General features: G+C 38.3%; 1 protein-coding gene across 1 annotated transcript; it reads left to right on the forward strand.

The window, feature by feature from the left end:
• Positions 1-34,369: 34,369 nt before the first annotated feature.
• LOC108426449 (urotensin-2 receptor) lies at positions 34,370-89,150 on the forward strand. Its single transcript, XM_017695916.1, has 3 exons — positions 34,370-34,868; positions 35,344-36,435; positions 87,506-89,150. Exons 1-2 carry the CDS (start codon positions 34,817-34,819, stop codon positions 36,432-36,434), a joined length of 1,143 nt encoding a protein of 380 aa, XP_017551405.1. The 5' UTR covers positions 34,370-34,816; the 3' UTR covers position 36,435; positions 87,506-89,150.
• Positions 89,151-144,179: the final 55,029 nt, after the last annotated feature.

The following is a 144,179-nucleotide window of genomic DNA, read 5'->3' on the forward strand; positions in this document are numbered from 1 at the left end:
TTGGAGTTTATCCAGCCATTGCTCTCAGCAGTAACAGTATCAATGATAATAAATGAGTCAGGTCTACTTGCAACCATAAACAGTCATGCAGCAGTTCAGGTAGAATGCATTAGATCACTTCTTTTCCTCTTTCTATCTCTTTGCTATAATTTAATGTTTGCCTCAAGCTTCCTTAATGTGTTTATTTTAGAAAGCTGTGAAGTGTAATATGTCACTGGTTTTGTCCTAAAGTAATGACTCTGCTGGTGAATTCTCATCTTTATGTTAGTTTATATTTACATTTTGGGTAACGTTCTTAATCCATTCATCTGTGCAATCGAAACAAACTTCAGATACAAATTCTGCAGTAGACCTCCTTAATTTTACAATTTATAGAGCAAAAAATTGTTTAACTATTTTTGTCCTATGACAGTGAAAGGAGTGCATATGGTGCCCTGCACAATTATTTTTAGTATACTTAAAAAAAAATCATAGGTTAAACTTCACTGAATTATGCACACATTTCCATTCAGTCAAACTGTAACGTGTCAAACAGATTCAGATGCTCTCAGATGTAAAAGTTAAAGGTGGCTTTACTTATAGAATCACAGCCCAAAGGTCGATGTCACAAAACAGGCATGGATCAGTTTGAGAAAGCATAAGAAAGACAAAATCACAATCATAACACCAGGTGAACAATGTAAAAAAGGGAAAGGCAAAAACATAGTCAAAAATACGGGCAGAAAGTCAAAGTTCGAAATCAACAACCAGGCAAACAATCCGACGGGTTGGGCAAAAAAGGCAAAGTCAAAAAACAAAGACAAAGGTCATACACAGGAAACATATACCAGAACAAACACTCAGTAGATCACAGATCGGATACGATACCTTGCGACTTCCTTATTCTAAAGCCCAGGCTTATATACTAAACTAGGTTTCTCATATGATCAATAACAGAGGTGACACACATTAATATTCAGGAGAGTGAAAGCACTGATAGGAGCACAATAGGAGTCATGTGAGAAGTCAGGTGAGGTGGGAGGTTGAGTCCAGGTGAGTATCATTGTTTGTTGGCTGCATGGGCTGCATGTGATCTCCCAGAAGATTCTGGGAGATTGAGTCTGAATCCAACAAGGCACAGTTACAGTAGTCCTTAGTAGCCAACCAGACTCTATCTCCTGGCTGGTAGACTTGAGTCTCATTCCTTTGCGATCAGCCTGCTCCTTCTTCTGTCAAAGCACCTGTTCAACCCTCTGATGTGTCTGCTCCCAAATTTGTTCACTCCTCTCCATCCAGAAATCTATGGCTGGAACTTCAGAGGAAGCCCCAGTCAAAGGTGCTATGGGATGTTGATATCCCAGAATGCACTGGAAAGGAGTCAAACCAGTTGCAGAACTCATGAGGGAATCTCGGCCCATGCCAAGAATCGGACCAGTCTGAGTGATTCTCGTGACAAAATATTCGCAAGAATTTAACCATGTCTTGATTAATCCTCTCACATTAGATTGAGGATGATACTCTGTGTTGAGACTAATAGAAACTCCAATACTTTCAAATAAAGCAGCCCAAACCTGAGAGGTAAACTGTGGTCCCTGCTCTGACACAATGCCCTCAGGTATCCCTAATAAATGAAAAACATGAGCATGAGCATGGCTTCTGCTGTCTGGAACACTCTAGAAATGGAGGTGAAGGGGACAAATCTGACACCTTGGGAAAAGCGATCAATAATAGTGAGGATTGTAGTATAGCCTTGCTATTCTGGTAAGTCTGTTACACAGTCTATAGCAAGATGTGACCAAGGTCAGTTGGGTACTGGTAAGGGAACAAATTTACCAGCTGGCAATGACAGGAAAACTACAAAAGAGTGTATGTCTCTATGCATGGACTCCCACCAATATTTGTGTGACAATAGCTGACATGTTCTTGTTTCTCCTGGGTGGCCAGAGGTGTAAGAAATGGATACATATGTCTTATCTGGAGGGCAGTTGCTTGGAATTGCTATGTTGGCTAACTCCTTATTATTGGCCTCATCTATCTCCCATCTAATGGATGAGATTGACACTTCCAGAGGAAAACTGCAGGTTACTGGTTCAGGGACTGCCTGTTAGAGATTCTGAGTTTTGTGATCTGTCAGCATCATTCGCTCCCTCTAGCCAATGGTGCCATTCTTCTAAGGCTAGTTTTACTGCGAGTAACTCTTTGTCTCCTATTCCGTAATTTTGTTCAGCGGGAGATAATTTATGTGAATAAAAAGACATCGGATGTAATTTTAGAGGAGTTGCTGTGCACAGTGACAATGTGGCCCCTATCCCTGTCTCAGAGGCATCTACCTCTACTATAAAGGGTTTGGACTGATCTGGGTGTTTGAGAATGGGGGAAGCTATGAAGGCTTCCTTTAATTTCTGAAATGCATTCTCTGCCTGTTCTGTCCACTTAAGCATCTTGGGACCTCGCTTGAGTAGGGACGTAAGAGGGGCTGCTATAGTGCTAAAATTACAAATGAATCAGTGGTAGAAATTAGCAAAGCCTAAGAACCTCTGCAGCTCTTTCACTGAGGACAGAGTGGGCCACTGGAGAAATGCATCTACCTTTTGATCATCCATAATGACTCCTTGTGCACTGATTACATACCCTAAAAAGGAAACAGATTTGAGATGAAAGTCACATTTCTCTCCCTTCAAAAGCAAGTTGTTATCCAACAACCTTCTCAACACTGAACGGACATGTTGTACATGAGTAGCCTTACTGGGAGAATACACCAGGATATCGTCTGAATAGGTGATTACATACTTCCCCAACATGCCTCTTAGGACCTCATTGATGAACATTTGAAAAACAGAGGGGGTGATAGAGAGTCCGAAGGGCATCACTAAGTATTCATAGTGCCCCCTAGTGGTCACAAACACAGTTTTCCATTCATCGCCTTCCTTTTTAATTTAGTGAAATACCTGGCTCATTTGAGTTGTTCTAATGCTACTGGAACTAACGGAAGAGGATATGGGTAATTTTGGTAATCTGATTGAGGGCATGATAATCTATAAAGGGATGCAAACCACCATCCTTCTTCTTGATGAAGAAGAAGCTAGGTGCAATGGGAGAAGTAGAGGGTCTAATGAAGCCTTGTTCTAGTGCTTCCTGAATGTAGGTATCCATGGCTTTCTCTTCTTCTTGAGTCATCAGATAGATCCTAGCTTTGGGAAAGGTATGATTATCTACTAATTAGATAGCAAAATCAGTTTCTTGGTGTGGGGGTAGTTTGGTAGCATTGTTCTTGTTAAATGCCTCTTTTAAATCATGATATTTGGCAGGGATTTTGACTATGAGGGTTGACTATAGGGTTGTGTGAGACAAGATTCTGGGAGATCGAGTCCAAATCCAACGAGGCACTCGGAGGATGCGTGACACAAATAGAGTAGAGAAGGTAGTAGCCCTTATTACCTCAACATCAAGCCTCTGACCTCATTAACATAATGTGAGCTGAAAAGCCCCCACTGACAACCAAGTACTCTGAAGGAACTAGAAAGAATTTGATATCAAATCTTTCTTAAAGATAACACAATTCTTTTATTTAATGTCAACATATGTTCAGTTTGTAAGTCAACCCAATTGGTTCATTTTTTGAGTGACTTTGTGGAGCCTCCCTCTGCCAAGTTATTAGCAGTGAGCAGTCTCTTATGGTGTTGGTTGAGATGAAAGGAAACACACAACACACATGGGATTTGATATCAAATTCTTTCTAGTTCCTTCAGAGTACTTGGTTGTCAGTGGGGGCTTTTCAGCTCACATTATGTTAATGAGGTCAGAGGCTTGATGTAGCCTGGTGGAGTTCAAAATATCTTGTATCTTAACAAGAATTCCACAGCCTCTGGAAGGAAAACAGTTTTAGTTTGATAGATCCACCACCACACTTCACTTTAGAGATCAGACTCTTTTCTGCATGACCTTGACCCTTTTAGTGCTAAACCCACTTCTGTGTTGTTGTGAAAGTTTTCTGACCATGACTCTTAAACCTCCGCCCTCTGACCACCACCCCCCAAATGAAAAAAATCCTGTGTCCTCTCCTAAAATACTGCAAAAGTTAAGAAACAAAGCTAAGACAATAGCTCAGCCTTAGAAATACAATGAGCAAACAGAAAGGGGTGTCACCTCAACAAAATAACTATTTTCAAGTATACAAAATACAAATCATTTCAGTTACGTACTACAAGCTCTGTGTGCACTTCAGAAAATAGATAACAGTCCTGCCCTCCTACCACACAAAACCAACATTTCATACAAGCCTTTACATCACAACAGCAGCCTTGCAGCCAAGCAGCCATGAGCATCAGAAAGTGACTCATTTCTGTGTTAACAGCATTACTTTGCACTACTGGTTGAAAATACAGGCTACTGTAATCCTACAGTAGCATCACAGTAGTTTTATTTTTTCAAAAACTCCTAAATAGTTTTCATGCATTGAAGAGGTGTCTAATCATAGCTTTGAAGCCTTGGTGACCCTGACATGCAAATAACCTCTGCAGTTGTCAAACTGTGACCCTTACCCATCAAACTCTCTGTGGGAAAATATACTTGCATCCTCTTCCAGGCAGGCTCATCAAAGCTCTATGTGAATGAAAAACAGCATAATTATCACACTAAGAGTGGAGCTGAGTATTTTCAGGACTGGTGTGAAGCTTTTCATAGCCATTGCTTGATTTCTGAAGGTCAACAGCTTTTAGCGACATTTCATTTGTGCAACTCTCTTTATCTGGATGCTTGGCCTCTTATATATCTCAGTGAAACAAAAAGCCATTTCCTCTTCACCACCACTTAACACTGTGTGCTTAAATATTTTAGCTCCAGTCAACTAAGAGGGCATAAAAAACACTCTAATTCAGTTTACATACTTCCAAATTAAAGCTGGCCATCTGCATTTTAACTTCATAATCATTGTTTCACTTCTAATCCAGCGTTGTACGGTACAAAGCCAAAACAATAAAAAGTGTGTCCAATTGTTTATACGCTCTATAATAAGTAGAGCACCAACTGGATTTGAAAATGAGTTCCGTCTTTAACATACTGTAGCCCAGCAAGCGCTTTGAAAAGTGTTTCATCAGCTAAAACATTTAAATGTCCCCTTGAGAGGCTCTTCACGGGTAACACGTCTAAGAAATATTTTGAAATGAAAAGAATGGGAAGCAGTGTCATTTTTTTATTTGTGTGTTACCAGCTGGACTATGATTTTTTTTCAGCACTGAGGCATTAAAAAGGCTCTATTTTCATCAGGCCCTCCATATATCGTCACATATATGTCACATAGCCTCTATAGTCACAGGAGAGAGCCCATTGAAGAAGAACATGTCAAAAAATGAGTAAAGCACAAATACTGACACATCATAACCCTCTATCCTATGACGTGCTGTCCCTTCCCTGCCCTGTCCAAACACAGGCCTACTAATAGGCTGCATCTCCTATTCCAAACATGTGCTTGATCCACCCAAGATAACTGCAGATCTATGCGGCTACAGCAGGAATCCTGTATGGTGACACATGCAACCCCAGTCATTGTTTCAGAAAATGCCATTCACCCAATTATCTTCTCATGAATAATATTACAATGAATGTCAAAAAAGGGTTATTTAAAGCGACATGTTATTGCATGCTGAATGCCATCTTGAGACAATTTGCCTCACAAGCACATCAAAAATTCAACGAGCTCAACAATGAAACCTGCTGGGTGAATAACAACAGAGTGAGCCGCTGCCATTATTAACCTAGTTCTATTAATGTGCTTACCTACCCACTTCATTGATGGAGAACAGCTCGGCAGATGTGTTTTAGTCATCAGCCCAGCCCTGGGTGCAAGCATTGTGTGTGGCACACATTTATGAGCTGTGGGGGAGCCAGAGACCGAACATCTGCTGATGCTATCTCTCCCCCACTTCCTGTTGTTAAAGCCCATGCCATGTTGTTCTTCATGTCCCTATCTGCAGACACGCTTATCAGAAGTCAGAACTATTTTGAGCTCCGCGCACGTAACACAGTGGAGCTGCAGTCAGGACGTCATGTTCCACCCCTTTCAAGTGCAATGAAGTTTTTTTTTTTTTTTGAGACAAAACGAGAGTGCATAATCACATTTACCTTATCAAATCCACTCTATCAGTTCATCTTAGAAAAAGGCTTCAACAGCTATATCAGCTATTTAAAGGGACCCTCTGGCGAAAATGGAAAATGTCACCATCACTGCATCTGTTGTAAACATGCCTACGTGCATCCTTCAGCAGTGCCACAGTAGTCTCTAGAGTGAGATTATGTGGTATAAAGACTAAACACCCTCCTGCTGATGCATTTTGAAGGTGGGAGGGGCTTTTGAAAAAGTACAACTGCATCTTTATAGAGCACTTTTTGTACTGGTGGCAGTTCAAAGTTTAACCGTAACAGGAGAAACTATGAGTATAAATTTAAAATGATTTTACATTTACGCAGATCAAAATGAAGTTAAATATGAGAGAGGTGTAGAATTTTAATGAAACACTAAGTCAAAGAGAGACATATTCAGATATTTCTTAAATGTATGCGCAGAGCTTGACCAACCAATAGCAGTTGGAATTGAGCTTCATAGTTTAGAAGAGCTCTCTGCAGGTTTTCTGTATTTTACAGAAGGCATTTGCAGTATCTGCAGATGTGAACTTCTGTGTTGGAACATAAACAGTGTTCTTCACTGTAAAACTCACTGCACATCTTAATAAAATAATTAAGTTAAAGACAACTTCAATACTACCGAAAATTGCAGTAGTTTAATCTGACAAAAAATCAAATTAACTAAAAAAATGAATTGTTGAAATAGCAACTCAGTCATTTTTAGTAAGATTTATGTTTTTTCAGCATATTTTGAGTTAAGGTTACGTAAATGTATTATATTCACCATTTTTTATGTAGCTTGACTTTACATACAAATGCAAACAGGACAGTAGTACAAACCTATTGCAATTTACTTTAGACTTAGTTTAGTTTAGCTTTGCTTGTTAAATCTTTGGTCAATGCAACCATCTTGAGTAAAACTCACATCATTACTATTGGCTCTTGTTTCTTCACCATCTGTGTGTTGTCATTCTCCCCAGCCTAGCTTTTGTAACAAATGATCATATATCTGTATTAAAATGTAATATCAATTAATCAAAAATGATATTGTAATGGTGAATTTGATTTACAATTACTTAATTAGAATGAGTTATTGAACTTAAAATATTTGAGATAATCAGTTTCTTCAAATCATTTGAGTTGACTTATCAGGTTTTACAGTGTGTGGTGTAAGAAGAGGATTGAAACTCTATTCTATTTAAAATCTATCCAAACGATACAGGTGTAGTGTAAATGATATGAGCTGTCTTTTTTGTTTTTGTTAGGATCAATGCTGCTGCATTGTGTATAAGATGCAAGGGATAGATTGTTTTCTGGGTAAAAGAGCAGTAGATCCATCCGCTCTGTTTGTAACAAATGTATGACATTTCTCTGCATCACTGTTTTTAAATTATCATTAAATAGAAGAAAATGGATTAATCAATTGGCAGAAAGGACCTGTCTGAGAAACAAGCTAAGATAAAAGCCAGCATCCTGTCTAGATACTTTCCCAATGTTTGGTTTCTTCTCTCTGTCTGAATAATGATTTTGTTGGACATCCAAGGATAAGAGTTAGACTAGTGCTGTTATTGTCCTAAAGATCAAGGCTAGACCAGCAGTCAGGATCAGATGATACCAGACAGATTTCCAATAGTTTGTGATGTGTTTGTGCATTGCATGAAGTTATATATAGTATATAGAATATAGGATCTAGAATATTGGGAATGGGTCTTGGGAATGTACTTCGGAGCCTTTAACTTCATGGATGCTTTTAAAGGAAGACAGAAGAAAGAGGATTAAGCCATAAACCAGCATCTTTCAGTCCACACCATACCTGCTTTGTCTGTGTCATACAGTCAATTAACAATAAGACAATTTCCACACATTTCTGTGTGCTTAGAAAGAACCTCGATAGAACCTTTTAAGGTTCTTTGGAAGCCAGTGAGGATTTGAATTCATATAGATGCAGCACATAGACATGTGGTTGGTGTAGTGTAGTGGTTAACACCTCTGCCTTCTACGCTGTAGACTAGGGTTCAATCCCCCACCTGGGTAAGCACCCTACACTATACCAATAAGAGTCCTTGGGCAAGACTCCTAACACCACCTTTGCCTACTTGTGTAAAATGATCAAATTGTAAGTCGCTCTGGATAAGCGCGTCAGCCAAATGCCGTAAATGTAAATATAGGATACACTGTTAGGAAAAAAGGAACTAAAATGTCACTGGGGCATCTGTGTACCTCAAGGGTACACCTCAGAACCTTTAGTCAGGGAACATCATAATCAATTAAAATATTTTTTAAGTTGACTCCGCACCTCATCTCCAGGCTTTTTATTTTATTGTTCTGCTTTAAAAATGTAGGTTATGAAAAGGCACAAATATGTGGAAAAACCTATTTAGTGTACACAATTGATTAAACCACTGTTGTACCTTGGAGGGCACATTTACATTGTTTGTAGCTTGCTGAACTGTACCTTTATTTCTAACAGTGTATATAGAATGCTGAGTTATAGTATATAGTTTATAACACACTGGTGCTGTCGGAAAAAAACTTGTGGAGTTTGTGTAGTTTTTCATACAGTTTGAAAATGCCTTCTTTTGTTTGTTTATAAACTTCATGATGAATAGACCAAAAGAAATGGCCAAAAATTACTTGGGGAAAAAATTGTTACATTGACTCACATTAAAAGCAAAGTATGTTTTTTTCTGTAAAATTATCATTTTGGAGAGGGTTTTGTTTTGACAGCAGCATTATGTAGCATGCTCAGTTATTATAGTATTAAAGTACAGGGTGAGTAAAAGAACCCCTATGAAAAGACAAGAACAGGATTTGTGTACCTTGCCCGGAACAGGGTTACCGGGGCACCACCCTGGAGCCAGGCCTGGGGGAGGGGCTCGCCAGTGAGTGTCTGGTGGCCGGGCATTTACCCGACCCACCAATGGGAGGGGCAGTAGTAGGGATTCAGTGCTTTGTGGATTGGGCAGTGTCCGAAGGTGTGGGCCTTGGCGTTCTGATCCTCGGTTGCTGAAACTGGCTTTTGGAACTTGGAACGTTACCTCACTGGCGGGGAAGGAGCCTGAGTTGGTGCGCGAGGTTGAGAGATACCGGCTAGATATAGTCGGGCTCACCTCAACACACAGCTTGGGCTCTGGGTCCAATCTCCTTGAGAGGGGCTGGACTTTATTATTTTCTGGAGTTGCCCATGGTGAGAGGCGGCGGGCAGGTGTGGGCTTTCTCATAGCCCCTCGACTCGGTGCCTGTATGTTGGGGTTTTCTCCGGTGGATGAGAGGGTAGCTTCCCTACGCCTTCGGTTTGGGGAATGGGTCCTGACTGCTGTCTGTGCTTATGCACCGAACAGCAGTTCAGAGTACCCAGCCTTCTTAGAGTCCTTGGAAAGGGTGCTTGAAAGTGCTCCTCCTGGAGACTCTATTGTCCTACTGGGGGACTTTAACGCTCACGTGGGCAATGACAGTAAGACCTGGAGGGGTGTGATTGGGAGGAATGGCCTCTCTGATCTGAACCCGAGTGGTGTTCAGTTTTTGGACTTCTGTGCAAACCACAGTTTGTCCATCACGAACACCATGTTTGAACACAAGGATGTCCATAAGTGCACATGGCACCAGGACACCCTAGGCCACAGTTCAATGATTGACTTTGTAGTCGTGTCATCGGACTTGCGGCCATGTGTTTTGGACACTCGGGTAAAGAGAGGAGCTGAGCTGTCAACTGATCACCACCTGGTGGTGAGTTGGTTCAGGTGGTGGGGGAAGATGCTGGTCAGACCAGGCAAGCCCAAACGTATAGTGAGGGTTTGCTGGGAACGTCTGGCAGAAGAACCTGTCAGATTGATCTTCAACTCACACCTCCGTCAGAACTTTGACCAGATATCGGGGGAGGTGGGGGACATTGACTCAGAATGGGCCATGTTCTGTTCCTCCATTGTTGAAGCGGCTGACTGTAGCTGTGGCCGTAAGGTAGTTGGTGCCTGTCTGGGCGGTAATCTTCGAACCCGGTGGTGGACACCCCAGGTGAGAGATGCCGTCAAGCTGAAGAAGGAGTCCTACCGGGCATGGTTGGCCTGTGGGACACCAGAGGCAGCTGGCAGGTATCGACAGGCCAAGCGATCTGCGGCTTCAGTTGTCGCCAAGGCAAAAACCCGTGTGTGGGAGGAGTTTGGTGAGGCCTTGGAAAGTGACTTTAAGTCGGCTCCGCAAAGATTCTGGCAAACCGTCAGGCGACTCAGAAGGGGAAAGACGTGTGCCACTAGCACTGTATATAGTAGAGATGGTGTGCTGCTGACTTCGACTGAAGACGTCATTGGACGGTGGAAGGAATACTTGACTCACCGACACGTTCTCCAGTGTGGAGGCAGAGTCTGGGGACATGGGAATAGGCTTGTCCATTACTGCGACCAAAGTCGCTAAGGTAGTTAAGAAGCTCCTTGGTGGTAAGGCTCCAGGGGTGGATGAGATCCGCCCTGAGTTCCTCAAGGCTCTGGATGTTGTGGGGCTGTCTTGGCTGACACGCCTTTTCAACATTGCGTGGACATCGGGGGCGGTGCCACTGGATTGGCAGACTGGGGTGGTGGTGCCTCTTTTTAAAAAAGGGGACCGGAGGGTGTGTTCCAACTACAGGGGAATCACACTCCTCAGCCTCCCTGGTAAGGTCTATGCAGGGGTACTGGAGAAGAGAGTCCGGCTTATAGTTGAACTTCGGATCCAGGAGGAGCAGTGCGGGTTCCGTCCTGGTCGTGGAACACTGGACCAACTCTTCACCCTCTCCAGGATTCTGGAGGGTTCATGGGAGTTTGCCCAACCAGTCCACATGTGCTTATGTGCTTTGTGGATCTGGAGAAGGCATTCGACTGTGTTCCCCGGGGTATTCTGTGGGAGGTGCTTCGGGAGTACGGGGTACATGGCTCTTTGCTACGAGCCATTCAGGCCCTGTACAAACAAAGCAGGAGTTTGGTTCGCATGGCCGGCAGTAAGTCAGACTCGTTCCCAGTGAGAGTTGGACTCCGTCAGGGCTGCCCTTTGTCACCGATTCTATTCATAATTTTTATGGATAGAATTTCTAGGTGCAGTCAGGGGATGGAGGGTGTCCAGTTTGGTGACCTCAGGGTCACATCGCTGCTGTTTGCAGATGATGTGGTCCTACTGGGGACATCAGGCCGCGAACCTCAGCTTTCGCTGGATCAGTTTGCAGCCGAGTGTGAAATGGTCGGGATGAGAATCAGTACCTCCAAATCCGAGACCATGGTTCTCAGACGGAAAAGGGTGGAGAGCCCTCTCTGGGTCGGGGATAGGCTCTTGCCTCAAGTGGAGGAGTTCAAGTATCTCGGGGTCTTGTTCACGAGTGATGGTACAAGGGAGCGGGAGATTGACAGGCGGATTGGTGCTGGGTCAGCAGTGATGTGGGCTCTTTACCGGCCTGTTGTGGTAAAGAAAGAGCTGAGCCATAAGGCAAGGCTCTCGATTTACCGGTCGATCTACGTTCCCACCCTCACCTATGGTCATGAGCTTTGGGTAATGACCGAAAGAATAAGATCGCGAATACAAGCGGCTGAAATGAGTTTCCTCTGCAGGGTGTCTGGACTCTCCCTTAGAGATAGGGTGAGAAGTTCAGTCATCCGGGAGGGACTCGGAGTACAGCCGCTGCTTCTTCACATCTAGAGGAGTCAGCTGAGGTGGTTCGGGCATCTGGTTAGGATGCCTCCTGGACGCCTCCCTCGGGAGGTGTCACAGGCAAGTCCACCTGGGAGAAGACCCAGGACACGCTGGCATGACTATATCGCCCAGCTGGCCTGGGAGCGCCTCGGAATCCCCCTTGGAGAGTTAGTGGAAGTGGCTGGGGAAAGGGAGGTCTGGGCCTCATTGCTTAGGATGCTGCCCCCGCGACCCGAACCCCGGAGAAGCGGAAGATAATGGATGGATGGATGGAGTCAAAAGTCGATAATAAAATAAAATAAAATGAAATAAAACAGCCTGTGACTTTTGACTCACCCTGTATATAGTAAATAGCATATGTGGTATGCTGAGTTATTATAGTATTATGGTATATAGTAAATAGCATATGTGGTATGCTGAGTTATTATAGTATTATGGTATATAGTAAATAGCATATGTGGTATGCTGAGTTATTATAGTATTATACTATGAGAACACAATTCTGAAAAACCTGAAACATTAGCAAAAAATAACAGAAAATCATGCATCCCATCAAAGCTGAGGGGGGCAGCTCTGAGCTACAGAATACTGTATGATGTAACATACATAACATTGTAAGCTGTAGTATTGGGCTGGAATGTCCCTTTAATTCTCTCTCTTTCTCCTACTCTCAATAGATGGCTTTTAGCCAACATAAACATTCATCAAACACTTAAATTAGTCTGCCCACCTTTTTCTCCAGTCTTTCCTCCAACTCCGCACTTCACTCTGTGTGAAAGGAGTGGAACAGCTCCAACAGCTGGCTCTTGGCATGCAGACAGCACATAAAAGTCACAGTTTGTCCCTGCTGAAAGCATCCATGCCTTGGCAGGTACTGAGGATTCACACAATTTTTCCGACAAAATGACACCTCAAGAATTATTAATGGCCAAAAGGTAATTTCAGAACCCACACTGACACAGCTTAGCTGAATAGCGCTCTGTATACACCCAGATTTCAAGTGGCGAAGAGAAGTGGCACTATACTGAGGAAATCATCTAATCAATGACATTTCTGCTTCAATGATACCAAGAGATGACAGCGTAAAAAAAGAGTTACAAAAATTGAAACTGACATTTTGAAGGCATTCATTTGACATCACAGTAATCACAGTAATGAATGGATGAGCTTAGAATTTGTCTTGGCTTCCATGACGTTTATAAAGCTGTAATTTGCACAACAAACCCTGTTGCACGCAAAAGCAACATTTCAACCAAAACAAAACTGATGTTTGAACTGAGGATGACAGTGCATCATACATCTAAATGATTTGCAGAGCATGTTTGGGCTCCCGGCTTACGCCAGCAGATCCATTTCTCTGTGAAATTCTGAAGTCAGTTAAGTAAGCAGGCAACCTGCTTAAGAAACTATAGTTATCTACACCCATTGTAAATGTGTGTGAGTGTGAAGAACTTCCACGTAATGCAAATGTTATAGGAAGGAATGTTATAGGAATCATATTAATAGAATATGAAACCTTTAATGAAGTTTCTTCATGAGATCAATGTTTACACAGATGTTTCACTCACAGGTTTTGCATAAAATGGGCCTGTTTATTAAAAAAATGAATAAATAAAAAATTATGTGTGCAGGGGTCGTTTTTGAGATATATTACCTGCAGCCAACATTGTGCATTGTGCAAAAATGATACAAGCTGTCATGTGAAAAACAGGATTTTTAATCTATATATATGAAACTTATCTGATTAACGGTGCAATTTGCTTAGCTTTAAATATTACAAAAAGACCAAATCTATTTAATATTTTTCTTATAGAAACCAGTTTATCATAATGCAAAATTGTGAACTAATATTAGGATTTTTCAAACATTGAGCAATAGTTTAAATCCAAAAATTACAAGCCATTTAAACATAAAAATAATCCAATAAATGTTAGTAAATACTGTATACTTTAGTAAACTACTGACAGCATGTTGTTCAGTATGTGACCGAATTTACTGGAATGTGTTAATATTGTATAAACATTAAATACTAAGCTCAGATTCCTGAAATAAAACAAAACCAAAAAAAGCTTTTTAATATTCTCTGAAGTGGCTGAAATGGCAACATAAGTGACATTTCACTTGCTGCTGGCAATATGTAAGAAAAAATGTAATTTTCATTCCAGTGCTTGTGGGCAACATTCATATTGTAGCAATGTTTCATGACATAAAAGCATTTATATGATACTAAATACTAAAAAAAATATTTCACACTCCAACAGAGGTGAACCGTAGTTATTGATTGATGGATAAAAACATTTCTGAGGAATATTGTCTAGAATCTGATATGGCAAGGGAATTGGCAGGAACGTGTGAGCCACAACCTGAGCCACACCAGGAAGAAGTTTAAAAATACCCACCAGGAGATAATGAGTAAGTAAAAGCATTTTGTTGGTTTGTTAAAATTGTTTCTTTTATTGTTTATTGTGATTAGATGCATATCTTGCCACTGTAAATTGAGGAAAATGGGTTTGTTGCCCTGAGGCAACACTGTGCAATAGAGGGTTAAAAAGTTCTTCAAACTCACAAATATTTCAAGCATGGTTATACATGGAACCAGAAGGCATTGCTCAAAGGACCCTTAATGATACCTTTAGCTTAAAAGTTTATTTAATTGTGTAATTAATTATTACTTAAAACTATAGCAAGATAACAACATCTCTAGAGTTTTAAGTATGAACTCCAAGTTTTCCTCTCTAAAAAGACATAGATGTTTTAGCTCCAGAGCTGAAATATGATTCAGATTCAACTATGTGTATATATTTCCATCCACCATTCTTGGATGCTGAGAGCACTCTGATTTCATGCTCCTGAAACGTTCTCAATGGCCAATCAATGTTCAATCCCGAGGGCTGATCCTAGCGGTGTTTGTTCTGCTGATGGTGGGATCAGACAATAGCAGGGTCAGTAATCCTTTATTCAATCTTCGGGCCAAATAGTCTTCTTCTCATGCTAAGACTGCACACACAACGACTCTACGAGGCTCCTCTGGGACGATCTCCTGCACCGTGTCACTGATTTATTTCAATAATTCACATGCCACTGGCTGCCAGCGTTTGATACTATGAATTAAACATTTCCTGTTGTTTCAGCCTAATCGTGATGAGCTTCTTAAATCCTGCTTCCATGGGGCTTGGAGTTCAGCAACTGTTCAGTTTTCTATAGATGTTCTCATGCCTTTTGCTGCTATGAATAATCGTGTGGAGAAGAATAAACAGTAATGGCATTTCGGGGATTTACTGTTCCTTCATAGAGAGAGGAGTAATGTGTTTTCCCCTTTACAATAGTCCATTATCAGATAATCCTGTTGGGGATTGTTTCATTGGGATGTCAGCTCATTGTGGCCTGCACTTGTGCCTTCAAATCTACCCTCGGCTTCAAGACACAAACAGATCCCATATTTTCTTACTGATTGAGTGAAGACATCAACATATGCTACAAATTTGAAGCAGTTATAGGCTGACCAAATACTGTAAACTGTTTCTCTGAGATGATGGAAGTTGAAAATTTAGACAATTTTTTAAGCCACAAAGAGCCAGTGGTGGAAAAAAAGAAAGCCTTTTATTTTCAACGAAATGGATTCGAAAAAAGTTACCTCTCATTTAAAAGACCTCAGAGAAAAAAGGTGGACAAATTTCAAATATGTAGAAGAGCTCTTGTATGACTTTTCTCTCAGAAGTAAAGAACAAAGACTTAATTAAACATGTTATTCACTTTGAACATCTGAAATATATCCCATTACCTGTAAATATAAGAAATCAAATTTGAATCATGCACTAAAAGCAACTCAGCAGGTTTTTCTAAGTGAGCTGCTTTTGTTGACTTTTAATAGTGAGTGAAAATAAGTGTTATTTTACCGATTTGACCGTGACCGAGGGTGCGAGGCTGCTTCTGGAACAGTATCAGTGTGATAAACTCCTCAGGAAAGGTCTTTGAAAACAAAGCTTCCTGTGAACTGTTGCTCACTGGTGACCAAAACAGTTGCTAGGCGACCAAACAACCTTTCCAAAGTAGTGCTAGCTACCGTTCACACTATCACCCTTCACACACAACCCTGTTCACCCGGTACCTGGTACTATCACCCATCCCCCCGTTTAGCATTACCTAGTAGTGGCCTAATGGGATGCAAATTACCCCAGCACTGCCATTTGGCAGTCTCTGGTAGTGGTAGTGTTAATTGGGCACTAGTTGAAATGTTTATCCACCTACTTTGTGTTTATTTCAGTCATACAAAGCTCATTTGAAAGTAAATTTGCCTCACAGAAAGATGATAGTGATAGACTGACACTGTAGAACTACATACTGTATCAGTTGGTGTGATGGCAGGCTCTGATGATTCTCTGGCTTTGTAACACTGGCCTATGTTTGAGTTGAATTGCTGATTTAGGATCAGATTCTTCAGACAGTCTTACTGACAGAAGCTGGTCTTAGATCTAAGGCTCAGAAACAGAATAAAAATTAATCAGACGAATCAATATTTTAAATTTCCTAAACTGGGTAGAATAAAATGGAAAAACAGTTCAATCTGATAACTGGTTTTCCAAACTCATGAAACCATGTCTTTATGGACTTCACTTTGTGTGGGGCCCTCCCTAGACTGTTGCCACAGAGTTGGAGGCATATAATTGTGTAAAATATTTTTACATCATGCTTTAAATAGCATGATGTAGTATTAACATTATTCTTCACTGGACGAAAGAGGCTGAGCCTAGACTATTATCCCTCCTCCACCAAACTATGGCAAACTGTTGGCACTGTGCATTCCAGTATTGGTTTCTTCTGGCATCTGCCAATCCTTTTTTTATTTGTGTATCAGAATGTGAATTGTGTTTTCTCACTCCTGACAACATGTTTCCTCTGCTCCAGAGTCCAGTGGCAGCATGCTTTACACCATTCCAGCCAACACATGTCTTTGTGCACAGTGATGCTAGGCTTTTGTGCAGCTGCTTGTCCATAGAGCCATTCATTAAGCTCCTGACACACATTTCTTCTGCTGGTCTTGCTTCCAGGGGCAGTTTGGAACTCTATAGTGAGTGATGCAACAGAGCTGAGGTGATATTTATGTGCTACAACACTCAGTGGTCCCGCTCTGTGAGGTCTACATCCTCGTGGCTTAGCTGTTGTTGCTCTTAGATGCACAATAATAGCATTTACAGTCAGCAGGGCAGATCTATCAAGGCATACATTTCATGAACTGACTTGTCTGAATGAAGCATATAAAACTATTGTAAGGTTAGATTAGGTACATTAAGATGATGTTGGGTACATTAAATCAAATTGAAATTTATCTTCTCATTCTCATTATGGGTCAATAACAGAAGTTTCATAATATCAACAGTTACAGTTTTTTATCCTTGCAGATGTTCTTGAACTTTTGATGTAAGCTTCACTAATTTCTCATGTGGCAACTATTAGCAGGACATGATGCAATTCTCTGTGGAGGTCACAAGCTCACAAACTCCAAACTGACTTGTTATTCATCAAAGAGATAGTCCACAGTCTTCACGAGCTGAAAACAAGATCAGTAAAGTTTAAAGTAGCAAAATATTTCATAATTGTTGTTCAGTGAACTAAATGATGTAGATCAATTTTAGATGGGCAGATCTCATACAGTGCCCAGAACATATCTGAACCATAAATGATCAAAAACCATGTAACTACAAGTGAAGTTGCATTTCTCTTGTAGTAACAATTCTTCCAATTCATTTTTTTTTTTATAATTTGAAAATATCAGTTGGCTGACATTGTGTACATTATAGATAGCAAATTTTGTTACACAGTGAACATATGCAAAAACAGAATATTTTATTGTCAAGTATTGTCAGTACTTATTTCTGAGTAGAGTGTATAATTGAAAAATAGTCAGGTTAGACTAGTCTTAACATTTTAAATTTCCCTGCTGCACAAGCTGCTGGTCAATAAAGGGAAATCAGTACCGTTTTTTTACCCCGTTTTAATTGTCTTTAAAAACTCTGTAACTATGCATGAACACTATGTGGATGAACAGTGTAACTGCTAATATACTGTTGGCCACAGATGGATTAAAGTAGTAGAACATGTGCAAACACAGATGTGTATCAACAGTTTTTACTCATGTAATTACACAAGTGTATTTTGACAGTTTGAACAGCATATTTTGTCTTACCTAATTATATGTGTAAGAGAGTGAACAGCTGTCTTTCCAGCATATTTTTCTAATTGTAACAGGAGTCTCATTACAGAATGGTTTATTAAAGGCAGATTTTTGGTTGGTTACAATATCACAACATGAACCCCACAACAGCTAGCGAAACATTAGGAATGTTGCCATTTCAAGTGTAGATGCAGTGTAATTATTCTCACAGTGTAGATAATTACACACTTTCTATTATAGTCAGAAAAGTCTTGATGGAAAAAAAATCAAATTAACATAATTGCCCTTAAATACACAAGTAAAAGCTGTTGATACATGTGAATTACATAAACTGCAGTACTGTAATCCATCAGTTACAGTAAGTAAATCAATAGTAGTTACATTGTTCTAGTATTTGCTTGTTAATATGTAACTACACAGTTACACACAGACAATGCTGTCAGTGATTCTTCAACATTTCACATGAAGAAAGATTTTACTTGTTGGATGGTTTAATCAGATTGTTTTTCATGTTTAAATCTTTGTTGTAAAATTGGAATGGTCTATTTTACATCGATTTCCACAACTGCTGAGTCACAAATGGCTGCTGAATGAAATAAGAAAAGGCATTTTGACAATTTACTCCCCACGTTTATGATTTCAGTTGATACTCATCTAATTAAATAATTATCATAATTTCTCAGTGCCTGGAAACTGAGCTTTCGCAGTTTTCTAGAATGTTCTCCTTCAGTTAAAGTCATCAGAGACATTTGCATGAATCAGATCTGTTTTATCTTGACGAAAATACATCCCAGTCCTAAAATTACACAGTCATTCCCGTATAATTCCCAGACTACATTTATTCAGTTTAAAATCCAGTTTTATAAAGGTCAAGCTAAGTTCTTCCATGAGTGACACTCACAGATGTTATCTTGTTTGGCCACGGCTTTGATCTACCATGAGCTGGGCTCATGAGTTAGGACTGTAATGCCATATTGCTTTTAGAACTATAATGTAGGGAATCGCATGCTTTCTTGACTGTAAGCAAAAAGTCAAGTGCTTGGTTGGTTTTGCAGTAAAGCCAAATGAAATCTCCTGACATCTTGTGCAATTCCCTTGACAAATATGACAAGGTGCCAAGCCTGCAAATCTGAAGAGAAAAGAAATCATGAACAGTTGGTAATGTTCAGCTCAATGGTGACGTTTTAGACCCGAAAGTTTTCACAATACTTTTTGTCCTAAGCTCCCATCCTTCAGCTTATTGGAAGACGCTATAGAAAATGTCTCTCACTCAAGGCAAAGCTTGAATGAAAAGGTAAGTAGGTCAGTCCACAGCCTGGTATTGGCATCAATCAAGAGTTTCTCATCTAAAGCATCTGCATCTATAACCTCATGAATTTAATGCATATCTTCATTGGGCACTGAGGCTGTTCTGGCATCAATGCTATGAAGATAAAGTTCAACTGTAGACAGTCACCTTAGGTCACAGCCTCTTTCTTAAACCATTCAGAAGAAACTAAAAGGCAATAGAAGCAATAGCAGCCTTCAGTCATATGCTTCTGTGAACACATTGTTTTTAGTCTACAAAGAGTTCACTGCATAAAAAAACGATTTATTCAACACAGTGTCATGTGAAAGACACTTTACCTGTAAGGAAAAATATTCACAAAAGGTTATAAGGTCCTCACAGCTTCTCCCATTCGTTTTGCTTTTGCTGATTTTGGGGAAATTTTTAGCCACCATTCACACGCCTCTGTAGATGTCAGTCACAGTTCATCCATCCGTGCTTCCGGAGGTTTTGATCACACACTCTAAAAATAAAAGAACCTCTTTTGGTTCATGTGTCTTCACTATTATGATTAGAGGTCTGCTACCTGGCCAAAGCCCAACAAGGCCCAACAAAACATCTGGTTTCTGTCTGGGCTCGTGCCTATATTTTATGCACAACATCCGGTTCAGGCTGGGTTAGGTCAAGTTGGGTCAGGTTGATTTTCATATGCCTATGCAAATTTTATGCACTCTCACACATTTTCTTTGTTGTGCTCACTTTCTCTGTCCCCGTTTCTCAAAAACTGTCTCTGTCTCTGTTAGTACAGGCTCCGGTTTTGAGTTTCAAATTTAGTAGTACCAGTCTGGCCTGATTGCGTTGGGTGTCAAAGTCATGGGTACAGTCATGTCCAGGTTTCAATTTCATGCCCATGCAGACCTAAACTGACAATTATGTCCAGAAGGGACACATTAACCACAAAAATGCAGATGTTAGTGCAGGTGTTAGTGCACCCAATATATATTTAAAAGAGGATTAAATCCAAACGATGAAATTGCTTCAGGAGGCGGCCTGACATGCATCTTAACCTGATACAACTGGAAATCCATCCATCCCTCCAGACAGAGCATGAATGTGCATACTAATAGTAATTTAAGTAAGGTCTAGTAAGGCATTGGTACTTCAGCAAAAAGCCTGGTTCCATTTACTTACATTGAAGTTTGAAATGGATTTTTTTTTACTTTTCCTGCAAAGTTACCATTTTGGAGATATAAGGTTTTCTTCCGACAACAGAACAAAACCTTATATCTCCAAAATGGTAACTTTACAGGAGAAGCAAAAAACATGCATTACTTTTAATGTAAGTCAATGGTACCAGACATATTTCCAAGGCGTTTTGGGCCTGTTTTTTTAGTCCATTCATCACGAAATTTACAGACAATATAAAGGCGAACTGGTATTTTCAAATTATGCCAGAAGTTGAAAAATGTCAAAAATGGAGTGTGTGTGTGTGTGTGTGTGTGTGTGTGTGTGTGTGTGTGTGTGTGTTCACAATATATACACCAATCAGGCAAAACATTATGACCACATCCTTGATTGTACACTCAATGTCCATTTTATCAGCTCCACTTACTGTACAGGTGCACTTTGTAGTTCTACAACTGCAGTCCATCCGTTTCTCTGCATACTTTGTTAGTCCCCTTTTACCCTGTTTTTCAGTGGTCAGAACCCCTATAGACCCTCACAGAGCAGGTATTATTAGGGTGGTGGATCATTCTCAACATTGCAGTGCACTGACAAGAGGGTGGTGGTACAGATCTACCAGTATTTTACTTAAGTACGTGTTCTTAAAATAAATGTAACTAGGTAATCCCCATTACTAATGACTAATACAGGAGCCTAATAGAGGACATGCATGGCTGGTGAGTATAAGGAAATTAATAATGGCACTAAAAACTGATTTTTTATGTACATCATAAAAAAAAGAAATGGTAAAAGAAATGCTCTTGACTACCAAGTGTAAATGCATGTGATCGAAATCTTCCCAGAACACAGATACAAGCTGTGTGCAATGACCAGGTATAAATGTGGTCTTTGTCACTGCTCAAAAGAGAACAGTGTTGAACAGAGAAGTGACTAAGGCAGCAGCCTGTGTGGTGCTGATTGAGACCTGATCCATATGCATATGGACATTTTTGAAACAGTCTTTTTCTCTCTCTGGATTTTGGCCTCCTGTCCACATGGAAGCGATGCTTTAGATTACTGAAACTTGAGCTTGTGGAAAGCGCTCTCCGGGGTGGAGATTTATTTAAACATCTTTTTCAGTGTTTTGGGCACACTTTTTTTTAAGGATGACATCACAGCAACAGCTTACACATTTTTGTCAGAAGTGTAAACTAAAGAGTAAAGAGTAAACTAAAGCCATAGTCTTGAAAACATATTGTTACTTTAGTGAAACAATGACTCAAACAGGAGTCTAGTACAGGTTTAGGTTCCTATACCCACCTCTGATGAACATGTGCATGCTGACAAAAAGTACTAAGAACATCTTTGTATCTCTAGCATTTCTCAGCACAGGAACTGAAGGTTTTAAGCTTTATTCTTATCTTTTTGAAGTGCTCTTGTGCTGAGGGAAAAAAAGTGTCAGAGGTGTGACCAAAGCAGTACAGACACTGTCACCAACACCACACAAAGAATTTACACATAAAAATAAATGAGTGTCTAAATAACTCAATTATTACTAACTAAAACATAATTGAGTAAAAAGATGTATTTCCTCACAAATATACTAAACTACATTTAAAATGATTTTGAACTGAAAGTCCATCAAAATGCAATCTGAGTAAATGCGCAGTGCTGTGCAAATATCAAAAACCACCCTTCATTTATTTAATTTCCACTGTACCCAAATATCTGATATGACTGGTGGTTGCTTTAACTTGCATGTTTCACACAATAAACATGCTCACAATGTTTTTTTAAGGTCTCTGAGGTCAAATTTTACCTCGTGTTGTCACCTCCTTCACGACTGATTATTTTCAGATCTTTTCTGTTTTTCTGAGATTTTCAAGTGGACTGTTACTGTGGGCAAAGGTTAATGTTATGAACAAAAGGATGGCAGTGCTGTTTCAGAAATAACTGCTACCAGCTGTTACCATGGTGAAAAGTGTCTGAAGTGTCATTTCCAATCAAAACACATCACTGACGACGATATTTCATGTTGTTAAAAAAAGTTATTGATATCTTGGTTAGAAGAATACACTTAGAAGAAGTTTAGTTCTTAATTTTTGTCCCCTTCAGCTGGTGTTGAATTTTACCAGCAGCACACCTATTTCAATTTAAAGCTCCCATATCCCATTTCATATATTTTGAAATCAGTTTGATGTAGTATGTAAACATTGGTAAAAGAGCAATATGCAAGATGATGCAACCTGTTGAGTTCATACTCCTCGAAGTCTCTCCTCCTCGTCCTTCTGCACTCCTCCCCCTGTTTACTTTCCAGTCTACGTTGTAGAAGAAACAAGTTCAGCATCAAACTTTGTCCATTTACTTGCTTGTTTTGCTTCTATTTATGTCACTTCTTTTTTTGTGGTTTCTTGCCAGGAGTGGGTGTGTCATTCTTCATCCAGCCTAATGCTAGGCTGATGGCAGACTCGACGATACAGGGACTCACTATCATCTCTTGAGGTGCAAGACACAGCAGGCTGGAGCTAGCTGGCTAGCATGCTAGCTTCAGTAGATATGCCTGCAACATGAATGGTGAATGCATTGACATGTGACATAATTTCAAAACTGTTACTTCTTCAGATTCTGTTGATAATTTGAATTAACTTTGGAATGTTTTATCCTCAATATCTTACAAATTGTCCCTTTAAAGTTTAAAAACATAATGTTCACACCACAGTCCATACATGGAAACTGAGCTGCTTGTTTTGAATTCACTGTTTTTGTGATTTGTTTGCGTGAGGGGGGCAGTGCTGTTTCAGAAATAACCGGATATGTGTGGATGAGGCCCCAATCTCACCCCATTTCTCATCAGACTGTGGAATTTAATAATAAGCCTATAATTTTTGTAGACCTTACATGACCCTAAATAAATTGTTATTCTGGGAGTCCTGCATAGCTTTGCACAATCAGAAGCCAGGCAGTGTTCATCAGTAATCAGTCAGAGGTCATGCTATGTGGCTCGTTACCACTCCTGGACCTGTGAGAGCAAACACTTGGAGTGTTCTCTGGTGAGAGTCTGTCTTATATCCTGAGCTGTAATGACTCTCCTCTGACTATTCTAGTCTCATGACAGTGTGTTCTCCTGCAGAGCCAACATTTATTATTGTTCTGTCAGTTCTCGCTCTGCTTGGTGGAATCCTCCTGTGAATTTGTGCTCCATGCCAAATCAAATACTCAGTTATGCCTTGGGTCACTTCTCTTCAGTGTCCCTGAGTGTTTATGTGCTTTTAGGATTTGACTGTTGAAACAGTCACAGAGGGTTGCTGGCACTGAGCCTGGCACACTGAGTGCCGGTTAACTTGGAGTGGTACTTTGAAAAGCTGCTGCCAGTGTTGCTGCCATGTATCTGTTTGGCTCCTTGATGACGACTCAAAATAGAGGGATTTGATCATAAGCCTAGAACTAGGTGCTCCATCGTGGCTTAAAGGGTTTGTAGTAGATGATCAACCTAGCCCAGTACTGGAGATGGGAACTGGTTATCGTAAGCAGAAGGGCAGAGCCAAAATTACTGTGCTTAGTCAAAGAAGTGCTCCAGCTGAATCTTTTAACGGGGAAATCAGAAGATGACTTTAAAGCGACGGTGCATAAAGAAGACCCATCAAAGATTTTTCCAGATCTTGAATCTAGACATCAGAAACTTGTAAGAGTGGATCATGATTATGTGGCTGATGACCCAAGTTTGACAAGAGATGGACAAACAATACCAACCACAAGGGGAACCACACAACAGGATATAAATACACAAAGTAGGAAACCAAGAAATAGGCAAACAGAAAGACCAGGACAAACAGTGAATGGATGTTACAATAGATGACCTTGTGAGTGGCTTCAGAGGAGCTCCGTTCTAGTATCAGTAATATCATGCTGAGTGAGTTATTTCATTAGTGTATTTGAAGAGGGAACTATCTTTGCTGGACAGAGACAACGCGATCGTACATCTTCCTAATGAAAGCAACGACGTGCTGTGCTGTTTACAGAACCAGTCCTGTACGCAAGCTGCTTCCCATGACATCCCCTTCTCTCTAGGTATTGCAGGGACAGGCTGCCACTTGCCCTTAATCTATTACTTAAGACTCCAGTCTCACTGACTTCAGTTACATATTACGCTATTAAAAGTTGGACAGGATTTGTTTTGTTTTTGTCATATGAGATCACTCTTTGCTAACAAAAACATATTGTTGGATTATGACTTGGCTGATAACATTTTATTTTTCTGTGTTCTTTTTATGGCTGCTTCAGATTTAGGACTGTAGGCTGGTGCAACAGAGGGCGCTCCATTCAAAACCTGCTGTTCTGTGGTATACACAACTCATTTTGTGTAAATTTATGCTTGTGTTACTGGCTTCACGGTCCTATACATATACGCACATACAACAGCAAGCCTCAATTGAATTCTGTATCAGTGCACATAGTTATAAAACCATTGTGCTGGTAATGGAATAATGTTTGATCATTATATTACTTGACAACTGTAGCCCCGCAGCCTACTGTGACTTACAGTCATACTATCCTTTGATTTCACACACACACACACACACACACACACACACACACACACGCACACACACACACACACACACACACACACACACACGTACTCTCTTGACAAAACTTATTTCCAGCTGCTACCATGGTGAAATTTATCATTCTAGTACATCAAGTCTGAAGTATTGTTTACAAGCAAAACACATCACTGATTGTGGCATTTCTTGTTGTTAAAAACAGTTATTGATATCTTAGTGAAGTTCAGTTCTTGATTTTTTTGTCCACCGCTTTGGGGAGTATTTGTTGAATTCCATCAGTAGCACACATGATTTGATTTAAAGCTCTCATAGCACATTTCATATATATATATATATATATATATATATATATATATATTTAATTAAAGAGTTTTATGCAGAATATAAACATTGTTAAAGTTTCAAAACATACTGTTCGCTTATGGAAACAAATCTGCAAAAACACTGTGTTTTAAATTCATCGTTTTTGTGATTTGTGGTGCATTTCCAAATATCAGCCTACAGCAAGTAAGCTAGACCTGCTCAGGTTAAATTTATAAGGAGTGTTTCGAATGAGGCACAATATAAAACAGATGAATAGAGCTGATTTACATACTTCAGTCTTAAAGCCACAGTAACAAAACAACCTGGTTAATTCTAAACAGGGCTGGAGTGGGACTTGTTTTCCAAATGAGAGTATGCAGACCAGCCCACCTTTAACTCTAGCTATATTTCTCCTGCCACACACACACAGCATTGCCTTTGGAGCTTTTTTTATCTTAAATTTGACAAAAAAATGAAGTCAATATGCTACAAATTAATGGTAACTAAGTTAGGTCGGCACTTTTGACTGCCCACCTGCTCGGATATGTCCTCATCGTACTTCAGTAGCTATTTCATTCTTGGTTTCTCGGTTTCTCAGTGCCACTTTTTTGTAGTTCTTGTCACTGCTGTCCAACATCACATAATGAATATAAAAAAAATGCTGAACTCTGTAGAGCACAGCCTGTTGTGTCAGCCAGTACATGATTCACACCATCTCGCTGAATTTTATACGCTTAACTCTCAAGACTGTTATTAGCGTCTTATTCAAATTTCTGGTCCACCTTAAATATTACATCAATTTCATGCTAGTACCTGTAAAAGCATCTGATTGTAACTGCTACATCATTTAAGGTGAAAGTGGAAATGAGAATAAGAAGCGAACTTCAGCTTCTAATCATCTAATCACTATCCACTGTACAAGACTGTTCAAATCAGTCAGCTGAAGCTGAGCCATATGAGCTGGAGGCTGTTGTTTCTTCTTATTCTTCTTCTTTTTTCGGCTGCTCCCTTTAGGGGTGGCCACAGTGGATCATCTGCCTCCATCTTGCCCTATCCATTGCCTCCTCTACTTTTACACCAACCATCTCCATGTCCACCTTCACTACATCCATAAACCTTCTCTGAGGTCTACCTCTTTTCCTTCTACCCGGCAGCAATATATCCTCAACACATCCTATTCCTCCTCAACACATGTCCAAACCATCTCAACCTGGCCTCTCTGGCTTTTAACCCCTAATTTACTACACATATATGCTTGGATGTAACATTTATGGTTTGTCTAAACGTTGTTGTGCTTATATGCATGAGTTTATACATTAGCTCACTGTAACTGGCCCACCAGGACTTCTCCTGACTCTCCCAGTTACCCCCTCTGCATTTGATTCTAAAGAATAAAGAGAGGTCATAAAATGGTCATCTAAAAATTACATATGATATGGACTTTTTGATGAAGCTAAAGCAGGTGTTGGATCGTAACTGTAATTACTGGGCTTCTTGGTGTCGAAAAACATTAAAACACCATGTTTTATTTATTAGGTTATTTCTATTATATGGAGACTTTTTGAACAAATAAAAACAGGAGAACTAGCTTTACATATAATTCATATGTATTACATATTGTGGCGCTCAAAGTTAACTTGTTTCTGAAGTCAGAATACAGTGGGTTGCAAAAGTATTCAGCCCCCTTGAACTTTTCAACCTTTTGCCACATTTCAGGCTTCAAACATAAAGATATGAAATTGTAATTTTTTGTGAAGAATCAACAACAAGTGGGACACAATTGTGAAGTGGAACGAAATTTATTGGATATTTTAAACTTTTTTTAGAAATAAAAAACTGAAAAGTGGGGCGTGCAATATTATTCGGCCCCTTTACTTTCAGTGCAGCAAACTCACTCCAGAAGTTCAGTGAGGATCTCTGAATGATCCAATGTTGACCTAAATGACTGATGATGATAAATAGAATCCACCTGTGTGTAATCAAGTCTCCGTATAAATGCACCTGCTCTGTGATAGTCTCAGAGTTCTGTTTAAAGCGCAGAGAGCATCATGAAGACCAAGGAACACACCAGGCAGGTCCGAGATACTGTTGTGGAGAGGTTTAAAGCCGGATTTGGATAGAAAAAGATTTCCCAAGCTTTAAACATCTCAAGGAGCACTGTGCAAGCGATCATATTGAAATGGAAGGAGCATCAGACCACTGCAAATCTACCAAGACCCGGCCGTCCCTCTAAACTTTCAGCTCAAACAAGGAGAAGACTGATCATAGATGCAGCCAAGAGGCCCATGATCACTCTGGATGAACTGCAGAGATCTACAGCTGAGGTGGGAGACTTTGTCCATAGGACAACGATCAGTGGTACACTGCACAAATCTGGGCTTTATGGAAGAGTGGCAAGAAAAAGCCATTTCTCAAAGATATCCATAAAAAGTCTCATTTAATGTTTGCCACAAGCCACCTGGGAGACACACCAAACATGTGGAAGAAGGTGCTCTGGTCAGATGAAACCAAAATCGAACTTATGTTTGGCGTAAAAGCAATACAGCTCATCACCCTGAACACACCATCCCCACTGTCAAACATGGTGGTGGCAGCATCATGGTTTGGGCCTGCTTTTCTTCAGCAGGGACAGGGAAGATGGTTAATATTGATGGGAAGATGGATGGAGCCAAATACAGGACCATTCTGGAAGAAAACCTGTTGGAGTCTGCAAAAGACCTGAGACTGGGACGGAGATTTATCTTCCAACAAGACAATGATCCAAAACATAAAGCAACATCTACAATGGAATGGTTCACAAATAAACGTATCCAGGTGTTAGAATGGCCAAGTCAAAGTCCAGACCTGAATCCAATCGAGAATCTGTGGAAAGAGCTGAAAACTGCTGTTCACAAACGCTCTCCATCCAACTTCACTGAGCTCGAGCTGTTTTGCAAGGAAGAATGGGCAAAAATTTCAGTCTCTCGATGTGCAAGACTGACAGAGACGTACCCCAAGCCACTTGCAGCTGTAATCACAGCAAAAGGTGGCGCTACAAAGTATTAAAGCAAGGGGGCTGAATAATATTGCACGCCCCACTTTTCAGTTTTTTATTTCTAAAAAAAGTTTAAAATATCCAACAAATTTCGTTCCACTTCACGATTGTGTCCCACTTGTTGTTGACTCTTCACAAAAAATGTCAATTTCATATCTTTATGTTTGAAGCCTGAAATGTGGCAAAAGGTTGAAAAGTTCAAGGGGGCTGAATACTTTTGCAACCCACTGTATATATGTACATATATTTGCTGTGCAGCATCATGTTTTGCTTGATCTATTGTTAATCTTTGAGGTTGAGTCATGATTGAACTGTGTTTGTAGTAGTCAAACAAAACATATTGCATAGTCCTTCTTTTCAAACTCTGTATAATGATGGTTTTGGCATTGGACTGAAACCGAGTGCTGAATATGTTATGATGCTGTTTCAAGAAGAGAGAATCGCCTTTAGGGATGTGTCAGGCTCATAACTGCACTGCTATCCCGCCATGTGCTAGAGGGCAGCATGGTGTTACATTGTGCTTACGCACCGCACACCTCATTAACTCCAGGATCACAGTCTTTTTTTCCCCATCTCCCCACACTCTTTCAAGAAATGGACAAAGCCTCAGTCTATCTCTGTCTACTGAAATGTTCAATATTTCAGGGAATATTGAAAGATGCCATCAGTAATATTTAGCAAGTGGTGTGAAGGCATGCGCATACAGTCAAAGGCCATTAACACTAACACAGTCAATATCATTTTACAGTGAGCAGTGCTATGGGATTTGCACTGCATTGACACAGAGGTAGCGGCTATGGGAAGACTCTGGGAACACAGCAGCAGAGACAGCACAAATATAACACCATGGCTCAAACTAATTAGCAAAAATCCTGCACTGGAGCAAGAAACTCTCAGAATTCAAGGCTACCATGGACATGAGTCTTTGTTTGTGCAGCTATTTGTGCAATAGGGGGCCTACAGTAATTAAAATATCATTACAGAAGATTAAAATAAGATCAGCAGATGTTCTGGACGGACATTAAGAGAAGAGTACCGTACTCAGGCAAAGTCATAGCTGCATGTGACTCTTTTTGGCATTCCATGAACCTCAGAACATTGTGTTCATGAGGCATTTCTCCACTGTCAGTCAAAGCCCACCTCTTCATCCTGTCCGACTGTAATGTAGACGCTACCAGTTTTTAACTTTGGCAACTTCAGTAAATGGTTCTACACCAGGACAAACATTGGATGTCAGTGTAAGTACTGCTCAAAAATGATCTTGTTTGAAAAACAAGGATTTAGCAGTTTTTTCCAAGGTTAAGCAGAGCAGCTTGGGCTTGTTTACATGCATGCTTCAGGTTTCTTCCCACAGAATCTGTTTTTCCTATCAGCAAGGATAACTCCCAATCTTACTTGGCTTGTCAGCTTTAATTGAGAGAGTGTATCTGTGCTTCGGTCTGCAGGAGCATGTGCGATATGAGGGAGCGAGAGAGAACAGGGTCAGTGGATGACCTCATTTAACTTCAATCTGGACTATCAAACTTCTCCGCTCTGGCATTGACATCCTTACGTTATAATCATAAGGGCTTAGCTGAGTGACATCTCATCAGGCAAAGACCTCTCAGTTCAGTGCAATACAACCCACATTAGTGCCAGGCCATGCTCCTCACATCCTGGCTGGTTAAGATCATGCTGAAATGCTCAGAAACTACTTAGAAAGTCTTCTGTCTCACTGATTGGATGGTTCTATTCAGTGTTATAAGAATTGCTTGGCTAGACTTTTCAAGTTTGGCATTTATAAGTGTGCTTTTAAAATTAAGGATATAGCATATGTCATCTTGCGCACCACTTTTTTACTTCTTTTTGCCAGTACCCTAACTTTCTCCACAGGGTTCAAACTATAATTAATGTCTGTTTGACAGCTTCCAGATGTGATTTTCAAAGCCACAGAAGAACATAACTCTACAAAGACTGGAGTCCAAGCACAAACATCAAAAATTTTAACTGAGGGCTAAATAACTGCTTCGTTTGAAACTATGTTTGATCTGGAGTTAATAGATGACCTCTACTCCTTGCTGAGAAGAAATGCTGGACCTGAGTTCGATGTTCTCGCAAAACACGTGAGCTCACATTTGTAGGGCAGAAACCTGCATTGTCTCTAGTAAATAATCCAAAAACAAAGAAACAACAGATACTTGATGGATGCTAAGCGCCTTGTGCTCCAGAAGCTATTATCCACTCACATTCCACATCTATGTCTTATCTCAGTCAGCTAGGTGCTGCATGTCTTCCCAAAATATCTGTCAACCCTTTGAATTGTGCATAATTCAATGAAACATACGTGATCATATTATCATCTTCAAACACATATCCCAGTGGATTCGTTCAGATTAAGGGAACAAGGCCATGGTTTGACTTGAATATTTTGCTATTCTCAAGGTGAATACAACACTCTATTGTCTATTGGTGACTAATTTAGTTGAGTTGATCTGTCTCTCTTGAAACAGAACAGAAGCTCAGGTCCTGGCGTGTCCTTTGCTAAGCCCGGTTCCATTGATTGCTTTGAGGTCTCTCTGACACACTCCCAAATGAGTATTCTGGCTTTTGCTCTGACCTTTTCACTGGTTCATGGTTTCTCATTAATTGAGATGGTGTTTTGGCACATTTGCAAAGACTTAATACCTGATGATGGAGGAAATGAATGCACATCTGTTGGCCGGCTGATCTTCACAGCCAATCTCTCCTGATCACACATGCTTGTACACCTCATGAACCAGAGATTTAAAACCAAGCGAGCTGCCCATCTTTGTGGGCTGGGATGATCTCTGTCATGCATAGTTAAATATCAGCTTAGAATGCTCATAGTTAAACTACTAGACAGAAAGTGTTCATTAGCCTCTTATCCTGCTGGAGCATTAATAGCAAACTTCATGCAAATAGAACTGCAGGAAATGGGGATGTCATTTGTAAAAGTGAATAAATTCTTACCAACAAACAAATTACTGCCTCTTTCCTCCAGACCCTCCTGCAGTAAATGTCAGAAGGAGGATGGAAGCATTAGTGCAAGTGCAGTACAAACATATCAGTTAGTGGTATAAAGGTCATTTTCATTCTTTCACATCACAGCATGTGAACAACAGTTTAATAAGACAGGATATCTCTCTGGATACCTTAAATTGAAGTGAAGTTTCTTTATCTGTGCATACATTTAGTAAAGCTCAAATTTCAACCTCATTTTCATTTTGCTCTCAAAATGTATGAACGTGTTGGAATTTCATAAAGCTATAAGCCACCCAAGGCCATGCATTACACTGATTTTATCACAGGTAAGGTGTTGTTCACATTGTGCTTAAACCCCCCATAGCCTTAGTAGAATCACTGTAATACATGGACTTGTGTGGCTTATGAAAGGATAACACCATACAACATAATAAAACACACAAATGTTAAAGGAATATTTGTAGTTATTATTAATAATAATCAGAATAAACAGTTTCTTGCCAAACCATGTATTTTGTTTAAAGCAGTGGTTCCCAACCCAGTCCTTAGGGCCCCTCAGAGACCGCACTGGGGGGCCCTGAGGACCAGCCTTGCAATCACTGGTTTTGAGCAATTGCCCAGGAACCCATATGCAAAGGAAATACATTCACTTAGATTTCTCAAAATACTTGCCATTTACAGTATGTAAATATTAAATATTGACACTATAACATATATTTAGTCCACGTGAGTATATATTTTTAACATGCTGGCATATATCTACATACACTATATTTCCAAAAGTATTCAGTCATCCGCCTTCACACGCATATGAACTTGAGTGCCATCACAATCCATAGGGTTTAATATGATGTCAGCCACCCTTTACAGCTATAACAGCTTTAACTTTTCTGGGAAAGCCATCCACAAGGTTTAAGAGTGTGCTTATGGGAATTTTTGACCATTCTTCCAAAAGCACATTTTTGAGGTCAGACACCAATGTTAGATGAGAAGGTCTGGATCGCAGTCTCTGCTCTAATTAATCCCAAAGGTGTTCTATCGGGTTGAGGTCAGGACTCTGTGCAGGCCAGCCAAGTTTTTCCACACCAAACTCGCTCATCCATGTCTTTATGGACCTTGCTTTGTGCATTGGTGTGCAGTCATGTTGGAACAGGAAAGGTCATCCCCAAACTGTTTGGAGCATGAAATTGTCCAAAAACTCTTGGTCTGCTGAAGCATTAAGAGTTCCTTTCACTGGAACTAAGGTGCCGAGCCCAACTCCTGAAAAACAACCCCACACCATAATCCCCCCTCCACCAAACTTTACACTTGGCACAATGCAGTCAGACAAGTACTGTTCTCATAACAATCACCAAACCCAGACTTGTCCATCAGATTGCCAGACGGAGAACTGTTATTCATCACTCCAGAGAACACGTCTCCACTGCTCCAGTTGCAGCGCTTTACACCACTGAATTCGATGCTTTGCATTGCTCTTGGTGATGTAAGGCTTGGATGCAGCTGCTCGGCCATGGAAACCCATTCCATGAAGCTCTCTACACTGTTCTTGAGCTAATCTGAAGGCCACATGAAGTTTGGAGGCCTGTAGCGATGGACTCTGCAGAAAGTTGGTGACCTCTACGTACTGTGCGCCTCAGCATCTGTTGACCCCGCTCTATCATTTTATGTGGCCTACCACTTTGTGGCTGAGTTGTTGTCATTATCAATTGCATCCACTTTTTTATAATACCACTGACAGTTGACTGTGGAATATTTAGTAGCGAGGAAATTTCATGACTGGACTTTCGTTGCACAGGTGGCATCCGATCACGGTACCATGCTGGAATTCACTGAGCTCCTGAGAGTGACCCATTCTTTAACAAATGTTTATAGAAGCAGTCTGCAAGCCTAGATGCTTTGTTTTATACACCTGTGGCCATGGAAGTGAACACCTTAATCAAATTATTTGGATGGGTGACTGAATACTTTTGGAAATATAACATATACTGGCGTCTATTTAAATATTTAAAATAGCATTTTTTTAACACTACACGTATTTTGTGTGGAGTTTTAATATGAGCAAATATATGAACAAACCATTTTCTTCTATATGGGTACTATGGACCTTTGAATGGTTTAGACAATCAGATTTTAGAACCAGAATTATTTGTTTTATAATTGTCAGTAACTGCTAGAGAAGTCTTTGAGCATTTGAAGTAGACATTATAAATATGTAAAAATTTTGCAATGGTGCTTCCATAGTGTCCTACAGATACCACCATGAACGTGGCAATACAGGATGACTGTCTCAGCCAGGCTGAGTCTGCACTGTGGCTATAGGGAACAAGCTCCATAAATATTATTCTGGAAACACAAAACTGGAATAATGTGATTGCTTGTCCTAAAACAAATAAAAGGATAGTGAAGTAAAACTCCAAAATGTTTATTAAAATAATACATATGATAAACATAGTCATAGTCAAAAAAATATCTGAAATGTAAACATAGGATAAGGAATTTTTTTTTCCTTATACTATACTAAAGATACTTTAACAAGGTTTTAGAAGATTTCTATTCATCAATTCATCATGCTTATTATGTTCATACACTGTAAGGACCATTTTTTGTGTTTTCAAATGTTGTAAACAAAAGATTAGGAGGTTTTGATAGAAAGCCAATACTTTTACTGAAGTACAAAACTAACAGCAGTTAGCATTGTCCTAAGGATTGAAACAAAAGGGGGTGGGGGAGCTGTCATGTAACAGGACCGGAGGGCACACATACTTATCATTCATTTATAGTATGCGTCAAGGAAGGACACTCATTTCTGGAATACCTGCTCACAATCCTTGCCCCCTGCTAACACCACCCGCCCATCGTCTTATTTTCTCTCTATCTTTCTCTCTGTCTCTGTCTCTGTCTCTCTCTCTCTCTCTCTCTCTCTCTCACTCCCCCCCTCTCTCTCTCTCACTCTGCCTCCCACCCTCATTTCCCCTCCCACACTGTGTTACAGTGTGAGCTGCTCTCTCTCTCTCTCTCTCTCTCTCTCTCTCTCTCTCTCTCACTCACACACACACACACACACACACACACTCACACTCACTCTCTCTCTCTCTCTCCCCTCCTTTCTCCCTCCTCTCTCTCTACCCCTCATAGTCACGCACTCTGTCAGTGGAAGAGAGGATTTCAAAATCCAGCTGTAGCTCAAAGTGCTCGTCTCCCTGGGCAAATCCAGCCAAGATGTATTTGGCTTTTTCCCCCATTTACCGATTCTTTCATGTTTATGACCTCTTTTGAACATGTAATGCTCTGCTAAGATCTGATATCAGGACCCGTGAGGGAGTAGGTGATGTGCTGAAGAAGACCAGAAGTTTTTCCACAACAGCTGAAGCACCTGCCTATGACTCATTTGAGGTACACAGACTACGCGTTCTGACAAAATGACCATGTTGCTCTAGTCCACTCTGGATTTTTCCTTTTCTTTTTTTTTGCGCTAACTGGAACCAAATATTTGGGATATTTCAAATAGAATTCCGGGATTTTGGAATAACTCCTGAGAGCGATATCATGACTTAGGTCAGCATGCGCTGGGCTCATTATAAATGCTAAACCACTCTTTGCTGGGAGCCACACAGTCTGTGGGAATTAAACAAGGTAAGACATTATTATTTGATTCAAATGACATTTCATTTTGACCTGTCAGGTCTCTTGTCCAAAATATGCACTGCACTGCTTGGGCACATAAGATAAGGACTTTGTTAATTAAGGGGCAAGAGGTCTTGTTCAAAATATCTAGTGTTCCTTTGCCCTAATGGCATTGGTTGCTGAGTAAATTAGTTCAGTGACCTTAGAGTAGAAATGTTCATTAAAAGTTGCCCTGCAGTTTTACTTATATTTGAAGTATCTAATAGAAAAGAAACAATATCCACATTTCCATAGTTCCAGTTTTCAGGGTGAATAAAACACTGTTAAAGCTTGTTTATTGCACTGTTTTAGTGTATTTACTTACTGACTAAAAGGCTGTACTAGCAATGTTCAGCTAAACTGTAGCTTTTCAAACTTTCCACAACACCCTTTTAACTTTAACCTACTTATTGACTGTGTGTCTGTTTATCTGGTTGCTATGTAGAGATGACTACTGTGTCAGTGGAGTCCCTGGTGGCGATGGTGGATAGGATCCCTAATGCTACTGAGACTCCAGTGGAGGCATCTGCTGAAGATATGGCTGCTACCTTCACCATCGGCACCATCCTGTCCCTCGTGTGCCTTGTGGGTGTGTCAGGAAATATCTACACCCTGGTGGTCATGTGCCACTCCATGCGCTCTGCTGCTTCGATGTACATATACATTGTCAACCTGGCAATGGCCGACCTTCTCTACCTGCTGACCATTCCCTTCGTCGTGTGCACACACTTCTTAAAGGGCTGGTACTTTGGTGATGTAGGGTGTAGGACTCTCATTAGTATGGACTTTCTCACCATGCATGCCAGCATTTTCACTTTGACTGTGATGAGCACAGAACGCTACTTTGCCGTGCTCAAGCCTCTGGACACAGTAAAACGTTCCAAGAGCTACCGTAAGGCCATTGCTCTACTAGTGTGGACAGCCTCATTGATTCTAACCCTTCCCATGATCATTGATGTAGAGCTCAAGACAGAAAATTCCAAGTTAATGTGTCAGACCACGCTGAGCCCTCTTTCTTACAAGATTTACATCTCTTCACTGTTCTGCACTAGCATTGTAGCTCCGGGGGTCATAATCGGCTACCTCTACATTTGCCTCGCGCGCACTTACTGGATCTCGCAGACGGAGACTTTTAAGCAGACTCAAAAGCTGCCTAATCACAAAGTGCTGTACCTCATCTTCACTATTGTTCTCCTCTTCTGGGCCTGCTTTCTGCCTTTCTGGATCTGGCAGCTCCTGGGCCAGTTCAAGCCAGAGATGGTCTTGTCTACCAAGGCCAGACGCAACATCAACTATCTGACCACCTGCCTGACCTACAGCAACAGCTGCATCAATCCATTCCTCTACACCCTTCTAACAAAGAACTACAAGGAATACCTTCGGAAGAGGCAGAGGACCTGGACAGCCGGGAGCTATTTCAACAGAAGGAACCGCTTCCAGCGGTCACCTCGCCGCTCGTTGTCCTCCAGCAGCCAGCAATGCACAGAGAGCTTTGTGCTCACACACACATCACGCAGCAACAACAGCAGTTTGTGAGGTAGGTTCTCCCTGAGCATATCATCCCTGGAGTTGCGGTTTATCAGACAGCCTGGGTTTTGAGTAATGTCCAGGCAATTAGTATGAATTAAACCAAATTTCCTTTGGTTTACGTTCACATTTGCTTAAATGTACCTGCTTTGATTCTATCTATGGGCAGACTGTTTTAGTTTTGTGGTCAGTGCATCTTACTTTTATATCATCTCTTGCAGCTGAGATGTGAGTGCCTTGTATGCCTGAAACACCTTTAAGATTTTTTTTTCTTTCAAAGTCTAGTTTTCTGTAAAATGATTCATTATCCAAGTATTTGTTATGACTAGAAAAGGAAGATCTAGGGTTTAGTGGAAAAGTATGAGTGAATGAAGAAGTAGGGGAAAGCAAAAGACAGCAATCTGGCTTTTCTATCTCTGCCTCCAGCACTTGCTGCAAAAATATAAAATGACCACCACCACAAATGGAGCAACATGCAGTGTGACATGGTCAGCCATTCATAGGGACAGGTCTTACTTTGTATAGACAGAGCTTTTCTTAGACTTTCCCAGACCTATTTGGAAAAGAGTTTGGTCACACTGTTCACATTCTTTTTTTCATTTGCCGTTTGAGAAAGAAAAATAAGAAAAAATAATAAATGAATGGGAAAATATTAAAGTTAATTAAAGCTTCTTTTATAGTTCTTAGTGCCAAATGAATCCCATCAAGATGACTTGGATAAGACACAACAACTCAGAATCCGCATGTCAAACAAAGGCTTTATGATAATATTGAGATTAAAATTATTTGGTAGACTTATATAAGTCCTTAACAAGGCTGCAAATTGAAGGATTATGAGGATTTTGTATGGAAAGAATATTGTGTGTGCACATGAACACAATAAGACGAGCAGTAGTGTGGTGTGGTAATCCTGCCAAAAATCACTTAAGGAAAACCAACAAACCTTGTGTCACATTATTAATGTGGAAAAACAGTGCATGTTAATGCCAGAATTTACTTCAGCTTTAAAAATGACAAAAAACGTGCTAGCATTAGTAAATCTTTATTTTTAGGGAGTATATTGGTCATGATGAAATTTTAACAACTAGATTCCCAACACTGCAGCTGTATTCCCGCTAAAGTTTATGACAGTGATTCAGGTGACCATATGAATTTAGCACAGACAGATTGTGAGTTTATGTTATGGATTAAAAATGGTTATGTTTTCAATATTTTGTCTGCCATACATTATTATATAGTTTGTCAAGTTGCCTTCAAAATGTTATGATAAGATCTTGGCTGTAGCTTTTCCTTATTCTGGCCTCTTTCATTTTATTCAGCTGTTTGTGTAAAGTATATGATTGTTTCATATGTATTTAAGGCAGGCTGCTCTATTCCTATTGTTTTATTTATAATTAGACTGTGAAATATTTAAGTGCTCACAGTGGGTGATCTCTGCAAAGAAATGGTGCAGATCAAATCAGTTACACTCTGTTAGATATTAATATGGAAAAAATCCAAAACACAGTTTTCTCATAAATAAATGAATAACATTCCATCCATGTTTTTCCTTTCTACTAGTCTTTCCTCTTTTCAGTTAAAATCTAATTTTCCTCTGAACACGGAAAATAAAATCAGTAAAAACAATCCCTGAGCTCAAGGGATGTGAAGAGGTGTGAAATTAAAAATGACAGAAAATTAAGTCTTGTCATTCCTATGGAGTCTGGGAGAGGAAATCAGTTGGCACAGGTGGGATGTAATAAAATAAAGAGTATAAATATAATATAATATTGTATATGATATATTGAATTAAAACAGAAATTGTCTTCAATCCAAGTTGCATATGGTAAATGCTGTATTCAGATTACAGTTACTTTTACTTAGAATACTTTTAGAATAGTTATCCACTAAATAATACATATATATGTATACCATCTTTAACAAACACAATGAACAATTGTTTATGAAAGTCTGAGTAGCAAGAGAAATCAATGTGAGGATCTGTTATTAATCTCAGTGTTACTGAGCTCTGCTAAAGCCTGAGTAGACTGATAAATCAGTGTGATTATCAATTATTAATCTCAGTGTTACTGAGCTCTGCTAAAGCCTGAGTAGACTGATAAATCAGTGTGATGATCTGTTATTAATCTCAGTGTTACTGAGCTCTGCTAAAGCCTGAGTAAACTGATAAATCAATGTGATGATCAGTTATTAATCTCAGTGTTACTGAGCTCTGCTAAAGCCTGAGTAGACTGATAAATCAGTGTGTTGATCTGTTATTAATCTCAGTGTTACTGAGCTCTGCTAAAGCCTGAGTAGACTGATAAATCAGTGTGATGATCTGTTATTAATCTCAGTGTTACTGAGCTCTGCTAAAGCCTCAGTAGACTGATAAATCAGTGTGATGATCTGTTATTAATCTCAGTGTTACTGAGCTCTACCAAAGCCTGAGTAGACTGATAAATGAATGTGATGATCAGTTATTAATCACAGTGTTACTGAACTCTGCTAAAGCCTGAGTAGACTGATAAATCAATGTGATCAGTTATTAATCACAGTGTTACTGAGCTCTGCTAAAGCCTGAGTAGACTGATAAATCAATGTGATGATCTGTTATTAATCTCAGTGTTACTGAGCTCTACTAAAGCCTGAGTAGACTGATAAATCAATGTGATGATCAGTTATTAATCACAGTGTTACTGACCTCTGCTAAAGCCTGAGTAGACTGATAAATCAGTGTGATGATCTGTTATTAATCTCAGTGTTACTGAGCTCTGCTAAAGCCTGAGTAGACTGATAAATCAGTGTGATGATCTGTTATTAATCTCAGTGTTACTGAGCTCTGCTAAAGCCTCAGTAGACTGATAAATCAGTGTGATGATCTGTTATTAATCTCAGTGTTACTGAGCTCTACTAAAGCCTGAGTAGACTGATAAATGAATGTGATGATCAGTTATTAATCACAGTGTTACTGAACTCTGCTAAAGCCTGAGTAGACTGATAAATCAATGTGATCAGTTATTAATCACAGTGTTACTGAGCTCTGCTAAAGCCTGAGTAGACTGATAAATCAATGTAATGATCAGTTATTAATCACAGTGTTACTGACCTCTGCTAAAGCCTGAGTAGACTGATAAATCAGTGTGATGATCTGTTATTAATCTCAGTGTTACTGAGCTCTACTAAAGCCTGAGTAGACTAATAAATCAATGTGATGATCAGTTATTAATCACCGTGTTACTGAGCTCTGCTAAAGCCTGAGTAGACTGATAAATCAAAGTGATCAGTTATTAATCACAGTGTTACTGAGCTCTGCTAAAGCTTGAGTAGACTGATAAATCAAAGTGATCAGTTATTAATCTTAGTGTTACTGAGCTCTGCTAAAGCCTGAGTAGACTGATAAATCAAAGTGATCAGTTATTAATCTTAGTGTTACTGAGCTCTGCTAAAGCCTGAGTAGACTGATATATCAGTGTGATGATCTGTTATTAATCTCAGTGTTACTGAGCTCTGCTAAAGCCTGAGTAGACTGATAAATCAGTGTGATGATCTGTTATTAATCTCAGTGTTACTGAGCTCTACCAAAGCCTGAATAGACTGATAAATCAGTGTGATGATCAGTTATTAATCTCAGTGTTACTGAGCTCTACCAAAGCCTGAATAGACTGAAAACTCAACATGATGATCAGGCATTAATCTCAGTGTTGCTAAGCTTTGTTAAAGCCTGGGTAGACTGATAAATCAATGTGTTGGTCAGTTATTAATTTCATTGTTACTGAGCTCTGCTAAAGCCTGAATAGACCGATGAATCAATGTTATGATTATACTACTGTTTTGAATAATGATTGAACTGAATAGTCTCATCAGTAGTGAATATGTTCATGAGAGATAAGATAAACATTGGTGTTGTATTTGGATTGTACTCATGCATGCATTTTGTGGCAAGTTAAATAAACCCCATTAAATCAAATAGCTACCCACTTTATAATCAAATTTGCAAGGATTTGTTTTTCATGAAACATAGTACATATTATAGAATTACATGAAGAAAACTGAGAAACAATGAGGGACAGTCACATAAAACTTACAACAGCAGAGGATTTCCAATGTGTCTTATCAATGTTTATTCTAAATGTAGCCTGAATATGTTACTTGTCCATGTTTTGTGATGGATTATGTTACTGAATACATTTAGGACAGTGTATTTAGTATCCAGCCATCACTTTTTCATAGTTATCCCGCTTAACACTGCCAGTCAGCAGAATAAGAGATTAAAAATGAGCAGCACTCCTGACTCCCTGACTCACACATGCTATTGTGTATCCAGAAAATCTGACTGTAGTGAAGCTTCTGGCCAGCATTTAGGAAGTCCAGGAGTACTGCCAGGAGAATGACCTCTGGCCCTACCAATCTAAATATAACTGGCCCTCTACAGTGGCCCTGCCGTGCCAATCTACATGTATTTCTACAATGTTTCAGTTATGAAGAATGAAGCTGTATCAAATTATTATCGCACATAAAAGTATCTGATTAAAGTTTAATTTCAATTTGGATTGTAACTCTATTGTCTGTTATTATATATCATTTTGATAAGTCAATTTTATCACTGTGAAAATTGATGCTGACCTTCAGATATTAACACATCAAAGAACATACAGACCAATGAAGGTCAACACTCTCCTATTAGATAGCTTTAATGCCTGGGAAAGTTGACTATGGAAATTTTACCCCAAAACACATTGAATGGCAGCTGAAATTTAGTTCTCAAAATGCTATTAATCTTGTTACTTCTCATTTGGTTTGTAACCTATAAAGGTCACCATTTGTAATGGAAGCATAATGTATTCTTTTCGACATATTTCATGCACGTTATCAATTGCAAATTTTCTCATTCTTAATTTGCATACATATTACACCATTTTACCTTCCTTATCACATCAATGGGGGAAAGATCCTTGTTCCTTGTTTGAAAATTTTCCTGTAATTGCTCTGAAGGCATTACAAACCTGAGGATCCTAGTTAATGCCTGGCCCACATTACAGGCCAATATTGAAGTTGATTCATCCTTCCCAACAAACACAAAAAGTGTCTTGCTTTCAGGCTTGTCTTAAACAATTATCTTTCCAGACTATTCTTTGGTCTTTGTTGTGTACAATTCAATTCTGGCCACTACAGTCTACAAACAGTACATCATTAATTCTCTCATATGAAACGCAGCATTGACATCACATGTGAAATATGAAAAAAATAATAAGCAATGAAAGCTGAGCTGGACAGAGCTGTGTGTGATAGGGTCAAGTTGGACAGAGCAGAGATGTTCTCAAATCATAAATCAGACTGCAAGATTGGGTTTGTCTCAAGTCTTTAGTAGAGAATTTTAGTTTAGTCTCATCATTATTTGCAGGCATTGCATTATACAAAGATACACCCCCAATAAACCTAGAAAAAAAAAAACTCTGAAGTCTGAAAAAGTCTAAGGGACATTAAGGATGATGTTTAAAGGAAAGAGACAAAGCAACTTAAAAGCAGTTGGTTAGCTTGTAGTCTGTATAGCAAGTGTGCTAGCTAGCTTGTGTGTTAGCTAATCCAGTTTAAGTAAGTTTGTATAAAACTTCAGCTACGTTAGCTGAAAAATTAGCTAGTATACTTGTTCTCCAAATTACATGCTAGCAGGTTGTTTTCCTTCTTTCCTTTAAATACTGCATTTATTGTATGTAGCACTTCATTCTGTCCATCAGACTGACGGTTGCTGTACAGTGAAGGGCTTGTTATATGAAGCCATATTGAATCTGACACTGCTGGAAGTGGTGGGATGACAGCATTACAGTAATGACAACACATGATAGCCAAAGTCATGTGAAATTAAAGGCTTCATTCATTTACCGCATTAAGATTGATGGTCCTTATTTACTAGGTTTTGGTTGTGTTTTTTCCTCCGCCTGGGGTTTCAGTGTGTCAGTGTGAACAAAGTTGAGCTGAGTGGAAGAAAATAATGTAATTTATCCAAATTTAAATTGATAATGCTATCTCAATTGCTTTTAAAAGTAGAATAAACATTTTTTTCCTATCAATGTTGTAAAAAGCAGGTTTTTGCTTTTTACATCTGCCATGTCTATTTTCAACTTACAGAGAAGTTCTGCAAGATCCAAAGCTGGTTGGCCGGCTCGTGATCATTATCTGAAAGTCTGTGGAAATCTTAGTAAAAGCAAGGATGGAAAATTAGTGAAACATGTCATCATGTGTGGGAGCCAGAAATAACACTTTCTTGTATGACATTAAAATCCCAGGCTCCTTACATCCTAAAGCTTATTATTCAGTAACTTCATGTAAAGCAAGGTAAACTGATTGAGTTGATCATAAGTAATAGGAGTAAGGAATGGAAGTCTGGACCTGGACCTGGTCCTGGGTTTTTAAGGGGTTAGCCAGGTGTGAAAAGCCATTCCCAGACATGTATTTGGCATAAGGCCCTATTGATCAAACTATTTTGTTACTTTGGGAAGTTCTCATAGATCTCACAATTCTTCTATCATTCATACAGTGGCAAGTTCATCTGGTTTGGATCCCTTTAGGACCCAGATCAATAGAGCTCATAGCCTGCATGGCCTTTCTCTGATGCTCTTTAGCCCTACTTGAGAAACCTCTGGCAGTACAATTGCAGGATGATGAACTGTTATGACTTTTGTAATCCCAAAGTATGAGGATGTCCTGTGGTGCATATTTCTATCAGCTTCCCTGAAAAATGGTTGCAGAATTGTTGCCTTTTGTTTGGTAATCATAGGCACATAAGCTCATTCAGTAGAGCTTTAGTAACTCAGAATGACAATGAAGAAAGGCCATTAAGAATATGTAGGAGACAGGCAGAATTAGAAAAAGTTGTCCAAAACATTGTGTAAGATTACTAGGTGTTACCGGCTCACCTGGGCTGAATCCCAGGAGCACCGAGTTATTCGAGGCCTTTGATCGGCTATTAAAAGTAATTTGTTTCTTCTTCTCCCACCAACACACAAACACCAATAATTGTCTTTCTACGCGTGCCATTCATATCCATACCCTGATGCTGATTGGTTGCTGTATTGGATGCATTTGACTTGATACCATGTTTTTTTCCAGCTAAATGTAAGCAAAGAAAAGAAGAGAGGATGGTAAATTATCCTTTTTTATTGTTTTAGTCAAGAAAAGTGATCTATTTGGCCTCTCAAGTTCAACCAAAGTTCAGGATAAGTTTCTATTTTATATCTTAGCTGTACTCATATGGTTTTAATGGAATCAAGCTTTTTGAACATTAATTTTGATATATTTCGTGAATTTATCACATTTGTTATCAGTTTACTTACACTGCCCAAACTCACTGTTTTCCAGGTAAAATTTACAAGGTGAAATGTGACTAGGCTTGGAAAGTTGGCTGAGTTGAAAAAAGGTGATTAGCACTTACAACTGACTGCCTTTTCAGTACAAATTTCAAACCTTGACTATATGGCTTTTTTTTGGTCTGGTTCTGGGTTCAAGTTAATGCAGTAATAGAGAGATAATGAATGGGAGTGCTGGAACCTGGAAGTCACTGATTGGCTGCAGTGGTGTGTGGAATGTATTAAAAACAAAGCTTCTGAGTTTTTTGATGCTCTTTGGGTTCTGCTGATCATCAGCCATGTGGCTACCTCTTTCTTTGCTTACTAAAATCTGAGTAATCCACATCAGTGGTGGAGACTTTGGATGTGTCGTGTTAAGTTATACTGATTTTATGGATTTTAACTACAATCATAGGGCCCACGACCACCAGTAGCCCCAGTGCCATTGACCGGTGGTAGCCCCAGGGCCCATGATCACCAGTAGATCTAGGGCCCACAACCACTAGTAGCCACAGGGCCAATGATTACGAGTAGCTCTAGTGCCCATGACCACCTGTAGCCCCAGGGCCCATGGCCACCAGTATCCCCAGGGCCCATGATCACCAGTCACCCCAGGGGCCCACAGCCACCAGTAGCCCCAGGGCCCATGAGTAGGTTAAAGCACCCCTGAGTGTGAGCTAAATAGAAAGTGTTGTGTGGTAGTTACAGTGTAAATGGAGATCAGCCTGGAGTAAATAATAAAAGACCCAGGGAAGGAAAAGTAGAAACAGGTAAAGATATGAATCTAAAACATTTTAAATATGTACCACAGATAACCCTGCATGAGATATGTCAATCAAACGAAGGCATTATACTTCCAGTATTAATTCTGTACTATAATAATGCTGTTTACAGGTTATCCTTTCAGCTAAATGAAGAATAAAAATATTAATAGCATTCAAAAGTTATTCAGAGCTGCCATTCATTATTGTTGGATGCAAATTTCCATTAGAAATTTCTGAGGCATGAAAGCAGTCACCTCTATTAGGAAAGATTCGGCTGACTTGCATTCATCAGTATGCGCATTCTTTTGTTAATAACTGGAAATCAGCATAAGCATGAATTCAGTTTTCACAGTTTGGTGAGAATAAACAGAAAATGAAATCTACTTTCCCTGTAATAGTATCTATGCTAACAAACAATATTATTGTAATATTGCTATTTTTTTTGGAGACAGATTTCATAGATATAGTGAGGATGATATTAAACAGGGCTACATGTCATGAAGTACCATATCCTGTCTCTTATAAAAACGATCTGTAGTAATATTATAGGAAATTCTGCAGGATCCCTATAAGAATCCTGTATTACATTGTAATGGCAAATGTTATTTGCAGGCCCGGACGTTTCTTATGGGTATATGCTTAGGGGTCAAAGCCACTAGGGGAGCACCATGACCAATTACAACAAAATCTAAACAGCTGTACTTACCTGCGGTGACTGAAATTTTTGCTAGTACTTTGCTATTAAGAGCACAAGGTCTTTTTTTTATATTTCTAGAAGTTTCATCCTTAGTGTGTTAGCTTTCAAAATTTCATCTCTTACAAAAATTCAAATTGGCTTTGGTTATTCTTGCTTGCATTGCTTCCATTTACTGGTTTTATTAGTCCAATGAGAGCACATTTTGCAGTTTGCTGACCAGTGGGTGTATTTAACACAGCAGGTTATCATGATAACTTAGGCCAATAAATATAAGCCTGTCCAACAGGACAAGAGCTAATAAGCATTCCTAGTGGACAATTCTCAGCTGCTGGCTTAAATTATCCAGTGAGAAATCATGCTTTGTGAAAAACTCCCTGGCGCTCCACAAACGCAATTTAGTCTGTGTTACAGACACATTGGACTAAATGGTCTGTGAGTGGTTGTTTTACATGGTTTGTTTGCAAAGAAAGTACTTTTGGCTTTGAGTTTAGCAAACAATGTCATTTATGTTCTCTCCTCCTTCTTGGCACTTTCCACAGCACCAGCTAATGTATTTACTAGCCACCACAACCCCTAATGATTTAAAACTTGTCTTACTTCTCACTATTATGAAACTGGGCCCAGGACACTTCTATATTACAGATAACTATAATTCGGTACTACAGAAATATTAAAAACAATATTATAGAAATCTTATGTACATTTTAAAATGAAGATACCAAAAAGAAGCAAGATTGATTTTTTGCCTCATGAAAACCACATGGATGATTCATTTTTGTAAATGAGATGTGTGAGGGTGATGAATTTTTTGTGAAGAAATTGAAAGACTCTCCACATAATGTAAAAAGTCTGTAGCAGTGGTTCTCAACCTGGTCCTCAAAGCCTCCCAGCTCCCAGATGGTCCACATTTTATCTTCATCCCTACATTTTGTGAGTTCGGTTGGAGCAAAAATGTTGACTGTCTAAGGGCCCTGAGGACTGTATTGGAACCCACTGGTCTATATAAATTAATAAACCTGCCAACAAACGGTATGTTCAAGCTAAAAAAGGAACCTTTATTTTCAAAGGTGTAGATCCTTTTTGTAAGGTAAGCCTTTGAGTTCATTAAGCATATAGAGGACCTGTTAACCAGGACAGTCCACTGACTGACCTGGGACAGCAGGTTGTGTTTATAGGGTTCTCTAGACTCACTTGTAAATAGTTTCCCAGTGACTCCAGACCTACATGTTGAGCCTCTTTACCTCGCCCACTTAAACTTTTACTTATGCTACATTTAAATGTATTATTATATATTCATCACCTGGTCAGATTACCCAGGTCTGGAACCTGAGACATTGATCAGTGTTTACAGAAGTATGGATTTACTGTGCTCTCTTTTCTTGTTTATGTGATAAATCTGCTAGCTTTTGTCCTTGAAGTAGACAGTGCAGAATGTAGTTTATTCTCATGTGTGAAAGTGACTTTTTTCATCACCCTTTTACACCCAGCATGCCTCTATTTTTACCCCTCCTCACACTCCACCTCCCAGTGCAGTAGAACACTGCAGCCACCCAAGGTCAAGTTGTTACATAGAGTTGACACCCTCATCACTCATATAGCACCCAGTGTTAATGCACATCTCTGCTATAATGGCACCATAAACTAATCATTAGAGCACAGCCCCCCACACTACATCAAGAACAGTGGAGTTTCTAATGGTCACAATCAAGTAAACGCCATAACACCCCCTTTGAGCTGTTGGATATATTTGAGTAATGCACGTGGCAGGTAAGCATGAGACAGTGCTTTATCTGTGTTTTTAAACTCTATTAGGAGATTAGATTAGCATTAAATAGATTTTAGATTAAAACAAAATGGAAGAGCAGACTATTATTGCTTGATAATTTTGTTACCCAACTGCCCAATTGGATAAAAAGTCTATTTAAATCTTGTGAAATGTTCTTTATGGAATCAAAAGTGATTCTTTCATGCTCCAGAGAAGCCTTTTTTGGCATTTTTTAAAAAGAGTATACAAACATTATATTAATGACATAGATATACTCCTTGTCAGATTATGCTAAACTATTCTTTCACACAGTTCTAGATGATGACAAGTTTCATATAACTTATTGCTTTTTTGTACAATACTCTCTAACCTGCCTTTCTCAAAATGATAAATGCTAAGCATAAGCAATATATCACTGTGTGCTGCACTCTGTTAAAAACCATCTAGGGTCTATCATTTATCTTCCAAAATGATTTTATATCAAATAAAGCCTGAACATTGCTACAGGGGATGAGGCTCTAGGTCATAAAACCCTAGATTCTTCAAAGAAGGAAAGACTGCTAATTTGTAAAAGTATATGGAAATATATTGCCTTCCAATTTTAATGGCACTGATGTTTTCCATAAACACATGCAGGCATGCACATACTAGCTGGATAGCATTTTGTCACTCAGTGTACAAACCACTTAAGAGGCATGCTGTACTTGTTACCTCAGAAATGCTTTGCAGACCGTGACTGCGGTTTTAAAGGCAGAGTTGGAGGATTATTGAAACCCACAGGGGAAAAGATCAGAGCACAACTTGATCTTGATAGCAATCAATATCAGCCAATCAAGGCAACATCTTCTGAACAAGATAACATCTACTAAACAACAGAACATCTGCTTAAAAGGGAACAAATATTGGACAAGGCAATAACCACTGAGCAATACAATGAGATCTGATCAAGGCAAAATCTCTTGACGAAGACAACATTACTGAACAAAACAATATCTACTGAACAAGACCACATTACTGAAAAAAACAATATCTACTGAACAAGACAACATTACTGAACAAAACAATATCTACTGAACAAGACCACATTACTGAACAAAAAAATATCTACTGAACAAGACATTACTGAAAAAAACAATATCTACTGAACAAGACCACATTACTGAACAAAACAATATCTACTGAACAAGACCACATTACTGATCAAGGCAATATCTACTGAACAAGACCACATTACTGAAAAAAAACAATATCTACTGAACAAGACCACATTAGTAAACAAAACAATATCTACTGAAAATGACCACATTACTGAACAAAACAATATCTACTGAACAAGACAACATTACTGAAAAAAAACAATATCTACTGAACAAGACCACATTACTGATCAAGGCAGTATCTACTGAACAAGACAACATTAGTAAACAAAACAATATCTACTGAACAAGACCACATTACTAAACAAAACAATATCTACTGAACAAGAAGACATTACTGAACAAAACAATATCTACTGAAAATGACCACACTACTGAACAAAACAATATCTACGAACAAGACCACATTACTGAACAAAACAATATCTACTGAATAAGACCACATTACTGATCAAGGCAATATCTACTGAACAAGACCACATTACTGAACAAAACAATATCTACTGAACAAGACCACATTACTGAAAAAAACAATATCTACTGAAAATGACCACATTACTAAACAAAACAATATCTACTGAACAAGACCACATTACTGATCAAGGCAATATCTACTGAACAAGACCACATTACTGAACAAAAAAATATCTACTGAACAAGACATTACTGAAAAAAACAATATCTACTGAACAAGACCACATTAGTAAACAAAACAATATCTACTGAAAATGACCACATTACTGAACAAAACAATATGTACTGAACAAGACCACATTACTGAACAAAACAATATCTACTGAACAAGACCACATTACTGATCAAGGCAATATCTACTGAACAAGACCACATTACTGAAAAAAAACAATATCTACTGAACAAGACCACATTAGTAAACAAAACAATATCTACTGAAAATGACCACATTACTGAACAAAACAATATCTACTGAACAAGACAACATTACTGAAAAAAAACAATATCTACTGAACAAGACCACATTACTGATCAAGGCAATATCTACTGAACAAGACCACATTACTGAAAAAAAACAATATCTACTGAACAATACCACATTAGTAAACAAAACAATATCTACTGAAAATGACCACATTACTAAACAAAACAATATCTACTGAACAAGACCACATTACTAAACAAAACAATATCTACTGAACAAGAAGACATTACTGAACAAAACAATATCTACTGAACAAGACCACATTACTAAACAAAACAATATCTACTGAACAAGAAGACATTACTGAACAAAACAATATCTACTGAAAATGACCACACTACTGAACAAAACAATATCTACGAACAAGACCACATTACTGAACAAAACAATATCTACTGAATAAGACCACATTACTGATCAAGGCAATATCCACTGAACAAGACCACATTACTGAACAAAAAAATATCTACTGAACAAGACCACATTACTGAAAAAAACAATATCTACTGAACAAGACCACATTACTGAACAAAACAATATCTACTGAACAAGACAACATTAGTAAACAAAACAATATCTACTGAAAATGACCACATTACTAAACAAAACAATATCTACTGAACAAGAAGACATTACTGAACAAAACAATATCTACTGAACAAGACCACATTACTGAACAAAACAATATCTACTGAACAAGACAACATTAGTAAACAAAACAATATCTACTGAAAATGACCACATTACTAAACAAAACAATATCTACTGAACAAGAAGACACTACTGAACAAAACAATATCTACTGAACAAGACCACATTACTGATCAAGGCAATATCTACTGAACAAGACCACATTACTGAACAAAACAATATCTACTGAACAAGACCACATTACTGATCAAGGCAATATCTACTGAACAAGACCACATTACCGAACAAAAAAATATCTACTGAACAAGACCACATTACTGAAAAAAACAATATCTACTGAACAAGACAACATTACTGAAAAAAACAATATCTACTGAACAAGACCACATTACTAAACAAAACAATATCTACTGAACAAGACCACATTACTGATCAAGGCAATATCTACTGAACAAGACCACATTACTGAAAAAAACAATATCTACTGAACAAGACAACATTACTGAAAAAAACAATATCTACTGAACAAGACCACATTAAAAAACAAAACAATATCTACTGAAAATGACCACATTACTAAACAAAACAATATCTACCGAACAAGACAACATTACTGAAAAAAACAATATCTACTGAACAAGACCACATTAATAAACTAAACAATATCTACTGAAAATGACCACATTACTAAACAAAACAATATGTACTGAACAAGAAGACATTACTGAACAAAACAATATCTACTGAACAAGACCACATTACTAAACAAAACAATATGTACTGAACAACACCACATTACTAAACAAAACAATATCTACTGAACAAGACCACATTACTGATCAAGGCAATATCTACTGAACAAGACCACATTACTGAACAAAAAAATATCTACTGAACAAGACCACATTACTGAAAAAAACAATATCTACTGAACAAGACAACATTACTGAAAAAAACAATATCTACTGAACAAGACCACATTACTAAACAAAACAATATCTACTGAACAAGAAGACATTACTGAACAAAACAATATCTACTGAACAAGACCACATTACTAAACAAAACAATATGTACTGAACAACACCACATTAATAAACAAAACAATATGTACTGAAGAAGACCGCAGTACTGAACTAAACAATATCTACTGAACAAGACAACGTTACTCAAAAAAACAATATCTACAAGACCACATTAGTAAACAAAACAATATCTACTGAAAATGACCACATTACTAAACAAAACAATATCTACTGATCAAGACAACATTACTGATCAAGGCAATATCTACTGAACAAGACCACATTACTGAACAAAACAATATCTACTGAACAAGACCACATTACTGATCAAGGCAATATCTACTGAACAAGACCACATTACTGAAAAAAAACAATATCTACTGAACAAGACCACATTAGTAAACAAAACAATATCTACTGAAAATGACCACATTACTGAACAAAACAATATCTACTGAACAAGACAACATTACTGAAAAAAAACAATATCTACTGAACAAGACCACATTAGTAAACAAAACAATATCTACTGAACAAGACCACATTACTAAACAAAACAATATCTACTGAACAAGAAGACATTACTGAACAAAACAATATCTACTGAAAATGACCACACTACTGAACAAAACAATATCTACGAACAAGACCACATTACTGAACAAAACAATATCTTCTGAATAAGACCACATTACTGATCAAGGCAATATCTACTGAACAAGACCACATTACTGAACAAAAAAATATCTACTGAACAAGACCACATTACTGATCAAGGCAATATCTACTGAACAAGACCACATTACTGAACTAAACAAGACCATTTTACCAAATAAGGCAACATCTAGTGAACAAAACAATATTTTTTGAAAATTAGTCTCTACCAAACAGGGCAATCTCTACTGAATGAGGCAGTATTGACTGAACAAGCCAATGTCTACTGAACAAAGTGACATCTACAGATCAAATAAACATTTATATTGAAAAAACACTATATACTACACAAGTCAATATCTACTAAAAAGGCCATTTTGACTGAACAAGAAAATGTCTACTCAGCAAGAGAATAAAATATAAAAACAAAAACATAACCAACGTGTTGTAAAAGGATATAAAATACCTTACAAAATGACAAATATGCTAATTTGGCTTTTCTAGTATTATGGAACAATTGAGGTTCACTTTTTAGGGTTTATTTACGTTTAAGCTCTATATTATAGGGTGATGATGGCAGTGGAATTTGTTGCATATTTGGACTGGAGTATGTGAGGAAAAAAAGGTCAGTGTTGTTTTTTGGATTTCTCAGTTTGGTAAAAAGCATAAGCCCAATGATGCAGACTGAGTGTTAAATTATGAGTGCAAAATATACATATACACTCACCGGCAGCTTTATTAGGTACATTGCTAGTAAAAGGTTGTACCTCCTTTTGCCTTCAGAACTGCCTTAATTCTTTGTGGCAAACTTTAAATCATTTAAATCACCTTTCTTCCCTATTCTGATGCTCGGTTTGCACTTCAGCAAGTTGTCTTGACCACCTCTAAATGCCTAAATGCATTGAGATAATATACTGAGGTGATCAATAGGATCTGAACTTGAGGAGCACAGTCTTAAACAGACAGTCAAGATTTTGTAAAATAAAATACTGCCAGTGTTTTCAGGGCCAGGTTTATATAAAAATAAAAGTGACTCATGCACACATTATCATGATTATGGTCTTTTCTCATTTTTCTTTCTTTTTTCATCCCGAGTATCACTTTTTTATGGTTTATGTAGTTTGTCAGGGATAATGTACCAAAAAGTCACAATTCATTTTATATGACTGTTTTCTGACCTTTCTTTGTCCCTGAGAATTGACAAAATGCTTAACTTCAACATGAATGGACAGTGTTAAACTGCTCAGGATAGTTTAGTGGATGTAAATGACACAAAGAAGTCAATTCAAGCTATTTTTGCAGTTTAATTTCCATATATGGGAAGCATGGACCAAGTGAAGGAGGGGATGCTATGTTTTGAACATGTAATAGAATTTACAAACTTTTTTATTTCAAAAAGGCTTGAAAAATTCTCTTTTCCATCATACAGGTGCTTTAGCACTTTTGTCATTTTAATTTTCCATGCCTCCAACTGATAACAGAGATACGTTCCTGATTCACCAATTTTCCTCTCTGCATTTCAAAAATGTAACCTTTTTTATCCATCCAAAACTTTACAAAGGAGTAATGCTGTAATACATGCAGAGTGTAAATACAAGCATGAATCTATTGAAGAAAAAGTAACAAAAAATTAGATATGCATTTTTTAATTCCTCTCAGCTGGTTCTAGATATAGCTTCTTGTGAAAACTTCAACCAATTTAACACTTTAATAAGTTCCAATTAGCTAACTACTTAGGTGGTTATGTCCCTGTTCTTTACATTACTAGCATTAATATCTAACCAGATTAAATACATTTCTCATAGCTGTCTCACCTAGCTTACTAGCTTCAATTTAGAATTACATTTAGCTCCATCCAGCATAGCCACATTAAATTAGACATAATTGATCGATTGAAAGCAACAAGCAATAATAAATCAGCAGTTCATCAAAAAAAAGTCTTATGTGGTCCCACCGGGGTCAATCTTTGGGCATTTGCTTTTCTTTTTGTACATAATATGTCTAGGCAATGTCATCAGGAACCATATCAATTTTCATAGCTATGCTGATGACACATAATTGTAGATTATCATTACCTCTTAAAATCAGTACGTGGTTGACAGGCTTACCAGTTGTATATCAGATATTCTTCAGTGAATGTCACAAAGTTTTCTACAACTACTTGGTACCAATATGCAGGAAAAAAGTCTCTTTTGCTTTGTATGCCAGACCTGAAGTATGACACCTGGGTGTAATCTTACGGTCTGACCTGATTTGGTCCTGCATGTAAACACAGTCACTGAAGTAGCCTTTTCTCATTTAAGAAATATAGCTTGAAGTTAAGCTTTTCAGTCTAATCAAGTCAGTCTAAATCATTTGCTACAAGCAGAGTTCGTCACTGTAATGCACTGAACTGGCTGTACCTTTTAGGATAAATTTTAAAGTTTTAAAAGCTCTAAAAGACCTTAAAGCACTTGCATATCTCACAGAATGTTTCTCTGTTTATGTTCTTAGATCTGCAGATATTGGCCTTCTGCAAATACCTTCTGTAAAATAAAGAAAACATGGAACCTCTTTTATTTGTTAATCTTCTGTTACTGTGGAACTCAGCTACACAGTAACAGTAACTATAATAGAAGAAAATAAACTCTATGAAACTCTATGAATAACTGACTTCAGCTTTAGCAGTGATACATGGTTCTGTTCTGACAGCGACGATGTGCCTCGTTAAGTGTTTTCTATTAATATGCAATCTTGGTCATAAATGAACCCTGATCAATTGTCTTTCGTTACAGCTTAAGTGATTGGCGTGTTTCCATAAAAGTTCTTAAAAGCTAAAAGAACCACATAGCCAAGCCTATTAATCATATTTAAGCACACTCAAAAGGGCATATGACATTTTTTTTAATAAAATTAGACAATTTCTTCTTTTACTGTTAAACGTGCCACTGGGATAAAAAAATGCTCTTTAAATGAAGTTTTATTCTTATTATTTACAAGACATTATTTGTTAGAGCCCACCCTACCAACACCGAAGAGTAAGTTTTAATCCCATGGCTTGTTTCACTAACATTGATAATTGAATAAAACACAGACATATTCAATTAAATGTTTATATTAAAGAATAAATACATATTTTTGTATATTTTTAACTTATATTTGCCTTAATCTTTACTTTATTTATTTATTTATTTATTTATTTATTTGATTATTTATTTATTTGTTTATTTATTTATATTGTCCAAAAAAGCCCTCCATACCAGAATGTGAAAGACTGGATGTAAACACAGCACTTTTATTACCCCACACAGCACATACTTTAGAGCTGTGTCAGAGTACATTTAACACAAGGAGAAAGGATAGTGACCCACCCATTTCCCCCCTTTATATTCATGTTTTCATCTGCACAGTTTATTATGCAATACTCTGTGGAGATTTCTCATGCTCTGTCCTTTTACTCTGTTGCAATGTCAGAGAGTCTTCTCATGCTTAATAATACAGCATGTTAGTGACATTGATACGGTGTAAAGTCACTACAGGAATGCATTGTTCAATTCCTGCCACCCTTTGTGCCCTGGGAGTATGATAAGCCTCCTTCCTCAAAGTCGTCAAACTTTATCTGAACAATATGCAAACTTTGTGAATGTTCTGTAGTGACATTTCGTTTATCCTCAGAGAAAGGCATACAAATAAGTGTACCCTTGTGCTCTGCCCTTACATGCAAGAAACACATGTATACGAAAAGTATTTTCAGGCAATACACGTCTGCTGGAGGTTGAGATATATTCTTAAAAATAAAGGTTTCAGAAAAAGGTTGTTTCTCACCTTTGTTTCCCTAAATAACCTTTCAGTGGATTATATAAAGATGATTGTTCTGAATGAGATGTATAATTGTGGAGAATTTTTTAAAAATATCCAACAAGTGTAAAAGTTCCTAGTTAATATATAATTTATAGTTTTCCTAGAACCATATGTCCAAGCCAAGAACCATGTAGGAACCTCTATTTTGCACTGAATTTAATGTATCTTGCCTGTTTCCATGTGTTAGTAAATGTTCAGTTAGTAAATGGAAAGACAAAATTTTGTCTATGTAATATATTTTGTTGTCGTGGAAATGATGTACACATTCGAATCATGTAAATTGAATCCATCACTTTTTTTCAGTGTGCAGACTGCTTGAACAGGAGGCATTTCCCCTTGGCAATCTGTTTGGAAGTTCAAAATCAGAACTCCTTGCAGAAGAAGCACTCATGCTGTTCATAAACGCATTCTAATGCTATCTCTATCCTCCACTGCTGTGAGTTTCTCTGTTCCTGCCGATCCTAGCGGTTAAGTAGCAGCTATCAGGCTGTTTTGAATGAAGGGGAAGTCCTTGAAGGTTGTGCTCAGCACGGTGCATTGGTCGGGTGGGAGTGTAATTAGAGCTCTGTGGAGCGTGCAGGAAGCGGAAGGAGGGAAACTGTGAGCAGCATTATGCTGCAGCACAGGCCCAAGGCCTACAAAGTTCAGGATGGGGCAGAAGTCTCTGAGGAGAGATAGAACTCCATGATAATTCCAGGTGTTGTGCACTCAGGTCCCACATGAGCAGCCCTGTTTGTGTAACCAAGGAAAAAGGGAGGAGAGTACTATAATAGGTGAACTGTCAGGTGTTATAGCCATTAGAGTAACAGGAACTCGTTGGTGATGGATGGGCTCAATACATGGACCAAGTAAGACAAATAATGTCTATGGAGGCAGCTTCATGAGGTCTGCACTCTCAACAAAATGGGTCTAAACAGTACCAAAAGAAATTTATTTACTTTCACAGTGCCTATAAAAGTATAAATGTAAAAAAAATCACAAATAAAAAAAGAATAATGATAAATAATTTAACAGAACATTAATACTCTGGGTATATTCCTGTGCACACCCTTACAACTCTGTCACTCTGTTTAGGCACTTTTTATTTATTTATTACAAAAGTAAGTATTTGTCTAGTCTTGTACACATAGATCGATTTCGTCTAACTTCTTCTAGCAAAAAAACATTAAGATCTTTTAAATTGCCAGAAGATCTCAGTGCACAGCCGTGTCTAGGCCATTTTTTGGATGGCTCTGACTGGGCCTTTTCAAAGATTTTAATCTTCCTTTCTTTCCTTTTTTTTCACTTATCAAAACTTGTTTTGGATTATTGGTATTATGATGGAAGTGAACCTTTTCATCTTTAGCTTTTTTAAATAGACGCCTGCAGATGTTGTGACAAATATCGTGACATTTTGAGCCAGTCATTATCCCATATACCTTGAGTAAAGCCCCACTCTCTGCAGAAGAGAAGACGCCCCAAAACATGATGCTCCCACCACCATGCTTCACAGTAAGTCTGGTGTTCTTTAGTTGATAAGCTCTGTTCCAAAAAACATATCTTTTAGTTTTCAGGCCAAAAACTTCAACCTTTGTCTCGTCAGACAGATCTGGTTAATGGCATGTACTTTTTACAAATTTAGATAGGCTTAAATGATGTTTTTGTGAGAAATAGTTTATTTTCTACCATGTTGCTCAGACAAGTGCAGAATATGTGAGGTTGTCGACAAAAGAAAGGCCAAAGGAATTTAGAAATTCTTCCAGCTCCTTTGCTGTTGCTAAAGACCTCCTTAATGTGTTTTCCCTTTGTCATGTTTTGAAGGATCATACTGACCTCGGCAAAGTACCTGTGGTGTGAGATTTTCTCCATTTAATGGTGAGAGTGTACACAGTGGACCATGATACATTTAATCTTTGATATTATTTAATGCCCCTTTCCTGTCCAGTAACTTTCAACAATAAGATTCTGTAGAAGTTTTTAGCTCTTTATGGGCCATGGATGCCGCAGATGGATAAAACCATGAAACATTTAAAAATAAAATCCTACAGTAACAGTTAGTTAGGGTTAAACAGAATTACTTTCATTGATGGCAGGTATATGCTACTTACCATTGGACATTATTTTGAATGTGATTGTTTAACTGTAAACACGAAGCACAATCCCGTTATAATAGGGTGTGCACATTCTTACAACCAGCTCTGTTTATGCCAATGAGTATCTATTTTTTTTTATCTTTTAGACTTAAGTTCCCATTAAAGATGGAAATATGTCTGTCATAATTTATTTTCATGTATGGCTTTATGTAAAAACCCCAGCCATTTTTCAGTGAGAGTGGCTTGATTTTTTATAACCACTATAAGAAGATGCGACAGCTCTTAGTGCTATAAAGAACTATTTTAAAAATACTGTTATCTATAGAACCATCACTACCACCAAGGAGAGCAACATAATAATTATAATAATAATAATAATAATAATAGTAATAATAATAATTGTGATAACAAATTTGCATGACAATATAATAACTGACTACCATTACCTTGTGGAAGCGAAGAAGAGGTATAATTAGGATGGCACAGAAAAAAGAACCACTTTCAGAAACATAAGGAACTATTTATGAGCACAAATTGTTGTTATAGTTCTTAATATAACCATTGGTTTGAAGAAACTTGAGGAACGTCCTTTTTCAGAGTGTAGAATGGAAGGTAGCTATGTGCTACAACATAAAGACAGCTCATCCTCATCTAAATCAGATATTTATAATTGTGATCCTTAAACTGACTTGACAGTTAACTCTTTATAAAATTACCGTTCCGAACAAATTATTGGACAGTTGTTGCTCACTGAGATTTAGGAGGTCCATCAATGTAATTCATCTCAGCTAGATACAAATGAATTGTTTCAAAGTGAAGGTTAAACAACTCATGCCATATGTAGTCATGTCCTACCTTAATCCATTTTTCAGATAAATGTGAGCACAGATTTAAACTTCTGTTAATAATTAGCATGATGATGGGGCGTGTATATGTCATCAACAGCATCTCTAAAAAGGAAATGGGGAATCTAACACGTTTTAATGCCAACTCAGAATAATCACATGCTACTCAGATAACCTCCCTGTGCTATCAGGAGCATCTTATATAGAGGAACAGTGCTTTTCTCAGGTTAGGGCTAAGGTTAGAATAATTAATAGAATATTCCATTTCTGGAAACCTTTTACTTTCACTCCACTACATTTCAAAGTACAAACCCTCTATTTTATAACACTGCGTACAGTGGCAAACAAAAAAACCTGATCATTCAAAATAAAAACACAGTAATTGGTGTAGCATATTGAATTTCACTTGACTATATAATCATGCAACATATGAACATAAATTTGAACATAAATATCTAAAATGTTCTGTTTGCATTTATTTTTCCATAATGAATTCCCTACAATCAAAAACAGAAACATTTTGCATTGACTGGATATAAACATAACCACCTAGCTACATTAATAATATTGTCGCTGTCAAGTGAAAACCATGTACCTCCATTTTTGTGTAGTTTTAGTTTTCTATGTCATTTCAAAACATCATATCCTTTACATTGTGTAAAAATGTAAGGACCAATAGAAATGCTTTAAAATCACCTGGAACAAAATCTCTTTACATTGAAAGATGAGAGTGTTTTTGCCCTCTCCTGTAAAGTTAATATTTTGGAGGTAGTTGTTTTTCATCAGACAGTGACAATATGCATGTTATCAGATGAGGCTACAAGCTCAACCTTAATATGTGTTATTTTTGCACACTTGTGCATATATTATGATAAAGTGAAGGTCAAAGACCCTCTAGCAGTACTGGTCTATATCATTTTTGTACATTAAATTTTCTTCACCTTATTAAGTAAAAAAAAAAATCCTTGTGTTTTTTGTGAAGGGTATGTGGAGCCTTCATGCTTGTGCACTATAGTTAAAGTAAAGGCACAATGAGCTGATTCAGTGCAGTGCATGTGGCATTTCTTGAGGAGACAAGGTCAGTAACATGATCTCTCAACCTTTCAAGGTTCTAAGTAAATCTACTTAGATCATCGATTTTGACGCCACAAATGATGTTTAAAATATTCAGTAGGAGATCCTAAACCCATGACCTGCGATCTGCTTTAGTGTGTCCTTGCAAGCAAAAGTGACCTAGAGAGGAGCATTAAGCTGCTCCCGCATTGCATGCAGGTCTCAGAGGCCCCAGGCCTTTAGCTGAACTCATATTGCAGGCCTATGCCGTGTTCCATGCAGGGAACATGTGTGAACACTACACAAATGACTGCTTCCTTTTACATGGCGTGCCCCTGAGGCACTGCAATAATTGCGTTTTCTGAATAAAATTAATCACAAAGCCCAAATAGTCCAGTCCAACACCTGCAGACATGGCAACATCTGTGCTATTTAATTATTTTCCTGCAAAATGTAATGACTACACTTAATTCCATGTTCATTTGTTATGGAAAATAGTAAAATATTCATATTTTCAATGGCATTCATTTACCATTCGTTTACCATTTTCAGTGAAAAGTAATGACTTTTTTGTTAAATATTAACTTAAAAAAAATTCACAGCTTGGCTTTTTCTGTAGCTGCACTATTAAAAGCATGTAGCTTGGCGCTAAGTCATGTCATTGTTTTGGCTCATCTGTCACTATTGTTGTCTTCTAAGAAAGAAAACAGAATGCAGACCTAATCTCCCACTGTACTTTATGACTCTGTGTATAGATAATACTTAAATATTTTTAATGGACATTTTGGAAACCTTTAACCAAACTAATTGTATTAGAAATAGATTTGCGGGTAAGCAGTTTTGATTTGGGAGCAGCAGGGGACTTCTTGAAAACATCTGGATTGAGGTAGAACACTAAAGTCCCTCATAAACTGTCTTGGGTCCTATCTTTTTCCACTGATTTGAGAGGAAGTTGAAAAAAAAAATGATGTAGGAGACTGCCTCAGAAATTATGGATTCAAAACTCCAAAAAGCTGGAATACATAATATTCAGAGCTTCATCTGACAGCCAGAAGAACTGAACATTCTCAAGAGAAAGCCAGGAACCTGGAAAGCATTAGCAAAGCTACCGTCAGCTTTATCCTGGTAAATAAATTTCAACTAAGGATAAACATGGACATAAAACAGCTAGAGGTCTTTTGCTAGAGAAAATGCCATATGTCAGTCCAGTTCTATCAGCGACTGGCTGACAGATACAGTGCTTATTAAAATGTATTCACTGGAGGTGAAGGTTGAACCAAGGCCCAAATTTGCCTAATTAGATCTTCTCAAGCAGAGCCAAACGGCCAGCCAAGACACCTTCAGAGCAAAGAAAACTCAACGACACTGAAAAACACCCATCAATTTTAGACTCATTTGAGTTCCCCATCCGTGACGAACTAAAGTTCTCCTCCTCTTGAAAACATGCGGAATAAGTGTCAGCTTTCAACCTCAGTGCTGGAGACTCATTACAAGAGACTGCTTTCACACAGATGTTCTAGTAGTAAAAAAGCAAAAATTAAAACCTTGTCAAATAACCTTGTTAGTTATATTCCAGTGATAATATTTAACATGTATAATCACAGGCTCATTTTGAATGTTTTCACACTTTGGTCAATGAAAATTACACAGTTTTTACATGAGATGGTCATGTGTGCCATATGTTATTATTTTGAGAAAACTCTGGACTGCTTAGACATATTATTATTTGAGATGCTAGATCTTGATATCTTTACAAATTTGGCCAGTATGTGATCAGCATACTTAGCATACTATTATATTACATACTTGTACTTAGCATCCATTCATTTTTAATAGGCTAGAGTATCAAAGCAGCTGTCAGTCCTGACATCTTTTCAGAAATTGTTAGACTACACTCTTAAAGAAAGATGTTTCTTTAGTAAACAGAATAGTTCTATATAGAACCATGAACACTCATAGAATGGGTTCTTTGCATTGTGAAAGGGTTCTTCAGATTGATGGAGAATCTTTTGTATGTGGTCCTATATAAAACCTTTTTGAAAAGGGTTCTATATATTACCAAAAAAAGTTCTTCTACTGTTACGATGTCAAGCTTGTAACAGTAGAAGAACCCTTTTAGGTGCTATTTAGAACCTTTTTCTAAAAGAGTCTATATACAACCATCTAGAACACATGTTGCATCAATTTAAAGAATGCTTTCATGATGCATTTAGGCCTTCAATCATACAAAGGGTTCTTTGAGTGTATATGGAACCATCTTTTTAAAGTGTGCCGAGTGCCTATGGAATTTTTTAGAGGCTCATTTTAGTGCTTATTGCTATAAAAGAATTTTATAAAATTGGAAAATATTATGAGCAGGAGGCAGATACATCTTTTTTTACTTGTTTTCTCTCCTCTGGGATTCATGTTGAGAGCTTAAACTCAATAGCCACCAAGACAGGCCTCAGAATGTTTTCCTCAGAGAGAAAATAAGTACTTTTAAAATTATTTTTATTGTTCAGATTGACTTGGACATTTACGACCTGCAATTTCTAATTCCTTAAATCAATGGAATTTGAAAGATAAAACTTTTGTTTATTTATTTATTTATGATCTAATTTCAGCACATTTCTTTCTCTCCCAGACATAAACAAATGCACATGCTCAAGCCACACACTAAACACCTGCTGAAGCCTGTCTCATAGCTAAACTCACTACACAATCAACCAAAGTATTTTTATAAACATTACAAATAAATTTCAGTACTAAATGGAGATTAGGTGTATTTTTTACATATAAAAAGAGAATAGAGACACTTTATAGAGCATAAAAACAGATAATATTAGGATAAGGAGTGGATTTTGAGTCATTTTTAAGGCACATTTCTCACTGATGCTGTGCTCGATGAAACTGCTATCTTTAAAGTGGGCATGTCCAGCTAATTTTAAGATATGTAACCATTCCTTAGGTATGAAATCATAGGAATAGCCATACACACAGCTCAAAATACAGGCATCAGGTTCGAAGGGTGAACTGTATTATACATTAAATCTTGACAATGACTGCATTTTTACTGAATTACACCCAGTGATTTAAGGGTTTTCATTGGATTACATTCTTCATTTCTGTTTTCAGCAATTTTCATCACCTACAACAACAACTGGTTCCACACAGGCTCTGTTATTTAGAGCCATGGTTCTCAAAGTGGGCTACCCAGGCACCCACACTCTTAAAACCGATGTTAAAAACAACACATTCTGTCTCTAACAAAATACATCAGTGAGTTCAGTTGAAAAGAACACATTTTGTATTACTTTCAGTGCAAAATGTGTCAAAATATTTCTTGTTATGATAACACAACTTCTGCAGGGATCCACGTGTAGCCAGGGGGTCCACTAAGGTATAATTTATAGTAGCTCAGTGAGTTTGGTTTTATTGAGAGGAATAATGACTCTCCAAAATGTGTCATCTGTCTCAAGGTGGTAGCAAACAAAGCCATGAAGCATCAGTTTACACTAGCAACCCAGTACAATTTTTCCAATGGAAAACTGAGAAATGCAATCTTAAATTGGTGAATCAGGCCTAAACCTCAGAAAAAACACTGAGGGCTTTTTATTTAATAGCTCACTGGACAGATAAGACTAAAAAGCCACATGGTTAAACAGTTAGATTGTATTCATAAAATACATCTGTGAGGCTCTGTGGAATATTTAATTCACACTGGAAGGTGTGCCTGTCTGAAAAAAGAAAAAAAACTTTTAGGATCTCAGACTTTAGGTAACCTGTAGCCCAACCATAGAGTAGATTCATAAAGCAAAGGAAGACACTGAATTACCTTGAGGAATCAAAAAGCTAATTCTCCAAAGATATTAGCATTTTTAAGCCTTTGCTCTGAAAATGGAAAAATTGAAAATGAAGTGAAGCTATTAAGTGAAGCCAAATGCCACACCAGCACACCGCAGGACAAGTTCCAGCCTAAGTTCAATGAAAAAATGTTCATTTTAAGCTATAAAGAGCTATTGCTCTGCTTTAAGATGAATTTAATGCAATTGTGCATGCCTTACATCTCTCAGATCCTGTTAACTCTTAAACCACTATTTATAAAAGCCCTCAGAATGAACTACTGTGCTGAGGTGTTTCAAAGGATTCACTATCTAATCTAGCTGCCACAGTAGTTCAAAAGCTCCAGTATTAGTGAAGAAAGCTATTTCCAAAGCAGTTCAGCATGCAGTGAGACGTAAAACTGAATCAAGTCCTGTAATAACAAACTTTAATCCCCAACAGCCAAGAGCAAAACGTAAGTGGTGTCCTTAACTAAATATTTTCAGTCCTTCTGGAGTGGAAGATTTCACTTTGAAAAGAGACTCATTGTCAACCACAGCATATCTAATTAGATGCTCCCACATGAGTGTCTTTCTTCCCAACAGAGGTCAATGCAAGATGCTCAATCAACAGCTTATCAACTGTGTGTGTAAACCAGTACATAAATCCCAGTCTTGAAGTCCATCATACTAAAATATAGTGTCTTCTAAACATCTTTACAATCTTTTCCAGTGCTCCTTTATTTTCCCCTGTATAAAAGTGCAGACATCAGCTCCAGAATGAGCCTTTCACCCAACAAGTGTCCTTAATAACATCTCAGTGAGATTATCTCTGCAGGTAAATATTCCCGTTTATACTCCGTAATTAACCTCTTTCTGAGGGGTGAAATGTGAGGGGTGAAAACCAGTACTGGTGCTAGCCCTCCTAGGGCCCTAAGCAAAACCTGACTTGGACCCGCTCTCCCCGATCTTTGTCCTCTGGCATTCAGTTTTCATACACAGCCCTCCCTTTATTCCCCTCACAGTCACTGGCTGTCAGTCATCACATTAACCCAATTGTTCTTCCATAATGTTGTTGAAAAAAAGTTCCCTTTAGAAAGGGACATCTGAGCTGGCTAGCAAAGAAACTAGCATTAGCCAAAGTTATGATAAGCTCTGTTGAAATGGGAAAGGGCTCTACTCAGGTCAAAAACATACAACATTATAGGAAACTGTGTACCCAGTGGCCGAAACACAGATGGCTCTGTATTTTGTATATGGACCAATCTACTAAATTGGTTCAGTCACACAGTAAATACGTTTTAAAAATAATAAGTATTCAAAAGATATTTACAAGGATTTATGTTATGCTCTACTTTAATGTAAGACGTGAAATATATACAAAAATACTAAAAAGAAAAAAAAAGTTTTTGTGTTTTTTCAATAATGTTTTTGATTTCTTTTGAATTAAAATGAAGGATTTAGATTTTTTGTGATTTTATTTTTCAAATAAAAATCCTCAATGTCGTACCATGTTTTCATATCACTATTGATAGACCACAGTTTTGGTCTGTTGGCAGAGCCTTATTTTAGCCACAACCCTGACTTTTAGAGGAGGAAGATAGACTGTATCTCTGCCCATTAGGGCTGTATGCTGAACAGTTAGATCTCATTATTTTGAATTAAATATGTCTGAAAATCCTTGTGTGACATTAAGAACATCTTTTTTTGTTATTTTTATTATTGTTATTATTATTATTATTATTGTTATTATTATTATTATTTAATGACTCATATTGTGCACTACATAGTGATTATGGGGCCATTTAAGATTCATCCATTGTTAGTAAGATAGCTAGCACACTGTTAGAAATAAAGGTACTATGCAGGTACATAATTCATTCATTAAGGTACAATGTAAGTGTACCCTGAAAGGTGCAACAGCAGTTTTAAGGTCCAACCGTGTACCTTAAATACGTTTTTCCTAGTGGGAAAGTAGATATTTCTATCCTTTTATAAACTGTTTTAAAACAGAACCATTTAATAAAAAGTCTGGAGGCGAGGTGGGGTGTATGGAGTCAGTACGGTTTAGAAAGTATAATTTTGGTGGATTCTGGTTATGTTCCATGACTAAAGGTACTGAGATGTACTCCTGAGGGTACCACCACAGTGCACGGTCCTCTTGTAAACTAAACATTTTTGATCACTCACCCACACTGTAATGAAATGATAGAACAAAATGAAGACTTATTGAGTGATACAACATGTGTCTACTTAGGTCTTGTTGTTTCCTTTCACTGTCGCCGGGTGTTTTTCAGCCTCCGAAGATAACTTTTTAAAGCAGGCCCAGAGCCAGACACTAATAATTAGTGAAGCATCCAAAACTATGGTAGGGTGGGCCAGATGCACAGCAACAGAAGCCCAAAAAATGATTAGGAAAAATACGGGAATGGATAAATTCAAGGTAGAGTGAGTCCGAAGGAGCCACACAGGAAAAAGATCAACAGAATGCTTGCGACGGAGAGGTGGGAAAGGAGGGGGAGGAGGGGTGTATCAAACCATATTTATTATACACATTTCCACCAAAATATATTCAACATTACAACACAAGAAAATAAATGCAAAATAAATTCAAATAACGGCCTCCAGAACGAGTGGAAATAGCATTTTATGGCTACTGTAAAAAGGGGTGAACCCTCTGAAGCTCATAATAAATCATTATCACAGTTTTATTTTAACGGCGCTAACACATTTTCCTATTTTGACCCTCTGAACCACCTGTAGTTCCTACCAAGCAGGTTAAAGCCCAGATGCTCTCATGCTATTACTGTGTCCACTGCTGTAGTTCAAATGTTCTAAAACAGCTTGAATTGGCGAATTCCATTGATGATCTTGATAAAAAATAATCTCCAGCTACTGCCATGATTGTTTTCACTAATAAATATATAAATGGATAAAACATGATAAAGTTGCGTTTAAAGCTCCGGTAAACTCACTGGATGTTGTTGATGAAACAAAGTGAACACAGTTTCCTATTCATCCTGTGTTCATGTGATTTTCGTATTCAGTTCATGTGAACCCTGTTTTTACTTGATGAAAAGAATGATATTGAGTAGTTAAAAGTAATACATACATTTTCATTAAGCTTATTTTGTCCACTCATATACTGCACTCCTTAGGGTCAAATTTGAGCAAATATGACAAATGTGTTTACTTGTTTGACAACCTTAATAATTTCACAATTACATTATGAATTGCATAGTTAGTTACCTACACAATTACATTTACATTCAATTTACATTCTGTATTGACAGGTTTGTTTGTTTCAGTGTCAACAAATGAGAAAAATGTCAGAAACAAAAGGCTGTTGTTTCTTTCCTCAAAACAGCTCAATTACTTTTTTAATACAAATTTGTAAAAAATCTTCTCCTTACAAATATAAGCAATATGGATATTGATTATTTCATAATATTTGTCACCTGAACGTTTAGATCTGCAGTTCCAACAGACTTTCTCTGCTTGTTGAGCTCTGAATGAGAAATTTGTCTCAATAACAGTTCATTTTAATTAATATGGGCTACTTTCCTTACATTTTTCAAGCTAATTAAGATTTAATTCTTTATCCTTAAGTCCCAACATGGGTCATATTTCTAGTGAAAGTGTGCAGCTGATAGATAGAGGCCACTCAGGATGAAATCAGCTCACTGTCTTTACAAAATAATAATCTCAATGCCATCTTTTTCTTAGTCTGCACCTTTAAATTACTATATGGATCATTATACAGAAGATACAACTTTTGCTTTTCCCTGTATAAAGCCTTGAGTTTTGTGATGCATAAAGTTTAGACATAAAATAATAAATTGTTATATGAACTTCATTTATGCCAGATATTTCCATTTAACAGCATAGATATAATCCTTTTCATTGACTGAACAATAAATAACCCCTTTTTTTGCGTTGCATTGAATGTTTTTTTTTAAATATGATCTTCTCAATGTCTTTTATTTAATGAGCATAAATATTGATACAGTTTTTCATTTTTAGATATCAAATACTGAAATCCACTGTGTTTTATTTTAGTGCACGGGCACAAATTTGGACTACAGTCAGACTAAAACCTACATACGGTGATTCAAAGAATGCCAACAGTTATTCTGATCTGTAAGGTTCACAGAGTCGCAGACGAACGCGGATGAAAGATGAAGGTGATTTAATAAAGTTAAATCCACAGTCGTCACAAAGGAGCAAAACATACACGAAGTCAAAGTCCAGGCAAAGTTCACAAAAACACCATTCCAATAACACTGGCAAAGCTACACGAGGGCGAGGCAGAAGTCAGAAGTAAGAAGTCAAACATGAATCACAAAGTCGAAAACCATATAAACAATCAAACAACAAACGCTCAGTATGTCTCCAAGAAAACAATTCGCCACAAAGGACTGACTTAGAGCCCAGGCTGAAGTACTCTATGCTAAGAGTCACATGATACACAAGACAGGTGAACAAAGTCAGGTGACTGTGATCTCTGATAGGAGTATTGTGTGTTGTCCTGTGAGTGCTCCATCACGTGATCTCCCAGAGTATTCTGGGAGATTAAGTCCATTTCCTCCATAGGAAGTTCTGAATGCGTGATATGATCATACTGATATCTCATCCATTATCTGTTAAACACAAAAATATTATTTTTATTAAAAACAAATAATATTATTTATGAGTAATATTATCATCCATTTTTAGTGTAGATTCACTACACGTGCATTTTTTCTTTCCTTGTATCACTAAAATGCTCAGTCTGATCTGCATGTTGCAATAAATATTACAATAATAGTAAATATGATGCTAAATAAGACAAAGAAAAGGCTATTAATAAGTGTTATGGCAAGTCAACAAACATTTCAAAGTAAAGAAATGTTGTAAAAGAATTCCTGGAACCTATTTCTCTGTGTCATTACTGACGATAACTAAACAAAACACAATCTGTTCGGCGAGAGTTTTACACTGTCATTGACAGCTATATAATAACTGACATCTGACAGTTGAACTTTTGTGTGAGAGTAATAAGGTGTATGTTAGTGACACTTGTCATGAAAACACATATAGATTTCCTGACTTTGTAACAGTTTTTATTTCAAAACACTGAAAGACATCTGCTCAGCATCTGCTTAAGCTGGAGGAAAAGGTTTATTATTACTTCCTGGTCACATATAGGGATGCGATTGAGTCCAGAGACACTATTTGTATGTGTTTCAGTAGCGGCACGAAAGCAAATTTTCTGTATTTTTAAATATTATTCCTATTAAAATGTTCAAACAATGGCAAAAACGATGTTTTATTTTTCTTTAGTATGCAATGTAGAACAGCAATTAAACCTATATTTTGAATAAATGTATCAATAATTATGTGAATAAAAAGTTGTGTTGCTAAGTATTAAATGTGTTGTATGTAAATATTTTTCCATTTTCCCCTTTTAAACTACATTTCCTGTCAGGATCCTTCACTATTTATGAACATTATCAGGTCACTGGATACCGTGTACATCACAAGAGGCCATGTCGTGTTGTATGGTTAAGTGCCTGGGATTAATTAGAAAGACACCTATAAAGCTGACATACGATTTTAAGTATTTGCCCTCTAGTTCCACCATATCCATAAAAATCTTGAACAAAGAGAAGCGGCACTTAATGATAAGATTCAGCTTTTTTGCACGCCCCAATTAAGACTTTACTACATGGCCCCTAAGCATTTGCCCTGGCGCTTTCCATCAGTCATTTATTTGTCTTTCCGTTTGCATTTTTGGCTCCTGTCTTTGTTTTGTCGGCACTAAGAATGTCAAGCCGTCTTGCTTTTTGGAGAACATCTCATTCGTAATTCAAGAAAGCCACATTCTTTCCAGTGTTACGGCTTCCTTGTGGTGCCTGTAGTTCAAATAAAAACAAATACACACATGGCACGCTAGCTGCCTGGCAGCCTGTCCAACCCTTCAAACTATGCTTTCATGATTGAGTGCTGTGAAGGAGTCATTCTAGGAAAGGGGACAGGGGCCTGTGTTTTTTGGACCAGAGGCTCATGTTATTTTAACAGTATGTAAATTCTGACTCTTCCTGATTTAAAAGCAATTGGCAATATCTTTCTCAAAAGTAAACATGCATTGTTTTTTACCTCCTGGTGGCAAAAAAAGTAGAAATAGTCAATGGTCACATAGCCAAGTTGAGCCATAATAACATTAAGGCTCATTTAAAGGCTGTAATGTGGACATGATGGACAATATCATACAATGTTATTATTAAATATGTCTCTGTAAAAGTCTTATTTTTTAACAGTATCTCTTAAGAAAAACGGCCCCTTTTCCCTTAACCCTTGAAAAATAAGAATGATAAGGGGCCATTAATACAGCAATAAAATAATAAATTACAACCCTAATCTTTATTCCAGATTCATTCCATTTTCAGATTCAAAGAAGTGAAAAACACAGGATTCCTGATTTATACTCTGTTTTAAGGAGTGATGACTCACAACTCCATTAAGAGAAAAGCAGCTCTTTTTGCACTTAGTATTATGAGAGTGCTTGGCCAGAATTCAGCCTTGACGGTATTTACCCGTATTCCCACTGAAGCATGCCTTTCCATACTCTTTTTCCACCATAACGTGTCTGTCTCAAAATGTTCAGCTTTAATTAGTGAAACTGAGAGTCAGCTGACCAAAGGACAATAAAAGCCAATGACAGACAAACTTTCTTAAGGTAGATGTAAAATTAACAACTGGTAAAAGAGACGAGTGCTTTGGAAAGCTGTCCAGTTTTTGAAAAACATGTTTTTAAAGAAACTGCATTAACCAAGAGACAAAATATTGTTGTGCAAGCTCAACAGCAGTTTCTCTTTTGCTGCGGAATCAAGCACTGTAGTGATTGTTTTCATCAGAATGAACCCAGGAGAGTCCAAACTCAGCTCAATTAGACACTCAACTGGCTGGAAACAAAGAAAATCAGGGAAATCAGCGAGAAGAATTATTAGGACACAAATAGCCTGAGAACGTCTTGAATGTCTCTTGGGCAAGAATGGTTTGATAAACATGCATGTCATTTCATTGGCCCCAATGCCGAGATGAATATGCAATAGCTGAAACTGGCACAGAGCTTGCAGCATATTATGGTGGTCATTTATTTTTTTAATTGATGTTAAGTACACCCATTTCAATGTCAGATTACTGACCTCATGTTTGAGAAAACAATTTTGTCAGGACTGCTACATTTAGCTGTAGTAAGTGAGCAGTACATTTGCAAAGTCATGACAGACTGCTGGAAGTGACTCTGTGTTTGAGTTGTGTGTTGAGTTTGGGCTGACCAGACAGCCAGCCTAGACTACATGGCCTGCCAAATCTCTATTAATCCTGCTTCAAAAACTCCATCTCTCCCTTCTCTGGGGGACAGCCTTCTATAGCTGGAGCTCTTTCTGTGAGTGTCCATTTCTGCACTGCTTGTGGCCATGGCCCATGACTTGCTAAATCCAGTGTTAACAGGTGCAGATAAATATGCTTGTAACTGTACTGCTAAATGCATAGCAGCGTGACAAATGAGTTTGTCACTCTCACCCGTGTTCATGGTATAGAATCCCAAGCTTTTCAAGCACCTGTATCCACTGCTTATGATCAAGCCTGACCATAACAAGTGGGGTGAGATGGTGGGAAAGCACTGTGAGGCCCAGCCACTAGGGGGCACCCTAGAGTCCAAACATTGCACTTACAAAACTGGAAAGAAAATGACATTTTGACTTTCCTCACTTTTTTCATTCTAACCTCAAATAAACATGCACATTTTGCATAAGTTAGATGTCATATTTGGTTTACAAAGTAAGCAACACATATGCTAAAGTCAAACTGGCACCGCCAGCCACAACAAGCTATGAGCTATTGCTATATAATGGAGATTATATTGCAGTTCTGTAACTTAAGTATAATGGCAGATTGTATTGTAGTCCAAATACATAATGAATAATAGTAATAACAAAATAAGAAGCCTGAGATATTAAGAGTGTAAAAGTCTGTCCTATGTCCTTTGGCGGTGGGGATTGAGTCAACAACTTGGACTTCAAACACACTCCAACTGCATGTTGAGCAACTCGTGACCTGAATCAAACTCACCTTTAACTCACTCAAAGCTTGATAAAAACTGCAGTACAGTGGTGCCCATTCCTGATCCTGGAGATCAACCACGCTGCACAGCTTAGTTTCACCTCTAATCAAACACACCTGATCAAATGAATGAAGGCTTTAAGGAGCATCTGAATATGAAAGCCAGGTGTGTTAAAGATAAACTCTCCAGGGTGGTAGGTCTCCAGGATCAGGATTGAGCAGCCCTGCTCCAGACTAAAGAATATAACTTCAACCACAGAAAAACACACAAACCAGACAGATTAGGACCACCAACTTTAGTGGTAAATGAAGACGTTTGTTTTACATGATTACATTCATTGCCTGTCAGTTTTGCTGTGGTTTGCTATGGACAACTGCCACGCTGTTCTTCTGCAGCTCGCAGCAGCACTAAGCTCTGATACAGCTTTCCTTACCAAAAAGTTCTTCAGTCTGATGAGCAGTAATGCAGAATTTAAAAGAACTAAAAGACTTGTGAACATTTCTGATGTCCATCAAACGACATGCAATATGTCACTGACATAAAAACCATCAGCTCCTCTGAATATTCAAAGAAAATATTATTTATTTGAAAACTTCGTTCCTCACTCATTAGCGAGATAATGAGTGTTTTGAAAGTTTGGAAAGCAGTTTAATTGCAGCCCCCAGACACAACACAAAAAGCGCATCCAAATCATGAAAAAGCATGGTGGTCCACCTCATTGCACGTGTATGTGTATGAAAGGGGGTGTACATATGAGTGTGTGTGTGTGTGTGTGTGTGTGTGTGTGTGTGTGTGTGTGTGTGTGTGTGTGTGTGTGTGTGTGTACGTGTTGTAAATCTGAACAGCTGTGCAGCTGGAGCTAATTGAAGGAATGAGTCACTGAGGGAAGGGAACAGGGATCAGACATTAGAGCCTCCAGGTCCTCTGATTTGAAGCTTGATGCACCCAAAGGGCCATTAATCAGGAGAAGACAGAGGAGTGTTCTCTTTCACCACTTTCAAACTGCAATTCACAATGCATATGGTTTGGACAATGTTGACACTCGCTTTCTTCCCACACACACACACACACGCACACACACACACACACACACACACACACACACACACACACACACACACACAAACACAACAAAAAACAAAACAAAAAAAGTGAGAAAAACACAAGGTAGAGGGAGGAATAAAAGAAAAAGGTTCTCTCTGATCTTGGCAGCAAAACTTCAATGGAAGGTTTATTTAAACATCAGAGGCAACAGTTACCCCTGTGTGCACATCTGTCCTTTCCCTTTTCTCTCTTTTCATCAACTCCACCTTTGTCATCAGAAATGCTGACCTGGCCATGACCAAGCTGAAATAGCTCCCTAGACTGTCCCCAGAGACAGCCAATCAAGAGCTAAGCACCTCTCATGATCTGGCAGCTTTCTCGGGTCCATTTTCTTCATTTTCTTCAGCTGGTAGGAGGACAGAGCTGCTTGTTTGCTTTATCCAGTCACTTGCTCTTGATTCTTTAGACAGCAGGAGACAATGTTGACTAAGCCAGACCATCAACAAAGAACATTGTTCTGTGCTACTTAGTCTTAACCATTAGAAGTCCACAGTTACTACTTTAGTTAGCTATTCTAATGTTTTGCTATTATTGTACAGTGATTTCCACAGTGGACTTACATTCGATTTACTGTCTTGTGCAAAAGTTTTGGCACCCAATGGTATTGATGCTTTCGTTTAGCGGCACGGTGGCGTGGTGGGTAGCGCTGTCGCCTCACAGCAAGGAGGGCCTGGGTTCGATTTCCCCGGCCGGGTGACCGGGGTCCTCTCTGTGTGGAGTTTGCATGTTCTCCCCGTGTCTGCGTGGGTTTCCTTCAGGTTCTCTGGTTTCCTCCCACAGTCCAAAAGACATGCAGTCAGGCCAATTGTGTAAAATGATCAAATTGTAAGTCGCTCTGGATAAGAGCGTCAGCCAAATGCCGTTAATGTAATGTAATGTTTATTTTCCCTTAGAAAATCAACAAAACATGTAGCTTGATTAGGGGTCTTGAAACTTTTGCATGCAAGTGCATGCAGGTCTGTGCAAATCAAAAACCACTTTTCTGTTCTGTCCAAACCTCTGTCAGAATAGTAAAATATATTTATTTCTTTTTGCAAAACAAAAAGCTTTTTAAAAGGTTTAGAAAGTAACTCTTCTGTTATCCACAAGCAAAAATGTGGTGTCAAATTAGGAAAATTAGAATTTGCCCAACAGAACCTTTTTTTTCAGTGAAATACAAGCAAGAAATGCTTCGTATTAAATTACACTGTGCTTTTCTGACCGCATGCAATAAGTAACCCTACTAAAGATATAATCTTCTGCAGCAGAGTATCTTATTTATTCGGGTGGATAAAAAGAAACAGGTGCGCTTTTAGGAGACATTGTCCTACACTGTCCTTCACTGCAACGATCATGTGTCATGGGTCAATGCTGATGGATAGAGATGGATTTGTTCACAGGCCTTTGTAAACAACTTTTTGTCCAGTGTAAGCATCATCAACTTATTGATCTAGTCTTAGAAACCAACAGCTACTAAAAGCAAAAAGCTATGTTCTGAAAGCTTTGAACTTTTTTGGTCATTTTTATAGTTCACAGTAAGTCTTGGGTATGTATTTATGGAAAAGGCTTGGCTCCTAGTGTTTGTTAGTAACAGTAGCCTTGTAGCTCCAACATTAATCTAAAGAAGCAAAATTAGTCTTGGATGACTACATTTGAGGTACATGGAAAATCATGCATTCTTTTAATCCAAGTGATTTTGGATTAAATGGTGCAAACATCAAAATCTCACCAGGTTTCATTCTGAAAACGGCAATATTAGACTATTGAATTGCATTGTTTAAAAGGGTAATCAACCTTTATTGCTGGTAACCACAGAGGAACTGAAGCTAAAAATCACATGTGCATTAACATGAGCCAGGATATACAGCAGGGGCACATGATGTAGCAGTTTCCCAGCTCAAAGCCACTACATGCATGAGGGGAGAAGCATCCTGCAGCGTACAGATAAGAAAGAAGTGCACAGGTAGAAAGTGAGTAGGACGTGCTGAAGCAAGCATGACTGCAGGGTGGGGAGAAAGCTTGTCAGTGCATAATGAACCCAAACAAGAGCTCTCAAGTGAGCTTTATATAGAGCAGAAAGTAGTTACACTGTGCATAATGCATTATCATAATCAACACACTAATGACTAGATTCACCTCAATATATCACCTTCTTCATTAACCTTAGAATGAACGTGCTTCCAGGCATTCAGATGGAGAAGCACGGGCAGCGCTCCAGGGGTGTGCTGGCCAAGGGTGCCGTGGAATGGCTGGAGCATGTGGAGAGGAACAGAACAGGGCAAACAGCCACATCCTACTGAGCTTGAAAGTCAAAGAGTGTTCCCCTTCCTCTCTGCTCTTCTCTAAATTCACTGTTATGCAGTACCAGGGTAATAACTAGTAACATCATGCACTGCTCAATTGTGTATACTCAAGTATTTTATATAAGTTTTTTTTCAAATTTCCAAACTATTTTCAAATGCTTTTCAAATTCTTTTCAAATCCTTATCTCAAGTGGATTTCACAAGCTACGTAAGACATTTCTTCAAGTTTTTTTAGTGTTTGTTTCTGTATATAGTATGTACACTGTCTTGATCAGTTTTATTCCAACAGTGACGTTAGACCACCTACTCAGTGTACTACTACTGTTATGACTAACAGATTAAATAGGGCTGTTTTTTCAAGTTGGCTTTGCAGCTGAAACTTAGGTCCATGTACAGTCTGGTCCATAAATATTTAAGACATGGACAAAGGTATAATCATTTTAGCTGTCTACCACATGATATTTAAGTTGAAATTGAAAAAAAAATGATAATAATAACATGAGCTCAATGTGCAGGCCTTCAACTTTAATTTGAAGTTGAACATAGTACAGTGTCATTTCCAAAGAAGTTGGGACACCCGTGTAAAATGTAAATAAAAACAGAATGCAGTGGTGTGCAAATCATTTCATTTAAATTTCAAATGATCATTTAAGAAGACCATATGTCAAATGTTAAAACTGAGAATTTGTATTGCCTTTTGAAAAATATATGCCCATTTGGAGTTTGATGCCAGCAACATGTTTAAAAAAATGTTGGAACAGGGTCATGTTTACCACTGTGCTGCATTCTCTCTTCTTTTACTAACACTGTCTAAGCATTTGGAAACTGCTGGAGTTCTAAAAGTGAAATATTTGCTTATTCTTGCTGAAAATAGGATTACAGCCGCTCAACAGTTCAACTTCTCCTTTGACATATATTCTGTTTCATAATGTACCAAAGGTTTTCAGTATGTGAAAGATCTGGACTGCAGACAGGCCAGTTTAGCACCCAGACTATTTTACTGTGGAGCCATGCTGTTGCATCAGTGCTGAATGTGGTTTGACATTGTCTTGCTGAAGTAAGCAAGGCCTTACCTAAAAAAAAGACGGCGGCTGGATGGCAGCATATGTGTCTCCAAAAATCTGTACATATATATATATATATATATATATATATATATATATATATTTCAGCATTAACGGTGCCTTCATGAGTCTGATAACAAGCCAGATTTTAATTTGTTGGAATCATAGGACACTTTTTCACTTTTCCTCAGTCCATCTTAAATGAGCTTGGGAAAGCAACAGTGTTTCTGTATCCTGTTTATGTGGTTTCTTCTTTGCATGGTGGAGTTTTAACTTGCATTTGGGGATGCAGCGGCATACTGTGTGTACAGCCAGTGGTTTTTGGAAGTGTTCTTGAGCTCATGCAGTGATTTCCAGTACAGAATTGTCCAGCCAGTATTGGTTTTCAGCCTTGTCTCTTGCATACAGAAATTTCTCTGGATTCATTGAATCTATTAATAATATTATGAACTATCCATCCATCCATCCATCTTCTAAGCCGCTTCTCCGTCAGGGTCATGGGGGGGGGGGGGGGGGGGTGCTGGAGCCTATCCCAGCAGTCTTCGGGCGGAAGGCAGGATGCCACCACTATATGCACCATATGAACTATAGGCAATTAAATGCCCAAATTCTTTGAAATTTTACTATAAGAAACGTAATTCTTAAATGGTTGCACTATTGGCCTGTGCACTCTTTCACAGAATGATGAATCCCTCCCCATCCTTACTTCTGAAACACTCAGCCTCTCTGGGATGATCTATTTATATCTAATCATGTTACTGACTTGTTACCAGTTAACTTAATTAGTTGTGAAATGTTCCACCAGGTGTGATTTTTTTTAAGCATTACACAACCAGTCCTTTGTTGCCCCTGTCCTAATTTTTCTGAAACACATTGCTGGCATCAATTTGAAATAGACGTATATATTTTTCAAAAAACATAAAATCTCTTAGTTTCAACTTTGATATGTTGCTTATTCTCAATTAGATATAGAGTTTAAATGATTTGCATATCATTGCATTTTGTTTTTTATTTACATTTTGTACAGCATCTCAAATTTTTTGGATAAGAAATTAGAAATTATAACCATTTTCATATATAGCCCATATAACCCGCTGTTTCATGTTTTAACTGCGTATGTATTATTCCCTTATTATTTCACTTACAAAGAAGCAGAAAGTAAGTCTAGAGTTGATTTCAAGTGTGGTATTTGGAATGTGTTGCTGTTAACTCAATATAAAGTCCAAAGAGCTAATGCCACAATCATCAGTCCAAAAAATCAAAACAAACCCATCACAGAGATAGAAAAAACATTAGGTGTGGCCAAACTACCTGGTACTTTCTCAAAAAGAAATAGCAGTCTAGTGAGCTCAATAACAACCAAAGGCCTGGAAAAATATGAAAAACAGCTGCGGTGGATAACAAAAGAATTATTTTCCTAGTGAAGAAAAACTCACAATAGTTGGCCAGATCAAGATCACCCTACATGTAAATATATGTGAAACAATGTAAACCATCAAAAGAAGACTTCACCAGAATAAATATGAAAGGTTTACCACAAGATGTAAACTACTGGTAAGTCTCAAAGACACAAAGACCAGATCAGTGTTTGCCAAAAACATCTAAAAAAGCCTGTACAGTTCTGCAACAACATCTCGTAGATGAGACAAAAGATCAACTTATACCAGAAAGAATGGGAAGAGAAGAGCATGGAGAAGGGAAGGAATTGTTTATGATCCCAAGCATACCACCTCATCTGTTAAGCATGGCGGAGGTAGTTTTAAGTATGTTTTGTAATACATTCTACGCCATTTATCCAACAAATGGTTGTTCTACACCATTTATCCAAATTGGATAATACTCTCAAATGAACACCAAAAAGTCTGCACTTTGAGCCCACATTCATTCATGGGCTACAAAAGACAGCATTAACTTGATCAATGTCTGAATATTTATGGACTTAACTGTATAGACAGTTTTCTATGATATGTACCTATTAACATTAAGCTACTAATTCCTATTTTTGTATTCACTTTTATTATGTTGCATTGACCAAATGGACTGTACTTCTTTGTGATAAGCCACACCTCTGACTTTTGAGGCTAAGCTTATTATTTTAGACCAAGAGTCCATTAAAATAAAAGAATAGAGACTTCACTGCCTATGCTGATAGATGTTATATGTACTGTAGTTTTGTACTCAGTACATCAGTTCTGTTTGGACACGCTACCTTTTCACCCTCTACTAAGCTGTTTTATTAAAAGACATTTTTTCTTTTGCTTTAACCATTATTTCAAAACATTAACTATATATATATATATATATATATATATATATATATATATATACTCTACCCATTTCAGTACTCTATGCTGTACTATATTAATATACAGTCTGATTAAAAAAAGAACAAATCTGGTCAAATTTAATGCTTTATTGATTTTCTAAAAGAAAACAAGCACACATCCTCTACATTGAACGAACTGAAATATTATTTATATGAAATATTTCAACATAAAATGATCTCCCTTTTTTGTCAATTAAAACGTTTTATGTAATGTGAAAATCCTAACTACTCTCGTATGCAGATTTTGTGATGAACTGACAATATGAATTGAACAAAATTACATTGTAATTGTATATTGTCACAATTTGGTCGTCCACGTGCCCCATTGTTTTGATCTTTCACATGCTTTTGTTGTTTTCCGTCTAGTCCTGCCCCTTGTTTTGTGACTCCACCCCTGTTTTGTTCCACCTGTTTTCTACCTGTCCCTCATCATCCTTGTGATTCTTTAAGCCCTGTGTTTGCCCTTAGTTTTCACTGGCCTTTGTTTGGATGTTTGATGTATGTGCTGTTGCTTTTGTTTGGTGTTCATTCCTCCAGCCCCTGTTATAGTTTTCCTGTGTTTTTCATCATGTCTGCATATCATTCTATCCATGTTGGCCATCTGAACCTGGACTGTTATGACCACAACCCTGCATTTGCCCTTAATGAAAGTCGCTTATCTCCGCATATGTGTCCGCCTCCTTGCTCCCCAACGCTACATATATAATCTTTTCACATTAACTTCCATTAAACATTAAGAAAACATTTCACCGTGATAACAACAATATGCTTATGGTAAAAAATATATAAGGCATAAATAGAGATATAAAGAGCCAAGGTGATGTATTTCAAGCTATAAGACAAAACAACCCAGCAATGCCATTACATGATAATCATGAATGGAACTCTGTTTTAATACCATGCCTCACTGATCAAGCTATTTCTTGCCATGCTGCATAGATAGTGTTACGCTAATACTGAATAGAATGAGAAAGGAGAGAAAGCATTATTCCAAATCAGTGTTAAAGGACAAACATTACAGCAGCATTTTGCAACAGACACTAAATGTCAGGCACACACTGACCACTGCGAGAGAGTCCTCTGCGATTGCTTCAAGTGAATGATGGATTTGATGGTTTGCTGTATAAATGAGTGGACTGTTATCAGCTTAACCCCTTAAATGGCCAAAGTTTTACTACACACTTCTATAACCTAAGAATAGCTTGACCACTTTGCACTGAAGTCCCTGTAGGTACTTAATAATAACCCTTAGAATGTAATAAGACTGAGATTTCAAGGGGTTAAACTGATCAATTAAGCAATACATTCTTTTCTAGCACAACTAGCACAAACTGATCTAATCTGGACATAACTTTTGAACCTGGAATTCCTGACCTACTACACAAACAGTATGATTTTTCATACTGACGTGCATTCTTGTTCTTGAAGGGTTCTTTGATAAAGAAAATGGTTTTATAAAAAACATGAACAATCAAAGAACTATTTATATGTTTAAAGGGTTCTTTGCATCATGAAAGTGCTCTTCAGATTAATGGAAAATGTTCTGTAAATAGTTCTATATAAAACCTTTTTGAAAAGGGTTCTATATAGCACCCAAAACGGTTCTTCTATTATTACGATGTCAAGCTTGTAACAATAGAAGAATAATTTTGGGTGCTTTTTTTAAATATAAAACTATACAGCACTTTCTGGATTAATTTGAAGAATGCTTCTCTGATGTAAAGAACCCTTTATTCATGCAAAGAGGTCTTCTTACCAGTAATGACAATGAATATGTTTGGGCTTTGTTTCCACAGGTTGCAGGTAAACTTAAAACCCAAATGGACATTCTGGCCATTTTTAGAGGGACAAGCAAAATATTTTATTAAAAAAAAAAAAAAAAAAACAGGACACTGTGATGTGTATGGACAGATGAAATCCTGCAGAATGCAACATACTAATTTTAACATACTTTTATCAGCTTTTGCTTATCTCACATCTAACTAACTAACATTTCTAAACAGCTGAGCCATCTGTGCAACTTTTCTAGCCAACGAGTGTTAGTAAAACATTTTTAAAAGAGTGCTCCACATAGAAACAAAGATTAGCTAGTTAAAGTTGGATTGCATGCTATTTCAATTTGACCCCAGGCAGAGAGCTATTTATAGTGTAAATAATCCAATCACTAATCTGTAAACAGCAAGACTGTATGCACCAAGGACTGCTGTGTGAATGTCACCTAGCTGAGCTCATTCGTGGCTGCTAAACCATTTAGCTTACAATGTGCACATCCACTCAGTTCTTTCTCTGTCTCACTTGTATATCATGTATACACACAGTATAAATAGTTGAATCTTCTAATTTGAGCTATATATGTAATTATTATACAGTGCTGTCCAAAAGTCAGGGACAGAAAAAAGCAGAAAATGAAACAAAAGCCTAATATTAAATCTATCTATATTTAATTTGTCCACTCTTTACTTTTGTGCACTCTGCTGCCACTTTAACTCCCATCCTAACATACAAATTAGAGTTATGCAGAGGAACAGCACTTAAAGCTTTCATTTTTGAGAGAGGGGAGAAAATCGAGATTTTTTTCTCTTCTGAAAAAATCCACTGGTGTTTATGTTTATCCTTCCACTGTGAGAAGGCAACTGTTTTTAGATTCACTTTCTTGGACATGAAAGGATGTGTAGCTGTCAAGAAGCCTGAGAAAAGGAAATAAAAAAATGATAAAAAAGAAGAAAAAATGGCCCTTGAATCATAAATGTATTGGGACACCTGCACATTACATCCGCAGGAGCTTTTATAACATCCCATTCTAAATCTATAGCCATTAATGGGGAGTTAGTCCCCTCTTTGCAGCTATAACAGGGTCCACACTTCTGGAAAGTTTTCTACAAGATCGTGGAATGTGTGGGACTTTTTGCCCATTCATCCAGAAGAGCATTTGTGAGGTCAGACAATGATGTTGGACGAGAGGGCCTGACTCATAATTTCTGGTGTAGTTCATCCCAAAGGTATTGGGCTTGAGGTCAGGGACTGTGAAGGCCAGTCAAGCCCCCACCCCACCCCTCGCCTGGCATTATGCATTTTGATCTTAGGCTTGTGTGTAGCTGCTCAGCCATAGAAACCCATTCCATGAAGCTCCTGATGCACGGTTCTTTTGCTGATGTTATTTCCATAGGTAGTTTGGAACTTGTTAGTGAGTGATTCAACAGAGGATAGACACTGTGCGCTACAGCATTTGCCAGCCCTTCTCCGAGTTTGCGTGGTCTACCGCTTCCTAGCTAAGCTGCTCCTAGGTGCTTTCATTTCACAAAAATAGCACTTACAGGTGACAGGGGCAGATCTAGCAAGAGAGAAATTTTACAAACTATGCCAGTGCCACATTTAAAGTCACTGAGCTCATCAGTATGATCTATTCTAATGCCAGTATTTCTGTATTGAGATTGCAAGGCTATGTGTTTAATTTTATCCACCTAGCAGTTAGCAATTAATATGGCTGAAACACCCGAATTCAATAATTAAGAGGTGTGTCCCAGTACTTTTGTCTATATAGCGTACACCAATATTCATTGCATATGAACTTTCATTTAATATATATCAACATTCATTCCGTATGTATGAACTGTCATTCAATATATATATATATATATATATATCAATGTGTATTCAATATAATATCTGAACTTTGTTATTTGTTGAATGATTATTGATATATATTGAATAAAAGTTTACATGACGCTGTTGTTGGAACAAAACCTTGTATCTCCAAAATGGTACCTTTTACACGAGAATAAAAACACTTTCTTTACTTTTAATCTAAGTCAATGGAACCAAATGTTTTCCATGTCATTTTGGGTCATTTTTTATAGTCCATTCATCATGAAACTTACACACAATATAAAAAGCACCATTCATTTTCAAATTGTGCCAAAAACTGAAAAACAACAAAAAAATGCAGTATATGAGGTTTTTTTCCGACAGCAGCGATAAATTGAATGAACATTAATGTATATTGAATAAACATTAACAAACACCAGGTGGAGTTAAATGGAGGTGTTTATGATAAAGTGATCAGTATGTTTACACAGTGATAAATTGGATAGAAAGCATTGATCATTGTATGCAGATCATTTTTGTGAATGAAAGTATTCATCTTTGTTCATCTTTACAATGTTCCATCCACATATGTCAATGATCGTTTATCATATATGTCAAAGATAATTTTATGTACAACAGTATTTATTTTATATATAACAACATTCCTGTTTATTACATATACATATTAAAATGCCAGTGAGCTTAATATGAAATGTTGAAATTAGTGAATTAAATACTTTTATGCAGAGATTTTAATACAGGAAAAAGTAATGTATTCAGAATACATTTGGACTACATATTGATGAGGCACATAGGAAAAAACTCTGCTGTTGTACTTTTTTTTATTATTAGTTCTTTTTTTTAACTTTTTTTAAAATTTAGTTCAGACTGTTCCTCGCTTTGATTCTTTTGTTAATATGTTTCTTGAAAAATCCACTTTTAAAATAAAGTTCTCAACACTATTTCGGCTTTCATCACCTGCTTCAGTCCACTGCTGCTCCCATAATCCCCTGTTACCTCATGGACTACTAGGCTATTACTTCAACATCATCAAAATTCTACACACCTACACAGCATACTAAACATCATCATAGTGGTTTAAAAACACAATATTAATATTTATTAAATCATCATACAATGACCATTGTTTAATTATTCTTTAATATTAGCAAATTTAGATGACATGCATGAAGGACATACACTCTAAACCTTAGAGTCATTAGAGTTGTGCCTCAAGGGGAGGTTATTCAAATTATCAATGCAAATTTGTGTAATTCTGTTTCTAAAGTAGGTAATCATTAATATATTTGATTTTTTGTGAGTAATCATAGAAAATATGCTGCCCATTATATATTGATAATGTAATATTTGGAAGAAGCACAAGGATTTTGACCTCTTGTCATTTATATTGGAAAGGGAATACAGGCTCCTCAGTATACTCTTGGGATTGCTGTTTCAAGTTTATCTTGTAAATCCAAAATATCAATATAAATTTTACACTTACTCTAAAACACCTCAGAAGATGAAATCCTAGTCTTTTTGTTCTTACAGTGTTTGATTGTGAGCAATTCCTGACTCAGAACTGGACTGATAAATTTACAACTTAAAATGGAAGATTGAAAGAGTTCATTTACACACACACACACACACACACACATATATATACATATATATATATATATATATATATATATATTAGAGCTGTCAAACGATTAAAAAATTTAATCGCGATTAATCTCAGAATTTTATATAGTTAATCGTGATTAATCACTTTTTTTATCTGTGTAAATGTTATAGAAAATAAGGATTTTTAAGTGAAATGTTACAATTAAAAAGGTGAACACATTTTATGCTAAATGTACTTATGTTAAAAACTGCTGGGACAAGAGAAAACCGTAAGGGAGTTTCCTTCACTCACATACTAGGCAGTAATTCTGAACCTACAACACACAACATTGGATTTGTAATAGATTAGGGAGCTGTAGTCTCAAATATAATAATCCGACTAATAGCTCAATTGGAATAGAATGCGTCCATGTAAACACCTCAATCGGAATAGTCTAGTCCAATTGAGGCCATTCGGAATACAGTTTCTATCTGATTGAAAGAGATGGGTAATCCTCTAAATAACCCGTTATTTATAAACAGAAGAATAATATCCGTGTAAACGCCTGAATCTGATTACACTCCAATGAGAACGGTCTGCGCATGCGCGGCGTATCATAGCGAAAGGTTTATACCGTTCAACATGGCAGAGCAGAAACTAGTCTGCAGAGACGAATTTTATACTCTGAGCTTTAAAGACGGCGGTGGGATGGACGTCCAGTTTATGTGTCTCAGAGCCCGACATGTTTCTTCAGCTCATCCCTGTGGAATTATAAGGTTCTATTTGCGTTCTGTTTAGTTTTGAGATGTTGAGCTTCCAGATTTTACATTCCAAATAGCAAAACTGATATGTGGAACTTGTCTCTTTTATATGTAAAAATGACAGACACCCTAAATATCTTCTAAATGTGCAATATCAAAATCCCATCAGATTGTAAATGAGTTTTTGAACAGGTCAAATGGAGATAGAACCTTCTAATCCTAAGAACTCACTTTCTGCTTGGAATTATAAGGTTCTATCTGGCAAAACAGGAAAGAAACAATGATTTTCAAAGAACACAAACCATCCATCCATCCATCCATCCACAATCTTCGGCTTCTCCTTGGTTCGGGTCACGGGGGCAGCATCCTAAGCAATGAGGCCCAGACCTCCCTTTCCCCAGCCACTTCCACTAGCTCTCCAAGGGGGATTCCGAGGCGCTCGCAGGCCAGCTGGGCGATATAGTCACGCCAGCGTGTCCTGGGTCTTCCTCAGGGTCTCCTCCCAGGTGGACTTGCCTGTGACACGTCCCGAGGGAGGCGTCCAGGAGGCATCCTAACCAGATGCCTGAACCACCTCAGCTGGCTCCTCTCGACATGAAGAAGCAGCGGCTCTACTCTGAGTCCCTCCCGGATGACCGAACTTCTCATCCCTAAGGGAGAGTCCAGACACCCTGCGGAGGAAACTCATTTTGGCCGCTTGTATTCACGATCTTATTCTTTTGGTCATTACCCAAAGCTCATGACCATAGGTGAGGGTGGGAACGTAGATCGACCAGTAAATAGAGCACCTTGACCGGTAAAGAGCCCGCATCACTGCTGACCCAGCACCAATCCGCCTGTCAGTCTCCCGCTCCCTCGTGAACAAGACCCCGAGATACTTGAACTCCTCCACTTGAGGCAAGAGCCTATCCCCAACCCAGAGATGGCTCTCCACCCTTTTCTGCCCGAGAACCATGGTCTCGGATTTAGAAGTACTGATTCTCATCCCTGCCGTTTCACACTCAGCTGCAAACCGATCCAGCGAAAGCTGAAGTTCGCGGCCTGATGTCCCCAGTAGGACCACATCATCTGCAAACAGCAGTGATGTGACCCTGAGGTCACCAACCCGGACACCCTCCATCCCCTGACTGCTCCTAAAAATTCTATCCATAAAAATTATGAATAGAATTGGTGACAAAGGGCAGCCCTGACGGAGTCCAACTCTCACTGGGAACGAGTCTGACTTACTGCCGGCTATGCGAACCAAACTCCAGCTTTGTTTGTACAGGGCCTGAATGGCCCTGTACAGTCGAATGCCTTCGAAGCACATGTGGACTGGTTGGGCAAATTCCCATGAACCCTCCAGAATAAGAACACAAACCTTTTACTCATAATGTGTTTTAAAACCTAGTGTTATAAGTAATATCTATGTGTATCAGAAAGTGAAATGTAATGCTTTTTCTGACATGTATTTCTTGTTTTATGACAAATTGCCTTTTTGTTATTGAAAAAAGCAAGCAAATCTGGCAGGACAGTCTAAAGACAGTATGAGCTTTTGTTTCATATCAGACATGTTGACTGTAATGTACCAAAAAGTCTTATTTTGGGAAAAAAAGATAAGATGGATGAACTAATTAAATTCATGTTAATGTTATAATTAAGACCTCATCAATTTAAACATATGGATTTAATGATATGCTCATATCTGCTTAATATTTATAACATTTTAGGAAGTAAGACTGAAGAACTGCAAAACGTGTTTCAACAAGATGTTTTCACGTTTCATAAACTTTTCCTGCAGTAGCGGAGCAACATGACAAAGAAGCAGATTAGTGTGTATTCTCCTGTGTGTATTCGAAGTTCTGATTGGCTCACAGATAGAACCTTAGAGAACTAAGCTAGAGTTTGACTTTGGAGATTTTGTGTTTTCTAGATAAAGACTCCAAAACTGTATACAACTTAAAACACCTCACATAATGTTTAGAAGGATAAGAATATGTGAATAACTCAATTTTGACAAAAAAAAAAGGGTTAGAACCCTATAATTCCAAGGGGACAAGCTACAACCTTATCCAAGCTGAAAGATAGAAAAGGAGGCTAGAGAGTGTTCATATAGCATATACAGCAGACACTAAAGCATATTATGCTTCAGCTTTACTTTCAAGCTGCATTTCAGGGGTTGAGAGGACCTGACATCTTTGCATAATAATAGAGGGTATGTTGCACTGTTGACTTAAAACTCAAAAACACAGTGTTTTAGACAGCTCCATCGCATGATTTCCATTTGATAACTGCAGTTGATGTAGCATAAGCTTCCTTTCTATTAGCAACTCTAGCATATCTTGATAACCTGCTTTTACCTCTAAAAACGTGGTGATGCTGTCTTCCCTGTATTTACTGTTCTTTGTTCATGTATTCCTGGCATTTTTTGAAAGCCGGGTTTGTGGTTTTGGCAGCGTCCTCGTTTGAATTAAAAATGTTCTTTTTATAGATCGTGACTAGGCAAAACTACTGAACATTCACACTGGAGTGAGAAAGAACACAGGATGCATTGTTGTTAGCACAGTGTCGAAAGTTTGTCTTATTATTGCATTGTTATTTCATGAATGAAGCTATCAGGAATTTCATTAAGCCTAAAAATCACAGGCAAATAATTGCAATCATCTTAATCCTAACTAATATCATCTTATCATTTTCATCTTTGTTGCCTTTTCCCTTATAACTTGCAGAAGTGGTGTCAAGCTGTCATGTAAGCTCAAATGATTGTCACTCCATTATTTAGTACACATACTTTATATACCCTGTATCAGCCTCCTGGCAGGAGCATATGTTCAATCTTGTCATATTTGTTGTAGCACAGTGAGTTCATCCATCACCATGTGTCATCACCTCTAAGGGCAGTAGTACAAGTATGCTGATCAACGGCACACATGTGGTGTTGATATCACCAGAGAGTCAGGGGAACAGAATGTACATAACAGCCCATGGCACTAGCTAGTGGTGATTTTTGTCTGCTAATACTTTTCTTCTACTTCCCCGTTTTTTGTTTTTTTTTCCGGTAATTGAGTTAGCTTTGTCTGAAGGAAAAATATCCACAGACCTCCACCAAAATCCACAGACAGATCAATGAATGCAGTGAATGGAAGCACCATAAATGTAAACTCATTTGGTTTGAGTCTTTGTCAGCATGCCTGAAGTAAATTGTTGTCTGTGGTAGTTTGCCTGAAATGACAGTATTCCTGATGTGGTCATAGATTGGGAAGAAGCAGACTGTTTTATTGCACAAAATGCTGTCTGTAACAGGATATGTATAATGCAGATTATACCTCCATAAAAAGAAGAATAGCCCAGAGTGCATAAACCAACTGATTTTTTATGGTATCATGCCCTGTAGGCATTGCATTCTATTAACTGGGCACTACCGTAATAGGCAATACTGCAAAAGGCAAGACAGATAAAGCCTTGGCCACTGTGCATGACTTAATCAATTCCACACTGAGGTAAGAGTCTGCTCCACACACGCTGAGCTCACTCTAAAACCTGACCATATGGGAGAGTGGTCTCGGTCAGAACGACCAGACAGTCCAAGAACAGGTTCTATTTGCCAAGTCTACAGCACAGGGTATTAACCGAAAACTGTTGCTTTTGCTGCTATTGCAGGGTTCGAAGACTGGCTGCAACAGGAAGGCCAAGGCAGGCCAAGATGACTGGCATCTTCTTCCTCAGGAGGAAGGACAGAGGAAGAGGAGGAGAATAGCCCAGATGAAGAACAGAAGTTAATGCAGGAAAATTTCTCCCACCTTCAGATCATCACATCTTCAGATCTTCAGATTCTACCCAACTTAGCAGTTAGTCGTGTGAATGGCACCCAACAGTGAATACGTCAGTTTCCCTCAGCTCAAATTCAGGACTTAATTAGTAGAGTACAATCTCAAGTGCAAAGCATGAGTGGCTTAATAGTTCCCTTTTCTTTCATTCTGTCCATCAAACTCTGGACTCTAAGATGATTAAGTTTGATAAAACGGCTGTGGCAATTTTAATAATTTCAATCTTCATCCTTTCAAGGATGTTTTCAGAAAATATCTGAGATAAATGTGGTGTTAGATTGGATAATTACGAGGAAAGAAACATAAGTATCCTGATATTAATGCGGATTCCAGTTGTGCAAGGCCGCATTTGTGTTTAGCAGGCAGGAGAATCACAGAAGCATCATTTAATTTCATTCTATTTGTCTATCATCTCTGCCTTATTCAACAAAATCATGAAACGTTTTCTGTTTAACTGCAGGAGACAATTACTGAACCTGGGTTCATTTTCAAAGCTTTGAATACTATTACACAGACATCAAATTGCTGCAGACTGCAGATGAGAGCAACACTGTGTCTTCTTCACTTTGCTGACCCCCGAAGGCCTGAGGCTGACAGCAGCTGAGTGCGCCGCTGATGTCTGAACTGACCCCGCATCAGTATTCTATCCACATTTCATCTTGAACCCTTCAGAGAGAGACCATGATGAAGACTGCTCACTTTCTTAAAACGTTTGCCAGCGTGGGTCCAAGCAAAACATTACCACAAACATCAGTGGGGTGACCAACAGCCAACTGTGACTTGTGTGTCTGCTTATATTATAATTAACACAACTCTTTTACGCATTTAGATGAATATATGTATTAAAATCTTGACAAGGTTTCTTGTTTTTTGAGAGATGTGATGTGCTCTGTTGTAATTTTCATGAAGAGAGCATGAATTCTTTGATTTGTGTCAATTCAAAAAAAGAAAAAACAGTCAATGTCTGTGGATTTGTTTGTAAATATTGTGGTATTTCGTTGTTATCATTAACACACATTGTTTTGCACTAAAGCAAGCAACCTCTATCGATGTCCTACAAAATGTTACAAAATAAAAAGTTCTAAGTTGCTCATTTTCCCACAGCTCATTATGCTCTTCAACTTCAAGCAGTGATTGAAGAATTTTACTTCCTCTTGTGTGTAAATCAGAAATCAGACAGAGTGTTCTATAAAACAAAAGGTGCTTCTTTTCAAGACTGATTTCATTTCCTCACCGGAGCACCGTCAGACTCCAAATGACTTTAACAGGCCACATACTGGTCTGCTTTTTAACATGTTAATTCATTTCTAATGAAAACATATTCATGGTAGACACATATTTTGGATTGGGGTCCAGAGCGCAAACTGAATAAGCCTGCTTTTCCTATTAGGTTTACGTGAATCGGACGGGCAGTGCTGACACTGTAAATACATCTTTTTCAATAAAACTTTACATTTTGCGCAGGCTACACATGCACACCTTACCTTGTCTTGTTTTGAGTCTTTGCATACACTGATCAGCTACAACCACCTCTACACTCATTCATTTTATCAGCTCCACTTCCCATATAGCTGCACTTTGTTCTACAATTATAGACTGTAATCCTCAGATCTGTTTCACTGCATACTTTGTTATCCCCCTTTCTCCCTGTTCTTCAAAGTCAACACCCCCACAGCACTGCAGTGATGGTGGCATGTTAGTGTGTGTTGTGTTGGTACAAGTGGATCAGACTCCAGTGCTGCTGGAGTTTCTAAACACTCTGTCCACTCACTCTCCACTCTATCAGACATTCCAACATTCCATTTTGTAGATGTAAAGTCAGAGATAGTAGCTCATCTGTTGTGCTGTCACAGTTCATGTTATTCATCCTCTGGATGGATGTTTTTGGTTGGTGGACTATTCCCAGTCCAGTAGTGACACTGAGGTGTTTAAAAACCCCAGCAGCACTGCTGTCTCTGATCCACTCAAACTAGCACAACACACACTTACATAGTAGTTCCTCACTTTTCCCATTTTCCCCTTCCTTGGGCAAGTGGATTGTCCTATATCTAACCTCCTCATCAATATATTCTGAAACATATTCATACGTAATGGTCATTCTGACAGAAAATTAGCTTCTTAAAATCTCAGGCTTATTACATACTAAGGCTTATTATTCAGTAACTATAGGGACTTGTATGAGTACTGAAACTGGTATGAGACCCAGTAGTGTTGCTAAGATTTTACAACATTCTTATTTCACTACTGTACTGAGAATGGTCCACCAACCATATGATATCTGACCAGCAATTCAAATGGGTTACAGTTAGTAATCATGAAACTACAAAGTGTACCTATCTGGTTGATGTCCCTGACTAAACACTGAGTGCAGATGTAGTCCCTGACTAAACTACCAATGAGTGTAGATGTATTTAAATAAATACCTATGGTGGATGAAGAACACAAATCATGTACTTGGGTTAAAGTAGAGATACCCACAGTAAAATATTACTCCAGTAAAAGTAGAAGTTCCTCTCTTTACATATTTCTATATTGTGGTCTATTTACAAAACTTTAGGTTAGTTCTATCATTTATGTTGGAATAGACTCTCCCAAACTTTACTCTGCGGTGCTGACGTTGAACTGTGTGCTTACACTGGGTCGGTATGACCAACAAGTCAAAACAAGCTCAAAACTAAATGCGCACTGTACCCTGATTGGTGTTCTTGCTTTGCACTTCTTTCATTTCGACATGTTAGGTTTTTATACACACATAAGCCAAAAGGAACAACAGACTTCTCATAATGTAGTGGAGTAAAAAGTCAGATATTTGACTTTGAAATGTAGTGGAGTGAAAGTAAAAAGTCACCCAAAATGGGAATATTTTAGTACAGTACAGATACATGAAAAACTACTTAAGAACAGTAACTAATTACATTTACTTAGTTACTGCCCACCACTGATAAATACTACTACAGGAATTCTACTACCATTACTACATTTTGAGGGGGATTCAAAGGGGTTGCAGGGTTGAGCTCCACATGTTTGAGTTTGCACCATAAATTACAAGCCACTTCACTTGTCTGCTCAGCCTACAAATAGATTCACTCAATTTCACACTAGACTAGACTAGACGACCAAGATGGTCCTAATATCTCTCAAATTCAGTCAGGGAACGGTTGGTAAGGTTACAGATTTGACATCACACTTTCTACTGCCTGCAGCAGTGCACAGCTGAGATTCTACTGCACACTAAAGTTCATCTGATTAGTAGCCCAAAATTCATTGCCGGTATGAAAGCTGTGCTATGCAATGCAATTAAGTAAAAAATCACAAAGCAAGTTAATTAAAAGCACAAGAACTGATTTGTTGAAACGTGGACTTCTAAATGTAGTTTTTCTAAATGAGTGGTTGTCCTCTGAGTCTGAGTAGTCTCAGAGAGCCAATAAGTTCAGCATCAGTTTGTTTATGTGTGACAAAGTGATGAAAAATATTGCATGTATTAAGAGATTTGAAGTTTGATTGTAATTACACTACCAAATCATAGCCATCAAAGGACAGTAATTTATCAGAAGTTGTGCTTTGAATGGTGCTACTTCCTTCTCACTGAGGCTGATGAATAAGCTATGCTTCATGGATGGAAGCATGTGGTGCGTATTAGCATCTCCTCCCGCTGGGCTTCTGTGCCGCTAAGGGTGGGTAGATGATTAGAAAGGGGCATCGTGGGCTCAGCATCATGAATCTAATTGTTCACGCTGGGGAATTCACAGCCTTCTCTATGATGCTCAGCTGAAAACTGAACATGCTAAGTTGCTGTTGAGCAGTGAAGTCTTCAATTAGAATAAGATGTTTGGTTCAGGTTTTAGATATTCACTGGCCACTGGATTAAATTCTAATTCTAATTAGTCAGCTGCACAGTTTTCAAGATTTCTGAGTAATTTGAATGAAAACCGATGCTAGTTTTTTTTAGTAAATGTAATAATTCTAAGTAATTGCGTCCAGTAAAAGCAATAGGAAATGAAATGTGGACAATTTGGGCCATTGTTCCCCAATACATTTCATTTTAGCCACTTCAACGCAGGAATAATAAATGTAGATTATAATTCTGTCAAGCTCAAAGAGCTCATTCAAGGCTCTATAATAACACTTGCCATACAGAAGTATGAGCAGAAATTACATTTAAAAAAGAGTTGGGTGATGTGGAAAAATTTTCATAATATCTTTAATGTGCCCATCAAATGGGTGCTCACAGTTTTGTGGAAATAATGATTGTTCATTCCTAGTGCCTGTCAGAGTGAAGAGTAGAGTGACTTTTCTTTAGCTCATAACTTAAGTTCATTTCACTGTTCAGATTATTTTACATCCTGTTATTGTCAGATATTGAACACATAGGCTGCTTCAAAGAAGAATTTGGCTATTTCACTCACTTCTTCATGACGGCTAAAAATAATATGGGTTTTCCACCCTTTATAGTGACGGGCTGCTAAACAAATAACAAACTGTGTCCCATACTGTTTTATTATTGCTTTCTATATTGAATTAGCTTTATTTTTTTACCACTACAATAATGAGCCAAGAGCCATAGTGATGTAGCAATAATTATTTCAGATCCAGCTAAATCAGACCACTCACCATAGCAAGGATGTCATTTTACAGCCCCATGTGAAGGACGACTTCGTCCTATAAAAAGCATGAGCTCATCAAAAAATCTGTTTGGAATTAAGGCTGGCATAAGGGACAGTTCATCTTTTGGTTACCACATCATCATATGCTATGCCTGACTTTCTAATCCTGGCTTTCATTTTTCATCATCTTGCTTTCCCGTTTTCAAATTGTCAGCCTTTATGATTGGAATTGAAATGAAGGTCTCTAAATGTTCTGCAAACCTGTCATCACCTGGGGAGATGGTCCAGAAAATCCTTCAAGAAGATGTTCAAATGGCAGCTTCCAAGTGACTCTGACTCAAATGTGTGTCTTGAATTTGCATATGATATTTGGGGTATAGCATTATTATGGGCTTGAAAGAGACTTTAATAATATATATTCAGTTCTGCCTAATTAAGCTCATAATGTATTCATCCACAAATTTCAAACAAGCTCCCGGAATTCATGTGCATGAAGCTCCTTCAGAGGTCTGGATATATTTATCTTTCTTCGCTTCAAAAGAAATTAAATGTATTGAATGACTCTTTGTTGCTTTGTTGAATCACAGTCCCAGCAGGTTAGAAGTGATTGTAATAATCGTTATCATAAAATATCTCCCTCTTTAGAAACACTGAATTGATTTCCTGTGAGATTTCCACAAAATCAAGAAAACAATGACATTGAAAATGATAGTGTTCTGATGGCTTTGCTTTGGAGAGGACTCCTAGCATGCTCTTTGCCATAAAAACAGTATGTGAAATGTTATGTGCAAAACAAAGAGCTTCTTGTAAACTAATGCATGCCTAGAGGTTTTGCAGACAGCAGCTTCATTTCCTAAAACTCTTGCATTGTAATTTCTCCCACTGGAGAGACACCAAGCCTTAATAGACTTCCTCTTCCATTAACAGGAGTCTAAATTTTGCCCAGCACTGCAAATGAATTGCTTGGCCAGTTGTCCACTTCCAGCTGAGGATTTGGCCTGTGATGCACTTCAGGTTTCACCCCCCTAAATCAATCCTGACCAGCAGAATTTCTTCCAGGCTTGGCCACAGGATTACCAAGCACTTGTGGTAATGACTGTAAATGAGAGGAGCAGACAATCACAGCTTGTTAAAGCTGACGCAAAATCAATAAACGTTAACAAGTTAATTGATCATTGTTTTTCAGTCTGATTCCACTTGAAGATATCCGTCACCTCATATTTTATCACACCAAGCTTAAGCTACCATCGACATACAAACCATTTAGCTACTGCAAATGTGTGCGGGTGAGAATGTATGCATGTAAATACTGTCCTGCCATGAAGCACACTCTCCATGACAAGGGCCCAACCTCCGTAATAACCCTACCTTAATAAGTGAATCATGGGAACAGCTTAACCCTTAAAATCGCAGGATTATTACATACTAAGGTTAATAATTCAGTAACTACAGAGACTTCAATACAAATTGGTTAAGCTGTTATTAGGTTATAGAAATGTGTAATAAAACTTTGGGCCCACTGGCAGGCTATGACCATGTAAGGGCTTAATCGACATGACAGTTGTGCTAATGTTGAGAGAGAGAGAGAGAATCATTTAAATAAAATGTGATTGGGTGACCTCAACAAAAGATGTTTCAGGGAGGTTAATGAAGGCTAAATATTGCTGTCACACACTTTTTCCTATTTCTCACACTTTTGCTTTGTACTGCACTAATTGAAACACTGGTCAGTTGAGCAGTCTTGTGACTGATGCAGCATGTATATATTGAAACAAAACCTTGTATCTCCATTTTTGTCATTTTTCAGGTTTTGGAATAGTTTGAAAATGTCTGTTGCCCTTTACAGTCTGTACAATTTTTATGTTAAATGGACCAAAAGAAATGGCCCAAAATTGCTTGAAAAGACATCTGGTTCCATTGACATACATAAAATTTTTTTCTTCTCCTGTAAATGTATTATTTTGGAGATATGTTTTGTTCCGACAGCGATATAGTTTGGAAGCATCTGCACTCGTTATATTTCTTCACTCATTTATTCAGGTATTTACATTAATTTGTCACCCATTTGTAAGTTATTAATGTATTACTTTATTTCCATGGTTTATCTGTCCAGTTTTGTGTTGCCAGAACCTCAGAATCCAATCAACACTGTAGATATTTGTGTGTATGTGTTGTATTTTGATGGTCATGCAGCTTTGGCATTATCATATGTAGTGTCATAAATCAGATTGTTATTAGATGGTATAAGAGCTCCCCAGCTCTTTGTGAATGCACACCACAGCATTCATTGGATTTTGATTTGAGCAGTGTCTAGAAGACTGCTTCAGTTATTGCACAGCAACATTTAAGGTAACCGATGATGAGTTAGTGCCGGCTGTTTTGTTTAAGTCTGTTAAGTCTGATTACCTTGTGAAATGTATAATCTCATTGCATTCATTAGGGTTTTAAATGAAGCGGAAACGAAAGACGCTCAGTGACTTGGGCTACTATACTTGAAGACCAGTCCACTGACAAGTCTGCTCATAGATAAGCTATTCATGCCACTTTACATACAAAATGCATCAGCTCCTTTAATCCCAGTGCTCTAGGAATACTGATAGCCACTGGACTGCTGCATGTTCTGCTTGTAAAACAACTGTTAATATTTATAATTTTACCCTTTGAGCAAATGTTTACTTTATTTGTACCTTGTGGAGTTAAACTATACCTGAACTGACAGACTTGAAATGAGTAATGACGAGATCATTTATTTTCTGAAATGGGTGTATTATTGTTTTTCAGGGAAGAAAATGCATCTTTAATGTTTGACACATTTATATAATTTGTTGAAATCTAAACAGAACTCATTACGGAATGTAAATTGTTAATGCATTTCATTATGTAATGAACTATGCAATTAACTATGTAATTATACATAAACAGTATAAGAAAATGATGAGGATGTAAATCTTTTGCTCAATGTTTCCTTATAGCATAAAATGGCACTTGCTATACAAAAAGCTATCAATTTTCTTTCCTGGTTTCAGAGTGATTTGGGGATACTGAGGTGATCTATCTTATGCTCTTTGTAATTTGAAATAGCTGAGCAGAGCCATGTGATTATATTTCTATGATCCAAAGGTGAATATTTACATTCAAAGGGTAACATTTGAAACTGCTGAAATGTTTTTAATATTTCATTCCAGTGTCATTGAGCAACAAAACAAAGCAAGAATATTCCCCTCACAGTACAAAAGACTGAGAGATGTGCTGTGTGCTTCCTAAAAGGTGAACTCTTCAGAGACCCCTAATCCCCCTAGTTAGTGATGAGTGCAAGAGAATGAGTCCATCTGCGCCTGCACATGAGATGGAACACAATGTGCCCAGTCTTGAATGAGTGCAGCTTTATAACAAATTATAGCAGTGAACAATTCCCAGTGCTCTGCAAGGTGTGCCATAGGTGGATTCTCCAATAACATGACATTCCTCGTCCACTCATTATGCAGAGGAGCAAGGGCAAGGCATTTGTACATAAAGAATGGGGTAGATTATACACTATGCTGAGCAATTCTGCATCCAAGAGAATTCAGCAGGTGCTGTTTACATCTGCGTGTGATGGGTTCAACAAGCAATTTCTGATCTTTTTAAGCTGTCATGCTAGAGAAACAGCACCTGCATTTTTAGAAAGGAATTGTGTTATTTTAGAAAAGAATATCTTTGCTTGAATTCTTTACAAGACATTTCTAGTAACTCAACAAATCAATTCATGCAAGAATTCTCGTTTTAGATTGAAGGAGAAAAAAAAAACAGCAATATGAAACAGCAAGCAAACAAGCAAAGTTTATTTACAACAGATGTTGTCACAAAGCAGCTTTACAGAACAATCAGTATTACAGAAAGAAAAAGAAAAGAAAAATCCGGGTCCAAGCCCCCATGAGCAAGCCAGTGGTGCAGTGGCAAGGAAAAATTCCCTAAAAGAGGAAGAAACCTTCAGAGGAACCAAGACTCAGAAGGGGAACCCATCCTCCTCTGGTCAACACTGGATAGCAAACATTGTTAGTATAAACTTTTATAGTACAAAGTGGGGAAAAAAGCAGTGGTTAATTTGATTAGTTTATGATTGTGCAGCGGCAGCAGCAGCATCTGAGGGTGAGGATGCACAGCGTTATACGGCAAGAAGCTCAGTGGTGGTCAAGCCGGTCCAGAAGGCTGGCAAGCAATGGTACCCGATCAAGGCAGAAGAGGCAACAGCATCTGACGCACACGATGAGCAGTTATTCAACTCAGCAAAGAAAGGAAGGAAAAACACACAGAGTTAGTTCTGGAATGAGTGACTGATCTCAGATTACAGTGTTAACAGAGCAGCAGAGACTCCGGCAGGTCTAGATCTGACAGGGAAAACTAATTACTATACAAGTAAGTTTTTAGCCTAGACTTAAAAACTGAGGGTGAGCCCTAAACATTAACAGGAAGATTTTTCCAAAGCTGGGGGTCTTTGTATGAGAAAGCTCTCCCCCCAATGTAACTTTATTAATTCTAGGTACCAGTAGTAAGCCAGCACCTGATCTAAGTAGGCATGATGGTTCATAGTAGGAGAGAAGTTCACTCAGGTACTGAGGGGTGAGTCTGTTTAGAGCTTTATAGGTCAGTAATAGAATTTTATAATCAATGCGAAATTTAACTGGTAACCAGTGCAGGGTTGATAAAACTGGGCTAATATTGGCAAACGTTTTGGTTCTTATGAGGACTGTGGCTGCAACATTCTGGACTAGCTATACTTTTGAGGCTTTTGTTGGGATATCCAGACAGCAGGGCATTACAGTAATCTAGCCTTGAAGTAATAAATGCATGAACTAGCTTTTCTGCATCCTGCAGAGATGATGCGTTTCTTAATTTAGCAATATTGTGGAGATGCAGGAAGGTCATATTAGTTATAGTGTCTAGTCATATTAGTTATATGTGCGTTGAAGGACAGATCAGCCTCTATCATGACACCATGATTTTTAACAGATGCGCTTGATGCAACTGAGAAATTGTTAAGTTTAAGTGTTAAGTTAGACAGCTTGTTTCAAGCTGCTTTTGGACCTGTGTTTTACCCAAGTTAAGAAAGAGAAAGTTACTTGACATCGAGTCTTTTATGTCTTTTACACAGTCCTCAATCTTGCTAAGTTTAATTTTATCATCCGGTTTGCTTGATATATATGTATATATATATATATATATAAAACTGAGTGTCATCAGCATAGCAGTGGGAATTTATGCTGTGTTTACTGATAATGGTGCCCAATGGTAGCATATATATTGGGAATAATATAAGTCCTAAAACAGAGCCTTGTGGAACACCATACTTTACTTTTGCAAGGACATATGATTCACCCTTTACATTAACGAACAAAAGAGCTATTCCTGTTACCTCTACAAGGTTTTGTAGTCTACCTAGTAAGATAGCATGGTCAATTGTGTCAAATGCTGCACTAAGATCAAGGAGGACTAGCAAAGACACATTTCCTTTGTCAGAGAATAATACAAGATCATTTACAATTTTTACTAGTGCTGTTTCTGTACTGTGATGTGGCCTAAAACCAGACTGAATTTTTTCATGTAGATGATTCCTATACAAATAAGCTTAATTGTTTTCCTACAACTTTTTCCAAGAGCTTAGATATAAAGGGAAGATTCGAGATAGGTGTATAGTTTGATAGCTTGCAGGGATCGAGATTAGCTTTCTTAATCAGCAGTCTAATTACTGCAAGTTTAAAAGTTTTTGGGATAAAGGCTAAGAGAGGAGTTTATTATTGACAGAATAGGCTTGGTTATTTCTGGCAAAATTTACCTGTAGGAGCCAGATCCAAAATACAAGTAGATGACTGTGCGGAAGAAACAATTTTAACTAGTTAATTTTCTTGAAGTAAGGTACATGATTCCAGCCTATCTGCAGTGATTATTATATTCTCAGGATCTAGACTGGCATTATAAGGCAGCAGATTTATAGAGTTTAACTGAATTTTCTGCCTTTTTTTTTCGATTTTATCACTAGAGAAATTCATAAAATCATTGTTGCTATAGGCTAATGGCATCTGGGGTTCAGTGACTTTTTTGTTCTCTGTTATTTTAGAAGTTGTGCTATTTTTTTCTATGAGAGAGGAGAGATAGGCTGAGCGTGCTGCAGTAAGAGCTCTTCTATAGTCTATAAGGCTCTCCTTCCAGGCGCACTGGAACACTTCTAATTTAGTCAAACGCCAGTTTCGCTCTAGTTGTCTGGCAGTCTGTTTTAAAGCTCGAGTATGATCGTTATACCAAGGGGCGAGTTTTTTCTGCTGTACTATTTTACTTTTTAATGGAGCCACATTATCTAGAGTAAATTGAAAAGTATCCCCTAAGAACTTGGTCATAGTATCTAACTCAGTAGGATTAGATGGACAGCTGACAGAAGCTGATAACCGTGGAAGGTACCTGATAAAGCTGCCAGATGTGGAGGAAGTTATATTCCTCTTAATATGATAACATGGCAATGAACGCACATTACCACTAAACTGAATTTCGTATGAAATTAAGTAATGATCCAAGACTGCTCTGCTCTGGGGGAGAATGGCTAAGTTATCTATGTCTACACCAAAGGTCAGTATTAAGTCTAGAGTGTGGTTGTGGTAGTGTGTGGGCCCTTTTCTAATTTAGTTGAAACCTATCGAGTTTATAATAGATATAAGTGCCTTACTTAGTGTGTCTTGAGGATTGGCAAAGTGGATATTCAAATCTCTGACAATTATTATTTTAATTGAAAACGTTATTATGCTTGATAGAAACTCAGAGAATTCCTGTAAGAGCCTAGAATACGGCCCGGGCAGCCTGTAAATTGTAATTAATAAAAATGAATTTTTATTTGTTCCGTGATCAAGTATATTAAGTAAAAGAACTTCAAAAAAAGAAAATGTATAGCCTACCTTCTGGCTCACGCCTAAAGCTTTAGTATGGATGGTTGCTATACCTCCATCCTGGCTGCTTATACCTATACCTCCATCCTGGCCACTCCCCTCCTGTAGGTGGGAAGAGGTCCGGACATGATATCCTGGCAATCGTCCTCTTCCAGGCGGTGTCCAGTAGCATCTGGTAGTGCTCCTTCAGGACCACACTGCATTGGTCTGAGAGTCAGAGTTGGTCCTGATGTGGATAACCATGGTCCCGAAGGCATTGCGTCTGAGGGGAGATGCTAGGCTTTGTCTAAAATACGAGCACCTGGAAAACAAGAGACAGTGGCATGGCTGTTTATACCTCTTACTTTATCATGGCGGACAATAGGATAACATAAACCGAATCCTGTGTAGAGACGTAGGTGAAAGCGAGGGCGGTGAACTGAGGGCGGCAAATCTGTTGCAGGAGGTGAAGATCGGCTGGGGTGGCGGTGAAGGTCTGGAAGGCCCTCTGCGGCGCTGGCATTTCTAGGGACCAGGTGGGGCTGGCATAGGAATGGCGGTGTATGAAGAGATGAGGCTAGTGCAACCACTGAGGGGGAAACTTCCCAGACTTCCCGGCTTCGAGCTGTGACTTCTGCCGAAGGAGATCATCCTGCTTCTTCAGGTGGGCGGTGATCTGCCAGTCCAGCCGGGCCAACTCTGAGCTCAGGGCCTGGAGAGCTCATTCTTGGGCGGACTCCATGTTACGTGGGCTGAGGAAATATCTGTGTAAGAGATAGAGAAAGAGAGAGGGAGAAAACAAAATAAGAGGGAAATGGCATGAGACGTGAGGGGATTAGTGGTCTGGTAACTGTTAATTATTCAATTGAAGGTTGAACGCTGCTCAATCTGAAGCTCTAAGCTTTGCTGCTCTCTGTTGTTTGGAGTGACGAGCCTCAGTTTTCTCCCACATTCTATTCTATGCAATTACCAATGGTACCAATTTAGGGTCACAATTAAATGGACTGAAAAAGAGAATGTTCAGGCAATATCCCTTTCATTTGTGATCTTATATTAATCAGCTTGATAAATAATGAAAGCCAGCTGACAAAATTACCATGAAACAAACTCACAGACACACATTTTGTGCCACTTTACTGAATAGATAAACCCCAAGCTTATTGTACTCAGTGACTACTTAGAATCCATTGCTGAGTTATTTTCAAGTTAAAGAAGCGTAATAAAAGTTTGGATCCATCAGATTCTGGACATTTAATGTTTAAATGAGAATGAGCACCACAGAAAACAGAGGAGAATAACCTCCCAAAGAAATAGCATATTTGCACTCATTTCTGGGCAGCCATAAAAGGGCATTTTTTGCTCTTTAATTTCAGGTCATGCTAACTTATAAACGGATTTTGGAATTGATTCCAAAAGGAACATGCTTTTAATGAAGGAAAGTTCAGAAAGTTTCTTTCAGCATGTAATGACAGCTTAAAAATAGACCATTTTCAAAAAATTGGTGTTTATAGTTCTTATTTCAAGAGCTGATTCATTTTCAGCATGGTGAAAGGCTGAATAAACGGGAAAATGTAACTTTCATCCGGCAAAGTGAGCTTAGCTCTTTGCTAAAAGCTGACGGCGAACACCAAGCTCGAGTTGAGCGCCCAGAGCAATCAGGAACCTGAAATAAGGGCTGAACAATCATTCTGTGATCTCTCTAAAAATACATGTGCCAGAGTACATTCAAGAGAGTAACCAGTTATAATTTCATATTGATCGCCTATTTTTTGGTTCAAAAGTGTGGTGTAGAGCAATCGCTGCAGGCACAGTTTATACCTTCTCTTTTCTCTTTTTTGCATACACTAGCTGCATTATGTACAACAACGATTTCCATATTAGAACTGACATTTTGTCTCGCAGTAGGAATACATTTTCAATGAACTATTGAATTTACTCATTCATCTTATTTTGTAGTTACTACATTAATTACTTTTTGTTACTATAATGAGCTGCTGTCACAGTCAAAAGGCATAACCCTTTTATGTGTGTGGCTTAGTCCATTGTGATCATTTCAAGAAACATAATAGGAAAGTAGTTAGACCCAGTGACACACATTATTAGACATTTTCAATCAGTCTTGACAACTGTACAAAGTTCCTACATGTTTATCTGTAGCCAAGTGAATGAAAGTCTTTGAAAGACTGTCACTAATTTATCTTACATCTGCTCCTCCCCCACTTTTACAATTCACAGTTTTATAAGTTGAGGATGTGGCCAGTATGAGCTTCTATGTCTGAAAACAACTCAGCACTACCAATGCACATGCCAGCCTCGCCTTCACTTCTGTCATGCTCATCCACACACCTTGTCCACACACTTTGTCTATGTGTGTCTGATTTCTTGACATACCAATATTCCAAAACGTTGATATAAACATCTCATTCCAAATCCATGGCCATTATTATAGGGATGACGACCCCTATTTCCCAAAGTGTTGCCACAAAGTTGGAAGCATATAATTGTCTAAAATATTTCTCTGAAAAACTGCTCCAGGCCAACAGAGCAAATCCCCCCTCTAAACATTACTGTTGGCATGGTGCATTCTGGTAAGTAATGTTCTCCTTGTATCAGCCAAATGCAGATTCTTCCATCAGACTGACAAACAGTGTGATTCATCACTCCAGAGAACATATTTTCACTTCAGAGTCCAGTGTCAGCGTGCTTTACACCACTTCAGCTAACTCTTGCCATTGCATACAGTCATTTAAGGCTTGTGTGCAGCTGCTCGGCCATGGAGCCCCACTTAATGAAGCTCCCAACGCACAGTTCTTGCGCTGATGTTTCCAAAGGCAATTTGGAACACTGTACTGAGTGAAGCAACAGAGAATATGTGCTTCAGCATTCTGTGACTTTGCTCTGTGAATTTATGTGATCTACTGCTGCATGGCTGAACTGTTCTTGCTCCTAGATGCTTAATAAAATAGCTCTTACAGTTCACAGGAACGGAGCTAGCAGATCAGAAATTGCACTGATTTGTGGCAAAGGTAGACCCCAAGACAGTGACTTTTAGCTAGTGTTTGTCTGCAGAGACTGTAAAGCTTTTGCTTAATTTTATACAACTGTTAGCAATTGGTGTGGTAGAAGCACCTGAACTCAATAATTAAGAGTGGTGTCTGCATTCATTTGGCCAGAGAGTGTACTGTCTGTTTATCTCTTTATGTCCTTGTTGCTTAAATCTAAAAGAAATAGAAACAGCAAAGCTGATATCTATGTACTGTATGATTTTATTTCTAAGCATTCCCAAATTTTAATATTATACACCTTTTTTTTGCTGGCAGCAGCCTACCATAGCTGCTGTTTCGAGCCACTGTTAAAAGGAGCATGTGCAGGCGTCACCTGGGACAAACAGTAGGAGTTTGGTGTAGCAGTGGTGGCCATTTGAAGGAAGATTTGTCACAATTGTCGACTGGATTACCATGTGCTTGGAATAGGAATAGCAGTTCACCTATCCAAATTACAACCACTGTCTCTTTAAGAGGGCTGCTTGACAACTGTCAAACATTGTCACAGCCTCATTTGTATTCATACTCTGCCTCCATGTTCATCTATGTTGGTGCTAGCTAGTAATTAAGCTAGCACATACCACAGCACCAAGCAATCCCATTCCATTTATCTCTCCATCACTGCTGAACTGTGCTTGCTCTTGGTCTAAGTTTATGCTGCTGTACTGCTATACCATTATTGTATTTCAAGCCTGGGCTTTTCATTTGTTGTGTTGTGCTTAATGTCTTTTGTGCTGTATTTATTTGCTTTTGACTTTGTTGTGGAAAAAGTTTGTAACTGTTTGCCATAATTGTGGCTTGGAGTGTGGTTCATGGTAAGTGGTTTTACATTTCTAGTGTTTTCTTTTCTTTTCTTTTCTTTGTATTTTTTTTGTGTGTGTGTGTCCATTTGCCAAAGTGCTTTGTGGTACTGTGTGTCTGATGATCCCTGACCTCATCAGAGAATATGTAATAAAAATAACTGCCACTCAATAATGTACAGCTTGCCAACCAATCCTCATTAATTAGCTGTTCTACTTCTAGTTCTAATTCTACTGCACAAACTTGGTTGCTGTAGACAAAAAGGAAAGATGCTGGCAAGTTTTAATGGAGTGCATCTTTTGAAGGAGTTCTAAATGGATGGGTATGTTTTGCTGGTGAGATCAAATATTAAAAATCATTCTCCACACAGATAATGTGCTTTTAAGCTTAGCAAAACACCACAGAATTTAGGAGGCTAGAGTGTTGCAATCAGTATTATACATTAAAACATATGGGTCTTGAAAATGCTAAAGAAGCTCTTTGAAGTAAAGGTTGAAATAACACAGCAGTGGGTGCTTTGGGTTTGAACTTAAGCTGTGTCTGATTTGGTTGGAAATTCTAACCTTGCAATATAAGCATGTAAAGTAGAATAAAACCTAAATGTGTTGACTGCTATTTTTAAAATGATCGCTTTGTTAAGAGGTCCTTTGAGGACCTTAATACTTAAGAAAATTTGTTTAACACAAAATAGATATCATTTTTGCAATGGAATGGGATTAATTTAACCCTACAGCTCATTTTATAGCAGGTAAAAGATGCTGAACACAATGACTGACATGGTGGATTTAGAAGGGTCTGACACAAAGACACCCACCTCCCTATGTAAGCGTAATCCTTCATTTAATAATTGTTTTAATATGACAGAAATGTTCATTTGCCACCATTCACAAAATTTAAGACTAGGCTTGCCTTGTCTTGGGTTTAAATAGCCTCAAACAAGTAATTCTCAGCAACTAACAAGTGCTAAGAATTTCTTCAGTTGTTTTAGCAAAGCTTCCCAGGTGGCACCTCATGAAGCTGGCTGAGTGAATGCCAAGAGTGTATAATGCTGCATCAAAGCAACGGGGCTACTTTGAAGAACACAAAATAAAAGACCATTTTAATTTGCGATCACATAAATGTGTTATTTTATTAATACCTTCATTATTCATAAATGTGAAGAATAAGGAAAACCCTATTATGAGTAGAATGTAGAATTTAAGGTTCTACATTTGACTGGCAGTATGTGTAACTATGCTTACATCTCTCTGATCTCTGTTTATACAGCAGCTGCATAAGGCTATATGCTTTTTCAACTATGATGGGCTTCATCTCCAACAGTGATCAATCAACCTCCAGTAGTAAAGTGGTCAGTCTTATGTCATGTAATGTTGCCAACAGCCAGTAGCTTAACACACTCAGAACGGTAAAAAACGAAAGTGATCTTCAGTAAACAGCCACTTGCCTGCCTTACACTAGAAACAAAGGTGAGCTGTGAAGATGGATGAGTCATTCAAGTTCCCTGCAACACCCTGAAGTAGGATTGTAACATTTCCAGAGTTGTCACTAAAGCTCAGCAGATGGTTATTATCTCCATCACTGTCTGCTCTCCATCTGTTCAACCTTCTCTAAGGCCGGGATGCAGCATGTTGATTGCTCTGCTAAGAAGGTCATTGATTTCAAGCTCCCCACCATCAAGGCCTTGTAATTGTCCAGAATAAGGAGCAAAACGGACTCCAAAATCATCTTGGCAGTCACTTCTTCACCGCTGTCACAGAATGTGGTAATTTCAGTGGTAAGAGAGCATGAGTGAGTGTCTAGTGGGTTGTATTTTCTATTAACCTGGATGTTTGCATCGCATGTGGTCCTATGATCATGGTTGTCATAAGAAACCTGGCTGGGAGGGCTATGGATACTGCTAAGGGAAATTAATTAGAAAAAAGGAGAAACCACATACATGAAACAATAGTAGAAAAAAAGCAATAACTAAACACAAGTGAACAAAAGAAGGCTAAGCAAAGCTAGGCTAGGATAACAAAAGAAGACATCTATAAAGCAACTAAAAACAGTACATAGGAAAAGGCAACAGAAGACAAAGCACGTGTTTTTGCTAATGCTAATATCAATGCCAGTGTACAGACAAACGTCCATGATAACAATAATGCAAAGGAAGATGCTAAAGGACAAACAAATCAGGTACATTTTTTTTGTATAGCGCTTTTTACAACAGATGTTGTCACAAAGCAACTTCACAGAATTCCAGTAAAGACAAAGTTTTAAAATGAAATGTAAACCCCCCAGGTGGCAAGGTAAAACCTCAGAGCTGAGGAAGAAACCTTGGGAGGGACCAAGGCTCACAAGGGGGGACCCATCCTCCTCTGGTCAAACTACCTACAAATTATTGAAAAAAAACAAACAAACAAAAATAAAACAGAAACTATAATCTAACAAAGAAAGTATAAAACAAAACAAGACCAAAGAGACAGTGCAAGGCTTTGCAATGAAAGTCTATGAAAGAGGGGTCAAACAAGTCCATTAATAAGAGGGACACTCAGTCACAGGTGTCTATATTCAAGACAGGTGGAACAATGAGTATGGTCTGCTGGGGACAGATCTGTGACAGTGGTCTTTATTTCTAGAAAACTAACAGTTGATGATGTTGTGCGTGTGTGAATATAAAGCTATTCTTTGTAGCTTTAGCTGCCATTATAATCACCCATTTAATCAGCCTACAGGATCTTGCTTTTTTAAAGTGACTTTATTTTCTTTCACCTACCGTTTATGCTTTCCCAGTGTAGACAGCATGTCAATGAAGTAGTACCACTCAAAGACTTTCAAGACTGAGAAATTATCTAACACAGAAGTGCTCATGAGAAGAGTAAATATGGCGAGTGTCAAATGTCAAAAACCTTTTTTTTTCTCAATGAGAGGTTACGTCTACCTGAAAAGCCACAGAGATGTGTATTTGGACAGGACTAAAATTTAGCTTTATTGAAAAACAGTAGGTGATTTTCAAGCAGCCTGTAATTTTCTCAGGAAGGACAGAGGAATACATAGACATGGTTGATCCAGACGGAAATAAAATCACAAAGATGCTCCTGTCAAAGACGCAAGTAACCCAGCACCTCATGTAAATTTAATGGCATAAAACGTCCTCTGTGTGTGGCCAAAACAGCTCTGATCCACCTAGGCTTGGACTCTATGAGACCTCTGAAGGTGCCTTGTTGTATCTGGCACCAAGATGTTAACAGCAGATCCTTTAAGTCCTGGAAGCTGTGAGGTGGAACTGCCACAGATTGGACTTGTTATTTCAGGACATCCCACAAATGTCCTATTGGAATAAGATCTGGGGAATGTAGAAGCCGGGGCAACACCTTGAACATTTCATCATGCTCCTCAAACCCAAAAAATGTGTGCAGCAGGATTGATTATCCTTCTGAAAGAGGCCACAACCATCAGATAACTGCATTCAAAGGGATGTCCCTGATCTGCAGAAATACTCTGGTAGGTGCCACGGCATATCAGAGATACTCCTACCCAGCCGTCTGTCCATATTAATTTGGCTCTCGTCAAAGTCACTCAGGACTTTCCACCTGCCAATTTCTCCTCATTCTGACATGCCAACAACTGACTCTTTGCTTACCATCTAATATCAATATTGCATGTTGACTGTCAAAAGTCTAGTATGCTTGTCACGTTGGGCAATAAACCATTTCTGATTTTGGTTCTGAGTGAGGGTTATATAGGCTTCTGTAAGAGCAAAACATTGTAATTTTGACTTTTTCAAAGCAGTATAAATTGCAGTACAAGGTCCTGCAGAATGCAGAAACAGGATTGATCCAAAACCTGAGATGAGAGTTCAATATTCAGTGGCTTGAATAAAGGAATGTTTTTCACTTCTTCTTTTCTCTATAGCTTAGAGATTATTGACTCTTTACATGTAGAGGTAAAATACACACACACACACACAATGTGTTCAATACTAACATTTCTATGGCTTTATGTGCGCAAATGTTTTTCACAAATTCATGACAATTTTTGACAGTTTATTACAATTTATGATGCTTATCCAAACTTAATTTATACCTTAGAATATTCAGTTTAACATTCTGTCTCATTAAAGACACCTGATTCAAACAGTAGTGTAGTCAGAATTGAATTTTAGAGGGGGATATGGCTGGAGGTTAAGAACTACCAGCTAGTGCACTGCTTTGTAAATATATCATTAACAAAGAGGGGGAAAAAAAGCAATATGCAATTGCTGATCTCAAATTTAACAACCTAGTTTCTATAATAAATGACAGCATACCATTGTGGATAAGGGCTAAATAACCACAGGCCTACATTATTCAGAAATAGGTGTAGACATCTGGGGCAGAAGCCTGTGATTTTCTTGTCTTTTGGACAGAACTGAATTTTGTTTTGTTTGTACGTACAGGCACAATTTTCCTTGATACAACTGCAATTTGTGTTGTGACAGCTAATCCTACCTACCTGACCTGTGAGGATTGTAAACTATTTGTAATTGCCATACACTCAGACCTTACACCTGGTACTCCCACTACAATCCTCCCTCTTTTAAAACTGCTTGCTTCATTGAACCAGTTTAAAAATAAGTAGATCTATACAGAACAGAATAAGGTATAAAAAAACAATATTTTTATTGAATAGAATAGTTTGTATATAATCTTGAAGAAAAGTGAATATTAATATTAACGATAAGATGAAAGTACCCCTAATTTTAAATTTAAAAAGAAAAAAAAAGAAAAAGGGTAGTTGTGGGCTGGAGGTTAGGGAACTGGCCCTGTGAGGTTGCCGGTTCGATTCCCAGTGCCTCAGTCCATGACTGAGGTGTCCTTGAGCAAGACACCTAACCCCCAACTGCTCCCCGGGCGCCATGGATAGGGCTGCCCACCGCTCCAGGCAAGTGTGCTCACTGCCCCCTAGTGTGTGTGTGTATTCACTAGTGTGTATGTGGTGTTTCACTTCATGTATGGGTTAAATGCGGAGGTGGAATTTCCCCGTTTGTGGGATCAAAAAAGTATCACTTAATTTTGTAGCTTTAATGATGGGATTGGATGTTACAAAGGAAGACAATGGAACATGGACTTCACAGTCCTTATTCATAGTAATGGGTCTCTGTCTCCCCATAGCCTTTAATCTGTGTCAGATTATAGTAAAGGACCACCAGCAACTGTTTTGAGTAGTCTGTTCCACACACTCTCTCAGTGACGAATGTCTCTGATCCCCCACTATGATGAAAAGGATTTGCAGCCAAACTGCTTAAGACAATATTAAAAGAAAGGCACAGTGACCATAAATAGAGAAATCCTGAAATAATTTGAGAGAGGCTAAGATGGTTGATTTATTCTCTTGAATAGCAGGAGGGCTGTCAATGGATGGCCTGCCTGTAGAGAGGGCGAGGAAAAGAACCATCAGTACCAGCGTGTGAGGTGACTCAGAGTTGCTTTAATGATACACATGGACCAAATCAGCAGAAGTGGGCCAGGGGTGAAAGCACGGGTAGACAGATGAGAAGAACACATTTTGTCACAGGGCTAAAAAGCTGGACAGTGTGTAGAGCAGAAAATGAAAGTGACATTCTAGATCAATTCCTCTGAATACAGATCAGATGTGGCTAGAAGAAAGCATTGGTTAACTCTTAACCTTTTCCAGCCCAGTGATGAGAAATGGCATCATGGTTTTCAATATAGATTTTTTGTCACATGTCAACATGCTTTTCAATATTGATTTTAAGTCGATTAAAGTTTTAAGTTGATTTTAAAATATTTTGAATTTGCGGTAATATTTCACGTCACTTCATGTCACATCATGTCACGTCACATCACGTCACGTCACGTCACTGTTTATATTTTACACTATTTATACCCACAGACCTTAATCTGTATGTGCCTTATAGCACTTTAGTGTTAATTTAGTGTTTAGTGTTTTTTTAGTGTCTATTTAAATTCACTTTTCCTGTTTACCATCTATTTAATGTTATTGCTACACCAAGGGGTCTAAGAGTAATGCAATTTCAATACACTGTATGTCCTGTACTTATTGTAGTATTGACAATAAAGCTGACTTGATGACGTCTGCATGATGTTAATATCCACTGATTCCATATGACTTCATGAAGAATAAGCAATTGTCATTCTCTCTCATGGCTGCATCAGCTTCGCTGCATAGAATTCTTTGCTGCAGTGATTACTTAGATGAACCTTTATTTTCTTCAAAAACATGATGTATGGGTTAGAATATTCTTTATTAACATCATACAAGAAGACCAAAAGTGTCCAGATTCAGTAATTAGTGAAGTCAGCTACTTTAAGGTACACTTTAAGGTATTAATAAATATTTGGGGACTGAAGACAAAAACTGATTTAGTTTTGAAAGCAGAATGTTTTGCCATTTTTCTGTTAACATTTCAGTTGTGCCATGTACTGGGTCCTCACTGTCATGAGCTTAATAAGACACATATTTTCAATTAGAAACAGACAGACCAGGCTGGTCTTGGGTGTCCGTAAAGAAGACGCTTCTAGAAGGCAGGTAGGGTTATTGACAAATCCAGCCCTATACAGACAGACTTTGCCTTTTGAGCTTTATGCTGGTAACAATCTGGATGGCCTATTTCCAGAGAACACAACGTCCATTATTTCCATAAATGATTTGAGAGGTTGATCACTTATCACTGTACATGTTTCTGAGCCCAGAGAAGTCTGCAGCATTTCTGGACATTGTTGACATATGACTTCCACTTTGCCCTTACAGTCTTAACTTGGATGGTATTTATTGACAACGTTTTGTCAGCCTTGAGCCTTAAGCCTATGTGGTGCTATCCATGTCAGAAACATGGTCTTTTTTAATGCTATGCCATCTGAGGGGTCATGGGCACTCAGTTGCGGTTTTTGTCCTTGCCCTTTATGTACAGAGATTTCTCTGGATTCTCTGAATCTTCTGATGATGTCATACAGTGGAGAGGGTGAAATACCTGAAATCCTTGCATTCCCTGGCTAAGGAGTATCATTTCTCTACTGTTTCTATACGATTTTTTGCTAATACACTTTTGGTGAAATGGCAAGCCTTAACCTTTCTCATACATAAAGAATCTCTTATTTAAAATGAGGATGTTCATTTTATACCCAAACATGATTATATCGCTTGTGATGTTATTTAAACATTTCAAAACATTTCAAGAAATATTGCAGGCATCAATTTCAGAATGAATCTATGTTTACAAAACCTGTCTTGTCTTTGTACTGTTTTTCTTCAACTACAGGTCAAATCACAGCTTTCTGTTTTGAATTTGCATTTTACTTACCGTCCTAACTCTTTTGGAGTTAGATTTGTATTTGCCCAATCAGATGCTAATATAGAATCTAATACAGATATCACTTAGAGTTGAGAAAGCCTAATGGAGAGCAGGGACCAACAGACCAACAGAGGTTCTCAATCTCAAACTCCTAGGGGCCCACTGGCCTGCATAGTGTCAACTATTCCCTTCCCATACATGCAGCATCCAGCTCAAAAATGGGCCTGATAATTAGCTGATGAGCTGGATGGGGAGTGTTGGGGAAGATAATAGTTCAAACTGTGCAGGACAGGAGGTCCAGACCTGAGAGCTGAGAACCTTTAATCTAGATGATTGTCCAGACATTGGTCTGAATTGAAATTTGAAACATTTAAAATTGAAGTAGGAAGCGCTAAACCCAGATAATATGCAAAAACAAACAAATAAATAAATGCACTCTTGCTGTCTGCATTAAAATGGATTATGATTTGAGCAGCAACAACAGAGAAAATACAAAAGAGAAATTATAGTATGGAAAAAATGAAAAAAAGATCCAGCGCTCTTTACAGTAAGTTGGGGTGTCTAATTCAATTTTGTAAATAGTTTGAAATGTTCTAATTGCCACATTTCTACCACTCAACATACTAAATGTAAAATACTTTGCAGCAGCTGAAAATGGATTATACACACACACACACACATGCATTTTCTAAGCCGCTTCTCCCTCAGGGTCGCGGCGGGTGCTGGAGCCAATCCCAGCAGTCATCAGGCAGAAGGCAATGGATTATAGAAGCCCAATAATGTCACATGCTATTTATTTTAAATGAATTCTAAAAACATAATTTGGGCTAGAAAATGGTTCTTGTACTTGCGGAACCTTTACATTAATGTCGCATGTACAAATATTCTTACAGAATCATCTATTTAAATGTGCTTTGAAAACCAGATGGGTCTGTTGGCTAACCACCAACTAATAACCCAGAAAGCATACACAAAAACATTTAAAGCCTGTAAGAAATATCCTGATGTTGCTCCATTCCTTCCACAAATGCAGTAACAAGATTCTGTCTGACTTCCTCTTCAAAAACAAACCCAAGTCAAATAAACAAAAAAACATCTTTCAGCCTATGGAAGAATGCGGAAATTTAGCCATAACATATCCTGTTGTGGTCCCTCAATACTGAGTCCACTCTGTACTATTACACCATGCCGTCTTCTAAAACTAATGAACTCAGATAAGAGCCGCTGTGAACTAATTCCCTCTTCCAATTTCTGCTAACCACGGCCACATTTATAGGAATTGTAAGCCTGTGACGGACACTTTTCCACACGCTTTATGTTGAGGAAACTAGAAAAAATACATGAGATCAAAAGAGAGTGGAAAAATATGTACTGTTGAACACATGCATAAGCTTCTAATGTATAACGCAAGATAAAGCTAATATATTAACTGCCATCTGTATTATGTTCATAATCACCCATACAATACTGTGCAAAAGTAAGAGAACGCTCTTTACAGTCAAACTGCCATTACATTTTTTTTTTTTTTTACTGCCAAGAAAAAAACAGGAAATATATAACAAACAGAAAATCACACAGAGACCTTAACAACTAAATATATTAGAATTTTTTACTGTTTAATGTCCATTCTTTTCAGGAGACCTGCTTTCAGTTCTTTAAAGAAATCTGAGGGTTTGTTTATTTGTCTTTTTCTCTTGGTCCAAATATTCCCAAACACATTCAGTGATGTTCCAGTCTGGACTCTGGGTTGGTCCGTCCATTGTTGCTTTCTTTGCTTCTGTATTTGATTTGCAGATGTTCTTCTTTTTTGTCTCTTTTCTCAGTAACAGTTATACGTTTTTCAGATCCATAGCACCGAATGGAAGGATGGACAGAAACAACTGTGGATTATTCCATTCCATTCCATTACATTACATTTAGCAGACACTTTTATCCAAAGCGACTTACAAATAATGAGGTACATAGAACAAACATAGTCAGGCCTTAAAGGAGGCCAAAGGGTAATAGCGGGGTAGAGAAGGGAAGGAGGGCAAGAAGGAGATGAGGTTGGTAGTGGTTAGATTGCAAGAGGCGATTAGAGTAAGTGCTCCCTGAAGAGCTCTGTCTTCAGGAGTTTCTTAAAAATAGCGAGGGACGCCCCTGCTCTGACAGTAGAAGGTAGCTTGTTCCACCATTGATGAATCAAGTATTCCAGATCTGAAGCAAGAGTGGACCTTGATTTTCTCCTCTCACTCCTCTCTGCAGGGGACAGTTTTGGTGCTCTACTAGGACTCGCTCAGTTGTTAGAAGTCCCATTTTCTTTGTGTCATTTTTGAACTTCAGTTCTGGAAACTCCTCTTTTTCCACTTTTTTCCTCTAATCTAATATCAGCTGGAAATTGAACAAGCTGGAATGGAAAGTAAATAAATGATAGGTTGTCTCTGACTTTTGCATCATACTCTAAAGGTGCTGTTACACAAACATCTGTTGTCATGTGTGTTGTCATGTGTGCTGATCTGTTGCCTGTTTTCTGGCAAAGTGTTCAAAAAGCAACTTTCATTCAAGAATTCATCATAAACCTAATCTTTGAGAAAACATTTCATCATGTTGTTGCATGATGAGTAGGTCTCTCATCTAACCAGCAAAATCCAAACTGAGTATTACTGAAGGGTATTTATCTCATCATGGAATGTACTTTGAAATTGAAGAATAAATAGGAATATTTTAAACATGTCTTAACAACTCGATGACCCTTTCATCATCTGCAGCAACCGAAGGAAAAGCAGCAGCAGCAGCAGCCACAGAAGCACCACAGCAGCACTGGAGCAAAGTTCTCTGGAGAGACAAAAGATGAATTTTTTTGGTAAATGTCATGTTTGGAGAAAGCGAAACACAGTGTACTAAAACTCAAACTTCATCCCAGCTATGCATAAATCATGAAACTCTACAGCATAGTTTGCTGCTATTTATGCTGCTTGTTTATATGTTGTTTGGTAAATAAGACTGTCTTTATTTATTTTTATGACTTCGATTACAAGCAGGAGCAATTTGTGAACAAATCCTGATAATTCCAAAGGATTTTCTTCACAAGTGTAAGCAACCATTACAATACCACTTTATTGGCAAAGAAAGGTAAGCTCAGTGTCCACACACAGGACCCAAAGAAAAAGGCAAGAATAAGCCAAAGATAAGAGAGAGAGAGAGAGAGAGAGAGAGAGAGAGAGAGAGAGAGAGAGAGAGAAAGCAGTGAATGAATTGGCTTCCATAATAATTATCTAGCTTTAAATGAATGTCTTGCTTTCTGCATCATGTTGTTGAGTGTGTGCGATAAGGTAGGTGCAGCTCTTTGTCACTCTCATTTACATCCCCCTGCCAAACACACAGAGCTGGCCAGACAAATCGGCCCCAGACCACAAACAGAAAAATAAAAGAACAGGCGCTCTATCATAATAGCCATGCTGAAATGGAAACTCTTAATCGCAGAAGCTAAGCAATGATTGCCGACATTTAATTAGAGAAAATGGCCATTTTTTCCAAGTATTCATGAGCACATTAAATTCACAGTTTTTCCTCTGTATTGCATGTATATGTTCTCTTTTAAATCCAAAGTATTTCTGACATTTCAGATCAATATCAGCTGAAATTAATTTTACCTTCTGTGGGCTCTAGAGCTTGGGCCAGTGTTAGCGTAAGACTAAAGCATGCTTGAAAGTTCCCTTTACATCCTCTATTCCCTTCAATTATATTCTGTTATATGTCTTTAGATATTTTTGCATAGACTATTAAAGAAAAGCCATTCATAAAATTTTTTTCCATTATTGAATAATCTGTTCTTCTATTCTCAGGCAACACCCTTCTGTTCGCTTGCAGTAGTCATTTTGTGTTTTCTTTCCTTCCACCTCAAGGCTCAGCAACATATTTAAGCATTTTGACTTTGAGCCAAGGGTGCAATTTTTTTTTACCTTTTTATGAGTTAGCTTTTGAAGTTTATGTGCTTATGTTTGCTGCATGTGGAGCAGACTTGAGCTTGTGCATCATCCACACAGAATCCTGCATCAGTGCTTCATGCTTATTCCTGATTATTGGCTCTGCCTCAATATTACAGTGACTGGCTTCCTTCATTCTTGCACCTTTCATTTCAGTGCATTTCATCCCTATAAGGCTTGAGCACATTACGTTGAGCACAAGTATTGACATGCACATAAGACAAAAAAAGAACTTTCTGTAGTGTCTGGACAGTCTCACTGCTTTAATTGGGAAAAAAGAAGAGAATATTCAAAAAGAAAGTTTGTGTTTTTCATACACTGCTCAAAAAAATAAAGGTAACACTTAAACAACACAATATAACTCCAAGTAAATCAAACTTCTGTGAAATCAAACTGTCCACTTAGGAAGCAACACTGATTGACAATTAATTTCACAGCTGTTGTGCAAATGGAATAGACAACAGGTGGAAATGGCGCCCTGTGCTCTTCACAGATGAAAGCAGGTTCACACTGAGCACATGTGACAGACGTGACAGAGTCTGGAGACGCCGTGGAGAGAGATCTGCTGCCTGCAACATCCTTCAGCATGACCGGTTTGGCAGTGGGTCAGTAATGGTGTGGGGTGGCATTTCTTTGGAGGGCCGCACAGCCCTCCATGTGCTCGCCAGAGGTAGCCTGACTGCCATTAGGTACCGAGATGAGATCCTCAGACCCCTTGTGAGACCATATGCTGGTGCGGTTGGCCCTGGGTTCCTCCTAATGCAGGATAATGCTAGACCTCATGTGGCTTGAGTGTGTCAGCAGTTCCTGCAAGATGAAGGCATTGAAGCTATGGACTGGCCCGCCCGTTCCCCAGACCTGAATCCGATTGAGCACATCTGGGACATCATGTCTCACTCCATCCACCAATGTCACGTTGCACCACAGACTGTCCAGGAGTTGGCAGATGCTTTAGTCCAGGTCTGGGAGGAGATCTCTCAGGAGACCATCCGCCACCTCATCAGGAGCATGCCCAGGCGTTGTAGGGAGGCCATACAGGCACGTGGAGGCCACACACAATACTGAGCCTCATTTTGACTTGTTTTAAGGACATTACATCAAAGTTGGATCAGCCTGTAGTGTGTTTTTCCACTTTAATTTTGTGTGTGACTCCAAATCCAGGCCTCCATTGGTTAATAAATTTGTTTTCCATTGATGATTTTTGTGTGATTTTGTTGTCAGCACATTCAACTTTGTACAGAACAAAGTATTCAATGAGAATATTTCATTCATTCAGATCTAGGATGTTTTATTTGAATGTTCCCTTTATTTTTTTGAGCAGTGTAGTATGACATTACAGCTTCATAAAGTATAACAGAGACAAGGCCCTTTATACTTGAACATAACGGCCCTGGTCAATTATGTCTTAGGCCATATGACGTGAAATATGACATAAGTTGTTGATAAATATTCTATTATTGCTTTTAAATGTGTTATTCAATGCTAATGGATATGTCATAAATCTTCTATGTAGGAAGCCTTTAAATAAAGTGATATGTAGTAATACTGATATAATCATATCAGATGAGAGATCACTTTGCTGTCTAAAGAAAACCTTGTATCTCCAAAATGGTAACCTTACAAGAGAAGGAAAGAACAACCATTACTTTTAATGCAAGTCAATGGAACCAGACTGTTTTTTTACAAGTAATTGTCCATTCATCATGAAATTTACACACAGTGTAAAGAACAGTAGGTACTTTTATGGTAATTATGGCCAAAAATGATTGTCTCATTAAGAGACAAGGTTTTGTCCCGATAGCAGCAATCTATTCTCTGCATTGCCTACAATTGAATATTTAAAATAGAACATGACATACTAGATGTTGAACAAAACTCTTTGTATATTTTAGAGTATCTACTGAAAGAACTGAAAGACTCTCCTGGATTGTTTGTGGTCTCTCTGTTTTCACAGCATTTCAGTTCTCATATTTGGTTTAGTCCCTGATGATTTGGCCTGGATTATCCGTGTTTGTGTATGACCAGCATGATTTAATTTGCTCTTGTTTGCGCACATGCATTAAGGGGTGTTTAATTCTACATCCGTTCTCAGACTAATTATCTTAATAGACCTCTCAAGTCGGCACCGTGCCATGTTTCAAGGCTCTGGTGAAAAACATCTGGCCCTGAGGAGAACATGATGACAATCATGTTAAAATAGCTCTGTGCTCAACATCACTGTCTCTTTTCCAAACCCCTTTAACGTCTGTAGTAATGATATGTTATCAGTGTAATCGCTTTTTTCCACTCTGAGAGTTTGGAGGTGAGCATGTAAATGCTGAGAGGTAGCACTAAAGGTATTAGAGCTAGAGAACATAGACAAAAGATGGAAAAATACAATTCAGGGTAGTTTGGTTGGAGAGAGCTGGACTGTGTGGTCAAGTACCTCCTTGTAAAATGCATCGTGGCTGGACACACAACCTGAGGACAAGGCCTGGACTTGCTCTTTTCTCACACAAAATTTTCCCATCTGTCACTTACAGTCAGAGCATGAGTGTGAGAGGTTGCAGTTCATAACCTGGACTCAATAAAAGATGGAGGACTCCATAAAGTCACAGAGGCAGTCAAAATTTTCAGGGCAGTGAATAATCCAGGCGGGTGATGTCATTACTGTGATGAGAGAGACCCTGCTGTGGCCTTGCCTGACCAAATGTTCTTTTGGTAGAGTGAAAAAGGACAAAATGGAGTACCTCAAGTTTCAGCTCTGGCAACAAAAAACAGCCTTTCTGAAGTCATAGCCTAGAACTTGAAGCTGAATTAAATTATTTTTTTCCCTCCATCTCTGCCTGTTCTTCAGTGATGGTATATGTGTTTTCACCAGAGCTTTGATTGAATCTTTCAGTGAAATACTGTGGGCTCAACCAAGCCCATCATTTCATAAGACGCTATTTTTGACTCCCATGTCATTCTTCTCTTCTAAAATCACCACATTTTCCTACGGGAACCATCCCTGAGTCAAAAACAACATGGAAAAATAAGGACGTTCACAAACTACTTTGCACATTCTGAATTTTCTGCATTACTTTTGACATTTCTGTCTGAACTTTGTGCTCCAGTATGTTACACTTTGGAATATAACTAAAAGTTCACAATAGCAGACACCAGAATCAATCTGAAAATGGTCTCTAAACTATAGGTCGTTTCTTCTAGAAGGTGGGTTCAAAGCAATCTATTCCAATTACATTGGACTACTGAGTAAAAAAGAAAGAAAACCCTCTCTAAATGGACAGTGTGCAGCATGATTTGGAACTGCATGTGTGTTATGTGTGCCTGTAGATGATGAACAACAAGTACAGCACATAATAATGGTATGGCAGTTTCAACATGAAATTGATGGAAAGCTCTCCTGGCACAAGTTAATGAAGATTACGGGTCGGCCTCATGAGCTGTGATGATGAATAAGTGCTTTCAATTGATCACAAAGGAAAACAGGCATAAGCACCTCTGTAGGCCTAGGTCTCATTGTCAGTTTGAATTACAACCTTCTCCATCTCCATTATGGAGTTCATGGGAAAAATACAAGATCTCCTCCTTTCTTATCTGAAATGCTAGAGGCCTGTGAAAACCTGAAGCATGAAGGAGCTCGGCACAATGTTCGTTTCTAATGAGAGAAGGGTTCTCTTGGGTCTAAGCTGCATTCCACTTGGTCACGCTGTGTTTTGCACACTCTCATACTAATTATTTGCTCTTAAAGTCACAGCCAGAGATTATGGAACAACAAAGTGTCGGCCACAGCAATTCATTTTCAAACACGCCAAAGGTGAAAGGAGCATGTCCGTCTACAAAAAGACACAGCCAAGAACCAACATACGTCAACTGACCTGTTCTGTTTACACATAAATGTTGTCTTTTCTAGCAAATCTTGTCAGGTGGGACAAGCTCTAAAGAATGGTGACAAAAAAAACTATTCATCATGATTATGTGTAAATTTTTGTCATGTAATCAAGCTAATGTTATGCTGGAAGCAGATTCTGTGTCATTTTACACTTGTGTAGCTTCGATTAATTACAGCAACACCGTCCAGCTTGGTATAAAAGAACTGTTAAAGGCAAAAAGTATTATGTAGTGACCCCAAATAAACATAGTGGTCCAGATAAATAATGTATATGTTTTCACAAAAACAAACTGAGCTGTGTACAATTCCTCATTAGGTTAAATTGAATTTCTGCCAGTGTTTTGTGAATCATGTCCAATCGCACAGTGGTTGCAACAAAAGATTGCATTCATGGGCAGAGCATTGATAGGTCAACTTTGCTTAATAAATAGAAGTATTGAGGAGGAAAAAGGAAAGAAAGGAATTGTCATAAACAGTACTTGGCAAAAGTCAGTGACCATCATTTCCCATTTATTTCATTTATAGTCAAGATGGCCCTCATGTTCAAGCAACTCATTTTTCAGGCAGGTTTTTTTAAGATGAGAAAAATGACTGGAACCTGGTTTTCTCCTGTTTTTTAAAGATGACAGTATTGTTTAAAGGTACTGTGGTGACAGTTCTGGTGGTCTACCAATTCCTGTATGATTGTTAGGTGTACTATTTTCTCTGCTTTTTAATAAGCTTCTGAATTCCTCTTTTTACTTATGTTCCTTCCCCCTTTCCATTCTGCAAGTTGATTATTTTGATCTAATCTCCTCTGAAATTTCTCCTGAATTATAGTTATCTTGGATGTTTTGAATAGAAAGTCAATAAATTAATGAGGTCTCTTATTTTTGCACAGTACTGTACATCTGTTAACCTATCAAGCCCTTAAATTTGTTAGCAGATTCAAACATTTATTACACAGGTCTGTAACTAATTCAGCCAGTTTGCATTATAGTGAATGTAGTTACTGAATAATAAGCATTAGTAATAAGCCTTACATTTTAAGGGATTCATTGCAAAATAAACTTTTCTCTCACTAAAAAGTTAGACTTAGAGAAGAAGATAAAAAAAAATGTCACTGTCAAGTTTTTATTTGTGTTGTTGGCCGTCACATTCTAAATCTCAGAGACATTTCATGGTGTGCTTTCCAGCCACTGAAACAGCTTTGCACTTTTGTGCCAGTAGGCCTTTACTGTGGATCTCCTTTTTTGGGATATTCCATATTTGAAGAGTCAGAAGATGGAAAACCAAGAAAAAACAGACGAAAGGGAGAAAAATAAAACAAAAGAAAAATATCAAACTAAACAATATTCATGTGGAGAATTTCATTAACTTGACTGCTGCTGTTTTGGCTATCGTTATTCCCCAGATAGCTGGGACCCAAGCGCTTTAGGCATGTGTTAACCAGTGTGTGTTAAGTGTGTGCGCTGACTACAAGAGATTTTGGAGCTACAGTTGCTGCACTGCTGCCAGAGGTTTTGTACCATAAAATATGCTTTATGGAGGACAAACGAGCACTTGGAATAGGTGGCAGGAGGATGATCATTCAGTTGGTGCCTTTTTTATGAAATATAAATACACTAACAGAAGCACTTCATTTGAACTAAATTATACCCTGTGCATTTCTAATGAGCATTTTAAGTTATTTCCTTTTTGATTCAAATTCCAAAGTTATCCATATATATATGACGTTTTTTGCTTAAACAGAATCATTAAATGGGGCAACATGGCCTCATGTTTTGTGGAGGGTCCTTTTAGCCAATTCACCAGAAAGATCATAACCTCATAAAAGAGTATGGACTCAGCTGGGTCTAAGCAGGCTTCGCATCAGTGCCTTTACTGACACCGGGAAAGCAAGAGGCAATAATTCATTCCTCACAAAACATCTGCTACTAGAATTCTGTTCTAGCCATTTCCACCTGCCTGAGCACAGACAGGCAGACTTACGTGCTTGACTGAATGCCAAAGAAATCCTAGTGCATTTTGCAAATATTAGATTGCAGCAGCAAGGCCTGTGCCTGACCTGACTATGAATACAAGCATGCAAGCATTATAAATACATCTTGAAAGTCAAACTATGAATTTCTGTTGTTAACATGTGCACTGACCTTTAAGAGAAGCCTGCGTATGGTATACTGGACAAAGTGAAAGACAATGATTCAATTGCAGTGTTGAGAATGACCCACCACCCAAATTATATCTTAAATTATGCTCTGTGGTGGTCCTGTGGGGGTCCTGCCTATTGAAGAATATGGTGAAAAGGGGATAACAAAGTATGCAGAGAAACAGATGGACTACAGTCTGTAACTGTACAACTTCAAAGAGCACCTGCTGTGCTTTGTAAAAACGATAATCACCAGTTCCTGTCAGGCCACTTAGTACAAGTGAGTAATCAGTTATAATCACCATCAACAGCATAAAACATACTATATCTTTCAAAAAATATACCAAAGCCTTAAGCACTAAATATAATGTAATATTTTTCAGTATTATTTATTTCAGTGATGTTGAGGTCTGGACTTTGAGGTGGTCAGTATATTGTTCTAGGAACACCAGATTTTGTTCTTTTTTCCTTTCCTTTTTCCTTTTCTCAGTTACGGCTTCTTGACAGCTACTCATCGTTTCAGACTGATTGTGTTGAGTCGTCGTTTCACAGTGGAAGGATGGAGCTCAATTTTCTTGCATGGTTGTTAGGAGTCCCATTTTCCTTGACATTTTGGATTTCTTATCTTCCTTAGACTTTCCCCTTCCATGTAGAACTGAATTATCTCCTCAGATTATTTTCTAAAAAATAAATATCTGTCTTTACTGGAAATAAATAAATTAAGGGTGGTCTCTAACTGTTGTGCAGTACAGTACATTATATGGTAATATGATAAGTGGACCTGATAAAATGGACAATGGGTGTAGATACAAGGTGTGTACAAGAAATTGGCCAGTGGGTGTATAAAATATACAGTTTAATGTTTGCGCATGCAGTAGCACAATCACAGTAGTCTGTAGTCAAAAAGACAGCAAAGTACAATGTAGTAAAGTTCTGTCTATTTAGATAATATAATGTAAATACCTACATTAGGTAATACAAAGTGCAGTGCAGTATAAATAGTACAATATGTCGTGATTGCACTGTGAATAGAGGGATTTATGACACATTAGTAAAGAAAAAATTTATCAAATATTCATAACAAGCTTGTGGACAGGTAAGACTTTAACCTAAATTTAACCCACAGTACTAACAAGGTGTTTAAGAAAGTGTTCAGAGAGAACTTACTTGAATGGAAAAATAAGCTCAGATACCACTTTGCCATCAGTATGGCAAGATTTGTTTGTTCCACATCAGCAGAAATCACATCAGCAGAAAGGGTTTTCTGGTAAGACTGTAGTTAAAATGCACAACTGGAAGCAATGAAGATCTGGTTGAGGTTTGTAAAAAAAAAAGAAAGAAAAAGATTTGATGAATTATTTCTGAAGATTTTCTCTAAAACCTCCTCCAATAATTTATTGCCCACTTTCTTGCCAAACTTAAAAAGCCTCTCATCCTGGACTGAGAGGCAGTATGCAAAAGCTTATATAAAACTTTCATGTGCAGAGTTTTATGTTAATTGACTGCAAGTGCGTGCATTGCTCATTACCATTGTTTACAGAAAATACATACATTTCAAGAAAAAGGGGCAATTAAAAATAAATGCAGTTTAAAATGTACATAAGCAGAAGAAAAAATCCTCCTTAAGAACAAAAATTAATTCCGGCATAGTCACAGTAAAGTATGCAAAAGTATTATGCAACCAAACTACTAAAGGTCTGATAAGACTGTAGAATATGACATTATCAGAGTTTGTAATGAATTTCTTTGTTTTCACCTGTTACCTGCACTTAGGGACATATCATTTTCTTTGCTGCTCAGATAAAATATTGACTCTTTATTACCAACATTCAGTAGAATAGACATATTTATCTCCACCATGAGCCAGATTAAAATTTCAGTGAAAAAAAATATTGATGTTTAATTTAGCTTCAAGACATCACTCAACTAGTAAACAGCAGTTTTTTCTAATAGGTATGAGTTGCTGCTGTGACTCCTACTGGAATTGTCCCTTCTTTGGGGATGATTTGAACATGCACTTACAAACATTGCTTAAAGTAAAACTATTGCTCAGGGTAAGACTGGAGGAATTTCAGAGAAAACACTGGCAATAAGATATATTGTCAGGATAATAATAATAATAATAATAATAATAATAATAATAATAATACATTTTATTTCATGGCGCCTTTCAAAAACCCAAGGTCACCTTACAAAGCAGGATATAAGGTTCTCTCTCTCTCTCTCCCATTCTCTCTCTCTCTCTCTCTCTCTCTCTCTCTCCCATTCTCTCTCTCTCTCTCTCTCTCTCTCTCTCTCTCTCTTTCTCACACACTCTCTCTTTCTCAATCTATCTATCAGTTAGCATTCTCCATGCTGTGTTACCACATGACAACTAATTACAAACTAATTTGCTAAAGTACTGTTGGCTTAATTTTTACATCCAGTTTTCTATCTAAACTGCAGGGTCACATCCAAATGTGCTTGCTGAACATTTAATTCCAAAACCATCTCGCCTACTCCACTCACTACCATCCTAATCCTCAGATAGAGAAACATGGTGGAATACCATGGTTAGCGCCACCGTATACTGCTGCCAAAGACAGAAAAACTGATACTATGATATGAAAGGGCATAAAACAAGAGTAAATATTGCATTATCCAAGACTGAAAAATCTGTTGTGTGTGAAAGGTTTGAAGCTGGACAGTAAGTTTGTGAAGGGGATGGCGCTGAAGCTACGTTCCTCCTGTACAGGTAATGTGATGTAAAAATCTAAATGAATATGAATATAAAATAGCAAATCATTTGAATCATTAGTTGTTTTATGTAAAAATTAGCTCGCAAAATAAAACAATTCTTTAGATGAGCCTTCACTAAGTGTATGTTGAATAATTGCATCTAATGGTGCTTGCAGGTTAGCCAGCTAACTGCCATAGAAGCAGTTGGCTAAAGTAAGCTGCATCCTTTCAAGCATGAATAGGACCTTATTACAAAAAAGAACAGCACAATGTCTCACCCTATGCCTAAGTACTCTGTAGCATTCTTGCACCAACAGACCAATATTAATCCGTTTTTTATTTGTTTATAGTTGATCAATGAAATGATTCTGCAGCTAAGCACCCTGTTGCTTAGACTCAAATGTCATTATTGTTTGAAGTATACTATTGGCATAACACGTTTATTACTATTTTTAGTTTATAATTGTCCTTCAGTTGATTACTATTGCCATAAATATTCTTGAAACACATTTTATTCACATGCAAGCAACTGACACATTTAAACAATGTAAATGCAGTACAGGTTCAATTATTCTGATGTCCATAAGCCCTCTTCTGGCTTGATGACTCTCTGTGATGTTCTTCTGTCCAACATTCCCTGAACCAGGGTCCATAGCTCTTGACAGAGATTTGGTGGGACTTGCCATTAGCATTCTCAAACAGGTCATCCCGTTTTAAGAGAAACTTCATTCGCATTTGCTGGAGGGTTGCCAACTGAGTCTGCTGAAATTCAGTCAATCCTTCCCCCTGTGGAAACAAGGGAGGGATTACTCTCAATGTCAAAACCCATCTGAGAGATATTGACCTCCACTTCAGTCTTCAGTTTTCAGTCTGCCACACAAGATATCATTCAGGCTGGACTTCATTTGCGCTGAATTCTGTAACTTGTGCCAATGGGCTGCACATAGGAAGTTCCATGGAGTATGGCTAGCACTCTTTCTTCCTTCATCTGGACAAAAGGCCTTCCAGTGCTCTACTATTGTTTCTATCCTCCAAGGTCTTCAATGAGCATGCAACAGTCTGGCTGTCCAGTGGGCTGAGGAAAGTGTGCCAGTAAAGATTATCTTAGTTTGGGCTGCCAGAATTATAGCCTCAGACTCTAGAAGCTTGGCCAGAGAACCCCATTTCATGTATTTAGTGGAAAAATATAAAGGCCATCTCCCAAGCCACACCTGCTCTCTGTGTAACAGTGGACCTGAAACCAGCCAGTCCTGGGTTATGTTCCTGGAAAATAACATTTTACACCCACTCCCATATGTGGCACTGTAACCTCACTCACTTCAAAATTCAATGTTTCATAACCAACAAACAGGGTTGGAATGGCTACTGAAAAATTTGTAGTTAGCTACTTTTTAGCTACTTTCCCAAAATTTGTAGCTAGTTACAATTTAGCTACTTTTCCAGAAAGAGTAGTGGCTACCTTTAAGCTAATTTCAAAGTGCGGCTGGAACATTTGTGAATCTCTACTAGAAGGGTGAACAAGAGACTGCATTTAATGTGACAGAAAGAAACATACAATTGAAAAGCTGCAACACACACTAACACACCACCACAACATCAGTGTTACTGCAGTGCTGGGAATGATCCACCACCCAAATAGTACCTGCTCTCCATGGGGGTCCTGATCACTGAAGAACAGGATAAAAGGGGGCTAACAAAGTATCAGAGAAACAGATGGACTACAGTCTGTAATTGTAGAACTACAAAGTGCACCTATGTTGTAAGTGGAGCTGATAAAATAGACAATGAGCATAGAAACAAGGAGGTGCTCATAATGTTATGCTTGATCTGTGTACGAAAGAGCATCAAAAAAACAAATAATATCCCTGGAAAACAATAGACTTGAGTGGCCATGCAAATTTATGGAAAGACCACACTGACAGTTCACTGCTATGCAGCAATCGGTAAACTTCATTAGATGGTTCTGACCATCTGTGTTAAAGCTGCCAAATCATGTACTGACACATATGCTGTAAAAAGAGACCAAACAAGAGCAAACACTGAGATGATAAAATAACAGATGTTCACTTTAATTCACTGCCATGTAGAATGATCAATGGCATAACTCCTGCAGCTATGCACATCTGTGTCATTTTAGAGATAAGCGGTGATTACTTGGTAATACCCCAGTGGTTTGAGGGCATTCCATAGTTCTGACAGTAGTTCATCCACATCACAGTGACCCCACAATAACCCTTTTTCCTCCTTCCCTGCAAAGAGAAGAGAGAGATCTGAAGACATCTACCTATCTGTCTGGCTCCCCATCTGTCTGTCTGGCAATATTCATGCAGGTGATCTCTTTTGTAGTATAGAATAGAGAAACTTAACAACTCTGCCTGGAACTAGATGACAGTTTTTCTCTAGAATAGAGCATTTTACATCAAAACACTTGATGCATAATCCTAAAAATGGTTCAAATACTGTGTTTATATTTACATTTATTCTTTTAGAAGATACTGTTACACAAAGCAATTTACAGCATGAGAGCACCACTTCAGCTTGATCTAGTAGATAAATAAATACATACGTATAAATAAATACATTTGACCTTAAGGACAAATCAAGTGCAGGTTTTTTTGTAAATGAGCAGCCAATCAGCAGTGTTACGTACAAATGACTGCTGAAGAAACAAAAGCTTCAGAATGGAAGAGAAATTAATGTATAAAGACATAACTCTTGGTGATGTCTGAGGAGGTACATTTTCAGAGAGACACTGCAAAGTACGGAGTTCATTCCACCCCTAAAGGGCAAAGAACTGAAGTGAGAACTTGCCTTACAAGCATGCTAAGATCTAAGAGAAGGATATATCAGTACCCCAGAAGATGAAGACATTGGCAAGCCGGTAGGTGGTTCTGAATGAGGTGCAGTGATAATGTGCTCTTCAAAACCTGGAATGTGAGAAACAGAACTTTGTGTCTGATTTTTATCTGACTCTGAATGTTCTGTAGAGGAAAAATGGCATATGAGATAAGGCCAGTAAGAAGAGAACCATAATAATTAAGTCTGGAAATGACTAAACAAGAAAATGACATTGCGTGGCCTCTTATGTTGTACAGTTGATTTCTGCAGGTTAATGGTTAAAGTTGTGCAATTGTGAGATGTTTAATGGTTTGTTCAAGATCATTTTAGGTTTTTAGCCCTGTGTGACAAATGGACAGTGAAGCAGTCAATGGTGATAAAGAGTTTGAGTGTTAAGGAGTGCACTGCAGGTAACAAAATGAAGTTTCAGGTAATGGGTCTCCAAGACAGCCAGATATCTTCTGGAGGAAATGAGATGTATAGCTGTCACTGGTGTGACAGTGGTTAGAGTACCCAAGTGATCTTATCACTGATCCCAGTGATTTAATGTACTAGGAAAACCAATGTTGACTTAGAATTGGCCAGAGGCAATAAGCTGGTAGGAAATGAATCTACTTAACACCATTTAAGTAGAAATGTGGCGGTTTACAGAGGTTTGAGAATGAATCCAGGTCTGATTGGATGGTATTGAACACTTGGCAGTGAATAATTGTGGAGAAACTGTCTTGTTTCTGACATAGTTGTGTAAAAACAAGAGGCAAAAGCGCTAAGCATACACTTAAAAGAAAAGTATAGGAAGGGGTGTTGATGCCATACATCTGCCATTATTTTAGGAACTGTTCATTTTTCTAGTCTAAAGCTTTTTTGATATCAGAAGATATTTTGATATCATTTTGAGTTCAAAACAGACAAAGAAAACAGCAAAGTGAATGGTTGACTTAAATAAGCAACTATGAGATAAACAGGTAGGCTATTACTTTTAATCACATTTTCAAGAAACCAGTGCAGAGAACTGAGCTGAGTAACACTGTTCCCATATTGTTGGCACCCACAGGACAATTAGGGTTCTCCCACCTCTGAAATCTGATCTCTGTCTTTTGCCAACCACAAGACTAAATTAATGGATTATAACCAAAGAACTGCCTATATTATCAAATACTTAGTCCGTGATCAGTATAACAAATAGTAGGCTTTATAATATCAGCACTCATTGTTTTCTTGGCATATAGCAACTATGTGTCAATCTGATAGTTGAATTGATATTACAACATATTGTAAAATATTATTGCCAAGTTACCCCTGGGAGAGTCCTGTAGTGAGGTTGTAGGGGCGGAGAGAGAGCCATTCCAAGCTAACTGGTAAGATTGATCCTGAAGATGAGAATCAAGCAAGAATCTGTTGCCCGAGTCTGAGAGAGCTGAAAAAACTTCTGGTAGTTTAATCTGGGAATTGTGGAAAGCTCCCATGATAGGAGGGCAGTTTCCGTTGAGAAGATAACTGTGCCAACAAAAATGAAGGGACTGAAATAGATGAGTAGTTACCAAATGGGTTTCTTGAGTAGCGGTGAAACTTGAGCAGACTTGAATATGGAAGCAACTAGACAACTCATTAGTGATGACTTCATCCTTGAAAGCCCGAACAGATCAAGGCCGCTGGAGGTTGCTTGCAGAAGTGTGCTTGGAATTGGGACCAGTGGCAGGTTGTGAGATGATTTGTCATGATTAGTTGCTCCACTTTATCCTCAGAGAGTGATCTAAGGGCTTAAAATTTTAAATTCTAAGTCTGAGGTTTGTGTGAGAAACAATATTTGTAGATTAAAGATGCAATACTTTATCTTGAAATTACATTATGTAGTCTTTGACTCTGTGATGGCAGAGGAAAAGGGTATGATCCATTGGAGAGTTGGAGAATGGCAGCAGCAGTGTTAGGAGGAAGTTCTGTAAAAGAGGTAGTTGGTGGCAGAAAGGAGAGCACTGTTAAATATAAATTGAATGGGGACAGTGTTTAAGGTTCATCCTGAAGGTAACTATCACAGATAAAGAAGTAAGAGTTGAGGACAGGTGCAAGAAAGAATGAAAAAGAAATGACCTGATACACGTGTCATTGTTATAAGTTTGGCCTGAGAGTTCCTTGTGAAGATGATGTTTGTGTGGTTTTCAGCTCTGTGGGTTGGCGGTGACTGATGTCACAGGACTTAAGATGGAGGTCACTTGAGATAGTAGGCGGAGTCTTTCTGGAGACTGAGGCCATCAAGCAGGATGGAAAAGGAGCAAGAACCTGAAGAAATGAGATGAGATCTAAGTTTTCATCTGAAGTTGCTGAGAGGGGCTTTGGGATAGTAGATTGCAATGATATAAAGTGTACAGCGTTTGAACACTGTAACCATTAAAATGAGGAGATGTGATGCTGAGGTACAAGGAAATGAGAGAATGTCCGAGTCGAGTTAATGAACAGAGGTCAATAAGAGTTGAATAAGAAGACAGTGTAGAGGGTGTTAACCATTGATGTATTCAGTGGGGTGAACAAAGTCTTCCTAAGTGCCAAGAAGTGGAGGGGAATTATGGTTTCATGAGCAGTGATTTGCATGAGTTGTGTTTATAGTTGGCTGACAATTCCAGAAGCTTCTTGCTACTAGAAGATTCAAAACAGTGGACCTAGCAGGGTAGAGATGCTCAGTAATCTATAATGACATGGACATATGGACAAGGATCTTTGTAAGGACATGGTTAGCATGACAAAACAGTCATTCCTTCTTGACATTCTCATCCTCAGTAGATGCTCAGTTTGCCCTGTATTCACTAAATAAGCCTTATTATGTAACACACCTGGGATTTGAAGGGCTTATTATACTACCAGTTTTTTTTTTTAAACGGGAAGTGTTCTTGATGTCAGATGTGCAGCATCATCGGTGGGAAGATTTCATTGGTTAGAAAGACTTTTTGTCAAAAGATATTTTGATATCAGAAGATACAATATAATATTATATACATAATATACAATATAAATATTTATAATGTAATACACATAATACACATGTATTATACAATGTAAATATGATATAATTTTGGAATGATTAAATAAACAGGTACCTATTACCATATTAATTGAGCAATACTGTTCCCACATTCTTGACACACACACAGACAAAATAGGGCTTCCCCACCTCTAAAATGTCAATTTAATCTGTCTTCTGCCAGCCTTGAAGACTAAATACCCTCTGTATTATAACCAAAGAACTGCCTTTTTTTTAGCAATAGCCCTATAAATATTCAATGTTTTGACTGTTTGTAACTCACCATAGTAGGTAAACACATTTGTATTTCAGCATTGCCAGAATTTTGTCTGCACATCTGGACAGTTATGTGATATGAAAAGAATAGTGTTTTTCTTCTGCCCAAAAGCTTAAACTACTTGGCATGCCTGATGTGATCACACCAGACCTGGAGCAAGAATGACTCTCTGTTAAACCTTCATCATTTAGAAGTGAAGATGGATTATGTACAAAAATATGAAGAAAAAAGTCCATCTTTGACAGTGACATCACTGACAAAGGTTGATGCCAAGCAAAGGTGACAAAAACCATTAAAATCCACAAACCCCACATCACTGAACAGACCTACAAATCAATCAGAAACAATACCAAACATTCAGGACAGCTTTGTTCTGTCCTACTAATTTGTTTGGCAGAGGAAATGTGAAACAAAAGAGCAAGCTATCCTTCACAAGAAAGTATAGATTTGAGTAATGCTTTTTAAATTTATGAATTTGGCAGATGCTCTTATCCAGAGCGACATACAATTTAATCATGTAGGCGAATGTAGCATTCAAAGTCTTGTCCAAGCACTCTCATTGCTTGCCCTGGTGGGGAAATCAAGCCCCAGTCTGCTGAGCAGCAATTTTACCCAGTACTCTCATTCAGTTTGACTCATTCAGTTCTGGAGGTGTTTCTCGGAAAATGTTTCACTTTCAAAAGAATGACTAATTTGAAAGGCCGAGCTTAAATTGATGTCAGATTGCTGAATGGCAAATCAGATATAATTAGGTTATTGATTTTTACAGACTTCAATTCATTTGGAACCACTTGAACAGTGATTGTTTTGAAGAGCCACAATGAGAACTTTATTAATTATTTTCTAATCCTTTTTGTGTTTTTTTAAGTGTTCTTGAAATGATTGCATTTATTTCTGATGGGTTAATGTCCACAGTTGTTGAAAAGCACTGTTATGTAAAACTGCCCTCCAATGACTTAATGGCATCCTCAAATTCTGTCATTACTGAAACCCACTTTTATATGTGAAACAGCAGCTATTTCTAATAGATTACTATGGCATTTTTCCACTGGGCACTACCGTACATCACAGTACGGTTACAAATCTGAAACCAGAACTATTCATATCCTGGTCGATTACCTGTGTCTGTTTCCTGTTATATAGAACCATAAGAGAAGAGTGACACCTTAGCTTGTGTGGTCACATGATTTCTCATGAGATTCTAGTGTTAAACACTAGCAGTAAATCTAGCAGTAAACGCAATGAACAGCAGCAACAATGGAGGAGTGTCAAGGTGTGAAATACTTTTTACTTGCCATCTGGTTTAATGTGAGAGTCACGGATGGTATCACAAAAGGTGGTCATCTGATTCAAATAATGCTGCATGGCGATTCTGTGACAATTGAGTTCAACCAATTAATGGTCTGCGCTATTTCTAGCTCGACTCATATGTTCTGGCTCAGCACGCTTGGCACCACGGCAGAAGGTTAACCAATATATGCGCACAGCCTTAGGTACAGTATAATTCACTTGGCAGTGGAAATGACAACCATACTGATGAATCACAGGCTTCAAGGATTTATTTCCCATATGTGGCAAAAAGCATAAATGGCCAACTTTAAACAGAATTGACAACATTTTGTTCACAGGCTTCATCAGGGCATTATAACAGCTGTTGGTGCCTTCCTTGTATACTTTGGATCATTTCTATACATCCTTCCACAAGGGGCAACATGTGTAAAATAGCCTCTTGCCAAACAGCCTGAAATAAAATAAAAAATGTGTATGTTCTTTATTTATTTTATTTCAGATGTACTTTACAAATATTTGCATACTGTGAAAAATATTAGAAATTCAAGTTTAATGCAATTAGAAAAAATTACTATATTGACTGGAGTAGAAGAACAGACTAGACTTTATTCAGACTACCTAAAATCTTTCCCTCAATAAATGATCACACATATCGTCTCCCTCTCATTTTCTCGGTTACTTCAATACTAATATAACTGTCTGATAGTGCTGTTACATCCACTGAGCCTAATTTTCAAAAACCTTGCTCAGCCATTTTACTAAAATAGATCATAACACTCTCCCTCATAACATTTCCTATGTTGCATTATAATGTTACACATGGGAAATAAATCTTTGAAGACTGTGATTCAGGACTGTGGATTTCTCTTTACTTGATTCTTGGAATTTTGCTTGAAGTCACCACAGTAAAGACTACTTTGATGTAGTCTTGCTAGGCCAGACATGATCTCGTGCATCTGGGGACAACCATGAGAGATTTTTTTGGCTAAATATGAGTGGGACTGTAGACATATTAGGGTGGGAAAATCTGAATGGGAAATTTTTCAACCAGTCCAATGCTGTGTAAAGGTAACCCCCAAAGTAGGTGCTGATGGTACACTTGTTAACATTGTCCAATGAGCCTGTAGTTAATTTGTAGATATAATGTAGGTTTTCACTGCTAAAAAGGCTCCCCACAAAAACTCCAGTTGAGGATACACAGTACCTTACAAAAGTGAGGACACCCCTCACATTTCTGCAATTATTTTATCTTTTCCTGGGACAACACTATAAAAATGAAACTTGGATATAACTTAAAGTAGTCAGTGTTCAGCTTGTATAGCAGTATAGATTTACTGTCCCCTGAAAATAACTCAAAACACAGCCTAAATGTCTAAATAGCTGGCAACGCAAGTGAGTACACCTCACAGTGAACATGTCCAAATTGTGTTCAAAGTGTCAATATTTTGTGTGACCACCATTATTATCTAGCACTGCCTTAACCCTCTTGGGCATGGAATTCTCCAGAGCTGCACAGGTTGCTACTGGAATCCTCTTCAACTTCTCCATGATGACATGACGGAGCTGTTGGATGTGAGACACCTTGCACTCCTCCTCCTTGAGGATGCCCCACAGGTGCTCAGTTGGGTTTAGGTCTGGAGAAATACTTAGCCAGTCCATTGCCTTTACCTTCAGCAAGGCAGTTGTCATCTTGCAAGTGTTTCTGGGGTCAATATCAAGTTGACTGCCATATGGTGTAGTTTCCAAAGGGAGGGAATCATGCTCTGCTTGAGAATGTCACAGAACATGTTGGAATTCATGTTTCCCTCAATGAACCGCAGCTCCCCAGTCCTGGCAGCACTCATACAGCTCCAGACCACGATGGTACCACCGCTTGACTGTAGGCAAGAGACAGTTGTGCAGCATATGATCTGAGCATTGACAGGCTGACAATTCCATTTCTTCAACCTCTGCAGCAATGCTGGCAGCACTCATGTGTCTATTTTTTGAAGCCATCCTCTGGATATGATGCTGAACACATGGAGTCAACTTCTTTGGTTGATCCTTGTGAGGCATGTTCAGAGTGGAACCTGTCCTGGAAAACCACTGGCCACCGTGCTATAGCTCAGTTTCAGGGAGTTAGCAATCTCCTTATAGCCTAGGCCATTTTGCAAAGAGCAACAATTCTATTTCTCACATCCTCAGAGAGTTCTTTGCTGTGAGGTTCCATGTTGAATATCCAGTGGCCAGTATGAGTGAATTGTACCCAAAACACCAAATTTAATGGCCCTGCTCCCCATTCACGCCTGGAACCTTGTAACTCTCTCATGGCACCAGAGAGGGACAATGACACAATTGGGCACAATTTTGACATGTTCACTGTGAGGTTATGTTGCCAGCTATTTAGACATTAATAGCTGTGTGTTATTTTCAGAGGACAGTAAATGTATATTGCTATACAAGCTGTACACTGACTACTTTAAGTTATATCCAAGTTTCATTTCTATAGTGTTGTCCCATGAAAAGATAAAATAACATATTTGCAGAAATGTGAGGGGTGTATTCACTTATGTGAGATACTGTAGATCTGTGTCACATGTACAGAGAACATACTACTTGTGGTAAAAATAAACACTACCTTTTGTGAGAGAAAAACAGTTCTACAACACAGAGTAGTGCTATCTAGCTTGGACTTTCTAGCTAGCTAGGTAGTTTGACTTAGTACTTTGACTAGTATGCCACAGGTTAAAAGAGCGTGGAGGAATATTGGGGAGTACCATTGTTAGTCCTGGATTTCGCTTTAATTCAGCACTAAAAATTCTACAGTTTATCCCAGGACAGGTATTCTTGTTATGAGATCATGTCCGGCTCGGCAAGACTAATTTTGATGTAGCAAAAACTATTTTGCCACTTTTTGGTCTTTTTTTGGCCACAAGTGGAAATGTGTGTTCACACATTTGTAACAGTATTTGTTTACCATACCATTTTGTTTGGGTGAAAAACACCATAACACAATCATTACACCCAGAATATACAATCTGGGTACTGCTGTTGGACATGGTCACTGATGGAATGTCTATCTGTAATAAGACATGACTACAGAAGTGGAGGAAAAACAGGAGCCTGTATTCAGATGAGCTTTGAAATGTGAAATGGCACATTAAGATGTGAAAGGATGACCTACATACAGCAGCAAGGTACCAGAACCCCTGGCTGAGCAGGGAGTGAGACTGTCAGACTAATGAATCTTATGATGATTGTTCTCTTCATTCTTTTTCGCTTTCCTCTGGTAGCGATGGTTCAATTTCATTCTGAAAAAAATGCATTTTTAAGTACTTCTTTTTATTTGCCAGTGTTTCAGAGAATATTCTTTCCTCTGCCTCCAACCAAAAAAGAAAGTATCCCAGATAATGAGGAAGATGAATCCATTCTGAGCCTTGCACTTGACATGATCTCTGTATTGGCATCTAGTGTTCATCCCCTTGTGAGAGATTCCTGCACAAATTCTCTCTCTCTCTTTCTCTCTCTAACTCTCTCTCTCTCTCTCTCTCTCTCTCTCTCTCTCATTCTCTGTGTCTTTGTGCCTCTGTGTGCAGCCTTTGCCTCAGGGTTAATCCGCAAAATCCTGAGACACACCACCACCGCCACCCATCAGCTGCCTCACACTGAAACATAAACATAAGAGAATTGGCTGTGGGTGACATCGATGTAGCAGAGAGCAAAGAGCTGAAATAAAATTTACAGGCGATCCTGTTTCAAAAGTTGTGTAATGCAAAACTGTCCTTTGATGCCTATGTGATGTACCAACACAAGAGATAAGACTTTAGTCTTATGCTTCTCAGCCAAAAATAACTACTTGAATAATGATTATGTACTCATGCAAAACAAACCTATCCCATTATGAGCTGTAATTAGACGCTTTGTTAGGTTATGTAAACAGGAGCATTCAGAGACAAATTGACAAGATCATTCAAGATATGAACCTTTGATTTTAAATGAGAGTAAATTATGAATGAAGGATTGTTTCAGAGTGTTCAGCATTTTGTTAGAGTCTGCCTTGACATGTTTTAATGCCCAATATTGCACCAAATATTTCACACCATCCCCTTTTAATTAAACAATGATTTTAAATATAGAGCAAACTTTTCTTCATCCAATTTTATGTCAAACGTAGGCATTCACAGTTACACTCACAAAAAAGGTCTCCCCTTTTCATGTGGTGCAACCAAGCTGGGAAGGCTAGTATGAGCTTCCTTGTGAAGACATTTGAAGCCAGCTGCCACATCTTTTCACATATTGTACAGCTTAATATTTTTTTAAAAGTTTAAAGACAGAGTACATAACATTTGTGAATAACTGTTTTGTCTGACCATAAATTTGGTGTAGTTCTTTTTGTTGTTTGTAGCCTTTACCATGCTAACTAGCAACCTAGCAATGGAAAGTGATGAAGCTGCCAAAATCGTTTGAAATAGTAATAAGTATTAAGCATGTTAAAGTGGTTTACTGCTACGGCTTGTTAGTAGCTTATTTTGAGTTTGAAAAAGTAAATGTGTCAGGTCGCAATGACTCCTGGGCAAATTCTGCTGTTAAAGTGGAAATATGTTTTAACTTAAACTTTTGTTCCTTATCACCTGAGCTAATAAAACAATGGAAAGGCCCCTAAAATGGACAAGGGGTGACACACAGGCCTGTGGACTTCCTATGGCCATGGATGGCTATTACAATTATAGCTCATTTTGAGCATAATAAAAGGTTGTGTACATAACTACCCAACACAGCTTTAACCATATTTACTTCAAATCAATGGGATCTAACTGCTCACCATTTGGCCATGAGGGACAGGGATACAGTCTCACTTCCTGCTCTAAAATGCAGGTGTGTGGCTAAAATAAGGTTGTGCCTATGGACTTAACCTGTTTATGCTTCAGCAGATATATGAAAGTGTAGGATTTCAGCATTTTTAAATAAAGTTTAGGGATTAAGGTTTGGAACAGGCACTTCCCAACAGAAAATGCAGCATAACTGATTATTTTGTATATATTTAGCTTGTAACAAGCTAAATATATACAACGTCATCCGTTTATTATTATTATTATTATTATTATTATTATTATTATTATTATTATTATTATTATTATTGTTATTATTAAAATCCATAACACACAAAGTGGTTTATCCAGAGTTGTCACAAGACCACTAAACTCAGTGTTATTACGTGAATTACACCACCACAGCAAGCTGTGCAGAAACAAATGAAGTCATCAGAACGCTCTGAATGCGTCTAGTAAACATGGCTGCAGTGAAAGAGCAGGGTGATATTTATGGCACCTGAAGTATTTTAAGTGCTGTAAGAAGTATTTTTGTCCTAGTTGCTCATTCCAGCACTCAGAATTGAGAAGCAGACTAGGAGAACACTGTGGTACTTCCAAAGATAAACTAGCCAAGTTGTTGTCACTCACCTACTTAATGTTAGAGGAAGCTGCATGAGAAATTACAAAAGCAACAGCACATCACATGACTAATCTGGAAAATGAGGCCATACAACAAAATAGCACACCACAATGCAATGAAGGTCTAATCAGTGGATATAAATATGAGGTGTGGAAATCGGTTTAACCAGTGGCAAGCTCCTTCGGTTTTTCACTTGTGTATTTATCAGGGAAGTTGCACCAGCAGAGATTCAGCTAGAAAATAAATGAGGCCCTGAAAAACATTGTTTAGGGCTCAGAATGAATGTATACACATGCTGAAAATGCTGAAAAATCACCCAGTAGCAATAATATATTTTACTGCTGTCAATTCACTGTTATGGCTACACACTATAAATTCTGCACTAAAATTATCCCAGAAAAACCTCATAACTGTTTAGACAGGTGAATGTAGATACACATGCAAATATACAAAATTGGCACATGTAGAAAAAATTGAAAAATATTTTATAAACATATGTTTTAATATTGCATGTCTGATTCACAACAAAACATGTTTTACAATTAAGCTTAGCAAAAATAGTTGCATATAGTACCAAAAAAGAGTGTAAAAAGGTTAATTGAAACTGAAGAACTGTATACAAGTTTTCCACCACAAAAAGCCATGCAAAGAACCAGCTGCTTTATGTTCTAAATAACCCCATTTCCAATAAAGTGGGGACACTGTGCAGAATGTAAATAAAAAAAGAATGCAATGATATGCAAATCATGTAAACCATAGTTTTAATGGAAAATACTACAAAGACAACATATCAAATTTTGAAACTGAAAAATTTTATTGTTTTTTGAAAAATATACACCCATATTGAATTTGATGCCAACAACACATTCCAAAAAAGTTGGGACAGGGGCATGTTTAACACTGTTTCATTGCCCCTTTTTGAATAGCATTCTGTAAGCATTAGGGAACTGAGGAGACAGTTCAGTCTAGCACACAAAGTCTTTAAATACAGACTCATGATGTTGTTATACGTGCAGAATGCAGTTTGGCATTGCCTTGTTGAAATAGGCAAAGCCTTCACTGTAAAAGACATAGCCTGGATGGCAACATATGTTGCCAAAATATGTCTATATCTTTCTAACTGTAGACTTCTGTAAAGAACAATGGCTAAACTGGCTTTATATGGTCGCATGCAAAATTTTTATCACTCTTGGTGAAGTGGTATGTTTTGTTGATTTTTATAGGTTACCACATCCTCCACAGGGAACAAGCTGAAATATGACAAGTGTCTGCTAATATTAGTGCACACTTTCTTTTCATTTTGTATTAAGCATAATACATCAGGGAAAAAATCTAACAAAAAAGATAAAATTTTACATAACTTTTGCATAGGCCATATCTTAGGTATTTATTCCCATTATGTTCAAGTCAGCAAACAAACAGTAATTAGAGAAAATCAATAAAGCATGTAATTTGACTGGGGTGCACTAATGTTTGCACTGTCTATATCAGCATTTGTAACATTAGTTTGTAAAACTAGCCTACTCATCTCTTTGGTGTTTGTGGATTTATAAATAAATAATAACATTTGTAAGGTGTCAATATATGAGTCCACTATCATACTCTCATTTGAGACATGCTCCTTTGGGTTTATTTTCATTGCCAGTCAGTGTGTAGGTAATGAGGCTCAACCCCAGGCTGCGCTGCTCAATCACTCAGCTCTATGTCCTCACAAATTTTCCAGAACTGGATCATTTCCTATGGTAAAACTCTGCTGCTGGTCCCTGGACAACTAAACTGCACATGTGGAAAGAGGAACTGAGAGTGAAAAAAAGAGTAAGCTAATTCGTCAAATTTTGCCAATTATTTTATTTCTAATCAAATAAAATAAATGAAACAAATTAACAGCTAATGTTCCTATTAATCAATTGTTCTAGGGATGCCACACTTGTTGAGTTATAGTAATGGGCTTTCATGTCATTTATATCTGTGGAAATGTGTTTCATATCTTTTAAGGTTCTTCTAATTATCAGCCCTTCCTGGATCAGGGCCTTGTCATGGCAAAAGGGCTTGTGTGGTCTAGGGATCTTCAGACCTAAGCTGCCAGGAGCAATATGCTCCTGGTAGGGTCTCCCAGGGCAAACAGGTCTGGAGTGAAGACCCAGACTAACGCGATCCAAAAACCCACCATGAAAAATGGGCACAGGAAATCATGTACCCTGCCCGGGAGAGAGTCACCAGGACCCACCCCTGGACTTTGTTCCAAAGAAGTTGGGACAGGGGCAACAAAAGACTGGGAAAATTGAGGAATGCTCAAAAAACACCTGTTTGGAACATTCCATAGGTGAACAGGTTAATTGGAAACAGGTGAGTGTCACGATTGGGTATAAAGGGAGCATCCCTGAAAGGCTCAGTCATTCACAAGCAAGGATGGGGCGAGGTTCACCACTTTGTGTGGTCCCTCACCTACTCAGGGGTTGCACAGGGTGAGAGGAACCCGGCGGGAGTGGGGATACTCATGAGTCCCTGGCTTCTTGGAGCAAGTGGGCAGGGTTCTGGAAAGGGTCCCACCTACAGACTCCATAGTCTTACTGGGGGAATTCAATGCTCATATTGGCAATGACTGGGAGACCTGGAGAGGCGTGATTGGGAAGAACGGCCTGCTTTGATCTAAACCCGAATGGGGAATTGTTATTGGACTTCTGTGCCAGGCATGGATTGTCCATAACAAACAACAAGTTCGAACACAAAGATGTTCATAAGTGTACATGGTACCAGAGCTCCTTGGGTCAGAGGTCAATGATCGACTTTGTTGTCATTTCATCTGACTTGGGACCATATGTTCTAGACACTCAGGTAAAGAGGGGTGCTGAGCTGTCAACTGATCACCATCTGGTGGTGAGTTGGATCAGATGACAACGAAAACTGATGGTCAGACCCAGTAGGCCCAAGCGATTAGTGAGGATGTGCTGGGAATGACTGTCAGAGGCCCCTGTTTGGAATGATTTCAATACCCACCTCCTGGAGAGCTTTTCCCATGTCCTGGGGGAGGTAGGGGACATGGAGTCTGAATGGACCCTGTTCCAAACCTCCATTGTGGAAGCTGCCAGGCATAGCTGTGGCCAAAAGCTTGTGGGTGCCTGTCAGAGCGGTAACCCAAGAACCCCCTGGTGGACACCGGTGGTGAGGGAGGCCGTCAAGCTGAAGAAAGAGGCCTTTAGGATGGCCTGAAGGACTCCTGACTCAGCAGATAGGTACCGACAGGTGAAAAAGGTGGCAGCCGCAACGGTGGCAGAAGCAAAACCCAGGGTGTGGGAGGTGTTTGGGGAAGCCATGGAAAAAGACTTTTGGTTGGCTTCAAGGAGGTTCTGGACAACTGTCCGGTGACTCAGGAATGGTCGGGGTGGCTGTGCCCAAGCTGTATTCGGCAAGGGTGGAGAAACTCTGACTTCAAGTGGAAGGAGCTCTTTGAAGAATTCCTTAATCTGTCAAGCTCCATTTCTCTGGTGGAGGTCACTAAGGTAGTTGGCAAGCTCTTCAGTGGCAAGACACCAGGAGTGGATGAAATTTGTCCAGAGATGCCTATGGCTCTGGATATTGTGGGGCTGTCATGGCTGATGCGCCTCTGCAATATTGCATGGATCTCAGGAACAGTACCCTTGGACTGGCAGAACAGGATGGTGGTCCCCATCTTTAAAAAAGGCGACCGGAGGGTGTGTGCCAATGCGGATTCTGTCCTGGCCATGGAACAATGGACCAGCTTTTCTCCGTCTCGTGGATTGTTGAGTGGGCATGGGAGTTTGCCAACCCAGTCTACATGTGTTTTGTGGATTTGGAGAAGGCTTACGACCGTGTTTCCCGATACATCTTGTGGGAGGTGCTCTGGGAGTATGGGGTACGAGGCTACTACTCCGGACCATTCGATCTCTGTACTCCCAGAGTGAGAGCTGTGTTCATATACTCAGCATTAAGTCAGACCCTTTCAGTGTTAGCGTTGGGCTCCGGCAGGGTTGTGCCCTGTCTCAACTCCTGTTTGTGATATTTAAGAGTAATGGGAAGAGGGATCGTGAGATCGGCCACAGGCTGGGACAGGCTGCAGCAGTAATGGAGTCACTGTACCAGACTGAAGTGGTGAAGATGGAGCTGAGCCATAAGGCAAAGCTTTCTGTTTACTGGTCGGTCTACATCCCGATCCTCACCTATGGTCATGAGCTGTGGGTAATGACTGAAAGAATGAGATCACAAATACAAGCGGCGGAAATGGGCTTTCTTCACACTTCGATAGGGTTAGGAGCTTGGCCATCCAGGAGGAGCTCAGAGTAGAACTGTTGAGGTGGTTCGGGCATCTGATTCGGATGCCCCCTGGACGCCTCCTTATCTACCGAGATAAGACCCTGGGGTCATCCTAGGACCCGCTGGAGGGATTACATCTCCAAGTTGACCTGGGAGCAGCTTGGGGTCCCTGGGAATGAGCTGGAGGACGTTGCAGGAGACAGGGTCATCTGGAATTCTCTACTCTCCAAACTGCTCTGCGACCCGATCTGGATTAAGCGGTTAACGACAATGATGATGATGATGAATTATCAGTGGTGACAATAGTGCTATTGTATAGTGCTGACAATATTACAATCCAGTAAAATGACAGAATAATTGTAAGTGCCAAGAAACGCAAATACCAGTTCACATTATGGCCACTTAAACAGTCAAGCAGAGTGGAAAAAGTAAATAGATCAAACAAATTTGCTTTTGCTTTAACTGAAGCAATAGATTCCACCTTAGTACTGGCTTGGGACAATGTTTTTCTTCATATTTTCTTTGGATAATCAGGCTTAAAGAGAAAATATTTTCCTCTCATTTTTTGACTTTGCAAATACAGCAAATACTTATTTGTACAGGTGGAAGTATGGCACTGAAGAAGAGGTCACCATGCAGATTATAAAAAATAAATGGTAAAATGAAACACAAATGTGTTTTTTTGTGGAAAACAAAGTGCACATAGAGACTAACATTAGGAAAGGTTATTTTGATGGCTGTTGCATAATTTGAGTTGCAGGGGAATGGGGGGGGGGTGGTGGTGGTGAGGGGACATAAGTCAGGGGATTCTGGAACTGAAATCATATAAATTAACAAATCACCCAATGGAATATTTGATTTTACTAATGATGTACAACAGGAATGTGAAGAACTATTTGTGTTAATAATTGACAAAGGCTTAGCAGATCAGACTCAATTAGCATTCTCGATAGCTCCCTTCTATTGGACAAATGTTCTATAGGAGTTCAGGCTGATTATTTTCAGATAACTTGGAATGAACATATAACTTGAGTTAATTAGAGCCACAGTGAAGCAGATTGTTAGAGTCTCTGTCATCCTGATATAGTTATAAAAATGATCTAATCAGTATGAAATTACAGAGACCATTGGTATATGAATAATGGTCAAGATGTAACATAGATTTTGAAGCCTATAATCAGAAAAAGAATAGCAATTAAGCGTTATTAGGCAAGCATGATTGCACATGCAAGGAATTTGTTTTCAGTAGCACAATAGCTCACAAGAGAATTTATCCATTATCCAGTGTTACACAGACATCTAATATTGTGAAAACCTCCATGAATAAAAAAGAGTGTGCAAGTATGGGTAACACTTTACTTGAAGCCTGCTACATAACATGCCATGTGCCATGAATAGGCCGTGGAAGATGTCACATGCAGTCATGTGTTGTCATAAAAGATTATGTCCATTCATATAACAGTGTAATATTCCCATTACCTGTAACTGACATGACAGATCCCATGACAAACCCATCATATGCTAGTAGCCTTTAGGAAAGGATATGTCATAACAATTAACAGCAATAATTACATGACATTCATCTTATTAGAGTAACAAGTACAAACAAATTGGAAAAAATGTGTCCCTGTCATCAGGAGACTGTGAGTGTGATCCCCAGGGATGCCACAGCTATCCGTGGCTGTAAGTTCAAGAAAATATAATTGACCTCATACTCTCTGGGTGGGTAAGATAGTCCATCCTCTCCCCCATTACTCAGCTGGCCAACACAGATGTCTGTGTTGATGTAACTATCCAATGATGTTAAATTAGAAACAGATTGAAAAGGTTGTGTTGTTTTCTGTGTCTCAGAGGAAGCATGTTCCAGCTCATATCCTCACAACTTCATAGTATTGTGTGATGGGGATACCAAGCTAGTGGGTGGATTATGACATGTTTAAACTGGGGAGAAAACTGGGTAAGGAATGAAGTGCACATCTAGAAAAACTGATCATTAAGACATTTTCACTCTAGCCAAAAATGAACTAGGCACTATTTTTCTTCAGTAACATTTATGGACTATACTTCATTGATAATGTGTACAATTTAGTCAACAGGGAGCAAATTAACATTTTTTAAAATAGCTTTTTTGTGTGTTTAAATGCCTTTTCATTGTGGCAGATGTACATGAATTTCTATATGAAAAAAGCTGTGACTGTGCTGTGCTTTTTATCTTGTCACATCTGTCTTTGTGGAAAAGTGTGAAAGTTCACAGAGTCACAACATTTCACACAAAGAGAGCCAATTAAACATATCCCAGTTGACTTCGGTTCTGCCAAGGGAGCAACCACTAGTGTTTAAAGAACCATCCACTGAAAGGCTCTTTGAAAAAGCAAAAACGGCTTTTCTATGTCAGCTCTCCAAACAACCCTTTGTGGTACCTTTGTTTTTAAGAGTGAAGCATCTCTTTCTGCAGTGCACTGAGAGAAAATTTCATAAATGAGGATCACGTGATACTGACAGTGACAGATGGGAGAGATCCATACTGCAGAGTCTGACTTATCAGTAACTGACCAAGAGTCAATATGTGACACATTTGGAATGCGTGCGGCGTGCTAATAGCTGGCCTCTGCCTCTACACCTGCAGGATTACTGGGAAAATCTATGGAGGGATGGTTACAGCTGATTTGACCATTGTGCCTCCCTTGCTTGGCAGACCAGGGCTTCTTTGGAAAAGCACTGAGAATGCCAGTCTCCCACTGATAGCTGTTTTCAAATTCACTTGGAACAAGTCCCACGGTGCTGGCTTGGAGTGTGTATTGACTGTGTTCTGTGTGTGCTAGGCTGGAGGAGATTGGCGGTTCCCACAGCAGCAGGTGCCAGTTAGATTTTGCTTTAGCTAGTCATCACCAGAACACCAGAACTAATCAAACATTCACAACACTTACACGAGAAGAATCAGACAAATATGAATCCCCATGCACTTGTAAGTTCAAGACATGGAATCATTGATTAGTATGGTAATGAGAGGAGTACTAGGAAAAGCTGAGAACTTTATTGGAACACTTTAATGGATTTTTATAATTGTCCTGTGTGATCTGAAGAGTCACTAATGTGAAAAAACATTTCATTCTCAGTGGTTGATGAAATAAATTGCGTTGATACTGAAGCAATGCGTCTGTGTATGTTGAAAACAAAATAAAGAGTGATGCATTTCTTTCTTTAAGGCAAAAGAATTTCACTTTCAGATTAACTTGACACAAACAATTTAATTTGTCCCATGAAATGCTGAAATATCAGAGTGTACCTACTGTGTCATTCTCTGCATTTTCAAAGAAAAGCTCCAACATCAATTTTCGAGCCTCTTTAATCTGCTCATTGGCTCTGGGGCTACAGGTGTCTGTGGGAACTTCATGTCTGGTCTCCATAAAATCAAAATCCATTAAAAGTATAATGCAACAAGACACAACTGAATTAGCTGTAGAAAGGTTATCTAGACGTTAGTAAGCATAGAAAGAGATCGTCACATGGCTAACAATCAGCAGAACCGATGACTAATGTGACCACACTGGACGATTTACACTGTCCAAAAAACACAAAACCAATGTTTTAAAAGAAAAAAGTGCACACGCCACCACTGCCACTCAGTGACCTCCAGCACTTCCATTCATCATCTCTGTATTACTGCATTAACTGAAACCAGAACTAGTTCACAGGCAGACAATGTAAAGAGCTTTTATTTTACCTCAGTTAACGTTACTACCATAGTCATATTTCACCTCTTAACCTTTAGCCCAAAAATACCAAGTTGAAAATTTAGTTTGTTGATACCAGCAAAAAAACTTGCTCGAAATAAAAGTGCAGTAAATTAAAATATAAAATGTCATATAAAACTTATCCTGAACATAAACTGAGTTTGAGCTTCATATGTCGAAGGACTACACAATAACTTTGTGTTAGATTTTTGCAGGATCTGCCAAACATCAGAATCAGTTATATACCCCGTATTACTCAAACATCCGCATCATCACTGAAGAGTAAAAGAGAGAATCATGTGTTGATTCATGTGATGTACCAGCATCTGTGATGA

This window comes from Pygocentrus nattereri, chromosome 13 (genome assembly GCF_015220715.1).
Source record: "Pygocentrus nattereri isolate fPygNat1 chromosome 13, fPygNat1.pri, whole genome shotgun sequence".
Classification (NCBI taxonomy): domain Eukaryota; kingdom Metazoa; phylum Chordata; class Actinopteri; order Characiformes; family Serrasalmidae; genus Pygocentrus; species Pygocentrus nattereri.

Coding starts and splice junctions, on each gene's coding strand:
- LOC108426449 (XM_017695916.1), top strand. CDS start 34,817: ATGCTAAACCACTCTTTGCTGGGAGCCACACAGTCTGTGGGAATTAAA. Junction 34,869..35,343: donor GTCTGTGGGAATTAAACAAG/GTAAGACATTAT, acceptor GTTGCTATGTAG/AGATGACTACTGTGTCAGTG.